The sequence below is a fragment of the Rhinoraja longicauda genome, chromosome 8 (assembly GCF_053455715.1).
Source record: "Rhinoraja longicauda isolate Sanriku21f chromosome 8, sRhiLon1.1, whole genome shotgun sequence".
Classification (NCBI taxonomy): domain Eukaryota; kingdom Metazoa; phylum Chordata; class Chondrichthyes; order Rajiformes; family Arhynchobatidae; genus Rhinoraja; species Rhinoraja longicauda.
In genome coordinates this window covers 68,800,234-68,922,278 of record NC_135960.1, presented here as the reverse complement: position 1 = coordinate 68,922,278, position 122,045 = coordinate 68,800,234, and the positions used below count along the sequence as shown (strand labels likewise).

General features: G+C 48.2%; 1 long non-coding RNA gene across 1 annotated transcript; it reads right to left on the bottom strand.

Annotated features, from left to right (window-relative positions):
• Positions 1-7,471: 7,471 nt before the first annotated feature.
• On the bottom strand, positions 7,472-82,430 carry LOC144596339 (uncharacterized). Its single transcript, XR_013547590.1, has 4 exons — positions 82,233-82,430; positions 8,907-9,018; positions 7,838-8,003; positions 7,472-7,616 (listed from the first exon to the last, which is right to left on the bottom strand). It is a non-coding gene; the product is annotated as an uncharacterized LOC144596339 (long non-coding RNA).
• Positions 82,431-122,045: the final 39,615 nt, after the last annotated feature.

Genomic DNA, 122,045 nt, shown 5'->3' with positions numbered 1-122,045 from the left:
TCAGGCAGCATCTCAGGAGAGAAGGAATGGGTGACGTTTCGGGTCGAGACCCTTCTTCAGACTCATCACAGAGGGGGAGCAGCGAGAGAGCATGTTGCTAAACTCTCGTCGAAGAGAGGAGGAGAACTTCTTCAAAGTGGACATACCTTGAGGAGAAATCGCAGTTACAAACTGCCATGATCAGCCCCAAGGCAAATTCCTTGAAAGTATAGGGTAGACACAAAATGCTGGAGTAACTCAGCGGGTCAGGCAGCATCTCAGGAGAGAAGGAATGTACGTATACATACTTGGATAATAACATTTATTCAATCCAATTAAATTCAATTCAACCTGTACTGTATGTCTTTCGGATGTGGGGGGAAATCAGAGCACCCGGAGGAAACCCACGCGGTCACAGCATGGAACATGCAAACTCCACACGGACAGCACCCGTAGTCAGGATCGAACCTGGGACTCCGGCGCTGAGAGGCAGGGGCACTACCAGCTGCGTCTCCATGATCAGACTTCAGACGAGTCCGAACTTTTTGCTCCACCGTTAATAAAATTCGGTGTGGTTTCTTTCTCATTATCTGCATCGAGTCATCCACAAGGAATAATCAGACATCCCGAAAACTGTCTTTGCTGTTCTTAATCATCAGCTATTTTGGATCTGACAGTTTTCAATCCAGAGGTGGGATCTGCTGGTGGGAAGCTCCAGCTTCAGCAAACATTCACACCTCTCCATGTGTGAACTGCGATACTTTTCACAGTGACATTTTAATCTTTTAATAAAATTGTTACCCGGCATCAGTTTGCCACCATTCATCAACTGCATGTTTTGGTTTCCAAATTTGCATCTTCCAATCCCTCCGTTTTGATTAGTACGGGTGCCAGGGGTAATGGGGAGAAGGCAGGATAATGGGGTTAGGAGGGGGAGATAGATCAGCCATGATTGAATGGCAGAGTAGACTTGATGGGCCGAATGGCCTAATTTTACTCCTATTACTTATGACCTTATGATGACTTTACAGTGGAGGAAACATTCTTTCTACCCTTCCTGTGGTTCAGAGATAAGGTTAACATCTTAAGAAGAGTCTCGACCCGAAACGTCACCCATTCCGGAAAGATAGATGCACAGAGTCTCTTGCCCAGAGTAGGGGAATCAAGGACCAGAGGACACATGGGTTCAAGGTGAAGGGGAAAAGATTTAATAGGAATCCGAGGGGTAACTTTTTCACACAGAGGGTGGTGGGTGTATGGAACAAGCTGCCAGAGGAGGTAGTTGAAGCTGGGACTATCCCAACATTTAAGAAACAGGTAGACAGGTACATGGATAGGACGGGTTTGGAGGGATATGGACCAAACGCGGGCAGGTGGGACTGGTGTAGCTGGGACATGTTGGCCGGTGTGAGCAAGTTGGGCCGAAGGGCCTGTTTCCGCACTGTATCACTCCAGGACTCTATGGGATAGATCAGCCATGATTAAATGGCGGAGTTGACTTGATGGGCCAAATGGCCTAATTCTGCTCCTATCACTAATGACCGTGCTCTGACCCCTGTACATCTCCCCTCTCCTACAGTATAGGGGTCTCTGAGATACCTGCGCTCCCACACTTTTGGCCACTTTCCCTCCTCCATCCCAAAACTCCTCCTTCATTGCTGGGTGTTCCGCAGCTCTCAAGACCATGAGCTCGAAAACCTCTCTCCCCCCACCGCCCCCCCCAAAATATCTCGACCCATCTTTCCTTACAGGATTTAGAAACCCGATGCATTAATGCACAAGGCCTATACTTCCTCAGAAGGCTTCGGAAGTTCAGCATGACCACAACACCCCTCACCAACGTCTACAGATGCGCCATAGAAATGCAGCACAGGTGGCGCGGCGGTAGAGTTGCTGCCTTACGGCACCAGAGACCCAGGTTCAATCCCGATTACGGGTGCTGTCTGTAAGGAGTTTGTACATTCTCCCTGTGACCACGTGGGTTTTCCCCGGGATCTCCAGTTCTACTTAGCCCACATTCTAAGTAGGATATTTATAAGATTCTTTAAAAAACATTTTTTAAAAACGAGTTCTTCAGACGAGCTTTTGATTATCTGCCTTCGCATCTACTTACAGTACATGGCTGAATATCTCATTTAATTCTACAACACTCCTGTGAATCAACTGGGGAGGTTTTACCAAGTCATAGACACAAACGTTCGGCCATCAGTTCACCAGAGGTGTTTTGACGGTCTTTGATTACCATTGAATGTAGAGCCTAAAGTCATGGAGGTGTACAGCACCAAGACAGGCCCTTCGGCCCACCTTACCCATGCTGGCACACTGGGCTAGTCCCATTTGCCTGCATTTGCTTCTAAACCCTTCCCATCCATATATCTGTCCAAATGTCTTTTAAAAATTGTAATTGCATCCGGTTCTATAGCTTCCTCTGGCAGCTCGTTCCAGATACAGACTACCTACCCTCTGAGTGAAAAGGTCACATAGAAACATAGAAACATAGAAAATAGGTGCAGGAGGAGGCCATTCGGCCCTTCGAGCCAGCACCGCCATTCATTGTGATCATTGCTGATCGTCCCCAATCAATAACCTGTGCCTGCCTTCTCCCCGTATCCCTTGATTCCACGAGCCCCTAGAGCTCTATCTGACTCAGGTTATCCCTGAGGTCCCTCTTAAATCTCTCCTCTCTCCTTACGCCTCTGCCCTCTCGTTTTAGACTCCTCTACCCTGGGAAAAAGACTGTATCCATGCCCCTCATGATCTTGTACACCTCAATACGGTCACCCCTCAGCCTCCTGCACTCCAAAGAAAAGCATCCCAGCCTCCTCATGCAGCAAGCCCAGGTAACTGCTTCTAGTGACTTCAGGCAATACATTTCACGCAAGAGCACAATGTGCTGATGCAACTAGTTAACAAATTTAGACTGTTCAGTGAGGAGGATAACTTTTTAGTTTAGTTTAGTTCAGAGATACAGCGTGAAAAGAGGTCCTTCGACCCAGACCAGCGATCACTGAACACAAACATCATCCTACACACACTGGGGACAATTTACATTTATACCAATTAACCTGCAAACCTGTATGTCTTCAGAGTGTGGGAGGAAACCGAAGATCTCGGAGAAAACCCACGCAGGTCACGGGGAGAACGTACAAACCCCGTACAGACGGCGCCCGTAGTCAGGATCGAACCAGGCGCTGTAAGGCAGCAACTCTACCACTGTGCCACCGTGCCACCCTTCTCAGTAAACAATTACAATGTTTGACAGAGGGAACCAGGTGTAAACGTGACTGACGGTACAATGACAACATTTAGAAGGCCTTTGGACTTCAGGCAGGTGGGACCATTGTGGATGGGACATCTTAGTTGGTGCAGACTAATTGGGCCACATAACCTGTATCCATGCTGCATAATTCCCTCTCATTAATACACACACGCACGCACACACGGTATTCTTAAAAGCCCAAATTGCAATTGTATCCGCTTCCATACGTTTCTCTGGCAGACACACACACATTATGAATTGTTTACAATTAGAAGAATCACTACCTGCAAAGAAAAAAAATGGCAGCCTTCTTTGAAGTACACTGGAAAAATAGCAGGTTGCTATAGTTACCAGCACTCGGCCTGACCTGTGCAGAGAAGCGCCATTATCGAACAACACACACGCAGGTCCCCATGCCTTTTGGAAGGAGCCACCTGGCTTATTCCACTCTCTCGCAATCTCCCCTACTTCCCTGCAATTTTCAATTCTAAGCCTTTCGTCAATTTATTTTTGTAAATGTTTACACCATCCCCATCCATCACTCTTTTGGACTGGAGACGCCAGGAACTGCAGATGCTGGAATCTGTGTAAAACACAAGGTGCTGAGAATTTGGCAGGTCGGGAATTGTGTGTGTGTGTGTGTATATGCCTGTGTATGTGTGTGTGTGTGTGTATGTGTCTGTGTATGTGTATATGTCTGTGTATGTGTGTGTGTGTGTGTGTGTGTGTATATGTCTGTAAATGTGTGTGGGTGTGTATGTGTGTGTGTATATGTGCGTGTGTGTATGTGTCTGTGTATGTGTTTGTGTGCACATATATGTGTGTGTGTATGTCTGTGGACATATACACACAGGCGACCTTTCAGGTCAGCACCCTTCTTCAGACTGACGGAGTAGGGTGGGAGAAAGCTGGAGTAAAGAGGTGTTATGGCCATAGAGGCAAACATAGAAACATAGAAGGTAGGTGCAGGAGCAGGCCATTCGGCCCTTCAAGCCAGCACCAATCATCATTCAATATGATCACGGTCGATCTTCCAAAATCAGTACCCCGTTCCTGCTTTCTCCCCACATCCCATACATTGTGGAAACAGGCCCAACTTTCCCATGCCGACCAACATGTTGCATCTACACTAGTCACACCTGCCTTCATTTGGCCCATATCTCTCTGAACCAGTCCTATCCAAATACCGGTCCAAATGTCTTTTAAATGTGGTTGTGTTACCTGCCCCAACTATCTCCTCCGGCAGCTCGTTCCATACACCCACACCCGATGTGTGTAAAAGTTGCACCTCAGGTTCCTATTAAATCTTGCCCTTCTCATCGCAGTTGTGGGAAAGACAAATGCTGCCAAGTGATAGATGAATACAGGTGAGGAGGGGGTAGGGGAGGAAGGGGGGGAGGGGTTGATGGCAGATGGATGGACAAAGGTCAGAGATGAAAGGGAGAAAAGAATGTCAGATAAGGGGAGGATATTGGGTGTGCCATTTTGAATCAAGTTCAGGAGGAGTGTCATCAACTGGGAAGGCATGGTGGCGCAGCGGTAGAGTTGCTGCCTTACAGCGAATGCAGCGCCGGAGTCCCGGGTTCGATTCCGACTGCGGGTGCTGTCTGTACAGAGTTTGTACGTTCTCCCCGTGACCTGCGTGGGTTTTCTCCGAGATCTTCAGTTTCCTCCCACACTCCAAAGACGTACAGGTATGTAGGTTAATTGACTTGGTAAATGGACAAATTGTCCTTAGTGGGGTGTAGGATAGTGTTAGTGTGCGGGGACCGCTGGGCGGCGCAGGCCCGGTGGGCCGAAAGGGCCTGTTTCCGCGCTGTATCTCTAAAACTAAAACTAATGGGTAGTGTACCAGTGGGATTCTGTGGAACAGGGAGCAATGGAGGTCACCTCATTTATACATCCCTGTGGCCATAAGGGATTCTTCCCACATCCCAACAGATGTGCTTGTAAGTTAACTGCCCACCCTCTATCAACTCTCTTGGAGGTTAGTGGTTGAGTATAGGAGCAAAGAGGTCCTTCTGCAGTTGGTTGAGTATAGGAGCAAAGAGGTCCTTCTGCAGTTGTACAGGGCCCTAGTGCGACCGCACCTGGAGTACTGTGTGCAGATTTGGTCTCCAAATTTGAGGAAGGATATTCTTGCTATTGAGGGCGTGCAGCATAGGTTTACTAGGTTAATTCCCGGAATGGCGGGACTGTCGTATGTTGAAAGACTGGAGCGACTGGGCTTGTATACACTGGAATTTAGAAGGATGAGAGGAGATCTTATCGAAACGTATAAGATTATTAAGGGGTTGGACACGTTAGAGGCAGGAAACATGTTCCCAATGTTGGTGGAGTCCAGAACAAGGGGCCACAGTTTAAGAATAAGGGGTAGGCCATATAGAACTGAGATGAGGAAAAACTTTTTCAGTCAGAGAGTTGTGAATCTGTGGAATTTTCTGCCTCAGAAGGCAGTGGAGGCCAATGCTCTGAATGCATTCAAGAGAGAGCTAGATAGAGCTCTTAAGGATAGTGGAGTCAGGGTGTGTGGGGAGAAGGCAGGAACGGGATACTGATTGAGAATGATCAGCCATGATCAAATTGAATGGCGGTGCTGGCTCGAAGGGCCGAATGGCCTCCTCCTGCACCTATTGTCTATTGTGGTAGGAGGCTCAGGAGGTAGTTAATGGCCATGTAAGGAAGAAGCGGTTACAGGGAAATAAGTGGACAACATGGGAATGGGAATCCTTCGAGAGAGATGGATGAATAAATATGGCTCTCAGTTATCTTAGCTGTGGGTACCAGAATCTGCAATTAGGTTCATAGAAATCTTTCCCGTCTACAATTCTATATCATGGTCCAACTTGCAAAGAAAACCCTGCCTCTGCCAATGTCAGCATGTGGAAGATGAAGTCATCCTTCCATTGGGATGGTGGGTACTTTGAACGAGCTGCTCGAGGGGGTAGTTGAGGCAGGTACTATCATAACGCTTAAGAAATTTAGACAGGTGCATGGATAGGGTGGGTCTAGAGGGTATGGGCCAAAAGCTGGCAGGTGGTACAAGTGTGGATGGGACATGTTGGGTGGTGTGGGAAAGTTAGGCCGTTTCCACACTGTATGACTCTATGGTTCTATGACTCTAATTGCAAATTCTGGTAGTTACTGTGAATATATTTGAATGCTGTGGGGCGTGGACTTATCATCGGAGCCGATTCCCTGCCTGGGATCGACGCTCCAAACATCTTCCATTAGCACCAAAGGGACGACGGTGAGTAAGGTGGGCCTAAAATTGTTGCGCTGCCGTGTACCGTTTTGGCTGTAGTTCAGGAACAAACAAACAAACAAACTAGAATTTTAGTATATAGATTACACAAAGCATTTGTAATCTATGGACCTGGACTGCGGACTTTAACATCAAGGAGCTCGTAGTCTCGGGTTGAGACTGACGTCGGGAAGCTCCAAAAGCCGCACGAGGTTCGACAAGCCCCGACCTGGGGTAGATCGCCCGGCGTGGGGGAGCTGAGATTCCCCCCCGATGCAGGAGCTTGATCACCCTGACGAGGAAGGCCCGATCGCCGGCTACGGGAATCAAGATCACCCCGTCAACGGAAGGTTAGAGCCCCCGACGGCTGGAGGACAAAGAAGGGGAGAGATTTAACTTTATTTTCACCCTCCATCACAGTGAGGAATGTGGAGGAGTCACTGTGGTGGATGTTCATGTTAAAATGTGTTTTAGATTTTTAGATTTAGAGATACAGCGCGGAAACAGGCCCTTCGGCCCACCGAGTCCGCGCCGCCCAGCGATCCCCGCACATTAATACTATCCTACACACACTAGGGACAATTTTTACATTTTACCCAGTCAATTAACCTACATACCTGCACGTCTTTGGAGTGTGGGAGGAAACCGAAGATCTCGGAGAAAACCCACGCAGGTCACTGGGAGAACGTACAAACTCCGTACAGACGGCGCCCGTAGTCAGGATCGAACCTGAGTCTCCGGCGCTGCATTCGCTGTAAGGCAGCAACTCTACCACTGCGCCACCCTGCCGCCCGTTGTGTGTCCTGTTGCTTTTTATTGGTATGACTGTACGGCAAATGAAGCTCCTCGTATGTTGCAAAACACACTTGGCTAATAAAGTATGTTATGTTTGCGATGATTATGATTACGATGATTAATCCATCGAAAATAGCCATTGAGATGATGGATCAGGGTGTGGATGAGAGTGTAGGTTATTAGCTTACCGTTGTGTTCAGGCATCTGTCCTGGCAGCCGTACTGCCTCCCTTGTTGACGAGAGACATGGAGCGTATCCGTCACCACACGGTCCGCCCAGCTACTGTCCCATCCCTGACAACCACGAGCCATCACCATCCACACCCCCAGTGCTCCTTTGCTGTCCGTTGGAAAATAAAACAATTCTTAAATTAGAAACTAATTTGAAATTCCAGTTTACAGAAAATCTCTCTTCGGACAGATTTTACTTTAGAGATACAGTGCGGAAACAGGCCCTTCGGCCCACCGGGTCCGCGCCGGCCAGCGATCCCCGCACATTAACACCATCCTACACCCACTAGGAACAATTTTTACATTTACCATGCCGATTAACCTACAAACCTGCACGTCTTTGGAGTGTGGGAGGAAACGGAAGATCTCGGAGAAAACCCACGCAGGTCACGTGGAGAACGTACAAACTCCGAACAGACAGCACCCGTAGTCAGGATCAAACCTGAGTCTCCGGCGCTGCATTCACTGTAAGGCAGCAACTCTACCACTGCGCCACCTGATAGAACATAGAAAATCTCTCTTTAAGGCAGTGACAGACAAATTCTTGATTAGAACGGGTGTCAAGGGTTACGGGGGAAGAAGGCAGGAAAATGGGATTAGGAGGTAGAGATCAACCATGATTGAATGGCGGAGTGGACTCGATGGGCCGAATGGCCTAATTCTACTCCTAGAACCTTTGATCTTGAACCACAACACAAAAGAATGAAAGATTCAGAAACCAGTAACATCATGAAATTTTCACATCTATCTCCGGTGTAAGCCAGCACCTGTAGGTCCTGAAGGCTTTGTTTCCAGTGTTTAGTACCGGCACCGATTAAGTTAACGCCTATCCTAGCGATTCCCGATCCCTGCCCTCTGCTGTTAAATCAGTTTTGCCCCCAATATAAACTGCCAATGCTGGTTTATACCAAAGATAGACACAAAGTGCTGGAGTAACTCAGCGGCTCAGGCAGCACCTCTGGAGAAAAAGGATGGGTGTCATTTCGAGTCGGAGCCCTTCTTCAGTCTGAAAGTAGGGGGGTGGGTGGGTGGGTGGTGGGGGGGGGGAGGTGAAGAGCCAGAGGCACTGAAAGTAGGGAGTCACCTTCAGCCCTGCTGCTAGATAGAGCTCTTAAGGATAGCGGAGTCAGGGAGTATGGGGAGAAGGCAGGAACGGGGTACTGATTGAGAATGATCAGCCATGATCACATTGAATGGCGGTGCTGGCTCGAAGGGCCAAATGGCCTCCTCCTGCACCTATTGTCTATTGTCTATTGACCCGCAGAGTTACTCCAACACTTTGTGTCTATCTTTGCCACAAATATAACCATTTCTTGCAAGCCCTCTTATACACTGCAAGCTGTGCGGTGGGTAATCTGCTATCGTTTAAAATGGGGATGTGACGAATTAGATCTCTTACCTGAACTTTAGATTCAGACGTCACCCACCGAGGACTTGTGCTGGCTCTCTCTCACATCCTCACCTCTGGGAAGGAGTTCATCTGAACTTGGAATCCCAATGGAACCTCAGCCCTGTCGTGACAATGGATGGAGGTTCAGTGGCCGACTCTAATCATTGGCCTAGAATGCCGTAACAAGAAAGTGTTTCCCAGCACGGTGGCGCAGCGGTAGAGTTGCTGCCTTACAGCGAATGCAGCGCCGGAGACCCAGGTTCGATCCCGACTACGGGTGCCGTCTGTACGGGGTTTGTACGTTCTCCCCGTGACCCGTGCGGGTTTTCTCCGAGATCTTCCGTTTCCTCCCACACTCCAAAGACGTACAGGTTTGTAGGTTAATTGGCTGGGCAAATGTAAAAATTGTCCCTAGTGTGTGTAGGATAGTGTTAATGTGCGGGGGTCGCTGTGCGGTACGGATCCGGTGGGCCGAAAGGGCCTGTTTCCGCGCTGTATCTCTAAATCTAAAAATTTTAGTGTTAGACTTTCTGAAGCACAGAAACAGGGCCCACTGAGTCCTCACCGACCAGCGATCGCCCGTACACTAGTTACATCTCCACACACTAGGGACAAGTTACAATTTTACAGAAGCCAATTGACCTACAAGCCTGCACTTCTTCGGAGTGTGGGAGGAAACCGGAGCACCCGGAGGAAACCCACGCTATCACAGAGAGAAAGTACAAACTCCGCACAGACAGCAGCCGTAGTCAGGACCGAACCCGGGTCTCCGGCGCTGTTAGGCAGCAACTCGACCGCTGCGCCACTGTACACAGTTGATAGTTTTATATAAAACTAGACCAAGTGGACCCGTTGGGCCCAAACCTCTCCTGCATTGGTGCAGCACCCTCTCCTTCCACCTCCCCTCACCCCCTCTCTCCCCTTTGCTTCCCCCTCCACCCCCTTTCCCTCCCCCTCTCCCTCCCCCTCTCCTCCCTTCCTCTCCCCCCACTTCATCCCCCTCAACCCCCCTTATCCTCCCCTCCCTCCTTCCCTCCCTCCCTCCCTCCCTCCTCGGACATAGATTTAAACTTTAAAATGCGAATAACTTAAAAAATATAACACTGATTTCAATGAAACTTCTTCCATTAGCACCAAAGGGACGACGGTGAGTAAGGTGGGCCTAAAATTGTCGCGCTGTCGTGTACCGTTTTGACTGTAGTTCAGGAACAAACAAACAAACAAACGAGAGTTTTAGTATATAGATTACACAAAGCATTTGTAATGCAAGTCATTTACTGAAACAGCATTTAGCCCTCTCCCATGTTTGACCAAAGATCAGAGAGGCATGAGAAGACAGAGATAGTGAGAAACAACATTCCACGTGAAGTGGCAAATATGTCCAGCGGTTAATGAAGGTAAAGATAAACCAGCCTCCGGTCAAAACAGAGTCCATTCTCACGGAGCTACTCCAGCACTTTATGTCTTAGAACATACAACAAACAGTAAGGCACAGAAAGCTGGAGTAACTCAGCGGGACAGGCAGCATCTCTGGAGAGAAGGAATGGGCCCTGTTTCGGGTCGAGACCCTTCTTCAGTCTGTGTGTGTATATATGTGTGTGTGTATATGTCTGTGTATGTGTGTGTGTGTGTGTGTGTGTGTGTGTGTATATGTGTATATGTCTGTAGATGTGTGTGTGTGTGTGTGTGTGTGTATGTGTGTGTATATGTGTGTGTGTGTGTGTGGATGTGTATGTGTGTGTGTGTGTGTGTGTGTATATGTGTGTATATGTGTGTGTGTGTATGTATATGCGTGTGTGTATATGTTTGTGTGTGTGTGTATATGCCTGTGTGTGTGTGTGTGTGTGTGTGTGTGTGTGTGTGTGTGTGTGTGTGTGTGTGTGTGTGTGTGTATGTGTATATATCAGACCCAAAACATCACCCATTCCTTCTCTCCAGAGATGCTGCCTGTCCTGCTGTTACTCCAGCTTTTTGTGCCTATCTTCAGTTTAAACCAGCATCTGCAGTTCCTTCCTGTACAAGAATAAGGCACAGGAAGGAACCCTGGAACATAAAAGCAGAGATGTAATGCTGCTTTATAAGGCACTGGTCAGACCACGTTTGGAGTATTGTGTGCAGTTTTGAAACTTTACTCTCCACCACCAACCTGCCGATGCAGACAGGGTGGTTGGTGACTGGTTTTCCCATTCTGACGTTTTGGTTGAACAAAATATCCTACATTAACTTTATACATCTCAACAATTGCAAAAGAGCGGCAAGTCTTCTTCTATTACAGTGGAAAAGTGTCTTCGGGAGTTTTATCTTTACAAGTTTTGCTGAAAATGGTCTTGTAATGTGCAGGTCATTTAGCTTAGTTTAGTTTAGAGAATCAGCGTGGAAACAGGCCCTTCGTCCCACAGCTTCCACGCCGCCCAGCGATCCCCGCACACTAACACTATCTTACACACACACCAGGGACAATTTTACATTTGTACCAAACCAATTAACCTGCAAACCTGCACGTCTTTGGGGTGCGGGAGGAAACCGAAGATCTGGGAGAAAACCCACGTAGGTCACGGGGAGAAGGTACAAACTCCGTACAGACGGCGCCCATAGTTGGGTTCGAACCAGGGTCTCCAGCGCTGCATTCGCTGTAAGGCAGCAACTCTACCGCTGCGCCACCGTGCCGCCATGTGAAGCAGTTTTTTCCGGGCGTTTGTTCACGACCTCATCGCTATGCAGAACCACCCAGCGGGAAAAAACATGAAAACATCTCACGCGATTGTGCCTCTGGAAGGGGATGCTGAGAGAGAGAGCACAGCATGAGTTTACGGGTGATTTAGCCGGCAGTCCATCCTGTCACCCACTGGAAATATCTCCGTGCCAGATAACAAGTGGTACATCAGCAGGACATGTCGAGATGCCGGTGGACGATGATCCCTGTTGGAGTTTATGTTCATTGAAACACCATGGAATGATTGTAAACCATGGAAATGTTAAATGCTTATCTAGTTTTTAATTATTTCTTTAAAAAAAAAGAAACACAGAGGGTGGTGAGTACCTGGAACGTGGTCTGCCAGGGGTGGAGCAGGCAGATATGATAAACAGTGGTGTTTAAGAGGCTTTTGGATTTTCTCCCACATGGATATGCAGGGAATGGAGGGGTAAGAATAAGAATAAGAACAGTTTAAGAATAAGGGGTAGGCCATTTAGGACTGAGATGATGAAAAACTTTTTCATCCAGAGAGTTGTGAATCTGAGGAATTCTCTGCCACAGAAGGAAGTGGAGGCCAATTCACTGGATATTTTCAAGAGAGAGTTAGATTTAGCTCTTGCGGGTTACAGAATCAAGGGATATGGGGAAAAAGCAGGAACAGGGTATTGATTTTGGATGGTTAGCTATGATCATATTGAATGGCGGTGCTGGCTCGAAGGGCTGAATGGCCTACTCTTGCACCTATTGTCTATGTTTCTATGTATGGATCACATGCAGGTAGAGGCGATCAGATAAACCTGGCATCATGTTGAGCAAGGACATTGTGGGCTGAAGGACCTGATCCTGTGCTGTACTGGTCCATGTTCCATGTTCTAGAAGACCAATATGTCAATCTCTCCAAATTCATTATTTGACCTGAAGCGTCAAGAGATTTTTATTGTCATAAGTTCCAAAACAGAACAAAAAACACCATAATAAACAACAAAAGTTCAGTATATACAGTATATATATATATATATATATATATATATATACACTTTATATATTTGTTGTTTATTATGGTGTTTCATTGTTCCGTTTTGGGACATATAAATCCAGAACAATGGGCCACAGTTTAAGAATAAGGGGTAGGACATTTAGAACAGAGATGAGGAAAAACTTTTTCAGTCAGAGAGTTGTAAATCTGTGGAATTCACTGCCTCAGAAGGCAGTGGAGGCCAATTCTCTGAATGCATTCAAGAGAGAGCTAGATAGAGCTCTTAAGGATAGGGGAGTCAGGGGGTACGGGGAGAAGGCAGGAACGGGGTACTGATTGAGAATGATCAGCCATGATCACATTGAATGGCGGTGCTGGCTCGAAGGACCGAATGGCCTACTCCTGCACCTATTGTCTATTGTCTATTGTCTATACACACACATATACAAACACACACATATACACACGCAAACACACACGCATATACACAGAGACACACACATATACACAAACATACACATACATATATATACACAAACACACACATATACACACACATATACACAAACACACACATATACACAAACACATGCACATACACACACACACATATCCACAGACATATACACACGCAAACACACACGCATATACACAGAGACACACACATATACACAAACACACACATATACACAAACACATACACATACACACACATATCCACAGACATATACACACGCAAACACACAAGCATTTACACAGAGACACACACATATACACAAACACACACGTACATATATATACACAAACACACACATGTACACACACATATACACAAACACACACATACATATATATACACAAACAAACACACATATACACACAAACACACACATACACACACACATACACACACATACACACACATCTACACAAACACATACACACATACACATATCCACACACAGACATGTACACACACAGTGACATATACAACCTGTGTGTATATATGTGTGTATATGTCTGTGTGTGGGCAGCTGATCGCCGACCAGCGATCACCCTGTACACTAGCACTACGCCACACACAAGGGACAATTTACAAATTTACCGAAGTCAATGAACCCTCAGTCTTGCACGTCTTTGGAGTGTGGAAGGAAACCGGAGCACCCGGAGGAAACCCACGCTATCACAGAGAGAAAGTACAAACTCCGCACAGACAGCAGCCGTAGTCAGGACCGAACCCGGGTCTCCGGCGCTGTTAGGCAGCAACTCGACCGCTGCGCCACTGTACACAGTTGATAGTTTTATATAAAACTAGACCAAGTGGACCCGTTGGGCCCAATCCTCTCCTGCATTGGTGCAGCACCCTCTCCTTCCACCTCCCCTCACCCCCTCCCTCCCCTTTCCTTCCCCCTCCACCCCCTTTCCCTCCCCCTCTCCCTCCCCCTCTCCTCCCTTCCTCTCCCCCCACTTCATCCCCCTCAACCCCCCTTATCCTCCCCTCCCCTTCCCTCCCTCCCTCCCTCCCTCCCTCCTCGGACATAGATTTAAACTTTAAAATGCGAATAACTTAAAAAATATAACACTGATTTCAATGAAACTTCTTCCATTAGCACCAAAGGGACGACGGTGAGTAAGGTGGGCCTAAAATTGTCACGCTATCGTGTACCGTTTTGACTGTAGTTCAGGAACAAACAAACAAACAAACGAGAGTTTTAGTATATAGATTACACAAAGCATTTGTAATGCAAGTCATTTACTGAAACAGCATTTAGCCCTCTCCCATGTTTGACCAAAGATCAGAGAGGCATGAGAAGACAGAGATAGTGAGAAACAACATTCCACGTGAAGTGGCAAATATGTCCAGCGGTTAATGAAGGTAAAGATAAACCAGCCTCCGGTCAAAACAGAGTCCATTCTCACGGAGCTACTCCAGCACTTTATGTCTTAGAACATACAACAAACAGTAAGGCACAGAAAGCTGGAGTAACTCAGCGGGACAGGCAGCATCTCTGGAGAGAAGGAATGGGCCCTGTTTCGGGTCGAGACCCTTCTTCAGTCTGTGTGTGTATATATGTGTGTGTGTATATGTCTGTGTATGTGTGTGTGTGTGTGTGTGTGTGTGTGTGTGTGTGTGTGTGTGTGTGTATATGTGTATATGTCTGTAGATGTGTGTGTGTGTGTGTGTGTGTATGTGTGTGTATATGTGTGTGTGTGTGTGTGTGGATGTGTATGTGTGTGTGTGTATGTGTGTGTGTGTGTATATGTGTGTATATGTGTGTGTGTGTATGTATATGCGTGTGTGTATATGTTTGTGTGTGTGTGTATATGCCTGTGTGTGTGTGTGTGTGTGTGTGTGTGTGTGTGTGTGTGTGTGTGTGTGTGTGTGTGTGTGTATGTGTATATATCAGACCCAAAACATCACCCATTCCTTCTCTCCAGAGATGCTGCCTGTCCTGCTGTCACTCCAGCTGTTTGTGCCTATCTTCAGTTTAAACCAGCATCTGCAGTTCCTTCCTGTACAAGAGTAAGGCACAGGAAGGAACCCTGGAACATAAAAGCAGAGATGTAATGCTGCTTTATAAGGCACTGGTCACACCACATTTACTCTCCATCACCAACCTGCCGATGCAGACAGGGTGGTTGGTGACTGGTTTTCCAATTCTGACTTTTTGGTTGAACAAAATATCTTACATTAACTTTATACATCTCAACAATTGCACTGCATTACAAAAGAGCGGCAAGTCTTCTTCTATTACAGTGGAAAAGTGTCTTCGGGAGTTTTATCTTTACAAGTTTTGCTGAAAATGGTCTTGTAATGTGCAGGTCATTTAGCTTAGTTTAGTTTAGAGAATCAGCGTGGAAACAGGCCCTTCGTCCCACAGCTTCCACGCCGCCCAGCGATCCCCGCACACTAACACTATCCTACACACACACACATCAGGGACAATTTTACATTTGTATCAAACCAATTAACCTGCAAACCTGCACGTCTTTGGAGTGCGGGAGGAAACCGAAGATCTCGGAGAAAATCCACGCAGGTCACGGGGAGAACGTACAAACTCCGTATAGACAAGCGCCCGGGTTGGAACCAAGGTCTCCAGCGCTGCATTCGCTGTAAGGCAGCAACTCTACCGCTGCACCACCATGCCGCCATGTGAAGCAGTTTTTTCCGGGCGTTTATTCACTACCTCATCGCTATGCAGAACCACCCAGCGGAAGAAAACATGAAGACATCTCACGCGATTGTGCCTCTGGAAGGGGATGCTGAGAGAGAGAGCACAGCATGAGTTTACGGGTGATTTAGCCGGCAGTCCATCCTGTCACCCACTGGAAATATCTCCGTGCCAGATAACAAGTGGTTCATCAGCAGGACATGTCGAGATGCCGGTGGACGATGATCCCTGTTGGAGTTTATGTTCATTGAAACAGCATGGAATGATTGTAAACCATGGAAATGTTAAATGTTTATCTAGTTTTTAATTATTTCTTTAAAAAAAAAGAAACACAGAGGGTGGTGAGTACCTGGAACGTGGTCTGCCAGGGGTGGAGCAGGCAGATATGATAAACAGTGGTGTTTAAGAGGCTTTTGGATTTTCTCCCACATGGATATGCAGGGAATGGAGGGGTAAGAATAAGAATAAGAACAGTTTAAGAATAAGGGGTAGGCCATTTAGGACTGAGATGATGAAAAACTTTTTCATCGAGAGAGTTGTGAATCTGAGGAATTCTCTGCCACAGAAGGAAGTGGAGGCCAATTCACTGGATATTTTCAAGAGAGAGTTAGATTTAGCTCTTGGGGGGTTACAGAATCAAGGGATATGGGGAAAAAGCAGGAACAGGGTATTGATTTTAGATGGTCAGCTATGATCATATTGAATGGCGGTGCTGGCTCGAAGGGCTGAATGGCCTACTCTTGCACCTATTGTCTATGTTTCTATGTATGGATCACATGCAGGTAGAGGCGATCAGATAAACCTGGCATCATGTTGATCAAGGACATTGTGGGCTGAAGGACCTGATCCTGTGCTGTACTGGTCCATGTTCCATGTTCTAGAAGACCAATATGTCAATCTCTCCAAATTCATTATTTGACCTGAAGCGTCAAGAGATTTTTATTGTCATAAGTTCCAAAACAGAACAAAAAACACCATAATAAACAACAAAAGTTCAGTATATACAGTATATATATATATATACACTTTATATATTTGTTGTTTATTATGGTGTTTCATTGTTCCGTTTTGGGACATATAAATCCAGAACAATGGGCCACAGTTTAAGAATAAGGGGTAGGACATTTAGAACAGAGATGAGGAAAAACTTTTTCAGTCAGAGAGTTGTAAATCTGTGGAATTCACAGCCTCAGAAAGCAGTGGAGGCCAATTCTCTGAATGCATTCAAGAGAGAGCTAGATAGAGCTCTTAAGGATAGGGGAGTCAGGGGGTATGGGGAGAAGGCAGGAACGGGGTACTGATTGAGAATGATCAGCCATGATCACATTGAATGGCGGTGCTGGCTCGAAGGACCGAATGGCCTACTCCTGCACCTATTGTCTATTGTCTATTGTCTATACACACACATATACAAACACACACATATACACACGCAAACACACACGCATATACACAGAGACACACACATATACACAAACACACACATACATATATATACACAAACACACACATATACACACACATATACACAAACACATGCACATATACACAAACACATACACACACACACATATCCACAGACATATACACACGCAAACACACACGCATATACACAGAGACACACACATATACACAAACACACACATACATATATATACACAAACAAACACACATATACACACATACACACACACATACACACACATATACACAAATACACACACATATACACAAACACATACACACATACACATATCCACACACAGACATGTACACACACAGTGACATATACAACCTGTGTGTATATATGTGTGTATATGTCTGTGTGTGGGCAGCTGATCGCCGACCAGCGATCACCCTGTACACTAGCACTATGCCACACACAAGGGACAATTTACAAATTTACCGAAGTCAATGAACCCTCAGTCTTGCACGTCTTTGGAGTGTGGAAGGAAACCGGAGCACCCGGAGAAAACATAACGTGAACACGGGGAGAGCAATCGAACTCCGTACAGACATCACCCGTAGTCAGGATGGAACCCGGGTCTCTGGCGCTGTGAGGCAGCAACTCTACCACTGCGCCACCGTGCCGGACAAATTAGCTTCTGTGCCATACAGCTCAGTAATACCCCGGAGGCTGAGGACACCCCAATAATCCACAGCGATGCAGTTCCAACCTGGAATGGCAGCACCCAGAATTGGAAGGTTCCACTCGGTGAATACTATTCCTCCTTAATTATTAATGGGAAATATATTGGCGTTCGGCAGAAAACAAATGCTGTTCATTTTCACAACTACGTATCCTCCCGCAGAAACAGGTGGTTGCTATTTTTCTTCTATCTTCACACTCTCGTACTGAGGATGGAAGTGAGAAGTTGTGGATCGCGTTGCAAGCTGATTAACCGTCTAACAGATGCACATACATAATCGCTGTTTTACCGGATGAATTAAGTCGGGGTTCCTACAGTAAAACGTTAACAGTTCCTATAATGTGGATAATGAGTCACGGGACACCCAATGTCAAAAATACATCAACCATCTGTGAAGATGTCACAATAAAATTCTGAATGTATCGCAAAAAGCTGGAGTAACTCAGCGGGTCCGGCATCATCTCAGGAGAGAAGGAATGGGTGACGTTTCGGGTCGAGACCCTTCTTCAGTCTGAAGAAAGGTCTCGACCCGAAACGTCACCCATGCCTTCTCTCCTGAGATGCTGCCTGACCCGCTGAGTTAGTCCAGCTTTTTTTGATACCTTCAATTTGTACCAGCACCTGCAGTTAATTTCCCACATAAAATAATCAGTATCATAGCTCCAATCAGTCTGAAGTAGGGTCTTGAATGTGGATGGCTTGACTGTAACCATATATGGTCTTTCCACTGACTGGATAGCACGCAACAAAAAAGCTTTTCACTGTACCTCGGTACATGTGACAATAAAAACTCAACTAAAACGTTGGAGTAACTCAGCGGGGCAGGCAGCATCTCTGGAGAGAAGGTGTGGGTGATGTTTCGGGTCAAGACCCGTTCCTTCTCTCCAGAGATGCCGCCTGTCCCGCTGAGTTACTCGGGCTTTTTGTGTCTATCTTCGGTGTAAACCAACATGGGCAGTTCCTCCCTAAACTAAAACGGTGTCCATTCCCTTCACTGATGCTGCCTGACCCGCTGAGTTCCTCCGACACTTTGTGTTTTGCTCAAGGCTGAAGTGAACTGAGTCCAGCGTCTGCAGTTAAATTGTGTCTGCATCGTTCACATCTCAGGTCTATCAGAAGTTGGGTTGACTTCTGAGTCCCTGTCATCCCAAAAGTATTTTTGACCATTCTATACTATCTGTGAGTTATTGCCTCGTTCCACTCTTGGTACACATAGAAACATAGAAAATAGGTGCAGGAGTAGGCCATTCGGCCCTTCAGCCCTTCGATCATTCAATATGATCATGGCTGATCATCCAGCTCAGTAACCTGTACCTGCCTTCTCTTCATACCCCGGATCCCTTTAGCCACAAGGGCCACATCTAACTCCCTCTTAAATATAGCCAATGAACTGGCCTCAACTACCTTCTGTGGCAGAGAATTCCACAGACTGACCACTCTCTGTGTGAAGAAATGTTTTCTCATCTCGGTCCTAAAAGACTTCCCCCTTATCCTTAAGCTGTGACCCCTGGTTCTGGACTTCCCCAACATTGGGAACAATCTTCCCGCATCTAGCCTCTCCAACACCTTAAGAATTTTATATGTTTCTATAAGATCCCCCCTCAGTCTTCTAAATTCCAGCGAGTATAAGCCTAGTTTATCCAGTCTTTCTTCATATGAAAGTCCTGCCATCCCAGGGATCAATCTGGTGAACCTTCTCTGTACTCCCTCTAAGGCTAGAATGTCTTTCCTCAGATTAAGAGACCAAAACTGTACGCAATACTCCAGGTGCGGTCTCACCAAAGCCCAGTACAACTGCAGCAGAACCTCCCTGCTCCGATACTCAAAATATGACAATCAAACAGTCTTGGCTCTCTAACCTCTGCCCCAAAGCACCAGGCAATGATGGGTTCACCTTGGAGACACAAGAAACCGCAGATGCTGGTTTACAATTAAAAAAAGACATAAAGCGCTGGAGTAACTCAGCGGGTCAGGCAGCATCTCTGGGGAACAAGTGACGTTTTGGGTTGGGACCATCCTTCAAAGGTTCATTTAATCTGTTGCAAATACAGTGTAAAAGTGCCTGCAACACATTCATTCAAAAAAAAGGAAACAAACATGCAAAAGCTACACAAACCTCTGGTTACAAATGCAGCAGGAAGAAAATAACAGCAGAGTCAGACCAAGCTTTTACTCAAAGTTCATTGTCAGGTCACAGCTAAGATTCATGCAAAATGATTCTGCAGATATAAAGCAAATAAGTTGTGAATTTGTGGAATTCTCTGCCACAGAAGGCAGTAGAGACTTGATTCACTGGATGAATTCACTGGATGAATTTAAAAGAGAGTTAGATAGAGCTCCAGGGGCTAGCGGAATCAAGGGACATGGGGAGAAGGCAGGCAAGGGTTACTGATTGTGGATGATCAGCCATGATCACAATGAATAGCGGTGAGGGCTCGAAGGGCCAAATGGCCTCCTCCTGCACCTATTTTCTATGTTTCTAAGTGATAGGAGCAGAATTAGGCCATTCAGCCCATCGAGTCTACTCTGCCATTCAATCATGGTTGATCTACTTCTCCCTCCAAACCCCATTCTCCTGCCTTCTCCCCATAACCTTTGCCACCTTCACTAATCAATAACCTGCCAATCTCTGCTTTAAAAATATCCATTGACTTGCCCACCACAGCCAACGGTGGCAATGAATTCCGCAGATTCACTGCACCATGACGAAAGACATTCCTCCTCATCTAAAGGTACGTCCTTTAATTCTGAGGCTGTGCCCTCTGGTCTTAGACTCTCCCGCTCCTGGAAACAGCCTCTCCACATCCACTCTATCCGGTCCTTTCACCATTCGGTAATGGTGGCGGTGTTCCCTCCACCGGTGCCGAGAACATGATTGATGCGTGGAGGCAAGATGGGGGATACATTCTCACATTTTCAGCCAAAGGAGTTTGCGTCAATGGTCGTTTAATTTATGGGGGTGGTGGAAGCGAGACAAAGGCGTGGAGCTGGATCCTGTTGGCACCGCTACTGCAAGCAGTGTGAACCCTGCAGATTGCAGATGCACTGCTAAAGCAGTTTTGGCTTCGTAAAGTTGGTTGTGCTGGAAACCTGGAGTGCCTTGCTCTGATCTCCATGTGTAATAGGGGGCAGCACGGTGGCGCAGCGATAGTGTTACTGCCTTACAGCGTCAGAGACCCGGGTTCGATTCTGTACTGAACTTGTACGTTCTCCTTGTGACCTTGTGGGTTTTCTCCAGGTGCTCCGGTTTCCTCGCACACTCCAACGACGTACAGGTTTGTAGGTCAATTGGCTTCGGTAAAATTGTAAATTGTCCCTAGTGGGTGTAGGATGGTGTTAGTGTACAGGGATCGCTGGATAGCATGGACTCGGTGGGCCAAAGGGCCTGTATCGCTAAACAAAATTAAACTAAGGATATTGTAAAATATCTTGCATTTCTTAAAAGACTGAAAAAGTAGATATTACACTCGAAAATTCCCGGTTTCCTTGTGGACTTATAAGCAACAACCCTTTTCCATGGGCAACCTGTCAATAGTTGATAGTGCTGGCAGCGTTAATCACAATAACGAGGTCAGTTTCCAGTTTCATTAAAGATGTTGTACAATGTTGCCTCTGTTTAAAAAGTCTTCAAACAGAAGCAGCAAATAACACTGCTATAGACTGGAATTTCTTGCCTGTTTGAGCATTTCGGGGGAGTGTAATTTATTTGACAACAAGAAGCAAAATGTCTCGAGGTCAGATCAGTGGGTCGTGGACTGAATAAATAAGATGCACCTCTGGTGTAGTGAAAGTCACTCAGGGAAATGGGCAGAACTGCACTAAACGTTATTCCCTTCATCCTGCATCTGTAAACTGTGGACGGCTTTATTGTAATCACATGCAGTCTTTCCACTGACTGGATAGCACGCAACAAAAACCTTTCCCCTGTCCATCGGTACACGTGACACTAATAAACTAAACTGAACTAAGATCTATTGCTATCATTGCAAGCTCTGCAGTGAAGCAGCTGACAACCTAGAAGAGTGCAGCACAGACACAGGCCCTTCAGCCCACAATGTCTGTGCCAAACATACCTGTGAGTGTGTAGGAAGGAACTGCAGATGCTGCTTCAAACCCAACACCTCTCACCAAATTCTACCAATGAGCCAAAGAAAGCATTTTATCCGAATGCATCACAGCTTGGTTTGGGAAGAGCTCCAGCCCAGACCATCACACAAACCAACCTCCCTTCCATTGACTCCATTTGTACGTCATGCTGCCTCGGCAAGGCCAGCAGCATCATCAAGGACCAGTCTCACCCTGGCCACTCCCTCTTCTCCCCTCTCCCATCGGGCAAGAGGTACAGAAGTGTGAAAACGCACACCTCCAGATTCAGGGACAGTTTCTTCCCAGCTGTTATCGGGCAACTGAACCATCCTACCACAACCAGAGAGCAGTGCTGAACTACTATCTACCTCATTGGTGACCCTCGGATTTTTGATTGGATATCTTTTGATTGGATTATCCAATTTTGATTGGATTTTCGATTGATATCTTTGATTGGACTTTACTGGCTTTACCTTGCACTAAAACATATTCCCTTATCATGTATCTGTACACTGTAAATAGCTCGGCCGTAATCATGTATTGTCTTTCCGCTGTGTAGGAAGGAACGGCAGGTGCAGGTTTAATCTGCAGATAGGCACAAAACGCTGGAGTAACTCAGCGGGACAGGCAGCATCTCTGGGGAAAAGGAATAGGTGACATTTTGGGACGAGACCCTTCTTCAGACTGAGAGTCAGGGGAAATGTTACCCTGTTAGTGGCCCTGGAAATTGAGGGTGTTGTGGTTTGATATCAATGTACATCCTAAATTTCCAAGCATTCCTTTCAAGTCAGAATCTCCATCAGATCATCAGACATAGGAACAGAATTAGGCCATTCAGCCCATCGAGTCTAATCCCCCATTCAATCATACCTGATCTATCCTTACCTCTCAACTTCATTCCCTTTCCTTCTCCCCATAACCTTTGACACCCTTACTAATTACAGGTAAGAACCTATCAATCTCCACTTTAAAAATCCCCAATGACCAAATTCAAAAGGTTTGTCCTTTTATTCTGAGGCTGTGCCCTCTGGTCCTAGACTCTCCCACTAGTGGAAACATCCTCTCTCCACATCCACTCTATCTAGGCCTTTCATTATTCATTTGAAATCCCAAATGATTTCATCACCAAATTTAGCCGAAACAAAACAGATGGCCAAAGTGTGAATCCAGAGTGAACATCAAAACTATGCACCTACCAGCATCAAGGAAAAATGGACCAAACTGTATTTCTCTCTGTGAGTTCTTAAATTCTCCTGGAGTTTATTGCAGCATAGAGGTTTTTTTTGCTTTAGAGATACAGCATGGAAATAGGCCCATCTGCCCATCGAGTCCACGCTGACCAACATTCACCCGTTCACACAAGCTTAATTGACCTACAAACCCACACGTCTTTGGGATGTGGGAGGAAACCAGAACACCCGGAGGAAACCCACGCGGGAGAACGTGCAAACACCATGCAGACAACACCAGAGGGTTCAGTTTCAGATCAGTTTCAGTTTAGTTTATTGTCACGTGTGGGGTGCCAGGTAAGGGGTGCCAACTTCCTCACTCCCAAATACGGGACAAGGTGACGTCACCGCCCCGCGCCCCGCGTGACCTCACCCAGCCAGCGGCCACATGCTCCCGCTCCACCAATGGCGGCCGCCAGGGCCGGGAGGCGGGTTGCTACGCAACCTGCGTTAGGCGGCGCCCAGGCCTCTGGGCCTACACTGTCCGGTCCTACACTGTCCGGTCCTACAGCGTCCGGGCCTACAGCGTCCGGGCCTACAGCATCCCCCGGGCCTGATACGGGACAAGGGCGATCCCGTATGGGACAAACTAATTTAGTCCAAAATACGGGGTGTCCCGGCTAATACGGAACGGTTGGCAACCTTAACCGAGGTACAATGAAAAGTTTTTGTTGTGGGCTATCCAGACAGCAGAAAGACAATACACGATTACAATCGAGCCATTTGTCAGGATCGAATCGGGGTCTCTGGCACCGTGAGGCAGCAGCTCTACCCGCTGCGCCACTGTGCCGTCTTTGTTAGAAAGTAGACCCGAGGAGTTCAGATGAGAGGCGTGTAGTTTACTCAAACGTCCTTGCTGGGACTGGGTACTTGTGCCCAAGATATGTGATGGAACAGATCATGAATCAGGTTACACATATGTCCATACATCACTATGACATGGAACCAAGCTGCCTCAATGGCAGGCAGTGACTAGTGGGGTACCGCAAGGCTCGGTGCTGGGACTGCAGCTATTTACAATATACATTAATGACTTGGATGAAGGGATTAAAAGTAACATTAGCAAATTTGCAGATGACACAAAGCTGGGTGGCAGTGTGAACTGAGGAAGATGCTATGAGGTTGCAGGGTGACTTGGACAGGTTGTGTGAGTGGGCGGATGCATGGCAGATGCAGTTTAATGTGGATAAGTGCGAGGTTATCCACTTTGGTGGTAAGAATAGGAAGGCAGAGTATTATCTGAATGGTGTCAAGTTAGGAACAGGGGACGTACAACGAGATCTGGGTGTCCTAGTGCATCAATCACAGAAAGGAAGCATGCAGGTACAGCAGGCAGTGAAGAAAGCCAATGGAATGTTGGCCTTCATAACATGAGGAGTTGAGTATAGGAGCAAAGAGGTCCTTCTGCAGTTGTGCAGGGCCCTAGTGAGACCGCACCTGGAGTATTGTATGCAGTTTTGGTCTCCAAATTTGAGGAAGGATATTTTTGCTATTGAGGGCGTGCAGCGTAGGTTTACTAGGTTAATTCCCGGAATGGCGGGACTGTCATATGTTGAAAGACTGGAATGACTAGGCTTGTATACACTGGAATTTAGAAGGATGAGAGGGGATCTTATCGAAATGTATAAGATTATTAAGGAGTTGGACACGTTAGAGGCAGGAAATATGTTCCCAATGTTGGGGGAGTCCAGAACAAGGGGCCACAGTTTAAGAATAATGGGGTAGGCCATTTAGAACAGAGATGAGGAAAAACTTTTTCAGTCAGAGAGTTGTGAATCTGTGAAATTTACTGCCTCAGAAGGTAGTGGAGGCCAATTCACTGAATGCATTCAAGAGAGAGCAAGATAGAGCTCTTAAGGATAGTGGAGTCAGGGGGTATGGGGAGAAGGCAGGAACGGGGTACTGATTGAGAATGATCAGCCATGATCACATTGAATGGTGGTGCTGGCTCGAAGGTCCGAATGGCCTCCTCCTGCACCTATTGTCTATTGTCTATAATACCTTTACAGTGTGTATTGTGCAACAACAGATACATGTTGACATGCTGCCTGCCCCAAGTTACTCCAGCACTTTGTGTCTATATTCGGTATGCACCAGCACCTGCAGTTTAGTTTGGTTTAGAGATACAGTGCACAACCAGGCCTTCGGCCCACCAACCTCACCGGCCATCAATCCCCGTGCACCAACGCTATCCTAGGGATAATTTACACTTACACCAAGCCAATTAACCTACGTCTTTGGAGTGTGGGAGGAAACTGAATATCTCGGAGAAAACCCACGCAGGTCACGGGGAGAACGTACAAACTCCGTACAGACAGCACCCGTAGTCGGGATCGAACCTGGGTCTCGGGCCCTGTAAACGTTGTCAGGTAGCAACTCTACCGCTGCGCCACCGTGTCACCCTTAAAAATGACCCTGGATCTATACCTGTTAAGTGGCCCTGGCAATTGAATTGGATCAAATGTCCATCCTCTGCTACCAACCATTTCTTTCAAAACCCACCTGCACATCATTAACTGCAAGCTCCTGCAATGCTTCCCCTGCCTCTTCTTCCAGCTTGCACACATCCTCCTACACATCTTTGCACAGAGAAGCAGAACTTGTTTACTCTTGACTGCATTGAGAAGGTTGTGTTTGATTTCCTCTTTGCATTGCGCTCACCAAAACGAGCAGTGCAATTGCTCATAGCCACAGCAGAACAGGAAGATATAAATGGCATTACATTTTACTGTGAAAAGTACATCAAACCACTTGTCATCTCCACAAAAAGCGCTCTGAGACAAGGGACTGCTGCACATCAAATATTCATGTGTAGGAAGAAACTGCAGATGCTGGTCTAAACCGAAGATAGACACAAAATGCTGGAGTAACTCAGCAGTCAGGCAGCATCTCTGGAGAGAAGGAATGGGTGACGTTTCGGGTCGAGACCCTTCTTCAGACTGGTTAGGGATAAGGTAAACGAGAGATATATACGGTGATGTGGAGAGATAAAGAACAATGAATGAAAGATATGCAAAAAGTAATGATGATAAAGGGAACAGGCATGCGTTCCTGCATTCGACACCACCACCATTGTCAAGTTTGCAGACGACACAACGGTGATCGGGCTGATCACCAATGGTGATGAAACAAAATACAGAGCGGAGGTGCAGAACCTGGCGGACTGGTGCTCTGATAACAACCTGTCCCTAAATACCACCAAGACCAAGGAGCTGATCATCAACTTCCGTAGGTCACACAACGGGGAATACACCCCGATCTTTATCAACGGGGACAGTGTGGAGAGAGTGTCCAGCTTGAGGTTTTTGGGCACTCACATTTCGGAGGACTTAACATGGTCCAATAACACTGCTGCGCTGGTCAAGAAGGCACAGCAACGACTGTTCTACCTAAGAACACTGAAGAAGTCTGGTCTACCCCAACAGCTGCTGACGACCTTCTACCGCTGCACCATAGAGAGCATCCTAACGCATGGCATCCCTGTGTGGTACCTCAGCTGCACGGAGGCAGAAAGGAAAGCTCTTCAGCGGGTAGTCCATAGAGCTCAGAGGACCATCGGAACACAGCTACCAGCCTTGGAGGGCATCTACAACACACGATGCCTCAGAAAAGCCACCAGCATCCACAAAGACTCTTCACACCCTTGCAACAGTCTGTTCGAACTCCTTCCATCGGGTAGACGATACAAGGCCTTTTACGCCCGCACCTCCAGACAGGAACAGCTTCATCCCCAGGGCCATAGCTGCTATGAACCGGTCCTGCTGAGCCGGATGGTCACATCGCACAGTGAACCGGCACAGATCTACTTGCACTTTATTCTGTCTTAAAACTGTTACAATTTGTTTTGTTGGGTTGTTGTTGTTTAAATTAATTAAATTATTGCATCGTATGGGAGGCGCATTCCCAATCTCGTTGTACCCCTGAACAATGACAATAAAGATATATTGTATTGTATTGAATTGTATTGTTTGTGGGGTGAAAATGAGAAGCTGGTGCGACTTGGGTGGGGGAGGGATAGAGAGAGAGGGAATGTCGGGGCTACCTGAAGTGAGAGAAATCAATGTTCACACCACTGGGCTGTAAGCTGCCCAAGCGAAATATGAGATGCTGTTCCTCCAATTTGCGTTTAGCCTCACTCTGACAATGGAGGAGACCGAGGACAGAAAGGTCAGTGTGGGAATGGGAAGGAGAATTAAAGTGTCCAGCAACCGGGAGATCAGGTAGGTCCAGGCGGGCTGAGCGAAGGTGTTCATCGAAACAATCTGCGATCATATATCAAATATTCATAGTGACTGGAATGGCAAGTGGGATGAGTTGTTTCTCAAGGTGCCGGGATTCATTCCGGCCCCTCATTAACCCCGATGATGGATGGGAGAGTGTGGATTGGTACTCTTCTTCAATGGGATAACAAATCAATGTTTGATTTCTACTCCTCCTGCAGGCAGTGCTACTGGAAATTAAGTTCTATACAAACCCTCGTCGCTGTCAACTTCGCACGTAAGTGGCATTTAAGAGACACTCGGATACGCGGGGAATGGAGGGATATGGATCACGTGCAGGCAGAGGAGATTAGTTTATCTTGGCATCGTGTTTAGCATGGACATTGTGGGCTGAAGGGCCTGTTCCAATGCTCAGAGTCACACTGAAAGGAAACAGGCCCTTCAGCTCAACTTGCCCACGCCGACTAACATGTCCCATCAACGCTAGTCCCACCTGCCTGCTTTAGGCCCATATTCCTCTAAACCTGTCCTGTCCATGTACCTGTCTCAATGTTTCTTAAACGTTGCAATTGTAACTGCTCAACAACCTCTTCGTGCTGCCCGTTCCATACACCCACCACCCTTTGTGTAAAAAAGTTACCCCTCAGGTTCCTATTAAATTATCCCCCCTCACCTTAAACCTATGTTCTCTGGTTCTCGATTCCTCTACGCTGGGTAAAAGACTCTGTGCGTCTACCCGATCTATTCCCCTCATGATTTTATATATCTCTATAAGATCACCCCTCATCCCCCTGCGCTCCAGGGAATAGAGTCCTAGCCTGCTCAACCTCTCTCTCCCTGTAGCTCAGGCCCTTCGAGTCCTGGCAACATCCTCGTAATCAGTTTTCAGTTTCAGTTATGTGGTGTTTAGATTAAGGTTTTCTGTAGGGGTAATCTATTTAAAAGAAAAAAAAACACAAAGCGCCGGAGGAACTCAGCAGGTCAGGCAGCATCTTGGAGGGGATGGACAGGTGATGTTTCGGGTCCAGACTCTTCTCCAAACTTCCACCCATTGTGTTCCTCCAGCACTTTTTTAAACCGCTCAAGATTCCCGCACTTGCAGTTCCTTGTGCCTCTATTTAAAAGAATGACGTATCACTATTGATTTTTTTTTTTGTTTGCAAAAAAAATTAGCGTATAAACGGTATATTACTATGCATTATTAACCGGCCTTCATGTGCTTCAGTAATACATTATACAACAGCAATCAATAGTCCGCTCATGTTTAATGCTGCATGATCTACACGTTAATGCGAGAGGCATGTAGACAGATCAACATTCACTCTTCAGAGTTTAAACAATCCTCAGACCCACACTCAAAGGGATGAACTCTCACTTGCCAACATGGAAGGCATCTAAACTGGGAAGACCCGCAGCTGGAGTACTGTGTGCAGTTTTGGTCTCCAAATTTGAGGAAGGATATTCTTGCTATTGAGGGCATGCAGCGTAGGTTTACTAGGTTAATTCCCGGAATGGCGGGACTGTCATATGTTGAAAGACTGGAGCGACTAGGCTTGTATACACTGGAATTTAGAAGGATGAGAGGGGACCTTATCGTTAGAGGCAGGAAACATGTTCCCAATGTTGGGGGAGTCCAGAACAAGGGGCCACAGTTTAAGAATAAGGGGTAGGCCATTTAGAACTGAGATGAGGAAAACCTTTTTCAGTCAGAGAGTTGTGAATATGTGGAATTCTCTGCCTCGGCAGAGGAGGCCAATTCTCTGAATGCATTCAAGAGAGAGCTAGATAGAGCTCTTAAGGATAGCGGAGTCAGGGGGTATGGGGAGAAGGCAGGAAAGGGGGTACTGATTGAGATTGAGAACGTGCAAACTCCGTACAGACAGCACCCATAGTCAGGATCGAACCCGGGTTTCTGGCGCTGTGAGGCAGCAACTCTACCGCTGCGCCACCGTGCTGGAATAAAATGCGGAAACCTTGAGCAAAACACAAAGGGCTGGAGTAACTCAGCGGGTCAGGCAGCATCTCTGGAGAACATGGATAGGTGACGTTTCACAGAGTGCTGGAGTAACTCAGCGGGTCAGGCAGCATCTCTGGAGAACATGGATAGGTGACGTTTCACAGAGTGCTGGAGTAACTCAGTCTGAAGAAAGATCCCGACCCGAAACGTCACCTATCCATGTTCTCCCGAGCTGCTGCCTGACCCGCTGAGTTACTCCAGCAATCTGTGTCTATCTTTGGTATAAACCAGCAACAACAGTTTTTATTTCCACAAGTTGCTTTCTTTGAATGGGGATCACCATCCCAGAGCTTTACACCTTCTACAAAACACTACCATGATTTAATCACCATCCAGTTGTTTTATTTCACAGGCAACCAAGGGTCTGGGGGGGGGGAGTCATCGAGTCATGAACTAAACCAAAAATGAGACAATTACTGAAAAGGTGTCTCGAACTGAAACGTCACCCATTCCTTCTCTCCAGAGATGCTGCCTGTCCTGCTGAGTTACTCCAGCATTTTGTATTTATCTTCGATTTAAAGCAGCATCTGCAGTTCCTTCCTACACATGCTGCCTGTCCTGCTGAGTTACTCCAACATTTTGTGTCTATCATGTGAAAATTACTGTGGAAATGGTCGATAACACTTAATTTCATTTGGTTTAGAGATACAGCCTGGAAACAGGCCCTTCACCCCAATTTACCCGTGCCGACCAACATGCCCCATCTGCACCACTCCTCTCTGACCACACATGGCCCTCATCCCTCTGAATCATTCCGGTCCATGGACCTGTCCGAGTGTCTTTTAAATGCCGTTTTATTACTCGCCTGATCGACCTCCTCTGGCAGCTCATTCCATACACCCACCACCGTCTGTGTGATCAAGAGTTAAGAGTCAAGTCAAGGGTGTTTAACTATCATCTTGTGCCAAAAACGGAACAGAATGGGTTCTCCAGAGGTGCTGGCTGAGCCGCTGAGTTACTCCAGCACTTTGTCAACTGGATCAGACGACAGAGAGAAGGCAAAGAATCCTCTCCCCCGCCCCATGTCTTGATCTGCAAATCCCTGGCATGTTGGCCTAGTGTTGCTATTGCTGCACTTGTGCTTTGGAAATCCATTGTAAGTTGCGACTGCTGCAGAAATTACTCCTCAGAACTAAACAGGCTTCATTTAAAATATATAACCGAGCTTTATCTGCTTTATTGGAGTCGTGCAGCGTGGAAACAGGCCCTTTGGCCCAACTTGTCGACGCCACCCAACATGTCCCATCTACTCTAGTTCCACCTTCCTGCATTTGACCCATATCCCTCTAAACCTCGAGGAAAAAAAACTGCAGATGCTGGTATATATCAAAGGTAGACACAAAATGCTGGAGTAACTCAGCGGGTCAGGCAGCATCTCTGGAGAGAAGGAATGGATGACGTTTCGGGTCGAGACCCTTCGGTCATCCATTCCTTCTCTCCAGAGATGCTGCCTGACCCGCTGAGTAACTCCAGCATTTTGTGTCCTCCTCTAAACCTATCCTATCCATGTATCTGTCTAAATGTTTCTTAAATGTTGTGGTGGTACATGCCTCAACTACCTCTGCTGACAGCTTGTTCCATACACTCACCACCCTCTGTGTAAAAAAGTCACCCTCAGGTTCCGATTGCATCTTCCCCTCCCAACCTTAAACCTATGTTCCCTTGTCCTCGATTCCGCTACTCTGGGCAGGAGACTCTGTGTCAACATGGACCCATTGCAGTTCGCATACCGTCCGAACAGGTCCACGGATGATGCGGTCTCCCAGGTTCTACACACCGCTCTCTCTCATCTGGACAGCCAGGGGGGCTATGTGAGGATGCTGTTCATTGACTTTAGTTCAGTTTTAAATACCATAGTCCCCACCAGACTGGTTGAGAAGCTGCTGGAACTGGGGCTTAGCACTCCTCTGTGTGCCTGGGTCCTGAACTTTCTCACCGCCAGGCCCCAAGTGGTCAGGATGGGGGAACACACATCTAGCCCCCTCACCCTGAACATAGGATCCCCCCAGGGCTGCGTCCTTAGCCCCCTACTGTACTGCCTGTACACACATGACTGTGTAGCCAGGTTCAGCTCAAACTCCATCATCAAGTTTGCTGATGACACTGTGGTGGTGGGCCGGATCTCCAACAACGATGAGAAGGCCTAACGGGAGGAGGTGGCTGATCTGGCACTCTGGTGTCAGGACAATAGCCTCCTCTTGAATGTCACTAAAACTAAGGAGCTGATTGTGGACTTTAGAAGGGCTAAACATCCAAGGACGTACACGCCACTGGAGATAAATGGGTCTACTGTGGATAGGGTGAGCAGCTTTAAATACTTGGGAGTCCACATCACGGAGGATCTGACATGGACAACACACATTGCCGCACTGGTGGGTAAGGCAAAGCAGCGCCTTTACCACCTTAGACAGCTGAGGAAATTCAGAGTCTCTCTGAGGATCCTTCAGTGCTTCTACTCTGGGGCTGTAGAGAGCATCCTGTCCGGCAACATCACAGTCTGGTTTGGGAACAGCTCTGCCCAGGACAGGAAGGCCCTGCGGAGAGTAGTGCGTTCGGCTGAACGCACCATGGGAACTACACTCGCCCTCCTGCAGGACCTATACATCAGGTGTAGATCGAGAGCAAGCAAGATTATGAGGGACCCCTGCCACCCCAGTAACAGACTCTTCCAGCTGCTACGGTCAGGCAAACGCCTCCGCTGTCACGCTGTGAAAACGGAGAGGATGAGACGGAGTTTCTTCCCACAGGCCATCAGGACTGTTAACTCTCATATCACCAGGGACTAAATTTTGTCTTCTCTGTATTAACTTTAATTTATATGCTGTAACTGTAATTCTTTTTTTGCACAATCCGCAGGCATTGCCACTTTCATTTCACTGCACATCGTGTATGTGTACGTGACAAATAAACTTGACTTGACTTGACTTGTGTTCACCCTGTCCATTAACTCGTAGTATCTCCTTCTTGGTCAGGAGATGGACTTGCCACTCAAAATAGTCATTATTGACAACTAAACCAATGTGAAAAGAGGCATTGGCAGCAAAGTAAATTGATCTTTCAAATGTAGAAATATATGATACAGCTTAAGATAGAAACAGATAGCAGATGCTAGTTAATACACAAAAGAACACCAAGTGCTTGCCTTGCATGTTCTCCAGGGATGCTGCCTGAGTTATTCCAGCACTTTGTGTCCCTATGATGCAATATAATCTCCGTAAAGTGAGGGTACTTGGAAATATGGAAGCATAGAAAATAGGTGCGGGAGTAGGCTATTCGGCTCGTCGAGCCAGCACCGCCATTCAATATATGATCATAGAAACATGGAAAATAAGTACAGGAGGAGGCCATTTGGCCCTTCGAGCCAGCACTGCCATTCATTGTGATCATGGTTGATCACCCACAATCAGTAACCTGTGCCTGCCTTCTCCCCATATCCCTTGATTCCACTATCTAACTCTCTTTTAAATTCATTCAGTAAATTGGCCTCCACTGCCTTCTGTGGCAGAGAATTCCACAAATTCACAAGTCTCTGGGTGAAAAAGTTTCTCCTCACCTCAGTTTTAAATGGCCTCCCCTTTATTCTTAGACTCTGCCCCCTGGTTCTGGACTCCCCCAACATTGGGAACATTCTTCCTGCATCTAGCTTGACTAGTCCTTTTATAATTTTATATGTCTCTATAAGATCCCCTCTCATCCTTCTAAACTCCAGTGAATACAAGCCTAGTCTTTCCAATCTTTTCTCATATGACAGTCCCTCCATCCCAGGGATTAACCTCATGAACCTACGCTGCACTGCCTTAATAGCAAGGACATTCTTCCTCAAATTAGGAGATCCAAACTGCACACAATACTCCAGATGTGGTCTCACCAGGGCCCTATACAACTGCAGAAGGACTTCTTTGCTCCTGTACTCAAATCCTCTCGTTATGAAGCCCATGGCTGATCATCCAGAATCAGTACCCCGTTCCTGCTTTCTCCCCATATCCCTTGATTCCGTTAGCCCAAAGAGCTGAATCTAACTCTCTCTTGAATACATCAATAGATAAGGCTTATGTATAACAGATAAGGCTTAATATCCTGATTTACGTTTAGGACTCTAAATAGGAACCCTCAACATCATCACAAACTTAGTTTGTGGCTAAAACTGCACAGTGGGAGACAAGAATATTTTTGATCTGTCTGAGAATATAGGAAAATTAACCAGAGTTTGGCCGAATGACACGTCTTTGTATTCCACCACTTGGCTGAACTTGCCCACATGCCCCAACCTGCCCACACCGACCAACATGTCCCATCCACACTAGTCCCACTTGCTTGCATTTGGCCCACAACCCTCTAAACCTGTCCTATCCCTGTACCTGTCTAATTGCTTCTCAAACGTCGCAATGGTCCCTGCCTCAACTACCTCTTCCAGCAGCTCGTTCACCACCCATTGTGTGAAAAATTTACCCCCCAGATTCCTATAAAACCTTTCGCCCTTCACCTTAAACCAATGCCCCCTGGGCAAGAGACACTGTGCGCCCACCCGATCTATTCTTCTCATGATTTTATACACCTCTTTAAAATCACCCCTTATCTTCCTACACTCCACACAATAGAGTCCCAGCCTGCTCAACCCCTCTCTGTAGCTCAGAGCCTCGAGTCCTGGCAACATCCTTGTCAATCTTCTCTGCACGCTTTCCAACTTATCAACATCCTTCCTATAAAATGGCGCCGAGAACTGAACACAAGAGGATATTACTTCCTGTCACCTGTTCGATTCCACTTAAACAACATAGCCAACATCGTTCACATCGCCAACATAATCAAGGGCCACTTATACCTGGTCATCCCCTCTTCTCCCCTCTCCCATCGGGCAGGAGATACAGAAGCTTGAAAGCACATACCACTAGACTCGGGATCGGCTTCTTCCCTGTGATTATCACACTAACCAACCCATAAGCTAGGGGTATAGTCCCAATCTTCCTACCTCACCGTGGACATTCTACTTTTTCTGCATAACTGTAATACTAGAGGGCCACTCTTTGGAAAGTTAACCAAAATGTCAGGGAGGCCATTTAAATCTGAGGTGAGAAGCAACTTTCTCACCCAGAGAGTTGTGAATTTGTGGAATTCTCTGCCACAGAGGGCAGTGGAGGCCAATTCACTGAATGGATTTAAGAGAGAGTTAGGTAGAGCTCTAGGGGCTAGTGAAATCAAGGGATATGGGGAGAAGCCAGGCACAGGTTACTGATTGTGGATGATCAGCCATGATCACAATGAATGGCGGTGCTGGCTCGAAGGGCCGAATGGCCTCCTCCTGCACCTATTTTCTATGTTGCTGTTTCACACACGTGACCAGGCGTCATCACATAAAGTAATCCATTAAAAAATTCTTGTAAGAGATTAATCTTATTCATTGCTATTTCCCTACCTACAGAACTATAATGCATGACCTTTTTTTAAATTCAGAGTTTGTAAGATAAAACTGAGTTATGAAAAAGATGCTTCCGTGTGAGGTCACACACGTGACCAGTCATATTTGACCTCTGACCCTAAACAAACATTGTCAGCTTAACATATAAAAAATTCACTCGATATACTTTGACATATATATGGTACAAAACAATATACCTGTTATGCTTTCAGAATTAGAAGAGATGTATTCCACAATTTTTCATATTTCTGGTCACACACGTGACTGAGAATGGCCCTATAACTCAGTCACACGATATTCTGCACTCTCGTATTTTGGCTCTTTGTGCGACCTGTAGTACTTGTGTGTGGCTCGATTGTACTCGTGAATGTTTGATTTGACTGGATAGCATGGAACCAAAAAAACATCTCACTGTATCTCAGTACACGTCACTATAATAAATCCAGAACCAGGGGTCACAGCTTAAGGATAAGGGGGAAGTCTTTTAGGACCGAGATGAGAAAACATTTCTTCACACAGAGAGTGGTGAGTCTGTGGAATTCTCTGCCACAGAAGGTAGTTGAGGCCAGTTCATTGGCTATATTTAAGAGGGAGTTAGATGTGTCCCTTTTTGCGAAAGGGATCAGGGGGTATGGAGAGAAGGCAGGTACAGGCTACTGAGCTGGATGATCAGCCATGATCATATTGAATGGCGGTGCAGGCTTGAAGGGCCGAATGGCCTACTCCTGCACCTATTTTCTATGTTTCTATGTTTCTATGTTTCTACTGAGAAGAAGGGTCCTGACCTGGAACGTCAATAGACAATAGATGCAGGAGGAGGCCATTCGGCCCTTCGAGCCAGCACCGCCATTCACCGTGATCATGGCTGATCATGCACAATCAGTACCCCGCTCCTGCCTTCTCCCCATACCCCCTGACTCCGCTATCATTAAGAGCTCTGTCTAACTCTCTCTTGAAAACATCCAGAGAATTGGCCTCCACTGCCTTCTGAGACAGAGAATTCTACAGCTTCACAACTCTCTGAGAGAAAAAGTTCTTCCTCATCTCCGTTCTAAATGGCCTTCCCCTTATTCTTAAACTGTGGCCCCTGGTTCTGGACTCCCCCAACATCGGGAAAATGTTTCCTGCCTTTAGCGTGTCCAATCCTGTTCTTACCATCAAAGTGGATAACCTCACATTTATCCACATTAAACTGCATTTGCCGTGCATCTGCCAACTCACACAATCTGTCGAAGTCACCCTGCAACCTCATAGCATCTTCCTCACAGTTCACACTGCCATCCAGCTTTGTGTCATCTGCAAATCTGCTAATGTTACTTTTAATCCCTTCATCCAAGTCATTAATGTATATTGTAAATAGCAGCGGTCCCAGCATCGAGCCTTGCGGTACCCCACTAGTCACTGCCTGCCATTCTGAAAGGGACCCATTTATCCCCACTCTTTGCTTTCTGTCTGCCAACCAATTTTCTATCCATGTCAGTACCCTACCCCCAGTACCATGTGCTCTAATTTTGCCCACTAATCTCCTATGTGGGACCTTGTCGAAGGCTTTCTGAAAATCGAGGTACACCACATCCACCGGCTCTCCCCTGTCCATTTTCCTAGTTACATCCTCAAAAAAGTCCCGAAGATTAGTCAAGCACAATTTCCCCTTCGTAAATCCATGCTGACTCGGAACGATCAGAGTCACCCACCCTTTTTCTCCAGAGATGCTGTCTGACCCACTGATTTACTCCAGCACTTTGTGTCGATCTTTGGCATAAACCAGCATCTGCCGTTCTTTGTTTTTCTGTCTGTCCTAATCAAATCAGCGCTATTTATTTGTCGTTTTGATCGTTCCCACATTGTCTCTGCAATTGAAACTAACTTGGTTTCTCTTTTTTTGAGGAAGATTCCTCAACCTCAATATCAACCACTTCTTTCCGATGTGACCCAACCTTCTGTTTGCAGTGCGCTCAGGTTTTATTTCAGAATTTCCTGCGTCTGGAGGTTTTATTGTACATTTTAACAACGTTTTGACATAGTAAATATAGAAAGCAGGTGCAGGAGTAGGTCATTCGGCCCTTCGAGCCAGCACCGCCATTCAATACGATCATGGCTGATCATCCAGAATCAGTAGCACCATTCCTGCTTTCTCCCCATATCCCTTGATTCCGTTAGCCCTCAGAGCTAAATCTAACTCTCTCTTGAAAACGTTTTATGATTTGCCAGTGTTATATACTGCTGCGTCATATTTGTGCGTCTAAACACATGATCTACAAGTCAAGTCAAGTTTATTTGTCACATGCACATACACGATGTGCAGTGAAATGAAAGTGGCAATGCCTGCGGATTGTGCACAAAAAAGAATTACAGTTACAGCATATAATTAAAGTTAATAAAGTTACTATAGTGTAGACAAAAATTTAGTCCCTGGAGTTATAAAAGTTAACAGTCCTGATGGCCTGTGGGAAGAAACTCCGTCTCATCCTCTCCGTTTTCACAGCGTGACAGCGGAGGCGTTTGCCTGACCGTAGCATCTGGAACAGTCCGTTACTGGGGTGGCAGGGGTCCCTCATAATCTAACTTGCTCTGGATCTGCACCTCCTGATGTATAGGTCCTGCAGGGGGGGAGTGTAGTTCCCATAGTGCGTTCTGCCGAACGCACTACTCTCTGCAGGGCCATCCTGTCCTGGGCAGAGCTGTTCCCAAACTAGGGTCAGTGAAGCCTAATCTGCCAACGTCAGGCTTCGCAAGGCAAAGCCAAAACACTGACACGGACTCTGCAAAATGCCCCAGATTCACTTTAATGGCATGTGAACCAGTGTTAGTTTAGTTTAGTTCACAGACACAGCATGGAAACAGACCCTTCAGCCCACCGAGCCCGCACCGGCCAACGATCACGTTACACTAGTTACATCCTACACACTCGGGGCAACTTAGGAACCTACACGTTTTTGGGATGTGGGAGCACCGGGAGAAAACCCACGCAGTCACAGGGAGAGCGTGCAAACTTCACACAGACGGCACCCGTGGTCAGGATCGAACCCGGGTCTCTGCTGCTATGAGGCAACAACTCTACCGCTGGGCCACCGTGCCGCACAGTGTCATGTGGGGAGAGACTTAAGAGGAACCTCAGGGGCAACCTTCCACTCAGAGAGTAGTCCGTATTTGGAACGAGCTGCCAGCGGAAGCTATAGAAGCGGATACAATTATGACCTTTCAAAGACATTTGGACAGATATTGGGATAGGTTTGGTTTAGTGGGATATGGGCCAAATGGGACAAGCCTAGTATGCCAACTTGCTCGGCTCGGACAAGATGGGCTGAATAGCCTGTTAGCGTGCTGTGATAGCTCTAGGATCGGATACAGTTATGACCTTTAAAAGACATTTGGACAGATATAGGGATAGGATTGGTTTAGAGGGATATGGGCCAAATGGGACAAGCCTAGTATGCCAACTTGGTCAGCGTGGACATGATGGGCCGAATAACCTGTTTGCATGCTGTGATAGCTCTCTGATCGGATACAGTTATGACTTTTAAAAGGCATTTGGACAGATATAGGGATAGGATTGGTTTAGAGGGATATGGGCCAAATGGGACGAGCCCAGTATGCCAAATTGGTCGGCATAAACAGAATGGGCCGAAGGGTTCTTGGACTCTAAACTAACATCAGTAGTGGTAGCCTGACGTCAGTAGTGGGGAAGATGCTTGAGTCGATTATTAAAGATGTTACAGTAGTGCATTTGGAAAGCAGTGATAGGATCAGTCAACGTCAGCATGGATTTATGAATGGGAAATCATGCTTGACTAATCTTCTGAAATTTTTAAGAGGATGTAACAAGTAGAATGGATAAGGGGAGCCAGTGGATGTGGTGTATCTGGACTTTCAAAAAGCCTTTGACAAGGTCCCACACAAGAGATTAGTGTGCAACATTAGAGCACATGGTATTGGGGGTTGGGTATTGACATGGATAGAGAACTGGTTGGCAGACAGGAAGCAAAGAGTAGGAATTAAAGTGTCCTTTTCAGAATGGGTGCCACAAGGCTCAGAGCTGGGACCGCAGGTATTTACAATATATATTAACGATTTAGACGAAGGAATTAAATGTAACATCTCCAAGTTTGCAGATGACATAAAGCTGGGTGGCAGTGTGAGCTGTGAGGAGGATGCTACGAGGTTGCAGGATGACTTGGACAGGTTGGGTGAGTGGGCAGATGCGTGGGAAATACAGTACAATGTGGATAAGTGTGAGGTTATCCACTTTGGTGGCAAGAACAAGAAGGCAGATTATTATCTGAATGGTGTCAGATTAGGAGAAGGGGAGGTGCAATGAGAATTGGGTGTCCTTGTGCATCAGTCACTGAAAGTAAGCATGCAGGTATGGCAGGCAGTGAAGAAAGCAAATGGCATGCTGGCCTTCATAGTGAGAGGATTTGAGTATAGGAGCAAGGAGGTCCTACTGCAGTTGTACAGAGCCCTGGTGAGACCACACCTGGAGTATTGTGTGCAGTTTTGGTCTCCTAGTTTGAGGAAGGACATTATTGCTATTGAGGGTGTGCAGCGTAGGTTCACCAGGTTAATTCCCGGGAAGGCGAGACTGACAAATGATGAAAGAATGGCTCGACTGGAATTTAGAAGGATGAGAGGGGATCTTATAGAAACATATACAATTCTTAAGGGATTGGACTGGCTAGATGCAGGAAATTTTTCCTGATGTTGGGGCAGTCCAAAACCAAGGGTCATAGTGGAATAAGGGGCAGGCCATTTAGGACTGAGATGAGGATAAACTTTATCACCCAGAGAGTTGTAAATCTGTGGAATTCTCTGCCGCAGAAGGCAGTGGAGGCCAATTCACTGGATGTTTTTAAGAGAGCGTTAAATATAGCTCTTCGGGCTAACGGAATCAAGGGATATGGGGAGAAAGCAGGAACGGGGTACTGATTTTGGATGATCAGCCATGATCATATTGAATGGCTGTGCTGGCTCGAAGGGCCGAATGGCCTACACCTGCACGTATTTTCTATGTTTCTAAACGGGAGTAAATGTTCTTTTGTCATTTACTGCCACATGATCGCAAACTGACTTTGACAACTTATGCAAAATAAAAAGAAACATGAAAGAAACATGCAAAATGTGCAGCTTAATGAGCTAATTAACTTCCCCGACCCCTGGCAGTAAATGGCTGGTTGTGAACACAGGCAGTGGGAGATAGAAGCTCACGGAGGACCAGGCCCTGAGCAAATGCAGCAACACACCAAGCTGGAAAGCTACTCATGCAAAGTTACATTGGGCAGCCATCTTGTTCTTCACATCCAGGGATTGCGTTTGAATTAGAGAGGAATGTAGAATTTGCTGGTTGTATGTCCAGAGTCAAAGTGTTTTATTGTCATATGTCCCAAAACAGAACAATGGACTTCATACTTGCAGCAGCACAACAGAATATGTCAACATTGTGTGACATAAAACCCATAAAAATGTAAATATAATATTTATTCTCATGCTGTCCAAGTTTATATGTGTGTATATATATATATATATATATATATATATATATATATAAAATCTATCTATCTAATGTTGTATTCTTAATGTTTTATGGTTTATTCTTAATTGTTTACTGTATGTTTGTGTTGTTACTTGCGAGCGGAGCATCAAGGCACATTCCTTGTATGTGTACATACTTGATCTATCTATCTATCTATCTATCTATCTATCTATCTATCTATCTATCTATCTATCTATCTATCTATCTATCTATCTATCTATCTATCTATCTATCTATCTATCTATCTATCTATCTATCTATCTATCTATCTAATCTATCTATCTATCTATCTATTAAAATAAAACCAAACACTCATAATGCAAAGACAAAAACAATGCACCCAAGTTAATGTTATTCCGAGCTTATTTGGAGGTTGTAGTGTCTGATAGCCTGATGGTTGTTGGCAAGAAGCTCATCCTGAACCTGGCAATTAGACAGGTAAATGGATTCTTGAGTAGTACGGGTGTCAGGGGTTCTGGGGAGAAGGCAGGAGAATGGGGTTAGGAGGGAGAGATAGATCAGCCCTGGTGATCAAAATGGCGGCACTGCCCTAGCAGCTGCCGCTCACCTGCGGTCCATTTGTCTTTGTGTTTTTGTTGTTTTTTTATTGTCTTAATTGTAGTTGTGATGTGGTGTTTTTGTGTTTGTGTACTATGTGTGTATGTGGGGGGGAGGGGGAAACTAACACTGTAAATATGTGTCCCTTCAGAACGGAGACCCGACCTTTGTTTTCTGGGCCGTGTCTCCGTTCCTGCTGCGGCCTACCATCGGCCCAACTCCTGGAGCTGTCGGCCTCCAGGGCTCTGGTTCGCAGAGCCCGCGGATCGGACTTACCACCACCGGAGCCGGCCGTCTTCGGAGGCTGCGGGAGCAGCTGCGACTCGCCTTAGGCTCGGGCCGCGTGGATGCCGACATCGGGAGCTCCGGCAGCGGCAGCGTGTTCGCCCGCCCCGGATCGCGGGGCATGGGGCGCGGACATTTCACCGTCCGGCGCGGCCTAGGATGGCCGCGGGATATTTCTCTGCTGGGCGGGGGTTTCAATGTCGGGAGCCACGACCGCCCCGACGTGCAACAACAGTGGCAGCAGCATGTTCGCCCGCCCCGGATCGGACTTATCATCGGCGGAGCCGGCCGTCTTCGGAGGCTGCGGGAGCGGCTGCGACGCGACGCGCCTTGGGCTTGGCCCGCTGTGGACCGTCCGGTGCGGCCTGCAACCACAACAACCTGGCTGCGGGCGAGGCACAGCGGGAGAAGGGAAAGACATTGTGGCCTTCCATCACAGTGAGGAGAGAGAGGACTGGAGGAGACTCACTGTGATGGATGTTTCTTTGATGGATGTTTCTTTTTTTGTGTGTTTTTGGGGTTGGGTGGTTTGAGTGCCTGTTTGATGCTTTTATTGTTGGACTGTGTTTTTGGGGGTTTTGGGGTGTGTGATTTGAATGCCTATTTAATGCTTTTATTGTTGGACTGTGTTTTGGGGGGTTTTTGGGGTTGGGTAATTTTGGGTGCCTGTTTAATGCTTTTATTGTTGGACTGTGGGTGATTGAATTAACATTTTGTTCAAGATGGCCGCGCCGTTGTGTTTGGCTGCCTGCCACTGTATGTTTCTTTTTTTTTCCTGGTCAGATGTGCAGCACTTTGGTCAACGTGGGTTGTTTTTAAATGTGCTATACAAATAAATTGACTTGACTTGGTAGACCTGGTGGGCCAAATGATCTAATTCTGCTCCTGGAACTTATGAACTTAGGTTTTCAGGCTCGGGTACCATCTTCCCGATGGCAGGTGTGGAATGAGAGTGTGGCCAGAGTGGTGTGGCTGATGACGCTGGCTGTGTTTCCCCAAGTGAAAGAATTTGTGGCAATCTGAAGCCTTTTCATGTAGGTTCGCTGAAAGAGTCACAAAGTCATAGAGCTGTGCAACACTGAAACATGGATAGGTGATGGTTTGGGTTGGTGTCTTACTCAGACTAATCGTAGGGGGAGAAAAGGAAAATTGGAAGAGAGGAGTGGGCAGGACAAAGCTTGCCAAGTAATTGTTTTTATACCGATGAGGGAAGGCCCCACCCTTTCTATCGTTTTCCATCATTGTGCCGCCTGGGACTGGATGTCAAGTATCCCAGCAGGCTTTGGGTGGATGCTACTAGCTGGAGACTGACAGGGCGAAATGCTGGAGCCAGGAGAATAAACGAGTGCAGTGAAAACGGTCACGTCATTGACATCCGGAGTGGGAGCGGAGCTGGAGGTAACCTCACGGCTAGGCAGCACGGCCTTGAGAAGATAAGGTGCCTGGAACGGGACACATTGCCAAATAACTCTATAATGAGGAGGAGGTATGGACAAGCAAGATAAATATGAACTCCCTAGCCTGATAAGGCATGAAGATGTGTTATGTTTATTCAGCCGTTGGGGGAGTGACAGCTTGAAATGATTGACCGCAAAGCCATGAGAGCCTTGGGTTAGAACAAAGGCTTCCTGATGACACTGTGGTGGTGGGCCGGATCTCCAACAACGATGAGAAGGCCTACCGGGAGGAGGTGGCTGATCTGGACAATAGCCTCCTCTTGAATGTCACTAAAACAAAGGAGCTGATTGTGGACTTCAGAAGGGCTAAACATCCAAGGACGTACACGCCACTGGAGATAAATGGGTCTACTGTGGATAGGGTGAGCAGTTTTAAATACTTGGGAGTCCACATCACAGAGGATCTGACATGGACAACACACATTGCCGCACTGGTGGGTAAGGCTAAGCAGCGCCTTTACCACCTTAGACAACTGAGGAAATTCAGAGTGTCTCTGAGGATCCTTCATTGCTTCTACTCTGGGGCTGTAGAGAGCATCCTGTCCGGCAACATTACAGTCTGGTTTGGGAACAGCTCTGCCCAGGACAGGATGGCCCTGCAGAGAGTAGTGCGTTCGGCAGAACGCACCATGGGAACTACACTCGTCCCCCTGCAGGACCTATACATCAGGAGGTGTAGATCCAGAGCAAGCAAGATCATGAGGGACCCCTGCCACCCCAGTAACGGACTGTTCCAGATGCTACGATCAGGCAAATGCCTCCGCTGTCACGCTGTGAAAACGGAGAGGATGAGACGGAGCTTCTTCCCACAGGCCATCAGGACTGTCAACTTTGATAACCCCAGAGACTAAATTTTTGTCGACACTAATAGTAACTTATTAACTTTATTATATGCTGTAACTGTAATTCTTTTTGTGCACAACCCGCAGGCATTGCCACTTTCATTTCACTGCACATCGTGTATGTGTATGTGACAAATAAATTTGACTTGACTTGACTTCCTTTCGAAGATGGAAGGAAAGTTAGTCTAAAAGAAGGGCGGTCCGAGACATCGGCAACGACAACCTGGGAACAACCATCGCAAGAAGGAGGGATCTGAGCTCGAAGCTCAGAGAAGACGACACCCTACCAACAGTCTGGCCAATTCATTCATACGGGTAATATCTGACTCCAAGCCATGAGTTTTGTGATTTAGTTTAAGAAGTGATGTTGGAATAGTGAAGTAAATGAGAAGTTATGAGAAGTCAATTGTTTGTACTCGTGTTTAAAGTTACTCGAGTGTTAATAAAGATGAAGTCGTACTGAACTAAACCTCGGTTTAGAGTCTTTTGTTCGACACATCAGTTGATACCCTATAGAGGTAATAGGGTCAACAATTGGCCTTTATTACTTGAGATTAGTTTAGAGATACAGCGCAGACCAGCGAGTCGGCACCGACCAGCGATCTCCGTACACTAGCTCGATCCTACACACTAAGGACAATTTACAGAAGCCAATCAACCTACAAACCTGCTCGCCTTTGGAGTGTGGGAGGAAATGGGAGATCCTGGAGGAAACCCACACAGGTCAAGGGGAGAACGTGCAAACTCCGCACAGACAGCACCCGTAGTCAGGATCAAACCTGGGTCTCTGGCTCTGTGAGGCAGCAACTCTGCCGCTGCGCCACCCAATGCCGCCCAATCCTCTGTGCTCCTTGTATCTACAACTAAGGCCATTTTGCCCGGGCAAGAGTCACAATTCTGAGCAATGATTTTCTCAAGGGTACCTGAGACGGCTCTTTTCCTGCCGTCTTCAGTAAAACATTTCCCGCCTTCTTCACTGCTTTCCTCTTAAACACAGGCAGCCAGTTTCCCAAAATCGACAAGAAGTTCCCAAGGTTGGAACCGTTCACTCCATCATCACCATCATCTGTCCAACTGGTCAAACCCACGGCAATTTGGAATTCAGACACTGGATCTTTTATCCTATATTACAGGTGACTACAGTCTTGGAGGGAGGGAGGGAGGGAGGGAGGGGAGGGAGGGGAGGGAGGGAGGGGAGGGAGGGGAGGGAGGGAGGGAGGGAGGGAGAGGGTGCTGCACCAATGCAGGAGAGGTTTGGGCCCAACGGGTCCACTTGTTCTAGTCTTCACTAATCCCACGCCTGCATTTGGTCCATATCCCTCTAAACCTGTCCTATTCCTGTACCTGTCTAATTGCTTCTTAAACATTGCGATATTCCCTGCTTCAACAACCTCCTCCGGCAGCTCGTTCCGCACACCCACCACACTTTGTGTGAAAAAGCCACCTCTCATGTCCCCATTAAATCCTCCCTCCCTCCCCCCCCCCCCTCACCTGAAACCCATGTCCTCTGGTTCTCGAATTCTATTTATAGTTGTCGGCAGAGAAAGAAATATCAGGGATGAGATGCGGAGAAAGTGTGGGAGGTGGAAATGATGGAGAAGGAACAGCAAACAGTATCGTGCTGACTGCTACAGGGTGAGTGTGAAAGGAAGTAAAGAAAGCAGCAGCTTTGATAAATCCCCTGAATCATCTGGTAGCTTTTTAGACAGAATAAATTACCTTCTGCAGTTACTTTGCATACAGCACATCCCCAGTTGAAAAGCAATAAATGACCACGAATCTGTGGTGTAAATGAAGGGAGGAATATTCGTCCCTTTCCCTTTCAAGCAACGCTATTTTTAAACCCGTCTCCAAGCTGCACAAGGAGCTTTGTCTCTGACACAATCAGCGGAATAATGGCCCTGATAACATAACTCTCTGATAATGCTGGTCTCAAATATCAGTCTGAATTACATAGCTGAGCCCCAGAGACCAGCACGAGGTGGGACTAATGCAGATGGGTCATGTTGATCGGCATGGGCATGTTGGGGCCGAAGGGTCACCATCCATGCTGTGTGACTCAATGACCTTATTAAACTGTCAGCAAATGCTGGAGTAAAGGGGTGGCACAATGGCGCAACGGTAGAGTTGCTGCCTCACGGTGCCAGAGACCCGGGTTAGATCCCGACTACGGGGCGCTGTCTGTGTGGAGTTTGTACCTTCTCCCTGTGACCGCGTGGGTTTCCCCTGGGTGATCCGGTTTCCTCCCACACTCCGAAGACGTACAGGTTTGTAGGTAAATTGGCTTCTGTAAATTGCGAATTGTCCCTAGTGTGTGTAGGATAGTGCTGGTGTAAAGAGATCGCTGATCGGTGTGCCGAAGGGCCTGTTTCAGCGCTGTATCTTTAAACGACACCCCAGTGCAGATCAACTCTTCCACAGCTAGTCAGAAAAAAATCCATTCAACACGATAACGTTGTTTAAAATGCTCGCTGTTTGGTTTTCTGGAGACTGCAGTACAGAATATGCTCAATAGATTTCACATAATTATAACCTTCCACAGAAAGACAACATTTATGTGTCTATTCATAAAATGCTGGAGTAACTCAGCAGGTCAGGCAGCATCTTGGGAGAGAAGGAATGGGTGACGTTTCGGGTCGAGACCCTTCTTCAGAAGAAGGGTCTGAAGAAGGGTCTCGTCCCGAAACGTCACCCATTCCTTCTCTCCCGAGATGCTGCCTGACCTGCTGAGTTACTCCAGCATTTTATGAATAAATACCTTCGATTTGTACCAGCATCTGCAGTTATTTTCTTATATTTATGTGTCTGTTACTTTGCAAAAACAATTATTCGCAACGCATCTGATTTCACAACTCCCACATTTCATCAAGTTCTTCTCCCACGGTGGCTGGCTGATTCTGGGGACACAACAAAACTGCTTTTTGAAAATCATCCCCTTATTCGGAGAGAGAGAGAGAGCGAGAGAGAAGTGACCTTAGACTCACTCCCCAGTGCAGATCAACTCTTCCACAGCTAGTCAGAAAAAAATTGAAATAATGCTCAGCCAACACGATGAATATGTAATGCGTAGTTTGGCAGCCGGTGGTAAAGGTTTTAGGTAACAGCTATATAAATGAAACAAGGCCAAGACTGCATTAATCACAATCCAGCATTCCAAATTTCTCTGCATGGGACACTTATAACGCATCGTTGAAATCTCTAATTTCAAGTAACATATCCCCAACCCGCTCTTTCCCCTTCCCCCTCCCTCAACCCCAATGCGCACATCTCCCCGCACCCCAGTCACCCTATTCCTTTCCCCTCCTCCGTAAGCTCATATCCCATCCCGCAGTCCCACATTTCCCCTTTATCCCCCCCTTTTTCCATCCCCTTCCACCCATATCCCTCCCTCCGACTTCACATTTCACTCCTCCTTACTTGACACCCTTTCATCTCGTTTTAACCTCCAGTCTTTGTCATTTACTCCACCCATCTGCCAATCCCTCCCCCCCCCCTTTCACCTGTATCCACCTATCACTTAGGTAGACACAAAATGCTGGAGTAACTCAACGAGTTGGGAATGGACAAGTTGGGCTGAAGGGCCTGTTTCCATGGTGCAAGCCTCTTGAACGCAGACTTTCAAAGAATGTAAAGGGAAACATTCTTAAAGAAACCCTCTGGACTGGAAGTATTTAATAATGTTACTACTGTTCATTATTAGTTCTGTGGTACGGGAGTTCACTCACAATGGATCTTCACGTACTTAGTCATTAAGTATACAGGGCAAAGCAGATGTACTAGTTAAGCTAATTACATTTGTGAGACTGCTGTGGGTTTCAGCGAATGCACAGGATCTGCAGAGAGGTACTGAAGAAGGGTCTCGAGCCTTATAACTTCACCCTATCTATTATACCTCTCGTGATCTTCTACACCTCTATAAGATCACCCCTCAGCCTCCTGAGCTCCAGGGAATAAAACTCAAATTATTTTTCCAAGGAATAATACTCAAATGCATTTCGATTCTTTTAACGTTATGATCAATATCACCATTTGACCTTTTGGGCGTTCCTTTACGAAAAGGCAGTGGAGTGCTCCGAAGATTTATCATACAACTGTTCTGCAGAATTTATTGATTTGTTACAAAAATTTGAACTTGCATACCCAGAATGGGTCCCAAAGAGGTTGGTATAATTTGATTTACTTTATATCCTTGGTAACAATCTTGGCTATTCGTCCCATTCCATCGTGGCCTATCTATCTTTCCCTCTCAACCCCATTCTCCTGCCTCCACCCCATAACCCCTGACACCCATATCAATCTAAACATTTCCTAACCATACATCGATCCAAATGTCTTTTTAAAGTCTTAATTCCCTGCCGTAAAAATATCCATTGACTTGGCCTCCATCGCTGTGAATTCCACAGATTCACCACCCTCTGACTGAAGAAATTCCTCCTCATCTCCTTTCTAAATGAACGTCCTCTTATTCTGAGGCTGTGCCCTCTGGTCCTAGACTCTCCCACGAATGGAAACATCCTCTCTCCACATCCGCTCTATGGTAGAACATTTAATTACACATTGCTAGACATATGTCAGAAACTGACTCACAATAATTCCAGAATTTCTTGCACAGGAATATGAATTATAATTAATAAACTTGGTTGAGGTTGTACTTTGACTTCCGGACATGTTTGTCGAGGAGGGGCTGCAGGGAGTAGGAGGAAGCTAATCCTGTGGCCTAAAGACCCAGAACATTCAGAGGGACAGAAAATTTCCTCTGGAACACCAGAGGGTGCGGGGAAAACTAATAGAAGTGGGCGGCAGATTCGCTGCCTCACAGCGCCAGAGACACGGGTTCGATCCTGACTACGGGTGCTGTCAGTACGGAGTTTGTGCGTTCTCCCCATTTTCTCCGATATCTTCGGTTTCAATAGACAATAGGTGCAGGAGTAGGCCATTCGGCCCTTTGAGCCAGCACCGCCATTCACTGTGATCATAGCTGATCACACACAATCAGCTGCCTTCTCCCCATACCCCCTGACTCCGCTATCCTTACGAGCTCTATCTAGCTCTCTCTTGAATGCATGCAGAGAATTGGCCTCCACTGCCTTCTGAGGCAGAGAATTCCGCAGCTTCACAACTCTCTGAGTGAAAATGTTTTTCCTCATCTCCGTTCTAAATAGCCTACCCCTTATTCTTCCCACACCCCAAAGACGTACAGATTTGTAGATCAATTGGCCTGGTTATAAAAGTAAAAAAATTGTCCCCAGTGTGTATAGGATAGTGTTAATGTGCGGGGATCGCTGGTCGGTGTGGACTCGGTGTTCCGAAGGGCTTGTTTCCGCACTGTATCTCTAAACTAAACTAAAGAAATCCGTTCAACAAGACGGTGTTTAAAATGCTCACTGTTTGTTTACTGGAGGTTGCAGGTTAAAATATGCTCAATAGATTTTACATAATTATATAAATAATTCAATAGACCAAAGGGGTGTTTCCACGCTGTATCTCTAAGTCAGCTGGAGTAACTCAGTGGGACAGGCAGCATCTCTGGAGAGAAGAAATGGGCGATGTTTCGGGTCGAGACCCTTCTTCAGACTGATCCTAGGTTCATTGTTTACTGTTCCCAGGTTCATTGGTGGCTCAGTATCAGAGTCCATGCAGCCCATTTTCTTCCCTTCTTGATGTTAAGGCAGCTTAATATCGATTCATAGAGCTGTACAGCACAGAAACAGGCCCTTCGGACCACCTTGTCATTGCCAAACAAGTTGACATACTGGGCTAGTTCCATTTGCCTGCATTTGGCCCATAAATGCCTCTAAACATTTCCTATCCATACATCTATCCAAATGCCTTTTTAAAGTCTTAATTGTATCTGCTTCTATAGCTTCCACTGGCAGCTCGTTCCAGATACAGACTACCCTCTGAGTGAAAAAATTGCTCCGAGTACCTCCCTCTTAAATCTCTCCCCTCTCACCTTAAGCCTGTGCCCTCTAATTTTAGATTCCTCTACCCTGAGGAAAAAGAAATGCCCCTCATGGTCTTGTGCGCCTCAATAAGGTCACCCCTCAGCCTCCTGCGCTCCAAAGGACAAAGTCCCAGCCTGTCCAACCTCTGCCTGCAACTCAGGCCCACCTCCATCACAACCACCTCCATCACCTGGCCTTGCAGACCCCTGCAACTCCGACCCAGGCCCCGTCGCCAGGGCAACTCAGGCCCACAACTACCAACATCACCTGGCCATGCAGACCCCTGCAATCGACCCAGGCCGTCGCCAGGGCAACTCAGGCCCACAACCACCACCTGGCCATGCAGACCCCTGCAACTCCGACCCAGGCCCTGTCGCCAGGGCAACTCAGGCCCACAACCACCAACATCACCTGGCCATGCAGACCCCTGCAACTCCGACCCAGGCCCCGTCGCCAGGGCAACTCAGGCCCACAACCACCATCACCACCTGGCCATGCAGACCTCTGCAACTCCGACCCAGGGCCCGTCACCAGGGCAACGGGCCTTTACGTCCAAGTTGGGACTCCATGTTTTTAACAACTTTGGACTTGAATCATACAAAATGGTGTTGGAAATATGGTGACTCTCGTGTACAGTCTCAGCGTAACCTGCAATTCCTACACTCTTGTAGTTAAGTATGATTGTGCCCATGTATAGTAAGTTTTTTACTGAACTACAGGTCCACCGCCGACGTTCCGGCAACTGGTGGTCCGGCACCTCCTTTAATCGGGGCAAGCGCACTTGAAATCCCCCCCCCTCCCCCCCCAGCCGGAAGTCCCCCTGAAAATGTGGCGCCTATTCTTGGTGAGGCAGGCCATCTCAACCTCATCGGGACTTCCACGGTTGAAGTTGGCCCCTGCAGTTCCCTGCTGGAACACCGGCCCAGCCAGAGCCGGCAGATCCTTTCCCATAGCCGGCTTCCGCAGTGGACTTTACCGGGCGGTATCTCAGCCCCTCCCCGCAGCCTAAGCAAACCGTTCTGGTACCGTTAGACTCTCCGAAGCCGTGACCTCTGTTGGTCCAGAAAGGCTTTGGTGACAAGGGTGCCGGAACATAGAAACATAGAAAATAGGTGCAGGAGTAGGCCATTCGGCCCTTCGAGCCTGCACCGCCATTAAATATGATCATTCAACTCAGTATTCCGTACCTGCCATCTCTCCATACCCCCTGATCCCTTTAGCCACAAGGGCCACATCTAACTCCCTCTTAAATATAGCCAATGGACTGGCCTCAACTACCTTCTGTGGCAGAGAATTCCACAGAATCACCACTCTGTGTGAAAAAAAACTTTCTCATCTCGGTCCTAAAAGACTTCCCCCTTATCATTAAACTGTGACCCCTTGTTCTGGACTTCCCCAACATCGGGAACAATCTTCCTGCATCTAACCTGTCCAACCCCTCAAGAATTTTGTACGTTTCTATAAGATCCCCCCTCAATCTTCTAAATTCCAGCGAGTACAAGCCGAGTCTATCCAGTCTTTCTTCATATGAAAGTCCTGCCATCCCAGGAATTAATCTGGTGAACCTTTTCTGTACTCCCTCTATGGCAAGAATGTCTTTCCTCAGATTAGGAGACCAAAACTGTACGCAATACTCCAGGTGTGGTCTCACCAATGCCCTGTACAACTGCAGCAGAACCTCCCTGCTCCGATACTCAAATCCCCTCGCTATGAATGCCAACATACCATTCGCTTTCTTCACTGCCTGCTGCACCTGCATGCCTACTTTCAATGACTGGTGTACCACAACACCCAGGTCTCGTTGCATCTCCCCTTCTCCTAATCGGCCACCATTCAGATAATAGTCTGCTTTCCTGTTCTTGCCACCAAAGTGGATAACCTCACATTTACAAAGCTTTGAGGCTTGTTTTGCATGGCATTTCCTGGCTTCTTCCCAATGCTTCTGTCCCACAGGTCCCGGACCCTCTAGTATCTTATCTGCAAACCCGACCAACAGGGGCCATTTATGATCTAGGTACTCCCAGAGCACTTGTTCTCAATCTGGGCACTCGCCCATTCTTGTAATGTTCCTGGACCCCCATCCAAGAGCTAGGGAGGTGACCGGGGTAAGGGTCTGGCGAGCGGGGTAAGGGTCGGGCAGTTCTGATGTGCAGTCAGGAGGGCGTATGGACGACCTTTGAATCCTCAGTGACCGTCTTCCCCGCTAAATTCCCGCCCAGTCCCTCTACGACCACCGTTGTGTTCGGCACGTCTGTGATTTGGGCACGGTGGGACCACATAAATTGACCACTCACCCAGGGACGCCAAAACATTGACTCTATCAAAATATTACTATAACTCTCATCTTGTATGTATGTTCCCGAAATACAGCCAGTCTCACAAATCCTCACAGCCCTCTCCTTTCCCTGACAAGCCTGTTCAGACTGTGTTTGAAATTGATTCAGGTGCATCAGATGCTGCTGATTCTTCTGTTCCTCCTCTGCCACCTTCTCACTTAACTTAACTTCTTGTTTTATGGTTTCTAATCTTATTTTGAGCTCCTTCCAATTCCTGCTTGAACTGCAGCTGGTTCTCTTGCGGTTCATGTTTTACAATTTCTAATTCCTTCCTCAACTTTGAATTCTCGATTTATTTCTCCTGTACCTCACTCACACCAGCCTTGGGGTCTGCATGGCCAGGTGATGGAGGTGGTTGTGGGCCTGAGTTGCCCTGGCGACGGGGCCTGGGTCGGAGTTGCAGGGGTCTGCAAGGTCAGGTGATGGTGGTGGTTGTGGGCCTGAGTTGCCCTGGCGACGGGGCCTGGGTCGGAGTTGCAGGGGTCTGCATGGCCAGGTGATGGAGGTGGTTGTGGGCCTGAGTTGCCCTGGCGACGGGGCCTGGGTCGGAGTTGCAGGGGTCTGCATGGCCAGGTGATGGTGGTGGTTGTGGGCCTGAGTTGCCCTGGCGACGGGGCCTGGGTCGGAGTTGCAGACCCCTGCGGCCTAAGCAAACCGTTCTGGTACCGTTAGACTCTCCGAAGCCGTGACCTCTGTTGGTCTGGCAAAACGGATCATCCAGAAAGGCTTTGGTGACAAGGGTGCCGGAACATAGAAACATAGAAAATAAGTGCAGGAGTAGGCCATTCGGCCCTTCGAGCCTGCACCGCAATTCAATATGATCATGGCTGATGATCCAACTCAGAATCCCGTACCTGCCTTCTCTCCATACCCCCTGATCCCTTTAGCCACAAGAGCCACATCTAACTCCCTCTTAAATATAGCCAATGAACTGGCCTCAACTACCTTCTGTGGCAGAGAATTCCACAGAATCACCAGTCTCTGTGTGAAAAAAAACTTTCTCATCTCGGTCCTAAAAGACTTCCCCCTTATCATTAAACTGTGACCCCTTGTTCTGGACTTCCCCAACATCGGGAACAATCTTCCTGCATCTAGCCTGTCCAACCCCTTAAGAAATTTGTAAGTTTCTATAAGATCCCCCCCTCAATCTTCTAAATTCCAGCGAGTACAAGCCGAGTCTATCCAGTCTTTCTTCATATGAAAGTCCTGCCATCCCAGGAATCAATCTGGTGAACCTTCTCTGTACTCCCTCTATGGCAAGAATGTCTTTCCTCAGATTAGGAGACCAAAACTGTACGCAATACTCCAGGTGTGATCTCACCAATGCCCTGTACAACTGCAGCAGAACCTCCCTGCTCCTATACTCAAATCCCCTCGCTATGAATGCCAACATACCATTCGCTTTCTTCACTGCCTGCTGCACCTGCATGCCTACTTTCAATGACTGGTGTACCACAACACCCAGGTCTCGTTGCATCTCCCCTTCTCCTAATCGGCCACCATTCAGATAATAGTCTGCTTTCCTGTTCTTGCCACCAAAGTGGATAACCTCACATTTACAAAGCTTTGAGGCTTGTTTTGCATGGCATTTCCTGGCTTCTTCCCAATGCTTCTGTCCCACAGGTCCCGGACCCTCTAGTATCTTATCTGCAAACCCAACCAACAGGGGCCATTTATGATCTAGGTACTCCCAGAGCACTTGTTCTCAATCTGGGCACTCGCCCATTCTTGTAATGTTTCTGGACCCCCATCCAAGAGCTAGGGAGGTGACCGGGGTAAGGGTCTGGCGAGCGGGGTAAGGGTCGGGCAGTTCTGATGTGCAGTCAGGAGGGCGTATGGACGACCTTTGAATCCTCAGTGACCGTCTTCCCCGCTAAATTCCCGCCCAGTCCCTCTACGACCACCGTTGTGTTCGGCACGTCTGTGATTTGGGCACGGTGGGACCACATAAATTGACCATTCACCCAGGGACGCCAAAACATTGACCCTATCAAAATATTACTAAAACTCTCATCTTGTATGTATGTTCCCGAAATACAGCCAGTCTCACAAATCCTCACAGCCCTCTCCTTTCCCTGACAAGCCTGTTCAGACTGTGTTTGAAATTGATTCAAGTGCATCAGATGCTGCTGATTCTTCTGTTCCTCCTCTGCCACCTTCTCACTTAACTTAACTTCTTGTTTTACAGTTTCTAATCCCTTTTCTAAATGGAGCTGATTATTTTGAGCTCCTTCCAGTTCCTGCTTGAACTGCAGCTGGTTCTCTTGCGGTTCATGTTTTACAATTTCTAATTCCTTCCTCAACTTTGAATTCTCAATTTCTTTCTCCCATAACTCACTCATACCAGCCTTACATGGGTGCAGGAGTAGGCCATTCGGCCCTTCGAGCCTGCACCGCCATTCAATATGATCATGGCTGATCATCCAACTCAGTATCCTGTACCTGCCTTCTCTCCATACCCTGATCCCTTTAGCCACAAGGGCCACATCTAACTCCCTCTTAAATATAGCCAATGAACTGGCCTCAACTACTTTCTGTGGCAGAGAATTCCACAGATTCACCACTCTCTGTGAAAAAAAACTTTCTCATCTCGGTCCTAAAAGACTTCCCCCTTATCCTTAAACTGTGACCCCTTGTTCTGGACTTCCCCAACATCGGGAGCAATCTTCCTGCATCTAGCCTGTCCAACCCCTTAAGAATTTTGTACGTTTCTATAAGATCCTATAGACCCTACATCGGTGGTGGACGTGTATATGCACAAAAAGGAATTTCACTGTGCCTAGGTACACGTGTGAATAAAGTCTGAAGAAGGGTCTCGACTCGAAACGTCACCCATTCCTTCTCTCCAGAGATGCTGCCTGTCCCGCTGAGTTACTCCAGCATTATAGTGTCGTCCTTTGAGAATAAAGGACCACTGACATCCTTAGAGGAGGAGCTACAGCCATTATAGACACGTTTCATTGTCCACTTGTCAGCATGTCAGAGAGGTCATGTCAGGTCTTCCTTCGTTGGCATGAAGCTCATAAACTACATGCGAGGATAATTGACTCGCAAAAATAAAATGAAACTAGCCGATCAGCCCTGCGAGCTATTTCCCTGTGGCAACCCGAAACACTTTGCTAAAGTTTAGAGTTTGGAATTGAGAGATGCAGCGTGGAAGCAGGCCCTTCAGCCCACCGAGTCCATGCCGGCCAGCAATCACCCCGTACACCAGCACTATCCTGCACAACAGGGAACAGTTTACAGAAGCCAATTGACCCAAGCCCTAAAGCACCAGGCTTTGTGACCGCGTGGGTTTTCTCCGGGTAATCTGGTTTCCTCCCACACTCCAAAGATGTACAGGTTTGTAGGCTTCGGTAAAATTGTAAATTGTCCTTAGTCAAGTCAAGTCAAGTCAAGTCAATTTATTTGTATAGCACATTTAAAAACAACCCACGTTGACCAAAGTGCTGCACATCTGACTAGGAAAAAAAGAAACATACAGTGGCAGGCAGCCAAACCACTTAGTGTGTGTAGGATAGTGCTAGTGTACAGAGATCAATAGACAATAGACAATAGACAATAGGTGCAGGAGTAGGCCATTCAGCCCTTTGAGCCAGCACCGCCATTCAATGTGATCATGGCTGATGATTCTCAATCAGTACCCCGTTCCTGCCTTCTCCCCATACCCCCTGACTCCGCTATCCTTAAGATCGCTGGTCGGCGCAGACTCGGTGGGCCGAAGGGCCTGTTGCTGTGCTGTATCGCTAAACTAAACTAAGGGTACTGTAAAATATCTTGCATTTCTTAAAAGACTGAAAAAGTAGATATTACACTCTACAATTCCCGGTTTCCTTGCGGACTTGTAAGCAACAACCCTTTTCCATGGGCAACCTGTCAATAGTTGATAGTGCTGGCAACGTTAATCACAATAACGCGGTCAGTTTCCAGTTTCATTAAAGATGTTATACAATGTTGCCTCTGTTTAAAAAGTCTTCAAACAGAAGCAGCAAATAACACTGCTATAGACTGGAATTTCTTGCCTGTTTGAGCATTTCGGGGGAGTGTAATTTATTTGACAACAAGAAGCAAAATGTCTCGAGGTCAGATCAGTGGGTCGTGGACTGAATAAATAAGATGCACCTCTGGTGTAGTGAAAGTCACTCAGGGAAATGGGCAGAACTGCACTAAACGTTATTCCCTTCATCCTGCATCTGTAAACTGTGGACGGCTTTATTGTAATCACGTGCGGTCTTTCCACTGACTGGATAGCACGCAACAAAAACCTTTCCCCTGTCCATCGGTACACGTGACACTAATAAACTAAACTGAACTAAGATCTATTGCTATCATTGCAAGCTCTGCAGTGAAGCAGCTGACAACCTAGAAGAGTGCAGCACAGACACAGGCCCTTCGGCCCACAATGTCTGTGCCAAACATACCTGTGAGTGTGTAGGAAGGAACTGCAGATGCTGCTTCAGACCAAACAGCTCTCACCAAATTCTACCAATGAGCCAAAGAAAGCATTTTATCAGGATGCATCACAGCTTGGTTTGGGAGCAGCTCCAGCACAGACCATCACACAAACCAACCTCCCTTCCGTTGACTCCATTTATACCTCACGCTGCCTCGGCAAGGCCAGCAGCATCATCAAGGACGAGTCGCACCCTGGCCACTCCCTCTTCTCCCCTCTCCCATCAGGCAAGAGGTACAGAAGTGTGAAAACGCACACCTCCAGATTCAGGGACAGTTTCTTCCCAGCTGTTATCGGGCAACTGAATCATCCTACCACAACCAGAGAGCAGTGCTGAACTACTATCTGTCTCATTGGTGACCCTCGGACTATCCTTGATTGGACTTTACTGGCTTTACCTTGACTAAACATATTCCCTTATCATGTATCTGTACACTGTAAAGAGCTCGTCTGTAATCATGTATTGTCTCATGGAGGACACCCTTCTCTCACTCCCTTCTCCTAGATGTCCCACAGTGTCTACAAACCAGAGTCAGGCATAGAGCTGATGCTTAGAGTTTAGTTTAGCGATACAGCATGGGAACAAGCCCTTTGGCCCACCGAGTCCACGCTGACCATCGATCACCCAACCACACTAGTCATGGTTATCCCACCTTCTCATCCACTCCCTACACACTAGGGGCAATTTACAGAGGGTCAATTAACCTACAAACCCACAAGTCTTTGGGATGTCGGAGGAATGGATAGAGGCTTGGACTTGGGGGGTGGGGGAGGGGGAAACTTTTTTCAATCTCTTCCCTTGCCGGAGATGCGATTGTTTTCCAGATCATATCTCCGGTCGCTCTGCGGCCTAACATCGCGGAGTTGGCGGCCTTGCTCGGGACTGACTTTGAGCCCCAACGCGGGGCGTGGACTTACCATCGGAGCCTGTGATCCCTTGCCTGGGATCGACGCTCCAACCGCGGCCTGTTGACTTAACATCAGGGAGCTCACAGTCTCGGGTTGAGACCGGTCAGGAGCTCCAAGCCGCACGATGTTCGACTAACCCCGACCTGGGGTAGATCGCCCGGCGTGGGGGAGCTGAGATCCCCCCCGATGCAGGAGCTTGATCGCCCCGAAAAGGAAGGGTCGCCGCCGGCTACGGGAGTCAAGATCGTCCCGTCAACGGAAGGTTAGAGGCCCCCGACCGCTGGAGGACAAAGAAGGGAGAGATTGAACTTTTTTTTACCTTCCATCACAGTGAGGAATGTGGAGGAGTCACTGTGGGGGATGTTCATGTAAAAATGTATTTTGTGTGTCCTGTTGCTTTTTATTGTTATGACTGTACGGCAAATGAAATTCCTCGTATGTTGCAAAACATACTTGGCTAATAAAGTATGATTATGATGCTGGAGCATTGCAAACCAATTCCCAGGCCCCAGATGAGGGTCGCCCATCATCCACAACAATCATTCAACACTAACGAAGCTGCCTTGGGAAAGCAGCCACCATAATCCATGACCACTCACACCCCAGTCATCCCCTCCTCTCCCCTGGAATTTAAAAAGCACCTACCCCCAGAATCAGGAACAGCTTCTCCCCCTCTGTTATCAGACTACTTAACAGTCTAGTTTGGTTTAGTTCATAAGTCATTTGAGCAGAAGTTCAGCCATCGAGTTTAGTTTATTGTCACATGTACCGAGCGAGGTACAGTGAAAAGCTTTTTTGGTACATGCTAACTAGTCAGCGGAAAGAATATACATGATTACAATCTAAGCGTCCACAGTGTACAGATACAGGATAAAGTCTCCCATAAGCTAGGTTGTGGTCCCGATCTTCCAACACACCTCACTGCCACCTTTGCACTTTTCCTCTGCAACTCTCATGCTACAACACTGTAACACAATATTCTGCTCTCTGGGATGTTTCTCTTTGCACTAACTGGTGTATGTGTGTCCTGTTTGATTGCACTCCGGCATAAGATGATTTGACTTGATTGCACGCAAAGTTTTCCATTGTATCTCGGCACAAATGACAATAATAAATCCATTCCAATAGCATTTCACCTCATTATCAACTCTCATCTGTGCCCATAGAGTCAGAATGATACAGCATGGAAACAGGCCCTTCAGCCCAACTTGCCCACACCGACCAACATGTCCCATCTACACCAGTCTCACCTGCCTGTGTTTTGTCCATATCCCTCCAAACCTGTCCTATCCATGTACCTGTCCAGCTGTTTCTTAAACGTTGGGATAGTCCCAGTCTCAACTACCTCCTCTGGCAGCTCTTCCCATACCCTCACCACCCTTTGTGTGAATGAGTTACCCCTCAGATACCTATTAAATCTTTTCCCCTTCACTTTGAAACTATGTCCTCTGGTCCTCGATTCACCTACTCTGGGCAAGAGACTCTGTGCATCTACTCGATCTATTCCTCTCGTGATTTTGTTCACAAGAGCCATTCATAAAAACCAGGATGGTAAGTACGACAGTTTAGCACATTGAGCTTATAATTCAGGACCTTGTGAAGAAAGCCCAAACTGAATTAATTATCTGAAACAGCAGGCATTAAATCTATTACATATTTACACCCTTGACACCATTAACCACAGGAAGATCTCACCGCCACAGCAAAATACATAAAGCAAAAAGTAAAAAGCATAAAAATAATTTCAAACTGTCATTGTCAAAAGATAAAATCCATTGAAACAATAATCCTTACACAGATCTCCCATTTCCTACAGACGCAAAGCATGCTTAAAATTATTTTCCATATAGCGGCAAAGTTCTCCACATGTGGCTTGTTTTGATCGTGAAGGCGTGGATACAAGGAGCTGCTGATACTGGCTTACAAAACAAGACGGAAAGGGCGGGATTAACTCAGCGGGTCAGGCAGCATCTCTGGGGAACAGGGATAGGTGACGTTTCACAGAGTGCTGGATTAACTCAGTGGGTCAGGCAGCATCTCTGGAGAACATGGATAGGTGACGTTTCACAGAGTGCTGGAGTAACTCAGTGGGTCAGGCAGCATCTCTGGAGAACATGGATAGGTGACGTTTCACAGAGTGCTGGATTAACTCAGTGGGTCAGGCAGCATCTCTGGAGAACATGGATAGGTGACGTTTCACAGAGTGTTGGAGTAACTCAGCGGGTCAGGCAGCATCTCTGGAGAACATGGATAGGTGACGTATCAGGTCGGGACCCTTCAGGAAGAGTCCTGACCTTTAGATTTGAGAGATGCAGCATAGAAACAGCCCCTTCGGCCTACCGAATCCACGCTGACCAGCAATCACCCCTTCATTAGTTCAATCCTACATGCTAGGGATAATTTACAGAAACCAATTAACCTTCTTTGGGATGTATGCGGAGACCGGAGCACCCGGAGAAAACCCACGTGGTCACAGGGAGAACATACAAACTCTGTACAGACTGCACCCGAGGTCAGTATCGAACTGGGGTCTCTGGCGTTGTCAGGTAGCAACTCTACCGCTGTGAGGCAGCAACTCTACCGCTGCGCCACTGTGCCAACTGGAAATGTTGCCTACCCATGTTCTCCAGAGATACTGCCTGACCAGCTGAGTTATTCCAGCACTTTGTGAAACGTCACCTATCCATGTTCTCCAGAGATGCTGCCTGACCCACTGAGTTACTCCAGCATTCTGTGAAACGTCACCTATCCATGTTCTCCAGAGATGCTGCCTGACCCGTTGAGTTACTCCAGCACTTTGGCTCTTCATTAAATAAAAGCTGATTTATAAATCAATGTTATGCTGTGGGTCTCACCTGAAAGCTAAATGGTTTTATCTACGAATGTACCATTCACATTATAAATATAAGCCCAAGACCTACAGTTGATCGGTTAATGCTCGAGATCGAAGTGCAATGCATCCAAAAATCAATTGAACCTGGAACTCTGCATTATCGTAAACACCGTAATGTGCCTGTTGGGAAATTGGACGGGCATTTCAGTTCGCTATGCCCATTAGCAGCATTAGTGTTCCCTTGCTATTGGAGACATGCTGAATCACAGGTCTGTTCAAGGCTGAGGGTGCACTCTACAACAGTCCTTGAACTGTTAACGTAGATGGACTAAGCTGGGCAGGTAATATGTACAGAGAAGGGAAAAAGAGTCAGGTGGCATGGTGACACAGGGGTGGCACAGTGGCGCAGTAGATTTACTGCCTTACAGCACCAGAGACCAGGGTTCGATCCTGACTACAGGTTCAGTCTGAAGAAGGGTCTGTCTGCATGGAGTTTGTACGTTCTCCCCGTGACCGCGTGGGTTTTCCCTGCGTGCCCTGGTTTGTAGGTTAATTGCCTTTGGTAAATATTGTAAATAGTTCCCAGTGTGTAGGACAGTGTGGGGCCGCTGGTCGGCAAGGACTCAGTGGGCCGAAGGGCCTGTTTCCACACTGCGTCTCTCAACTAAACTAAACTAAACAAGGAACTGCAGATGCTGGAAAATTGAGTAAAGCACAAAGTGCTGGAGGAACTCTGAGTCAGGCAGCCTCTAACGTGTCCAACCCCTTAATAATCTTATACGTTTCGATAAGATCCCCTCTCATCCTTCTAAATTCCAGTGTATACAAACATAGTCGCTCCAGTCTTTCAAGATAGGACAGTCCCGCCATTCCGGGAATTAACCTAGTAAACCTACGCTGCACGCCTTCAATAGCAAGAATATCCTTCCTCAAATTTGGAGACCAAAACTGCACACAGTACTCCAGGTGCGGTCTCACTAGGGCCCTGTACAACTGCAGAAGGACCTCTTTGCTCCTATACTCAACTCCTCTTGTTATGAAGGCCAACATTCCATTATGAACTTCAATTATGAACTTCAACAAGAACCGCTTCAGGTCAAGATTCAGTGACTCCCACCTGCATGATATTTTACGCATCTCAACCACTGCTTTCAAACCAGACCTGGCCTACATACTGAAGTCAACATCTCAGTATCACCCTTCTCATTAATGTCAGTACCTGTTTCTTGGCCATCTGAAATGAATACATTCTAGTTTCTGAGTATTTTGAATTTGCGTTAGATCTGATATGTCAGCTTTTTCAAATGGTAATAGCTGTCACTATGAAAAGCAAAAAAAATATTTATAAATACAGTACTGCACATAGACTTATGGCATTTATTGTATTTATCTTTTGATAAGATTAAGATTTATCTGCAACTTAAATGTTAACAGACAACATCTAATTTCCCCTGATAAGTTACATAATGCATTTCCATTGGCCCTTGGGTATTTTCACATTATCAAATCTGGCCCTCTTTGAAAAAAGTTTGGACACCACTGCCTTAAAGGGTCAAAGTCATACTGCCCTTTGCCCCAAATTGCCCATGCTGACCAAGATGCCTCATCTACACTTGTCCCACCTGCCGGCGTTTGTCCCATATCCTTCTAAATCTATCCTATCTATCTAACCGCTTGAATGTCTTTTAAATGTGTGATCGTACCTCCATGTTCTCCAGAGATGCTGCCTGACCCGCTGAGTTACTCCAGCACTCTGTGAAACGTCACCTATCCATGTTCTCCAGAGATGCTGCCTGACCCGCTGAGTTACTCCAGCACTCTGTGAAACGTCACCTATCCATGTTCTCCAGAGATGCTGCCTGGCCCGCTGAGTTACTCCTGCACTCTGTGAAACGTCACCTATCCATGTTCTCCAGAGATGCTGCCTGACCCGCTGAGTTACTCCAGCACTCTGTGAAACGTCACCTATCCATGTTCTCCAGAGATGCTGCCTGACCCGCTGAGTTACTCCAGCACTGCGTCCTTTTGCTCTTCTAGTTAGCTGATTGTTGACTTCAGGAGGGGGGAGCCCAGGATCCGCAAACCTGTCTTCATCGAAGAGATGAAGAAGGAGACAGTCAACGGCCTCAGGTCCATGGGTGTACGCATCTCCGATCTGTCCTGGGACAAGACCTTGATGCAATCACAGAGGAAACTCACCAACGCCTCGACTTCCTCAGACATTTGAAGAGATCCAGCACGTTGCCGAATATCTATCAAACCTCTACAGGTGTCCTGTACAAAGCTGACTATTTGCATCACGGCCTGGTTCAGGAATTCGAACGCACAGGAATGAAGGACACTGCAGAGAGTGGTGGACACTGCCCGGTCCATCACGGGTACTGACCTCCCCACCATCGAAAGGATCTACAGGAGGCGCTGCCTCAAATAGGCAGCCAGTATCATCAGTGACCCTCACCACCCTGGCCACTCTCTCATCTCGCTGCTACCATCAGGAAGAAGGTCCAGGAGCCTGAAAACTGTAACATCCAGGTTCAGGAACAGCTTCTTCCCTACAACCATCAGGCTTTTAAACACTACAACCTCCAAGTAAGCCCCGAACTACATAGACTTGGGAGCGTCATTTTTGCCATTGCACTAATATTGCCTATTTATTTGTCTTCGTTTTTTAATATATGTTGAACTTTGTATAATTGTTTATTATGGGTTCTGGAACAGTATCTCTGGGGAACATGGATAGGTGACGTTTCACAGAGTGCTGGAGTAACTCAGCAGGTCAGGCAGCGTCGCTGGAGAACATGGATAGGTGACGTTTCGGGTTGGGACCTTTCTTCCCAATGACCATCAGGCTCTTGAACTTCCCCGCTCAATGCAAACCACAACTCCACCTCAGCACAGATCGACTATGTGCCTTGCACTGGGGTTGCACGACGTAGTTTGGCTTGAACCATCCTGGTCTGGTTTTTCTAGAATAACTAATTTATTGTACATTTATTTGTTGTGTTTAATGGGCCAGTAAAACTGCAGCAAGTAAGAATTTTATTGTTCCAGCCAGCAGCACATGGGAATTAAACACTTGGCATGCATGACTCCAACCCGAGTAAGGCTTTGGTCATAGTTAGGAAATATGTTTATTTAATTATAGTAAATCAGGATGTATGAGAAAATGCATGGGTGAATATCCTTCAAGGTTAGAAACAGTCACACAATGAAGAGAGAGTTTACTTTAGATCGAGACACAAAGTGCTGGAGTCCAGCGGGTCAGGCAGCATCTCTGGAGAACATGCACGCTCACACACGCACGTACTCTCACGCACGCACTCTCTCACGCACGCACTCTCACGCACGCACTCTCACGCACGCACTCTCACGCACGCACTCTCACTCACGCACGCACTCACGCACGCACTCTCAGGCACGCACTCTCTCGCACGCACTCACGTACGCACTCACGCACGCACTCATGCACACTCACGGACGCACGCACTCACGCACGCACTCACGCACTCACGCACGCACTCACGCACGCACTCTCACGCACGCATTGTCACGCACGCACTCTCACGCACGCACTCACGCACGCACTCACGCACGATCTCACGCACTCACGCACGCACTCACGCACGCACTCACGCACGCACTCACGCACGCACTCACGCACGCACTCTCACGCACGCACTCACGCACGCACTCTCACGCACGCACTCTCACGCACGCACTCACGCACGCACTCTCACGCACGCACTCTCACGCACGCACTCTCACGCACGCACTCACGCACGCACTCACGCACGCACTCACGCACTCACGCACGCACTCTCACGCACGCACTCTCACGCACGCACTCTCACTCACGCACTCTCACTCACGCACTCTCACGCACGCACTCTCTCACGCACGCACTCTCACGCACGCACTCTCACGCACGCACTCTCACGCACGCACTCTCACTCACGCACTCTCACGCACGCACTCTCACTCACGCACTCTCACGCACGCACTCACACTCTGACACTCGCGCACGCACTCTCGCGCACCCACTCTCACGCACGCGCTCTCTCACGCGCGCACTCTCACGCGCGCACTCTCACGCGCGCACTCTCACGCGCGCACTCTCACGCGCGCACTCTCACGCGCGCACTCTCACACGCGCACTCTCACGCGCAATCTCACGCGCAATCTCACGCGCAATCTCACGCGCACTCTCACGCGCGCACTCTCTCTCGCGCACTCTCTCGCACTCGCACGCACTCGCTCGCGCGCACTCGCTCGCGCGCACTCGCGCGCGCACACTCGCGCGCGCACACTCGCGCGCGCACACTCGCGCGCACACTCACGCGCACACTCACGCGCACACTCACGCGCACACTCACGCGCACACTCACGCGCACACTCACGCGCACACACTCACGCGCACACACTCACGCGCACACACTCACGCACACACACTCACGCGCACACACTCACGCACACACTCTGAGGCACACACTCTCACGCACTCACTCACGCACGCGCACTCACGCACGCGCACTCACGCTCGCGCACTCACGCACGCGCACTCACGCACGCGCACTCACGCGCACGCGCACTCTCACGCGCGCGCACTCTCGCGCACTCTCGCGCACTCTCGCACACTCTCGCACACTCTCGCACTCTCACGCACTCTCACGCACGCTCACGCACTCTATCACGCACGCACTCTCTCACGCACGCGCTCACGCACTCACGCACTCACGCACTCGCTCACGGACGCGCTCACGCACGCACTCTCACTCACGCACTCTCACGCACGCACTCTCACGCACGCACTCTCACGCACGCACTCTAACGCGCGCACTCTCAGACACTCACGCGCGCACTCTCACGCGTACTCACACTCTCAGACACTCGCACACACACACGCCCGCGCGCTCGCGCACTCACTCGCGGACTCACTCGCGCGCACGCACGCACTCGCGCACTCACGCGCACACTCTCGCGCGCACACTCTCGCGCGCACACTCTCGCGCGCACACTCTCGCGCAAGCACACTCTCGCGCAAGCACACTCTCGCGCAAGCACACTCTCACGCGCGCACTCTGAGACACACTCTCACACACTCTCACGCACTCTCACGCGCTCTCACGCGCACTCACGCGCGCTCACGCACGCGCGCTCTCGCACGCGCGCTCTCGCACGCGCGCTCTCGCACGCGCGCTCTCGCACGCGCGCTCTCGCACGCACTCACGCACGCACTCACTCACGCACGCACTCACGCACGCACTCACTCTAATGCGCGCGCGCGCACTCTCACACGCACTCTGACTCACGCGCGCACTCTCACGCGCACTCTCACTCTCAGACACTCACGCGCACACACGCACCCGCGCCCTCGCGCACTCACTCGCGCGCACTTACTCGCGCGCACTCACTCGCGCGCACTCACTCGCGCGCACGCGCTCGCGCGCACGCACTCACGCACGCACTCACGCACGCACTCACGCACGCACTCACGCACGCACTCACGCAAGGCAGTGGAGGCCAATTCTCTGAATGCATTCAAGAGAGAGCTAGATAGAGCTCTTAAGGATAGCGGAGTCAGGGGGTATGGGGAGAAGGCAGGAACGGGGTACTGATTGAGAATGATCAGCTATGATCACATTGAATGGCGGTGCTGGCTCGAAGGGCCGAATGGCCTCCTCCTGCACCTATTGTCTAAGTCTAGAAAAGGTACCATTCGGAATGGCACGGTGGCTCAGCGGTAGAGTTGCTGCCTCACAGCGCCAGAGACCCGGGTTCGATCCTGACCACGGGTGCTGTCTGTGCGGAGTTTGTATGTTCTCCCTGTGACTGCGTGGGTTTCCTCCCACACTCCAAAGACATAGAGGTTTCTAGGTTAATTGCCTGCAGTAAGTTGTAAAACTGCCCCTAGTGTGTAGGACAGTGCTAGTACACGGGGTGATCGCTGGTCAGCACGGACTCTGTGGGCCGAAGGGCCTGTTTCCGCACTCTATCTCTAAAGTCTAAAAGGTACTACTATTGAGGTTGTTAAGAAAGTGATTTTTTTCTCAATAAAGAGAGCCTTAATGCGTCCTATTGTTTTACATTTTAGAAACATAGAAACATAGAAGATAGGTACGGGAGTAGGCCATTCAGCCCTTCGAGCCAGCACCGCCACTCAACATGATCATGGCTGATCATCCACAATCAGTACCCTGTTCTGGCTTTCTCCCCCATATCCCTTGATTCCCGTGGCTAAATCTCGCTCTCTCTTGTCCACTTGCTGGGAACGGAGGTGAAATAAAAGTTTAATTTCATCTTCCAGTGTTACCCAGATTCAGAAGATAGACACAAAAAAACCTGGAGTATCTCAGGTCAGACAGCATCTCCGCAGAAAAGGGAATAAGTCATGTTCTCGGGTCGAGACCCTTCTTCAGACTGGTGGACGGTAGTGTTCGCCTGGGAGAAATGCTTTACTTTTAAAGTCCAAATCGCCCCCGTCTATCAACCATCTTTTCATATCTGTACCTTTAATGATAATCAATGTCTCGTAAATCTCTGCTTTTGAGATCTATTGCCTTTCTGTCCTTTCTGTCATTACAGTTTACACCACCAGATTACTTGTGCAAAATCATTTAATTTTGCATGCGTTAACTGTTTGCAAGACTTTGCACATTCAATCAAAATCTTGACTGTGATAATTGGACAAGGTTGCAGGTTGATAGCACCTTGGGCTGAAGTCACAAATACCTACCTGGAAAAAGAATGTGTTAAGGTAATACATGGAGAAACTTATAGTTAAGAGTCAGGCCATTCATTTGTAGGCCAAGATGTACTTTCACCACATACAGGTTATGGAGTCATACAGCACAGAAACAGGCCCTTCGGCCCAACCAGTCCATGCTGCCCAAAAAGATCCACCTCCTACACTAGCCCCATTTGCCCATCTTTGGCCCATATCCCACTGCAACTTTCCTATCCATGCACCGGTCCCATGACTTGTATGTTGTCTTTGTACCTGACTTGACTACCTCCTCTGGCAGCTCGTTCTATTCACCCACCACCCTCTGTGTGGAAAAAGTAGCCGCTCAAAGATGCTTCATTTGTTGCTTAGTTCAGTTTAGTTTAGAGATACAGCGGGGAAACAGGCCCTTCGGCCCTCCAAGTCCGTGCCGACCAGCGATCCCCGCACACGTATGCTACCCTACACACTAGGGACAATTTACAATTTTACTGAAGCCAATTAGCCTACTAACCTTTACATCTTTGGAGTGTGGGAGGAAACCGGAGCACCCGGAGAATACCCACGCGGTCACAGGGGTAATGTACAGACTCTGTACAAACAGCACCCGTAGTCAGGATCGAACCCGGGTCTCTGGCGCTGTAAGGCAACAACTCCATCAATGCTCTACTGTAACTATAACACCATTCTCCTGCCTTCAACCCGTAACCTTTAATTCACTTACTGATCAAGAACCCACCAAACAATAGACAATAGATGCAGGAGGAGGCCATTCTTCCCTTCGAGCCAGCACCGCCATTCAATGTGATCATGGCTGATCATTCTCAATCAGTACCCCGTTCCTGCCTTCTCCCCATACCCCCTGACTCCGCTATCCTTAAGAGCTCTATCTAGCTCTCTCTTGAATGCATTCAGAGAATTGGCCTCCACTGCCTTCTGAGACAGAGAATTCCACAGATTCACAACTCTCTGACTGAAAAACCCTGCTTTAAAAATACCCAATGACTTGGCTTCCACAGCTGCCTGTGGCAATGAATTCCACAGATTCACGAACCTCTGGCGAAAGAAATTCCTCCTCATCTCCATTCTAAAGGTACGTCCTTTTATTCTGAGGCTGTGCCCTCTGGTCCTAGACTCTCCCACTAGTGGAAACATCCTCTCCACATCCACCCTATCCAAGCAATTCACTGATCGGTAAGTTTCAATGAGATTCCGGCCTCATTCTTCTAAACTCCAGCGAGAGCAGGCCCAGTGCTGTCAAACGTTCATCATGTTTTAACCTAATCATCCCCAGGTTCATTCCCGTAAACCTCCTCTGAACCTTCTCCAATGCCAGCACATCCCTTCTCAGGATACAAATAACTGCAAAGAGATCTAGCCTTTACAGTTATAGAGTCAAAGAGTGATACAATGTGGAAACAGACCCTTCAGCCCCATTTGCCTACACTGGCCAATATGTCCCAGCTCCACTCGTCCCACCTGCCTGTGCTTGGTCCATATCCCTCCAAACCTGTCCTGTCCATGTACCTGTCTCACTGTTTCTTAAATGATGGGATAGTCCCAGCCTCAACTACCTCCTCCGACAGCTCGTTTCACACAACCACCACCTTTTACTCTGGTGTCAGGACAATAGCCTCCTCTTGAATGTCAAAAAAACTAAGGAGCTGATTGTGGACTTTAGAAGGGCTCAACATCCAAGGACGTACACGCCACTGGAGATAAATGGGTCTACTGTGGATAGGGTGAGCAGTTTTAAATACCTGGGAGTCCACATCACAGAGGATCTGACATGGACAATGCACATTGCCACACTGGTGGGTAAGGCAAAACAGTGCCTTTACCACCTTAGACAGCTGAGGAAATTCAGAGCGTCTCTGAGGATCCTTCATTGCTTCTACTCTGGGGCTGTAGAGAGCATCCTGTCCGGCAACATTACAGTCTGGTTTGGGAACAGCTCTGTCCAGGACAGGAAGGCCCTGTAGAGAGTAGTGCGTTCGGCAGAACGCACCATGGGAACTACACTCCCCCCCTGCAGGACCTATACATCAGGAGGTGCAGACCCCTACCACCCCAGTAATGGACTGTTCCAGCTGCTAAGGTCAGGCAAACGCCTCCGCTGTCACGCTGTGAAAACAGAGAGGATGAGACGGAGTTTCTTCCCACAGGCCATCAGGACTGTTAACTATTATAACTCCAGGGACTAAATTTTGTCTTCTCTGTATTAACTTTAATTTATATGCTGTTGTAGCGACCATAGAGAATGGTCCAGGTCGTCGAACCCTCGGATTGGCCAGCGAGGTCACGTGGGAACGCGACCATGGGGATTGGTCCAGGGAACGACATCGCTGATTGGCCAGCGATGTCATGTGCGCGTTTGGCGCCCGTTTTAGTCAGTTCGGCGAAGTCTTCAAGGAAGACAGTAAGTTTGTATTGGTTGTCCTGTACCTTGTTGTTTAACTCTGTATTCGTGTATTGCGGCTGCAATAAACTTCGTCTACAACCAACAAGTTTCGGACTCGCCATATTGGTGACCCCGACGTGATCTGGACGATCACCGACTGAGCAGGAACCCGACGCCTCGTTGACGATGACCGAGCAGGGCACACCGGAGTCAAGCGCGGCGGGCGTCCATCTTCCTTTATTTTGGACGTACGCACCGCAAGCTTGGTTCATCCACGCCGAGGCCCAATTCCATATAAAGAAGGTGTCGGACGAATCCACAAAGTACTTCTACCTCGTCAGCGCTCTATCGCCGGACACAACCAAGCGCGTGATGCGGTTCATCGTAAATTCACCTGCGGAAGACAAGTACGAGGCCATGAAGAAGTTATTACTGCGAACCTTCGGGTTGAATAAGCATGGTGGTGCGGCAAAACTTCTGCACCTACCAGATCTTGGAGACCAACTGCCTTCCGTCCTCATGGCCGAAATGATGATGCTAGCCGGTGAGCATACGGATTGCCCGATGTTTGAACAGGCGTTCCGCGAGAAACTTCCCGAGGATGTCCGACTGCTGCTTACGGATTGTTCTTTTAAGGACCCCGAAGCATATGCAGCGAAAGCGGACGCGCTCATAGCGGCAAAAAACAAGGCAAGTGGTTCAATCAACAAAGTCTCGACATCGGTGACCACGCCACAGCGACGGCAAGATGGCGCCACGTCTCCCGCCAATTCTCCGAAAGCCCGCCAAAAAGATCCGCACAAGCGCGGCTGGTGCTATTATCACCTACGATGGGGTAACGAATCCCGCAACTGTCGTTTGCCTTGTACCTTCGCGGGAAATGCCTCGGCCGATCGTACATAGGGGCAGTTACGATTGGCCAGAACCGGCGCCTCTATGTCCATGATCGATTCACGGACACAGAATTTTTGGTAGACACGGGAGCCATCGTCAGCATAGTGCCGCCGACCGACCTCGAAACCAGATCGGGTAAGACAGGTCCCACCCTCATCGCGGTTAATGGCAGCCCAATTCGCACTTTCGGTACACGGAAGATGTCCCTTGTGTTAGGCCTCCGCACGTACGAATGGCCATTCATCATAGCCGACGTCAAACAAGCGATCCTGGGCGCAGATTTTCTCTGGGCTTTTTCACTGGTTCCTGATGTCCGCGGTAACGACCTCCGACCCTCCGCCGAAGATGAGCACGTCGCTCCGACAATCGCCTCCTCGCCCAGCCCTACTGTCCAGGCCGTCGTCACGGCCCCCGACTCGTATGCTGCGATTCTGGCAGAGTTCCCAGAGCTGCTCGTCCAACGTTTTGACGCACCTTCGGCTAAGCACGGTGTGGTCCATCACATCCGCACCGAAGGCCCTCCCGTTTTCGCTCGGGCCAGGAGACTACCGCCAGACAAACTGGTGGTGGCAAGGGCGGAGTTCAGGAAGATGGAGGAAATGGGAATTGTCCGTCAGTCTGACAGCCCGTGGGCCTCGCCGTTACACATGGTCTCCAAGGCATCTGGGGGGTGGAGGCCATGTGGCGATTATCGGCGTCTCAATGCTGTCACCACGGCTGATCGCTACCCCATACCGCACCTACAGGACTTTTCATCTGGGCTGGAAGGAGCGGTGGTGTTTTCCAAAATCGATTTGGTGCGAGGATACCATCAGATTCCGGTGCGACCGGAGGACATACAAAAAACTGCAACTATTACTCCGTTCGGGTTGTTTGAATGGTTGCGTATGCCTTTCGGTTTAAAGAACGCGGCACAGGCTTTCCAGCGACTGATGTACCGCGTGGGCCGGGGTTTACCCTTTTTGTTTATTTATTTAGACGACATCCTGGTAGCCAGCCCCTCAGTGCAGGAACACCAGGCCCATTTGCGGACCGTGTTCCAGCGGCTCCAAGACCACGGGCTCATTATCCAACCCTCCAAATGTCAATTCGGCCTGCCTGCCCTCGATTTTCTAGGGCACAGAATTACTCCTGCCGGCGCCGCCCCTTTGCCCGAGAAGGTGGAAGCTATTCGGGCTTTTCCCAGGCCCACCACAGTAAAAGGGCTGCAGGAGTTCGTAGGCATGGTTAATTTCTACCATAGGTTCGTCCCGGCAGCGGCGCGAGTCCTGCGCCCGCTTTTCCAATGCCTTGCAGGGAATCCGGTAGAGTTGTTGTGGTCCCCGACCGCAGAGTCGGCTTTTACGGCAGCTAAGGCAGCCTTGGCAGACGCCACCATGTTGGTCCATCCGAGCCCCTCCACCCCCACGGCCCTGACGGTTGACGCCTCTGACGTGGCGGTGGGTGGGGTTCTGGAACAGCAGGTCGGTGGCCGTTGGCAGCCTTTAGCGTTTTTCAGCCGGCAACTAAATTCGGCCGAGCTGAAATATAGCGCATTTGACCGAGAGCTTCTAGCTCTCTATTTAGCTGTCCGTCATTTCAGGTATTTCCTCGAGGGCCGCCCATTCGTGGCATTTACGGACCACAAGCCATTAACATTTGCTTTTTTGAAATTGTCTGACCCATGGTCGGCCCGCCAGCAGCGGCACCTGACTGCTATCTCCGAATTTACCACAGATGTCCGTCATATCGCGGGTAAGCTTAATGCCATTGCTGACGCCCTGTCTAGACCTGCTTTTCCCCCTATTTCGGCGGTGGACTGCGAAGTGGATCCCCAGGAGCTCGCGGAGGCACAGCTCCTAGCGGATACCGTTTCGGCTTACCAGTCCACCACTTCGGGATTGAAGTTGGCCCAGGTAGCTTGTGGTTCGGAGGGCACGAAAGTCTGGTGCGATGTTTCTCTTCCTCGTCCCAGGCCGGTAGTACCGCCCTCCCTTCAGCGCCGGCTTTTCGATGCCATTCATGGGTTGGCGCACCCGTCCATCCGCTCCACCTCTGCCTTGGTAGCAGCGAGGTTTGTCTGGCATGGCCTGCGGAAACAGGTAGCGGGGTGGGCACGTTCCTGCGTGCCCTGTCAGACCGCTAAAGTCCAGCGCCACGTCCAGCCCCCCGTACAGGATTTCGAGGTCCCGGCTTTTCGTTTTTTCCACATCCACGTGGATTTGGTCGGGCCTTTGCCTTCCTCCCGGGGCTACACCCACCTCCTCACGGTGGTGGATCGGTTCACCCGGTGGCCAGAGGCTTTCCCATTGTTTGATATCTCGTCAGCGTCTTGTGCTAGGACTTTGGCCCTTCATTGGGTAGCTCGTTTCGGGGTCCCGGCAGTTATTACAACTGACAGAGGGCCACAGTTCACTTCGTCCCTCTGAGCCGCGCTGGCGGAACTGTACGGGTCCAAGTTACAACCCACAACTGCATATCACCCCCAGGCAAATGGACTCGTAGAAAGGTTCCACCGCCAACTTAAGGCGTCCCTCAGTGCAAGGCTTGAAGGCCCGGACTGGGTAGACCAACTCCCTTGGGTTCTTTTGGGCATCCGGACTGCTCCTAAGCCAGATCTCGGTGCGTCGTCCGCCGAGCTAGTATATGGCTCGACACTTCGAGTACCCGGAGATCTGTTTCCGGACCCTTCAGCCCTGCTCCCTACAGTCCCATCAGCGTTAGCATCTCTCCGGGAACGGGTGGGCTCCCTGGCTCCAGTGCCGACTTCACGTCATGGGTGTCCCATGGTACATGAACCGTCTTCCCTGAAGGACTGTGAGTTTGTTTTTCTGCGTAAAGATGCCCATCGCGCCCCGTTGCAGAGGGTCTATCAAGGGCCGTTCCGGGTTTTACGTAAGGGAACGGCTACTTTCACCTTAGACATGGGCGGCAAGAGTGAACTCGTCTCGGTGTCCCGGCTCAAACCTGCCCATTTGGACCCGGATCAACCAGTCCTGGTCGGTCAAACCCCTAGGAGAGGCCGACCTCCGTTAGTTCCGCCCAGTCCAGAAACCCCCGTTCCGACAGTTCCTCCAGGACCCCCCGTTTCGGCAGTTCCTCCAGGACCCCCCGTGCCGGTAGTTCCTCCAGAACCTCTCGTTCCGGCTGTTCCACCAAGTCCGGAACCTCCGGCTCCTGTGGTTCAGGCTGTCCCTCTCCGTACTCGTTATGGTCGCGAAATCCGGCTCCCAGCTAGGTTCCGCACCTCGGGTTCTGGGGGGGGTCATGTAGCGACCATAGAGAATGGTCCAGGTCGTCGAACCCTCGGATTGGCCAGCGAGGTCACGTGGGAACGCGACCATGGGGATTGGTCCAGGGAACGACATCGCTGATTGGCCAGCGATGTCATGTGCGCGTTTGGCGCCCGTTTTAGTCAGTTCGGCGAAGTCTTCAAGGAAGACAGTAAGTTTGTATTGGTTGTCCTGTAACTTGTTGTTTAACTCTGTATTCGTGTATTGCGGCTGCAATAAACTTCGTCTACAACCAACAAGTTTCGGACTCGCCATACTGTAACTGTAATTCTTTTTTTGCACAATCCGCAGGCATTGCCACTTTCATTTCACTGCACATCGTGTATGTGTATGTGACAAATAAACTTGACTTGACTCAGGTTCCTATTTAATCTTTTCCCCTTCACCTTAAACCTATGTCGTCTGGTCCTCGATTCCCCTACTCTGGGCCTACTCTAACCATGAAACATTCTGTTGTTTTGTATTTTGCAGACGTGATGGGAACAGAGATGAAATAAAGTTCCACTAGACACATGCAATGGTCCCAGATTGAGAATGGTAGACTGTGGTGTAGCCCAGGGGTCCTCACCGGAACAGCTGCTTTACCTTTCAGTGTACACCCAGATCAAATCAGATTTGTGCGGCACGGTGGCGCAGCGGTAAAGTTGCTTCCTTACAGCGAATGCAGCGCCGGAGACCCGGGTTCGATCCCGACTACGGGTGCTGTCTGTACGGAGTTTGTACGTTCTCCCCGTGACCTGCGTGGGTTTTCTCCGAGATCTTCAGTTTCCTCCCACACTCCAGAGACGTGCAGGTTTGTAGGTTAATTGGCTGGGCAAATGTAAAAATTGTCTCTAGTGTGTGTAGGATAGTGTTAATGTGCGGGGATCGCTAGGTGGCGCGGACTCGGTGGGCCGAAAGGGCCTCTTTCCGCGATGTATCCCTAAACTAAACTAAACAAAACAAAAAAGAAATTTAGGTTATTTTGATATAGCTATGGAAATCAAGAACCTGTTCTGAACATAGTCTTTTATTGTGTGTTTAAAAACCACAAAATCAGTGATTACAATCTCTAAACTAAACTAATGCAGAGTACAAAATCATCATCTTCAAATGACCCAAACCTGTGTTGGACAGTGAGGCCGATTATAGGAGACTGCAAAGACGACTTCATCTGATAGATTGGGACAGGCAGCTAGCTGACTGGTGACATTTTACAAGGGGCTGCAATGTTGTGCCGGTTAAAATAGTGACAATCAAGACAATCTGGGCTTTCAAATATGGCCACATAGACACGAGGAAGTGCAGATGCTGAAATCTGGAGCAGAACACAAAGCGCTGGAGGTACTCAGCGGGTCAGGCAGCATCTGTGGAGGGAATGGATGGGGGCATTTTGGGTTGGGATCCTCCTTCAGATTTATACGGTTCCCGACACGAAACGACATCAATCAATAGATTTTCTCCGGGTTCACCTCTCCCACTAGTGTCGGTGTTGCCGTTGACTAGTAACTCAACTGGACCAGTGACACCAATATTTCCCGTCAACCTGCGGATTGCACGAATTTCCATTGATCTGTTGCCAGTACAAATGACCATTAAACATTCTTGACTCTCGGAACATCAGCCAAAACATTATGACCGCTGACAGGCGAAGTGAATAACATTGATTATCTTGTTACAATGGCACATGTCAAGGGGTGGGATATATTAGGCAGCAAGTGAACAGTCAGTTCTTGAGGTTGATGTGTTGGATGCAGGAGAAATGGGCAGGAGTAAAGACCTGAGCGACTTTGACAAGGGCCAAATTGTTATGGCCAGACGACTGGGTCAGAGCATCTCTGAAACGGCAAGGCTTGTGGGGTGCTCCCGGTCAGCAGTGATGAGTAACTACCGACAGTGGTCCGAGGAGGGACAAACCACAAACCGGAAACAGACAGGGTGTTGGGCGCCCAAGGCTCGTCATGCGCGAGGGCAACGAAGGCTATCCCGTCTGGTCCGAACCGACAGAAGGTCGATGTGTATGTGACAAATAAATGACTACGACTACGACGACTGTGGCACAAGTCACAGAAAATGTTAATGGTGGTCACGGGAGGAATGTGTCACAATACACAGTGCATCGCACCCTGCTGCATATGGGGCTGCACACGGAGGACCAACAGCATATTAGGCAGGTTTTGGCTCATCAGGTCAATGTTTTGCCTGAGAACAGTACTGCAGAGAAACAGGCCTTTCGGCCCACAATGTCTGTGCTGAACATGATAAACCAATCTTATCTGCCTGAACGTGATCTATATCCCTCCATTTTCTGCATATCCATGTACCCATCTACAAGCCTCTGAAACACACACTATCACATCTGCCTCTAGCACCACCCCTGGCAGCACGTTCCAGGCACCCTCTACGTAAAATAGGTACCCCGCTCATCTCCTTTAAGCTTTGCCCCAAACTATCTGTGGTGTGTGGCTCATGCCTGACACCCCAAACATTTTCACCATCTACATGGCACGTCAGGAATTTTTAAAACTTTAGTCTAGTTTAGAGATACAGCGCGGAAAAAGGCCCACGGAGTCCACGCCGACCAGCGATCCCCGCACACTAACACTATCCTACACACACAAGGGATGATTTACACTTACACCAAGCCAATTAACCTACAAACCAGCACGTCTTTGGAGTGTGGGAGGAAACCGAAGATCCCGGAGAAAACCCACGCGGTCACGGGGAGAACGTACAAACGCCGTACAGACGGCACCCGTAGTCAGGATCGAACCCGGGTCTCCGGCGCTGCATTCGCAGTAAGGCAGCAACTCTACCGCTGCACCACCGTGAAGCCCACAATGTTATGGAATACTCTCCGTTTGTCTGGATGGGTGAAGTTCCAACAACATGCAATAAGCCCGAGACCATCGCAGACACATTGGCCCATTCATCTCAGCCCTGTCCATCTTCTTACATGTTCCATTCCTTCATGATCAGTGACCACTGGGGCGTTGCTGTAGAGTTGCTGCCTCACAGCGCCAGAGACCCGGGTTCGATCCTGACTGTGGGTGCTGTCTGTGCGGAGTTTGCACGTTCTACCCGTGACCGCGAGGGTTTCCTCCGGGTGATCCGGTTTCCGTTAACATCCCAAAGACATGCGGGTTCGTAGTTTAACTGCCCTCTGCAAATTCCCCCTGGTGTGTTGGGAGTGGATGAGAAAGTGGGATCACAGAAGCAGTGTGAACAGGTGATCGATGGTCGACGTGGACTCGGTGGGCCGAAGGGCTCGTTTCCACGCTGCATCTCCAAAACTAAGCTAGACCTAGTGACTAAGGTGAAGCAGGGAGTGAGGAGGATAGAAAAAGCCTGCAAAAGGATATAGATAAGCTAGGAGAGTGGGCAGCGACTTGGCAGATGAAATTTAATACTGATAAATGTGAAGTTATGCATTTTGGAGAAAAAAAAATCGTAAAGAAAGTTATTTTCTAAATGGGGAGGAGCTGCGTGGTAATACAACGCAAAGGGACCTGGGGGTACTAGTACAGGAATCACAAAAAGTTAGTATGCAGGTGCAACAAGTGATTAGGAAGGCCAATGGAGTCTTAGCCTTTATTGCCAGGGGGATAGAGTATAAAAGTAGGGAGGTTTTGCTGCAGCTGTATACAGTATTGGTAAGACCGCATTTGGAATACTGTGTGACGTTTTGGTGTCCATATTTAAGAAAGGATGTACTTGCTCTGGAGGCAGTGCAGAGAAGGTTTACACGGTTAATTCCAGGGATGAGGGGGTTGACATATGAGGAAAGGTTAAGTAGGTTGGGACTTTTCTCATTGGAGTTCAGAAGAATGAGAGGCGATCTTATTGAAACGTATAAGATCGTGAGGGGCCTTGATCGGGTGGATGTGCTAAAGATGTTTCCGATGATCGGGGAGACCAGAACTAGGGGGCATAGTCTTAGAATGAGAGGGGGCTCTTTTAAAACTGAGATGAGGAGAAATTTCTTCACTCAGAGGGTGGTTAGTCTGTGGAATTCACTGCCTCAGGGAGCTGTGGAAGCAGGAACGTTAAATAAATTTAAAACAGTAATAGATTGCTTTTTAATAGACAAGGGAATTAGGGGTTACGGGGAGCGGGCAGGGAAGTGGACATGAGCTATGGTTAGTATAGTAAGACCTGAGTAATCTCCTGGACAAGTTTCGATCGCCTAGATTGGGGTCGGAGAGGAATTTCCCGGATTTTTTTCCCAAATTGGCCTGGGTTTTTATCCTGTTTTTCGCCTCTCCCAGGGGATCACACGGTTCTTTTGGGTGGGAAGAAGGGCGATAGTGGGAAGGGGGTTGGGGTAGGATCAGCCATGATCGTATTGAATGGCGGAGCGGGCTCGAGGGGCCGGTTGGCCTACTCCTGCTCCTATTTTCTTGTGTTCTTGTCTTGTGTTCTTGTGTATGCAACACCGACAAACTGTGCTGCTGTTGCCAGTCAACTCTTTTCTGAGAGAGAAGGGCGAAATGCTGGAGGTGCTCGGAAAATCGGGCAGCGTCCGTGAAGGCAAAGGGAGGCCTAGGAGACTCTCGATGGCTTTTGGTCCAAGTTACAGCGTCCGCAATTCTTGGTCTTTCTCCTCCCAAACCACCAGTGGGAAGGTCGAGGGTAGTGGGCAAACGAGTACACCTCCGCCTACAGGTTCCATTTGGATGCACACCGCCGAGACTTTGACTATTCACCATTCCTGTACTATAACCGAGCCCTGGTGAGACCACACCTGGAGTACTGTGTGCAGTTTTGGACTCCTAATTTGAGGAAGGACATTCTTGCTATTGAGGGAGTGCAGCCTAGGTTCACCAGGTTAATTCCCGGGATGGCGGGACTGCAATATGATGAAAGAATGGGTCAACAGGGCTTATATTCACTGGAATATAGAAGCATGAGAGGGGATCTTATAGAAACATGTAAAATTCTTAAGGGATTGGACAGGCTAGATGCAGGAAAAATGTTCCCGATGTTGGGGGAGTCCAGAACCAGGGGCCACAGTTTATGAATAAGGGGTAGGCCATTTAGGACTGAGATGAGGAAAAACGTTTTCACCCAGAGAGTTGTGAATCTGTGGAATTCTCTGCCACAGAAGGCAGTGGAGGCCAATTCACTGGATGTTTTCAAGAGAGTTAGATAGAGCTCTTAGGGTTAGTGGAATCAAGGGATATGGGGAGAAAGCAGGAACGGGTTACTGATTGTGGATGATCAGCCATGATCATATTGAATGGCGGTGCTGGCTCGAAGGGCTGAATGGCCTACTCCTGCACCAATTTTCCATGTTTCTCTGTCTAACCGAATTAGAATTGTTTTCTCCGAAATATCAGAAGCTGTAGAGACCTGACAGAAGTATATAAAATATGTCAAAGTCTAGACTTTAGAGATACAGCACGGAAACAGGCCCTTCTGCCTACCAAGTACGCAGTGACCAATGACCACCATGTACACTCGCACCATCTTACACACTCGGGACAATTTACAATTTTTAACCCGGCCAACTAAACTACAAACCTGTACGTCTTTGGAGTGTGGGAGGAAACCGGAGCAATCGGGGAAAACCCACGCAGGTCACGGGGAGAACGTACAAACTCCATGCAGACAAGCACAGTAGTAATGATCAAACCTGGGACCCTGTCCCTCAAAACCATCTGTGGTGTGTGGCTCACTCCAGACACCCCAAACATTTTCACCATCTACATGGCACGTTTATTAGTTTAGTTTAGTGATACAGCGCAGAAACAGGCCCTTCGGCCCATAGACCAGCGATTCCCGCACACTAACACTATCCTACGCATACTAGGGACAATTTACATTGAAACCAAGCCAATTAACATGCAAACCTGTACGTCTTTGGAGTGTGGGAGGAAACCGGAGCGCCCGGGGAAAACCCACGCAGGACACGGGGAGAACGTACAAACTCCCTACAGACAGCACCCCTTAGTAAAGATCGTACCCGGGTCTCTGGCGCTGCAAGGCAGCAACTCTACCGCTGCACCGCCCTGGAGGGCAGAGCCTTGAGATGAGAAGGGCAAAGTTTAAAGCAGATGTGTGGATTTGGCTGTTGGTTCACACGGAGGATAGTTAGGCCTGGAATGTGCTGCTGTGCAGGGAGTGGTGGAAGCAGATATGATAGTGGTGTTTAAGATACTTTTAGATAAGCACATGGATATGCAGGGGATGGAGAGATAAGGATTACTTGTAGGCAGTGGAGATTAGTCTAACTTGGCAGGGACACTATGGGCCGAGGGGCCTGTGTCTGTGCTATACAGCTCTGGGTCCCATGTTTGAATCACCCCACCAGTTCAAGGTGGCTCCTCACCAGAAGCCCTTCTCGTTAGCAGTCAGGACTGGGGCAATAACTTCCAATCATACCCAAAACTGAATAAATAAAAAAAGCATCTCAGGAGGGAAGGAAACCCAAAATGTCACCCTTTCACAATAGACAATAGACAATAGGTGCAGGAGGAGACCATTCGAGCCAGCACCGCCATTCAATGTGATCATGGCTGATCATTCTCAATCAGTACCCCGTTCCTGCCTTCTCCCCATACCCCCTGACTCCGCTATCCTTAAGAGCTCTATCTAGCTCTCTCTTGAATGCATTCAGAGAATTGGCCTTCACTGCCTTCTGAGGCAGAGAATTCCACAGATTCACAACTCTCTGACTGAAAAAGTTTTTCCTCATCTCAGTTCTAAATGGCCTACCCCGTATTCTTAAAATCGTGGCCCAATGTTGGGGAAGTCCAGAACAAGGGGTCACAGTTTAAGGATAAGGGGGAAGTCTTTTAAGACCGAGATGAGAACGTTTTTTTTCCACAGAGAGTGGTGAATCTGTAGAATTCTCTGCCACAGAAGGTAGTTGAGGCCAGTTCATTGGCTATATTTAAGAGGGAGTTAGATGTGGCCCTTGTGGCTAAAGGGGTCAGGGGGTATGGAGAGAAGGCAGGTACAGGATACCGAGTTGGATGATCAGCCATGATCATATTGAATGGCGGTGCAGGCTCGAAGGGCCGAATGGCCCACTCCTGCACCTATTTTCTATGTTTCTATGTTTCGATGATCGTGTCTATGTGTGGTATTATCTGATCTGTTTGGAAACAGCATGCAAAACAAACCATTTTTTGGTTTGGTTTATTATTGTCACGTGCGCTGAGGTACAGTGAACAGCCTTTTTTTTGTTGCATGCTATCCAGTCAAAGAAAATACCACACATGGTTACAACCGAGCCATCCACAGAGCACAGCTACAGGATAGAGGCTGGAACATTCGTTGCAAGATACAGCCTTCCACTCTGCCTGGGTACTGTTGTGATATTGCTGGGACTACTTTGTGTATCCAAGAACTACTTTGTATGGCTGTGTATATAAGTGATGGGTGTGATTAGGCAGTCACTCTGGATCCAGGTGGCCTTGGAATAAACAGCCTGGAGTTAAGCTCCACCATGATAACATCTTAAACATGTGTACTCGTGGTCCTTCCAGAGTCACAACAAAGGTACAACAAGTACCGGACCACAAAGTACAACAGGTACACAGGACAACAGTAAACCTAAACCTTAAACTCGGGGAAGGTGTCCAAATATCCAAAGCATAATCTCTCACAGTAACTAACACGGGACAGCTCCCCAACCTCCTCCTCCCCCCCCCCCCCCCAAAAGAGATGTGGTGGTGAATCTCTCTGTTAGATGTTTGTCAAATCCACTTTTTTTTTTAGCTGACAATTCACAGATTATATTTACATGTCCATAAATTCATAAGTTGTAGCAGCAGAATTAGGCCATTCGGCCCATCAAGTCTACTCCACCATTCAATCATGGCTGATTTATCTCCCCCTCCTAACCCCATTCTCCTGCCTTCTCCCCACAAAACCCCCTGTAGTACTAATCAGGTGGTCCTAGCTCCCTCATCCATCTCTTCTTGAACCTTGGCCTGCAGATTAATCATGGACTGTGTGAAGAAGGGTCTCGACCCGAAGCATGGCCCATCCTTTTTCTCCAGAGATGTGGCCTGACTCACTCCGGCACTTTGTGTCCATCTTTCATGAAATTAATACACCACTTAGTGAGAGTCTGGCCCGAGTCTCGACCCCAAACGTCACCCATTCCTTCCCTCCAAGAGATGCCGCCTGTCCCGCTGAGTTACCCCAGCATTTTGTGCCCATCTTCACCACTCATCCCCATCCACACGATGTGAAGTTCTGCAGACAGGATCATTTTTGGTTTTTGCATGTCAGTGTTATCTTTGCAACAAGGGGCAAATTCTGGCAAGGCACCATAGGCAGCTGGGAGCGTGGGGGGCGACTGGTGAAGTGGGCAACACTGCGCCCTGGGGGGGGGGGGGGTTGGGGGGCAAGGGGAGGTCTATCCCCCAATCACCCACCCACCCATCCATCCACAGTATGGTTCATATCTACATGGTGGCTGGCACCAGTGTTGGCGGAGACAGAGAACGGGGGCGATTAGTGGGATGCAAGACAAGGAGATTCATGCCCTCAACCCCCACACTGCAGAAACCCCCTGAATCCCCCACCCCCCCCCCCCCAACACTCGTCACACTCAGATAACGACAGCATTGCCCTGAAGACCACTTCACAACCAGCATTCAAATCTGAACACCCAACAGTGCAATGTCTGCATTAAAGACAATCTGAAGCAAGAAGGACCTTGATGTGGATTCACCAACATTAAACATCACACAATTTCAAACGCTGGGGCGGATTGGGTCAGTACTACTAGCAATGTCTACACTGAAGATTTACTCCAGTTTAAATAGAGGCTGACACATGAAAGGCTTTTCCAAGACCATCAATAAGGGGGAAGGAGGCATCCTTGCCGCCGGTGCAAGAGGAGCAGAGGGATTACACAATGTCACACTGGCTTTGCACATCACACACCACAAACAAAATGTCTCCAAGTGGAAAAAATGCAGCTCAAATGACTGGCATTACCTGCCGTCTGCCTTGTCGCAGCGTTGCACAGCTAGCTAGCTAGCTAGCTCGCTCTCCTTTGCTTGCTTCCCCCAGTGACAGTGCTGGCCGGGCTTGGAGCCCGACGCCAGCCAGCGCTCAGCTAGAGAGGGGAGGGGATGGGAGGGGATGGGAGGCGACAGGCGGCTCAGGGGCAGGGCTAGCTAGGGCTAGTCCTAGTCCACATGCATCTTCCTCACCCCCCCCCCCCCCCCCGGCCCCCAACAAAAGAGCATGCCCCCCTTCTCCTCCCCTTCTCCAGCCCCATGCTTGTGGCACATCCAGCAACCAGCCCCACAAACACTGCAACAAAGGCCAGGCTAAACATGCACTAGGGGAGATGCGGGTCAGATGCACAAAGCGAATATTCTGCGCCTCCTGCAAATGTCATTAGAGGTTATTCCTCAGTCTGAAGAAGGGTCTCGACCCGAAACGTCACCCATTCCTTCCCTCCTGAGATGCTGCCTGACCTGCTGAGTTACTCCAGCATTTTGTGAATAAATACCAGCATCTGCAGTTATTTTCTTATATTATTAGAGGTTATACTAGATAGAGGAGAGGCTGACACAACACAACCAACTAAAACCTAATCCCTCCTCCCTGTACGTTATCCGTGTCCCCCCCATTCCCTGCATATCCATGTGCCCATCTAAAAGCCTCTTAAACACAACTATTATATCTGCAGGGGGGGAACAAAAAAAAAAACTGCAGGTGCTGGTTTAAATCGAAGGTGGACACAAAATGCTGGAGTAACTCAGCGGGTCAGGCAGCATCTCAGGAGAGAAGGAATGGGTGACGTTTCGGGTCAAGATCCTTGCTGGAGTAACTCAGCGGGTCAGGCAACATCTCAGGAGAGAAGGAATGGGTGACGTTTCGGGTCGAACGACCCGAAACGTCACCCATTCCTTCTCTCCAGAGATGCTGCCTGACCTGCTGAGTTACTCCAGCATTTTGTGTCTACTATTATATCTGCCTCCACCATCACCCATGGCTCAATCAACCAACCTGCCCTGCAAAGCTCCTTTAAACATTGTCCCTCTCACATTAAAGCGATGGGCGGCACAGTGGCGCAGCTGGTAGAGACCCTGGTTCGATCCTGCCCATGGGTGCTGTCCGTGTGTGTGGAGTTTGCACGTTCTCCCATGTGAAGACCGCGTGAGTTTTCTCCGGGTGCTCTGGATTCCTCCCACATCCCTGGAGTCGTGCAGTTTTGCAGGTTAATTGACTTCTATAAATTGTAAATTGTCCCTGGTGTGCAGGGAGTGGGTGAGAAAGTGGGATAACATAGAACTTGTGGGAACGGGTGATCGATGGCTGGCGTGGGCTCGGTGGGCCGAAGGGCCTGTTTCCACGCTGCATTTCCAAATTAAGTGAAAATTGGGGGATTTAAACTAAACTAAAGTAAACATGTCTTTGGCATTTCCACCTTGTCCTTGGAGATTCTCTTTGTTGATCTTAATCCATTACAAGGATGTTGCCAGGACTTGAGTGCCTGAAGGGAACAGAGGACCAGAAGAACTAGGTTTATGGTGAGGGAGGAAAGATTTAATAGGGACCTGAGGGACGACTTTTTTTACACAAAGGGAGGTGGGATAACGGAATGAGCTGCCAGGTGAGGTAGTTGAGGCAGGTATTTTCGCAACGTTTAAGAAACATTTAGACAGGTGCATGGGTAGTATAGGGTTTAGAGAGATACTAGACCAAGTGGACCTGTTGGGCCCAAACCTCTCCTGCATTGGTGCAGCACCCTCCCCTCCTCTCCCTCCCCTTCCCCCCCCCCTCTCCCTCCCCTTCCCCCCCCCCCCTCCCCTTCCCCCCCCCCCTCTCCCTCCCCTTCCCTCCCCTTCCCCCCCCCCCCCCACTCCACCCCCCTCAACCCCCCTTATCCTCCTCCCTCCTTTCCTGGGAGATAGATTTAAACTTTAAAATGTGAATAACTTTAAAAATATTACATATTTTCAATGAAACTTCTCCCATTAGCACCAAAGGGACGACGGTGAGTAAGGTGGGCCTAACATTGTCGTGCTATCGTGTACCGTTTTGGCTGTAGTCCAGGAACAAACAAACAAACAAACGTTTTAGTATATAGATCGGCCAAAGACAAGCAGGTGGGACAAATGTAGATGGGCATATTGATCGGCATGGGCAAATTTGGCTGAAGAGCCTGTTTCCATGTTGTATGACTCTTTAATGGTAAATTGTTACAAAATTTGCACCATCTCCATCACAGGAGAAAAACTAGTGACGGACATTTATTACAAGCCCACCGACTCGCACAGCTATCTGGACTACACTTCTTCCCACCCGGTCCCCTGCAAAAAGTCTATCCCCTACTCCCAATTCCTCCGTCTACGCCGCATCTGCGCCCGGGATGAGGTGTTTCACACTAGGGCTTCCGAGATGTCCTCGTTTTTCAGAAAACGGGGCTTCCCCTCCTCCATTATAGATGAGGCTCTCACTAGGGTCTCTTCTACATCCCGCAGCTCCGCTCTTGCTCCCCATCCTCGCAACAAGGACAGGATCCCCCTCGTTCTCACCTTCCACCCCACCAGCCAGCGGATCCAACATATTATCCACCAACATTTCCGTCACCTACAACAGGACCCCACCACTGGCCATATCTTCCCATCCCCTCCCCTCTCTGCGTTCCGCAGAGACCGTTCCCTCCGCAACTCCCTGGTCCACTCGTCCCTTCCTACCCAAACCACCCTAACCCCGGGCACTTCCCCTTGCAACCGCACGAGATGCAACACCTGTCCCTTTACCTCCCCCCTCAACTCCATCAAAGGACCCAAACATTCTTTCCAGGTGAGACAGAGGTTCACCTGCACCTCCTCCAACCTCATCTATTGCATCCGCTGCTCTAGATGTCAACTTATCTATATCGGCGAAACCAAGCGCAGGCTCGGCGATCGCTTCGCTGAACACCTGCGCTCGGTCCGCATTAACGCAACTGATCTCCCGGTGGCCCAGCACTTTAACTCCCCCTCCCATTCCCAGTCTGACCTCTCTGTCATGGGCCTCCTCCAGTGCCATAGTGAGGCCCGCCGGAAATTGGAGGAACAGCACCTCATATTTCGCCTGGGCAGTTTGCGGCCCGGTGGTATGAACGTCGACTTCTCCAACTTCAGATAGCTCCTCTGTCCCTCCCTTCCCCTCCTCCTTCCCAGATCTCCCTCTATCTTCCTGTCTCCACCTATATCCTTCCTTTGTCCCACCCCCGACATCAGTCTGAAGAAGGGTCTCGACCCGAAACGTCACCCATTCCTTCTCTCCCGAGATGCTGCCTGACCTGCTGAGTTACTCCAGCATTTTGTGAATAAATCGATTTGTACCAACATCTGCAGTTATTTTCTTATACTACTACAAACATCGTTTGGTTTGTACACCACTGATGTAGTTCAAGTTCTAGTTTATGTCATAGGCATCAATAAGATGATTTACAGGGACAATGGGAATCTTACTTGCAGCAGCATTACACACACATAGAAACGGACAGCACACAACTAACAAATTATACATAAATTATACATTAATTACACATGAAGACCTGAAAGGAAGTAAACAAAACAAGACAACACATTAGTGCAAAAATATATAATTAAAGTCATAGGGTCATACAAAGTGGAAACAGGCCCTTCGGCCCAACTTGCCCACACTGATCAACATGCCCAACTATCTCCTCCAGCAGCTCATTCTATATCTCCATCTCGGTTTGCGTGGAAAAAGTTGCCCCTCGGGTGCCTATTAAATCTTTCCTCCTCACAAACCTATGTCCTCTGGTTGTAACGGACCGCAGGTAGACCCAAATGCAGCACATGGAACCAAGGAAGTAGTTTTAGAATGAGCTTTATTTCTACCTGCTCGTGGTCGGGGACAGAAGACTGAGGCGTTCACCAGGGCCACGACGAGGCATGAAGGTCGGGAGCAGGCAGGGTCGGCAATGGGAAATCAGTCCAAGAGACAATGCTGGAGAGTCTTGCATGAGGGCTAAGAACAATCTGGCAAAGAGTGTGTGTGCAGGAAGGGTTTATATTGCTGGTTTGATTGGTGATCTGGAGCAGGTGAGTGAACAGGTGAGGGGAGTTGGCTTAACGTGGTGGGCGTGGCTGGCAGGTGAGTGAACAGGACAAACTGGGACACTGGTTCTCGATTCCCCTACTCTGGTGAAAGACTGTGCATTTACCCAATATATTCCTCTCAAGATCTCCTCCAACCTCGTCTATTGTATCCGCTGTTTCAGATGTCAACTTCTCTACATCGGCGAGACCAAGCACAGGCTCGGCGATTGTTTCGCTCAACACCTTCGCTCAGTCCGCCTTAACCAACCTGATCTCCTGGTGGCTCAGCATTTCAACTCCCCCTCCCACTCCCAGTCTGACCTTTCTGTCATGGGCCTCCTCCATTGTCATAGTGAGGCCCAGCGCAAATTCGAGGAACAGCACCTCATATTTCGCTTGGGCAGCTTACACCCCAGCGGTATGAACATTGTCTTCTCTAACTTCAGATAGTTCCTCTGTCTCTCTCTTTCCCCTCCCTTTCCCAGTTCTCCCACTGTCTTCCTGTCTCCTACTACATCCTATCTATGTCCCGCCCCCTCCCCTGACATCAGTCTGAAGAAGGGTCTCAACCTGAAACGTCACCCATTCGTTCTCTACTGAGATGCTGCCTGACCCTCTGAGTTACTCCAGCATTTTGTGTCTACCCTCTCATGATCTTGTACACCTCCATAAGATTACCCCTCATTCTCTCGCGCTCCAAGGAGTAAGGCCTTAAGCTGCTCAACCTCTCCCTTTAGCCCAGGCCTTCGAGTCATGGCAGCATCCTTGTAAATCTTTTCTGCACTCTTTCCAGCTTAACAGTATCCTTTCCAATTTAATCCTTCCATGGTAGTGCAAAGGTGATCCTTAGAGTACATTTGCTGAGGTAGGATTAAGTTGTGCAATAAAATGTGGACACAATGAATTGCTGATGTTGGAATCTTGAACAAAACACAAAGTGCTGGAAGAACTCAGCGGGTCAGGCAGCATCTGCGGAGGAAATGGACAGATGACATTTTGAGACCCCCTTATCGTGACTGGGTGGTAGTTGGAAATGGAAAGGTCCAGAGAGGCTAGAATGCTGACAGGGATAGTCAGGAGAAGGAGGCGGTCTGAAAGTTCGATCTGAAATGGTGTCTGTCCACTCCCTCCACAGAGACTGCCTGACCCATTGCGTTCCTCCAGCACTTTGGGCTTTGTTTGAAAGTTGCGTATGTCAATTCAAGAATGGCACGGTGGCGCAGCGGTAGAGTTGCTGCCTCACAGCGCCAGAGACCCGGGTTCGATCCTGACTACGGGCACTGTCTGTAGGGCAGGGCCGTCTTTACAGCATTATGGGCCCCGGGCAAAGCAGTGTACTGGGGCCCCTCCTCCTCCCACCCTCCCCGTCGCCCCCACCGTTACTCTCCCCCACCCCCCTTTCCCTACCAGCCCCCCCCCCCTGTCGTGCCGGCGAAAAGCACTTACCGAAAAGCACTTAGCGATGGACTTAGGGTGCTACATTGTTGCGAAAAGCACTTACAGATCGCTGTGAGAAGCACTTAGGGATGGAAAAGCAAAGCACTTAGGGAGCTAATTGTTGCGAAACAGATCGCTGTGAGAAGCACTTAGGGATGGAAAATGTTGTGAAAAAAACACTTAGGGACCAAAAATGTTGCGAAAAAAGCACTTATTGAACCTACATTTTTAAAGTAGTATTTATTTATTGCAAGTCACTTAACATACACAGATCAGCATGGGGCCCCTATGCTCGTGGGGCCCCGGGCAAGTGCCCATCAGGCCCATGCGTTAAGACGGCCCTGCTGTAGGGAGCTTGTACGTTCTCCCCAGACCTGCTTGGGTATTCTCCAGGATCTCTGGTTCCCTCCCACACAACAATCTATCATCAGTGATCTTCACCATCCGGCCCATACCCTCATCTCACTGCTACAGCCAGGCAGGAGGTGCAGAAGCTCGAAATCCCACGCCACCAGGTTCAGGAACAGCTCCCACGCTCCAAAGACGGGCAGGTCTGTAAGTTAATAGGCTTGGTTACGATTGTAAATTGTTCCCAGTGTGTAGGATAGTGCAAGTTTGCGGGGATCGCTGGTCGGCGTGAACTCAGTGGGCCGAAATGCCTGTTACTATGTTGCATCTTTAAACTAAACTAAGCTAAACTAAACTAAACTAAACTAAATTAAATGTGGATTTAGGAAAGTAACTGTTCCTGAAGCTGGTGGTGTGGGACTTTCATCTTCTCTACCTCCTGCCCGATGGCATCAGTGTGATGAGGGTATGGGCCAGATGATGACGATCCTTGATGATAGATGCTGCCTTCTTAAAGCAGCATCTTATGGGGGATTTATTATAGATTTGGGTTTCGGTTTATTATTGTCACGTGTACCGAGGTACAGCGAAAAACTTTGTTTTGCATGCTATCCAAACCGATCAGATAATACTATATATACAATTAAGTCTAGCTAAAGTGCAATAGGTAGAGCAATGGGGAATATACACCGATCAGCCAAAACATTATGACCACTGACAGGCAAAGTGACTATCTTGTTACAATGGCACCTGTCAAGGGGTGGGATATATTAGGCAGCAAGTGAACAGTCAGTTCTTATAGACGATAGACGATAGACAACAGACAATAGACAATAGGTGCAGGCGTAGGCCATTCGGCCCTTTGAGCCAGCACCGCCATTCAATGTGATCATGGCAGATCATTCACAATCAGTACCCCATTCCTGCCTTCTCCCCATACCCCCCTGACTCTGCTATCGTTAAGATATTTATTCACAAAATGCTGGAGTAACTCAGCAGGTCAGGCAGCATCTCAGAAGAGAAGGAATGGGTGACGTTCAGACTGAAGAAGGGGTTGAGATGGCGATGCTATCACATGGAAAAAGGGTCTAGACCGAAACGTCACCCATTCCTTCTCTCCTGAGATGCTGCCTGACCTGCTGAGTTACTCCAGCATTTTGTGAATAAATACATTCGATTTGTACCAGCATCTGCAGTTATTTTCCTGCTATCTTTAAGAACTTTATCGAGCTCTCTCTTGAAAGCATCCAGAGAATTGATCTCCACGGCCTTCTGAGGCAGAGAATTCCGCAGATTTACAATTCTCTTGAAGTTGATTTGTTGGATGCAGGAGAAATGGGCAGGAGTAAAGACCTGAGCGACTTTGACAAGGGCCAAATTGTTATGGCCAGACGACTGGGTCAGAGCATCTCTGAAACGGCAAGGCTTGTGGGGTGCTCCCGGTCAGCAGTGGTGAGTACCTACTGACAGTGGTCCGAGGAGGGACAAACCACAAACCGGCAACAGACAGGGTGTTGGGCGCCCAAGGCTCATCGATGTGCCAGGGTAACGAAGGCTATCCCGTCTGGTCCGAACCGACAGAAGGTCGACTGTGGCACAAGTCACAGAAAATGTTAATGGTGGTCACGGGAGGAATGTGTCACAATACACAGTGCATCGCACCCTGCTGCGTAAGGGGCTGCACACGGAGAACCAACAGCATATTGGGCAGGTGGTCATAATGTTTTGGCTCATCAGGTCATAATGTTTTGGCTGATCGGTGTATAGCAGAATATATAATTGACAGCATTGTAGTGCATCAGTTCCAGAGACAAAGCCCAATGTCTACAATGGGGTAGATAGAGGTGAATCGGACAGTACTCCAGCTTATGGAAGGACCATTCACAAGCCTGATTACAGAAGGGAAAAAGCTGTTCCTGAGTCTGGTGGTGGGCACTTTCAAGCCTCTGTATCTTTTGCCTGAAGGAAGAGGGGAGAAGAGAGAATGACCCGAGTGTGATTGGACCTTGATTATGTTGGCTGCTTTACCTGAGTCAACGTGGAGTGTCGATGGTGGCGAGTCTGCTCTGTGTGATGGACTGGGCTACATCCACAACTCAGGTTTGATTGCCTCGACTGCAGACGGTTCAACGGCCCCGACCGCGGGTGAACAAAGAGGAAGCTGATTGAATTTTATTACCTTCCATCACAGTGAGGAATGTGGACTATGCTGTGGTGGATGTTTATGTTAAATTTTTACTTTATATGCCTGTGTGTCTTGTTGCTTTTCACTTAGTATGGCTGTATGGTAACTCAAATTTCACTGTACCTTAATTGGTACACGTGACAATAAATTGATCTTGACATCTTGAAATCTCTGCGATTTCCCGCTGACTAGGGCCGAGCTGTTCCCAACGATTTAATGTTATTAACCTTGTTGTACAATTTACCTTCCTTCACTTTTTGTACTGAAACAACTCCTTCTCACCATTTCATTTGGTTTCATGGCCAAAACTCAGGAAATATATTGCTCCATTTTTTACGTGTAAAAGAAAACCTGAGAGGAAAGGTTGGCAATATTTCATACCATGTTTCCAGTTCATTTGTGTATCGTATGCATTCGCACAAACATTTCAGACAGCATACACTCATCATAAGCACTCTAAATTATTAAAATGACAGAGGGATGACTTCATCTTGTCCTGCATCATTCTTGTTGCCATTAGCAAAGGCAGGGTTTCCTGTACAAGTTGTACATGATGTAGAGTCGTAGATAGAAAAGCTTTAGATTGATACTAGACCAAGTGGACCCGTTGGGCCAAAACCTCTCCTGCATTGGTGCAGCACCCTCTCCTCCCCCTCCCCTCCATACCCCCCCTCCCCTCCTCCTACCCCCTCCCTCCACCCCTCCCTCCAGCCCCTCCCACCCTTCCCTCCCCCTAACCTCCCCCCAACCCTCCTCCCTCCAGCCCCTCCCCTTCCCCCCTTCTCCTCCCTCCACTCCATCCCCATTAACCACCCTTATCCTCCCTCCTTCCCCCTCCCTCCCTCCCCCTCCCCTCTTCCCCTCCCCCCATTCCATCCCCATCAACCCCCCTTATGCCTCTTTCCCCCCTCCCTCCCTCCACCTCCCTCCCTCCAGCCCCACCTCTCCCCTTCTCCTCCCCCCACTCCATCCCCATTAACCACCCTTATCCTCCCTCCTTCCCCCTTCCTCCCTCCCCCCTCCATCCACCCCCTGCCCTTCCCTCCCCTCCCCTCTTCCCTTCCCCCCAATCCATCCCCATTAACCACCCTTATCCTCCCTCCTTCCCCCTCCCTCCCTCCCCCTCCCTCCCCTCCTCCCCTCCCCCCCACTCCATCCCCATCAACCTCCTTATCTCTCCTTCCCCCACCCCCCCCCCTCCTTCCCCCCCTCCCCCCCCTCCCTACCTAGGAGATAGATTTAAACTTTAAAATGTGAATAACTTTAAAAATATAACACCGATTTCAATGAAACTTCTTCCATTAGCACCAAAGGGACGACGGTGAGTAAGGTGGGCCAAAATTGTCACGCTATCGTGTACCGTTTTGGCTGTAGTTCGGAACAAACAAACAAATAAACGAGAGTTTTAGTATATAGATGGGCCAAACGGGGGCAGGTAGGACTAGTTTAGATGGGGCACTGTGGTTGGCATGGGCAAGTTGGGCCGAATGGTCTGTTTATCTGCTGAATGACTCTATATCAGTCCCTTTGGCCCAACTCATCCATGCTAACCCATCAAAGCAGGTCCAATTTGCTTGGCTTTGGTTCATATCTCGCTGAAACTTTCTTCTCCATTTACCTGTCCTGGCATCCTTCATCAGACTGATTGTGGTCTGATAGTAAGTTTCAATCAGGATCTCAGTTCTGAAGAAGGATCCCAACCCAAAATGTCCCCTATCCATGCTCTCCAGAGAGGCTGCCTGACACACTGAGTTTCTCCGGCACTTTGTGTCTTTCTTTGTAAACCAGCATTTGCTGTTCTTTATGCAGGTGTGGGTGAAGGTAGAGTCCAGGTAAGTGAGAAAGCGTAGGTGGAGTCCAGGTCTGAAGAAGGGTCTCGACCCGAAACGTCACCCATTCTTTCTCTCCAGAGTTACTGCCTGTCCCGCTGAATTGCTCCAGCTACTCTATCTTCTATTTGCTGTTCCTTAGTTCTCCGCATGTCTTTTAAACAGTGTCATAGTATCTGCCTGAACTGCCTCCCTGCCAGCTCATTCCATACACCCACACCTTCTGTATGGGCCATATCCCACTGTTCTACGACATTACCTGTGTAATGACCCTGCCCTGCAGAGATGTGTGCGCGTTAGTTACTGAAGGGAGTATTTCACCAGGACGGTACGGCTTAAGTTAACAGGGAGAGGGCGGATGGGCTGGGATCTTTTCCTTTGGGAGCAGAGGAGGCTGAGGGGTGACCTTTTTGAAGCATACAAGAGATGCTGCCTGACCCGCTGAGTCCCTCCAGCAGTTTGTATTTTGCTCATGATTTCAGCATCTGCAGTTCCTTAGAACTGAGATGAGGAAAAACTTCTTCAGTCAGATTAGAACTGAGATGAGGAAAAACGTTTTCAGTCAGAGAGTTGTGAATCTGTGGAATTCTCTGCCTCAAAAGGCAGTGGAGGCCAATTCTCTGAATGCATTCAAGAGAGAGCTAGATAGAGCTCTTAAGGATAACGGAGTCAGGGGGTATAGGGAGAAGGCAGGAACGGGGTACTGATTGAGAATGATCAGCCATGATCACATTGAATGGCGGTGCTGGCTCGAAGGGCTGAATGGCCTCCTCCTGCACCTATTGTCTATTGTCTTGCATTTGACTGCTCCACTGTGAAGAGGTTCTCCACGGACCGCAGTTCTGTGACACCCTCTCCCGCGGCTCCCACTCTGTGATCCCTGCCGCTCCGCTCTTTCATCTGACCCAGACTCCCCGGTGTGTTGAGAAGGGTCCCGGCACAAAACATCGTCTGCCCATTCCCTCCCTCCTCCCACGGTGGCGCAGCGCTAGAGTTGCTCCCTCACGGCGCCAGAGACCCAGGTTGGTTCCTGACTACCTGGTGCTATCTGTATGGAGTTTGCACGTTCTCCCTGCAACCGTCTGGGTTTTTCCCATTTCCTCCCACACTCCAAAGACGTACAGTTTTCGGTGAACATTTGTAAATTGTCCCAGGATAGCGCTGGTGTACGGGGTGAGCGCTGGTTGGCGCGGACTCGGGGGGCTGAAGTGCCCGCCACCATGCCATACCTCTGAAGTCTAGTCTAAAGCCTAAAGACCACGGATGCTGCCTGACCCACTGAGTTCCTCCAGCACTTTGTGTCTTGTTCAAACTTCCAACATCTATAGTTCTACGATCAGCCATGATCACAATGAATGGCGGTGCTAGCTCAAAGGGCCGAATGGCCTCCTCCTGCACCTAGTATCTATCTATGTGTGAATGTTCACATTTTGTACATAACATCTCTCCTCTTCCAACACCGAACTATATGGGACTCTTATTTTTTTAAAATATATTGCACTTCTGATGAAAGGGAGAGGTTGGGTAGGCCAGGACTTTAGAAGGACAAGGGGGGAATCTCATTGAAACCTAGCAGATAATGAAAGGCTTGGATAGAGTGGATGTGGAGAGGATGTTTCCAATAGTGGGAGAGTCTAGAACCAGAGGGCACAGCCTCAGAATAAAAAGGCTTACATGTAGAATGGAGATGAGGAGGAATTTCTTTAGCCCAAGGGTGGTGAATCTGTGGGATTCATTGCCACAGACGGCCGTGGAAGCCAAGTCAATGGGTAATTTTAAAGTGGAGGTTGACAGATTCTTGATTAGTACGGGGTTGGCAGGGGTTATGGGGAGAAACACTTTTTCAGTCAGAGAGTTGTGAATCTGTGGAATTCTCTGCCTCAGAAGGCAGTGGAGGCCAATTCTCTGAATGCATTCAAGAGAAAGCTGGATAGAGCTCTTAAGGATAGCGGAGTCAGGGGTTATGGGGAGAAGGCAGGAACGGGGTACTGATTGAGAATGATCAGCCATGATCACGGTGAATGGCGGTGCTGGCTCGAAGGGCCGAATGGCCTCCTCCTGCACCTATTGTCTATTGTCTAAGGCAAAAGGATGGGGTTGAGCGGGAAAGGTAGATCAGCCATGATTGAATGGCGGGGTAGACTTGATGGGCCGAATGGCCTCATTCTGCTCCTATCAGCGATGGTCATAAAGTCTCCATTCCTTTGAATGTAGGAGGCTGAGAGTGATCTTGTAGACGCGGATGAAATTCTGAGGGGAATTGATAGGGTGAATGGACAGAATCTTTTCTTTCCCCCCCCAGGATTGGAAAAAATGAAGAACAAAAAGGACTAGGTTTACGGTGCGAGGAGAAAGATTTAACAGGAAACCAAGAGGCAACTTTTCTCACACAGAGGGTGGTGGGCATATGGAATGAGCTGCGAGAGGAGGTAGTTGAGGCAGGTGCTATAACAACGTTGAAAAGACACCTGCACCGGTAGATGGATAGGGAAGGTTTTGTGGGAAATGGGCCAAACGTGGGCAGGTGTGACTGGTGTAGATGGGACATGGATGAGTTGGGCTTATTTCCAAGTTCTATGACTCATTATTTCCCTCCAATTGCTTTCATCCTATAAATTTATTTAGCACACAATGTTACATTCTTAGTAGGTGTTTATTGTGCTGTGAATAAAAATGACACGGTTTAAATCATGAAAAATCCATTGCTATTAACACGTTGTAATTCTAGTGCGATGACACGGTTATCATCCCTTTATAACAGGGCTGCACCAGTGCACTAAACATTGAGCCATTCAGACTTAATAATGGCATAATTTTGTTTTATTTCAGTTCTTGATCTCATAGTCATAGAGTGATACAGTGCGGAAACAGGCCCTTCGGCTCAACTCGCCCACACCGGCCAACAATGTCCCAGCTACCCTAGTCCCACTTGCCTGCGCTTGGTCCATATCCCTCCAAACCTGTCCTATCCATGTACCTGTCTAACTGTTTCTTAAGCGATGGGATAGTCCCAGCCTCAACTACCTCCTCTGGCTGCTTGTTCCATACACCCACCACCCTTTGTGTGAAAAAGACACCCCTCAGATTCCTACTAAATCGTTTCTCCTTCACCTTGAACCGATGTCCTCTGGTCCTTGATTCACCTACTCTGGGCAAGAGACTCTGTGCATCTACCCGATCAATTGTAGCATCTTGTGTAACATTCCTAGAGAACATTTTTTTCCAGTGCTGAATTATTTGGACGATTTGGTGAATATGGTTTAGATTTGAGTGTGGAGAGACCCAAATATCAATCACTGCTTCATTTTTATGAAGTCACGAACCCTGATATTTCTTACATTAGACTTGCCTACTAAATTACCATTAGTTTAGTTTGGCTTGGAGATGCATCGCGGAAATAGGCCTTTTGGCCCATCGAATCCACGCCAACCAGCGATTCCCGTACACAAACACTATCCTGCACACTAGGGATCATTAACAATTTTACCAAAGTCTATTGACCTGCAAGCGTGTATGTCTTTGGAATGTGGGAGGAAACCGGAGCACCCGGAGAAAACCCACCTGGACACGGGGAGAACGTGCAAACTCCCTACAGACAGCACCCGTGTACAGGATCGAACCCGGGTATCTGGCGCTGTAAGGCAGCAACTCTACCGCTGCGCCACCGTGCCACCAGGGTTCAGGAGACTTGGGACTCAATAGTTAAATTTAAACTCAGTTTCAGATTCTTAATCAGATAACAACTAGAATTATAATAACGCTCTTTGGGAAGTCTAAACATTCATCTAATGGAGTAATTATTGTTACAATACCAAGGACATTAGCCCTGATGCAGACAATTAGTGTTACAAATTACGAGGAGATCACTAGTAGCTTGGTGCAAATTAATTTTTACTCTTGATGGGAAGCAAGCACTGGTCTTATAAAATCAGACAAGGGTGATGTTTATTTATATCTCAATTTTAGAATGGGGCCAAGGTTTCTCGACAACTCCTCGATGAACAATAACTTAATAAACTTTCCAACTATGGAAACTATGGTGCAGCGGGTAGAACTGCTGCCTCACAGCGCCAGAGGCCCGGGTTCGATCCTGACTGCGGGTGCTGACTGCTGTGCAGTTTATACGTTCTCCCCGTGACCGCGTGGGTTTTCTCCGGGTGCCCCCGTTTCCTCCCACACTCCAAAGACGTGCAGGATTGTAGGTTAATTGGCTTCTGTAAATTGTTCCTGATGTGTAAGATAGAACTAGTGTACGGGTAGGAAAATAACTGCAGATGCTGGTTCAGATCGAAGGTAGACACACAATGCTGGAGTAACTCAGCGGGTCAGGCAGCAATCTCGGGAGAGAAGGAATGGGTGACGTTTCGGGTCGAGACCCTTCTTCAGACTGATGTCATGGGAGGGGGCGGGACAAAGATAGGATGTAGTTGGAGACAGGAGGACTAGTGGGAGAACTGGGAAGGGGAGGGGAAAGAGAGGGACAGAGGAACTATCAGAGGTTAGAGAAGTCAATGTTCATACCGCTGGGGTAAATTGCCCAAGCAAAATATGAGATGCTGTTCCTCCAACTACGGAGGATCGCTGTGCGGCACAGACTCGGTGGGCTGAAGGGCCTGTTTCCTCGCTGTATCTCTACATTAAAGTAAATTAAAATAAGTGCCTGCCGTGCACGTTGTTGGAGGGATCAATGAATAAGGGTAGATAAAAAATACTGGAGTAACTCATCGGGACTGGAGAAAAGGAATGTGTGATGTGATGGGTGGAAACCCTGATTCAGATTGAGAGTCAGGGAAGAGGGAAACGAGAGAGTAATTGATGATGTGCGTCTCAGATGTTTGGAACCTGGTCACCTGTTTAAGAGTTGATCGACCTGCACTCCTCCCGATGAATGGAGAGTGCAGCTTCTCTCTCCAGACACGTCTTGTAGATGTAGGGAAACCCAATGGACAATTAGAAAATAGGTGCAGGGGGAGGCCATTCAGACCTTCGAGCCAGCACCGCCATTCATTGAGGCAGTGCAACGTAGGTTCACGAGATTGATCCCTGGGATGGTGGGACTGACATACGAGGAAAGATTGAAAAGACTGGGCTTGTGTTCACTGGAGTTTAGAAGGATGAGAGGGGATCTTATAGAAACATATAAAGTTATAAAAGGACTGGACAAGCTAGATGCAGGAAAAAATGTTCCCAATGTTGGGGGAGTCCAGAACCAGGGGCCACAGTCTTAGAATAAAGGGGAGGCCATTTAAAACTGAGGTGAGAAGGAACTTTTTCACCCAGAGAGTTGTGAATTTGTGAAATTCTCTGCCACAGAGGGCAGTGGAAGCCAAATCACTGTATGGATTTAAGAGAGAGTTAGATAGAGCTCTAGGGGCTAGTGGAATCAAGGGATATGGGGAGAAGGCAGGCACGGGGTACTGATTGAGAATGATCAGCCATGATCACAATGAATGGCGGTGCTAGCTCGAAGGGCCGAATGGCCTCCTCCTGCACCAATTTTCTATGTTTCTAAGATCATGGCTGATCATCCACAATCAGTAACCCGTGCCCAACTACTCCCCATATCCCTTGATTCCACTAGCCCCCAACAATTGCTAGGTGTTCCATTTGATATGTCAAACCATGGTGAGACCTGCACTGTAAATGATAGGGGGCTGGAGAGTGTTGTAGAACAGAGACCTGGGGTATATAATATTGATTTCTCTAACTTCAAGTAACCCTTGCTTTCCCTCTCTCTCCGTCCCTCCCCCACCCTGGTGCTCTGACTAGTTCTACTGTCCTCAGCTAACAATGAACCATTCTACATTTCCTTAGCAGCATCTGCTTTGATCTGTCATTTTCACACTTTACCCTTCAGTATCTCTAGACTCTCTCTCCCCTGACTCTCAGTCTGAAAAATGGTCTCATCCTGAAACGTCACCCATTCCTTCTCCCCAGAGATGCTGCCCGTCCCGCTGAGTTACTCCAGCATTTTGTGTCCACCTTCTGTACAGGTACATAGGTCCATGAAAGTGGCAACATAGGTAGATAGGATGGTGAAGGTGTTTGGCAAGTTTGCCTTCATTGGCCAGGTCAATGAGTATTTTGAGGTGGGCCGTTACATTGCAATTGTACAAGTCGTTCATAGAAACATAGAAACATAGAAAATAGGTGCAGGAAGAGGCCATTCGGCCCTTCGAGTCAGCACCGCCATTCATTGTGATCATGGCTGATCGTCCCCAATCAATACCCCGCGCCTGCCTTCTCCCCATATCCCTTGATTCCACTAGCCCCTAAAGCTCTATCTAACTCTCTCTTAAATCCATCCAATGATTTGGCTTCCACTGTCCTCTGTGGCAGAGAATTCCACAAATTCACAACTCTCTGGGTGAAAAAGTTTTTTCTCACCTGTTTTAAATGGCCTCCCCTTTATTCTAAGACTGTGGCCCCTGGTTCTGGACTCGCCCAACATTGGGAACATTTTTCCTGCATCTAGCTTGTCCAGTGCTTTTATAATTTTATATCTTTCTATCAGATCCCCTCTCATCCTTCTAAACTCCAGTGAATACAAGCCTAGTCTTTTCAATCTTTCCTCATATGACAGTCCCGCCATCCCAGGGATCAATCTCGTGAACCTACGCTGCACTGCCTCAATTACAAGGATATCCTTCCTCAAATTAGGAGACCAAAACTGTACACAATACTCCAGATGTGGTCTCATCAGGACCCTACACAACTGCAGAAGAACCTCTTTACTCCGATACTGAAATCCTCTTGTTATGAAGGCCAACGTGACATTAGCTTTCTTCACTGCCTGCTGTACCTGCACGCCAACTATTTGGTGTTGATGAGACCACACTTGGAATATTGTGTGCTGTTCTGGTTGCCCAGCTGTAGAAAGGATGTCATTAAGCTGGAAAGGGTGTAGAAGAGATTCATGAGTAAGTTACCAGTACAGTGGCACAGCAGTACAGTTGCTGCCTTATAACACCAGGGACCTGGGTTTGTTCCTGACTGTGGGCGCTGTCTGTATGGTGCCTTCACGTTGTCCCTGTAACCCCGTGGGTTTCCGACAGGTGCGTCAGTTTCTTCCCACATCACAAAGACGTACAGGTTTGTAGGTTAACTGGCTTCTGTACATTGTAAATTGTCCCTAGTGTGCAGGATGGTGTTAGTGTACGGGGTGATCGCTGGTCGGCACGGACTCGGTGGGCCAAAGAGCCCGTTTCTGTGGTGTATCTCTAAAGTCTAAAAAGTCTGGAGGGGTCGATTTATAAGGGGAGGCTGTGTAGGCTGGGAGTTTTATTGGAGCGTTGGAGGTTTGTGGGGTGACCTCAGAGAGGGATGTAAACTCATGAGGGGCAAGGATAAGGATGGATGGCCTCTGTCTTTCTCTCAGGGTGGGAAGTCTAACACTAGAGGGTCTCAAACATCTTGCGAAGTTTGGAACTTTGACTCGCCTCCAGAATGCTGATCTTCGCTCCGTGTTTGGATCATGGCCAATCATGGTGATTGAGGCAGTGCAGCGTAGGTTCACGAGATTGATACCTGGGATGGCAGGACTGTCATATGAGGAAAGATTGGAAAGACTGGGCTTGTATTCACTGGAGTTTAGAAGGATGAGAGGGAATCTTATAGAAACATATAAAAGGACTGGACAAGCTAGATGCAGGAAAAATGTTCCCAATGTTGGGCGAGTCCAGAACCAGGGGCCACAGTCAAAGAATAAAGGGGAGGCCATTTAAAACTGAGGTGAGAAGGAACTTTTTCACCCAGAGAGTTGTGAATTTGTGGAATTCTCTGCCACAGAGGGCAGTGGAGGCCAATTCACTGGATGGATATAAGAGAGAGTTAGATAGAGCTCTAGGGGCTAGCGGAATCAAGGGATATGGGGAGAAGGCAGGCACAGGTTACTGATTGTGGATGGTCAGCCTTGATCACAATGAATGATGGTGCTGGCTCGAAGGGCCGAATGGCCTCCTCCTGCACCTATTTTCTATGTTTCAATGTTTCTATGGCCGTGATGATGTGTGGAACTGGCATGTGCCAGTGAAACTCGAACGAGTGAGTTGGTTACAGGTGGACAGTGCTGTTTGAAGCCACCGGCAGCAGCAGCTAAGATCACCCGGCTGATCGAGTGGTAATTTTATGAGTTGAATCCAATCTGCGTTTTGTTAATGGGACACACTTGGGCAATTTTCCACATTATCTGAGTGATGCCAGTGCTTTAAGTTGGCGAACGCGATTACCATTCACAGCCTGCTGGCTTTTATGATCACACAACTCCCACCCAAGTTTGTCTTTTTAAATGGCGCATGTCCAGGATGCTCATTTTGAAAAGTGGATGGGCAGGGCTGGTGAAGGGAAACAGGTTGTTGGTCTTGCAATGATCCGGAGACAGCCAGCTGATACAGCCAATAGATACAGCCAGCAGATACACTCAGCACATACAGCCAGCAGATACACTCAGTAGATACAGCCAGCAAATACGGCCAGCAGATACGGCCAGCAGATACGGCCAGCAGATACGGCCAGCAGATACAGCCAGCAGATACAACCAGCAGATACAACCAGCAGACACGGCCAGCAGACACGGCCAGCAGATACAGCCAGCAGATACACTCAGCAGATACACCCAGCAGATACAGCCAGCAGATACAGCCAACAGATACAGCCATCAGATACAGCCGCCAGATACAGCCAGTAGATACAGCCAGTAGATACACTCAGCAGATACAGCCAGCAGATACAGCCAGTAGATACAGCCAGCAGATAAACTCAGCAGATACACTCAGCAGGTACAGCCAGCAGATACAGCCAGCAGATACACTCAGCAGATACAGCCAGCAGAGACAGCCAGCAGATATAACCAAACAGATACAGCCAGCAGATACAACCAAACAGATACAGCCAGCAGATACAGCCGGCAGATACAACCAAACAGATACAGCCAGCAGATACAGCAACCCATCCTTCACAAGTGAAATATTTGGGATGAATGCAGAGTCTTTTACCAAGAGTAGGAGAATCAAGAACCAGAGGACATAGGTTTATGGTGAGAGAAGGAAGATTTAATGGGAACCTGAGGGTCCATTTTTTCACTCAAGAGGGTAGTGGGTATATGGAACGAGCTCCCAGAGGAAGTATTTGAGACAGGTACTATAACAATATTTAAAAGACATTTGGACAGGTACATGGACAGGAAAGGTTTACAGTGGTATGGGATAACTGCGGGCAGGTGGGACTAATATAGATGGGGGGTCTTGGTTGACATCAAAGATAGATATAAAATACTGGAGTATGTCACATCTGCGGATAGAAGGTGACATTTCGGGTCAAGACCCTTCTTCAAACTGAGAGTCAGGAGAGAGGAAAACATCCAGCTCTGGAAGGATAAGGTGTGAAAATAAGAGATCAAAGAGGACAAAGTTCAAGGAAAATGTAGAATGGTTCATTGTTAGCTGAGGGGAAGATGACAACGAGGCATACAGTAAAATGTAATCAGGAGTACAGTGAAACTAGTCAGAGAACTAGGATGTGGGAGGGATGGAGAGAGAGGGAAAGCTAGGGTTGCTTGAAGTTAGAGGTAAATATTCATACTGCCGGGGTGGAAGCTGCCCAAGCGAAATATGAGGTGCTGTTCCTCCAATTTGCGCTGGGCCTCACTATGACAATGGAGGAGGCCCAGGACAGAAAGGTCAGTGTGGGAATGGGAGGGGGAGTTAAAGAGTTTGGCAAGTGGGAGATCAGTTAGTTTTAGGTGGACTGAGCGGAGGTGTTCAGCGAAACGGTTTCCGAGCCTGCACTTGGTCTCGCCGATGTATGGGAGTCCACACCTGGAACAGCGGATACAGGAGATGAGGTTGGAGGAGGTGCAAGTGAACCTCTGCCTCGCCGAAAGGATTGTTGGAGTCCCTGGACCGAATCAAGGGGGGAGGTAAAGGGACAGGTATGGTTGCAGGGATAAGTACCTGGGGAGGGGGTGGTTTGGGTGGGAAGGGATGAGTTAGCCCAGGAGTTGCGGAGGGAACGGTTTCTGCGGAAGGCGGAAAGGGGTGGAGATGGGAAGATGTGGCCAGTGGTGGGATTCCGTTTGAGGTGGCGAAAGTGTTGGAGGATTATGTGCTGTATGCGACGGCTGATGGGGTGGAAGGTGAGAACAAGGGGGACTCTGTCCCTGTTGCGACTAGGGGGAGGGGGAGCAAGGCGGAGCTGCGGGGTACTGACGAGACCCATGTGACAGCCTCATCTATGATGAAAGAGGGGAAGCCCTGTTCCCTAAAGAATGAGGACATCTCAGATGTCCTGGTGTGGAACACCTCATCCTGGGCGCATTGCATTCCTTGCATTTTCTCACTCTCCACCCCTCCCCCATCCTAGTCCTCTTGCTCATTTCACTGTTCATATCCCTTCATTATCACCTCGTCTCCAGCCAACAATGGACCATTGTGGGCTCCAGCTTTCCTGAGTCGTCGAAGCATTGCTCTGTACCTTATCATACCTTTAGTTTCCCTCTCCCCGACTCTCAGCCTGATGAAGAGTCTCGACCCGAAACGTCACCTATTCCTTTTCTCAAGGGATGCCTGACCCACTGAGTTACTCCAGCACTTTGTGTCTATCTTTGGGGTAAACCAGCATCTGCAGTTCCTTCCTGCACAACATTCAGCTGTTCACTGCTGTCAATTGGCTAACATGGAAGTTGCCAACATGTTGGTAGGCACAAGAAACTGCAGAGGCTGGCTTACAAGAAAAGACGAAGCGTGCTGGAGTAACTCAGCAGGTCAGGCAGCATCTCTGGAGAACATGGATGGGTAATGTTTTGGTCGGGACCCTTCTTCAAACTTATGTGTGCTTCACTGTCCATGTTCTGACACCAAGTTTGGTTATTTGCCCAGTACATCTTACCTGAACATATTGCGTTCGTTAAAGTAACGTTACAGTAAAGTAACGTAGGGCGGTCACGGTGGCGCAGCGGCAGAGTTGCTGCCTTACAACGAATGCAGCGCCGGAGACCCGGGTTCCATCCCGACTACGGGTGCTGTCTGTACGGAGTTTGTACGTTCTCCCCGTGACCTGTGTGGGTTTTCTCCGAGATCTTCGGTTCCCTCCCACACTCCAAAGACATACAGGTTTGAAGGTTAATTGGCTTGGTAAATGTGAAAATTGTCCCTAGTGTGTGTGGGATAGTGTTAATGTGCGGGGATTGCTGGTTGGTGCGGATTCGGTGGGCCGAAGGGCCTGTTTCCACACTGTACCTCTAAACTAAACTAAACTAAACTAAACTAAAAAAAATGTAGGTTATTATCAAATAGCTATGGAAATCAAAAACGTGTTATGAACATAGCCTTTTATTTTGTGTTTAAAAATCCACAAAAGCAGTGATTGCAATTTACCACAGAACTAAAAGAATGATATAAGAGAAACAAACAACGAAGAAACTTGAGATTATAATTTTATAATCCAGAAACCGATAGATTATTTGTGGGTTCATTGCATTGAACATTGCAGATGTATCTGGAGGTATTAAAAAGGAAGTTCAAAGAAATGAACAAAACTGTGGTAACTGTGATTCTTGATTAGTACGGGTGTGAGAGGTTACTGGTAGAAGGCAGGAGAATGGGGTTAGGAAGGAGAGATAGATCAGCCATTGATCAGATAATTGTGGTGTAGACAATGGACTGCATGGCTTATTTCTACTCCTATCACGTATGACCTTATAACTTTATGTAATTATGAGCAATGGCTCTAACAAGAAAGTTATCATAAAAGTTGTAAAGGTATTGTTATTCAGCACTTCAGGTGCTTTAGGAACATTTGAAGTGTTTTTTTGTACAGCAGAAGAGATAACTCATCAGCAAATCTTAAAAACAACAGCATAGACTCATATAAAACTTAGCATTATCCTGTGGCTATACGGACAATGTAAGAATATTTGCCTCTCCATGAAACTGTACACTGAAAACTCTGACAAAGCATCTTACCATGAAGGATTTTAGTTTAGTTTGGAGATAAAGCGCGGAAACAGGCCCTTCGACTCACCAGGTCCGTGCCGACCAACGATCCCCGAACATTAACACAATCCCACACACACCAAGGATAACTTACACATGCGCCAAGCCAATTAACCTACAAACCTGTAGGTCTTTGGAGTGTGGGTGGACCCATGCAGGTCACAGGGAGAACGTACAAACTCCGTACAGACAAGCACCCATAGTCAGGATGGAACCCGGGTCTCCAACTCTACCGCTGCGCCACCGTGCCGCACAATTTGAGTACATTTGAAATTGTTATAAGAAAAACAAGCAAGATCTAAGTCGGTGTCTCGATTAAAAATATATCAAAATTCATCCTTTGTGTTATTCAAAGGCTTCATAATTTTTCATTCATCCTCTTCATTGTTGCATCTGTTTCTCTTAAATTGTTCTTACACCGTTAGAGGCAGCGACTGTTTGTAAGAAATGCTGGTATCGGAGAGATGATCCGTCTTGTGCTCGGAATGCAGAATATCGTGAGTTGGTACATCACCCTCTGATATATCCCGTTTAATTTCAGTATCTCGAGGTCAGGTGAAAAATATTCACTTGTGCAGCCAACACAACCCATGGCTGCAGATACTCAGGGACTGGAATCTGGTAAATTGGCTTCTCCTGAATTTTGATGAGTGGATGAGAAATGAAATTCAGCATCTTTTGGCTTATTGGGTATTCAAGAGTCAAGAGTCAAGAGCGTTTTATTGTCATATGCGCCAGATAGAGAATTGAAATTCTTACTTGCAGAAGCACAACAGAATATATAAACATAGTGCACCGTAAACAATATAATAAACGAGAAAAAAAGTTCAGTGTGTGCATAAATGCACACATACTCACATTTTCATACATAGATATATATACACACACATATACACACACACACACACACACACACATATATCATAATCATAATTATAACCATAATCATACTTTATTAGCCAAGCATGTTTTACAACATATGAGGAATTTCATTTGCCATACAGTCATCTATATACTAAAACTCTCGTTTGTTTGTTTGTTTGTTTGTTCCGGAACTACAGCCAAAACGGTACACGATAGCACGACAATTTTAGGCCCACCTCACTCATGGAAGAAGTTTCATTGACATCGGTGTTATATTTTTAAAGTCATTCACATTTTAAAGTTTAAATCTATCTCCTAGGGAGGGAGGGAGTGAGGTTGAGGGAGTGGGGGGAGAGGGGAGGAGGGAGGATAAGGGGGGTTGAGGAAGATGGAGTAGGGGGGAGGGGGAGGGGTGGAGGGGGAGGAGAGGGTGCTGCACCAATGCAGGAGAGGTTTGGGCCCAACAGGTCCGCTTGGTCTAGTACCAATTAAAAGCAACAGAACATACAAATACATTTTAACATGAACATCCACCACAGTGACTCCCCCACATTCCTCACTGTGATAGAAGGCGAGAAAAAGTTCAATCTCTCCCTTCTTTGTTCTCCCGCGGTCGGGGGCCTCGAGCCTTCCGGTGATGGGACGATCTTGACTCCCGTAGCCACATCGGGGCGATCAAGCTCCTGCATCAGGGGGGAATCTTGGCTCCCCCGCACCGGCCGATCTGACCCGTGTCGGTGCTTGTCAAACCTGCGACTTTGGAGCTTCCCGACATCGGTCTCTACCCGAGACTGCAAGCTCCTCGATGGTGAAGTCCGCAGGCCACGGTTGGAGCGTCGATCCCAGGCAAGGGATCGTACTCTCTGATGGTAAGCCTATGGCCCCGCGGTGGGGCTCAAAGTCAGTCTCGAGCAAGGCCGCCAGCTCCATGATGTTAGGCCTCAGAGCGACCGGAGATACACCTACAAAACTAGCACTAATTCAATCCTTATATTGCAAAAAAGAGCTGTAAGAATTGCCAATAAGGCTGGTTATAATGACCCAACCAACCCATTATTTATGAAATGATATGCCCTAAAATCTATGGACCTAGAAGACTTTAATACTCTACAAATAATGTTCAGAGCAAAAGATAGAACACTTCCTGACTGTATCCAAGGTTTGTTTTCAGTGAGGGAGAGCAGGAATCCACTCAGGGGAAATTATATGTTTGAAAAAAAGAGGGTAAGAACAAATGTGAAAAATAGATGTGTGACTGTTAGAGGGGTAAATTTATGGAATAGTTGCAACAATGAATTAAAAGAGTGTAGTAATATGTGTAAATTCAAGAAAATGTTCAAAAATATTATATTTGAAAGATACAAAATATGTGATCAGCACTGAGAAATGATTGACATGACAGAAATGATGGTTCTTGACTATATTTGTGTTTCTTTCTATGTTTTGTTTATCTGCTATGATGTTGTGTTGTTTTAAAATCATATTTTGTTAAGTATTAAGGGTAGGCACAATAAGCTTCGGCTTCTGCCTACACCTTTTTTTTTGGTCAGAAAATATCATGCGTGATTATATAAGAAAATAACTGCAGATGCTGGTACAAATCGAAGGTATTTATTCACAAAATGCTGGAGTAACTCAGCAGGTCAGGCAGCCTCTCAGGAGAGAAGGAACGGGTGACGTTTCGGGTCGAGACCCTTCTTCAGACTGAAGAAGGGTCTCGATCCGAAACGTCGCCCATTCCTTCTCTCCTGAGATGCTGCCTGACCAGCTGTGTTACTCCAGCATTTTGTGAATAAATACCTTCAATGTGTGATTATATTGTTTTATTTTTGATACAATGATTTCGCACCATTTAACTTCACAACTGTAAGGTCAATCTGTTGTATTGTATTGACCGGAAATAAGGAAATAAATAAATAAATACATACATATTTAAAAAAATGTTTTAAAGAAATACGTTTCGGAAAACAATCGTATCTCCAGCAAGGTAAGAGATTGAAAAAAATATATATACAGTATAAACACACACACGCAGACATATGTACGAATAAAATAACAAACAATAATAGTGTAAAATGCAAAACCAATGCCCCCAAGTCTATAGAGTTCAGAGCTTATTTTTTAGATTTAGATTTAGATTTAGAGATACAGCGTGGAAACAGGCCCTTCGGCCCACCGGGTCCGCGCCGACCAGCGATCCCCGCACATTAACACTATCCTACACACACTAGGGACAATATTTTTACATCTAACCTAGTCAATTAACCTACATACCTGTACGCCTTTGGAGTGTGGGAGGAAACCAAAGATCTCGGAGGAAACCCACGCAGGTCAAGGGGAGAACGTACAAACTCCGTACAGACGGAGCCCGTAGTCAGGATTGAACCTGAGTCTCCGGCGCTGCATTTGCTGTAAGGCAGCAACTCTACCGCTGCGCCACCGTGCCGTGCATTTGAGGTTGTGGTGTTTAATTGCTTGATGGCTGTAGGGAAGAAGCTGTTCCTGAACCTGGACGTTACAGTTTTCAGGCTCCTGTACCTTCTTCCTGATGGCAGGGGTGAGATGAGTGAGTGGCCAGGGTGGTGTGGGTCTCTGATGATGCTGGCTGCCATTTTGAGGCAGCGACTCCGGTAAATCCCTTCGATGGTGGGGAGGTCAGAGTCGGTGATGGACTGGGCAGTCTTGACCACTTTTTGCAGTCTTCTTTGCTCCTGGGGGTTCAAGTTGCCGAACCAGGCCGTGATGCCATCTGGGACATCTGTGCTTTCCTCTTTCACTGGAGCTAAAAAGCTCTCGCCAAGTGAATCACTGGATAAATGGGCAACTTCTTCTGAACCACTAGCCAACTGTTTCACATCAAAGTCTGAAAACGAAATGCCCAACTGCGTGAGCGGATCTGTTGAAACATTCCCATCTAATTCCCCAGGGAAGAGTGTATTCTGTAGTAGCGTTGGGTCTTGTCCCAGGTCCTGTTGAAGGGTTTTCAATTGCGTGGTCAAATTGCAATAAATCAACCTATTGCAAACCCCCATTATCATTATTATTATTGGAATAAAAACCTTCAAGATCATTTTCATTTTCCTTCACACTGACAGCCATTGGTTCTTCAGCTGTGACCAATTTCCCTTCATGTCCTTTCAGATCCTCAGCTCCAACTCCATCACGCACATGATGATACTTTGTTGAGCATCCTGTCCGGCAATATCACAGTCTGGTTTGGGAACAGCTCTGCCCAGGACAGGAAGGCCCTGCAGAGAGTAGTGCGTTCGGCAGAACGCACCATGGGAACTACACTCGCCCCCCTGCAGGACCTATACATCAGGAAGTGCAGATCGAGAGCAAGCAAGATTATGAGGGACCCCTACCACCCCAGTAACGGACTGTTCCAGCTGCTACGGTCAGGCAAACGCCTCCGCTGTCACGCTGTGAAAACAGAGGATGAAACGGAGTTTCTTCCCACAGGCCATCAGGACTGTTAACTATTATAACTCCAGGGACTAAATTTTGTCTTCTCTGTATTAACTTTAATTTATATGCTGTAACTGTAATTCTTTTTGTGCACAATCCGCAGGCATTGCCACTTTCATTTCACTGCACATCGTGTATGTGTACGTGACAAATAAACTTGACTTGACTTGACTTGTACATGTTGGCCAGTATGGGCAAGTTGGGTCAAAGGGCCTGTTTCCACACTGTGTGACTCTATAATATGAATGTGTTTGTAGAGCAATCCCCTAGATTTCTCCCAGTGATCACTGAATTGGACGCTCTTAAATAAAGTGTACACAAAAAAGTCACCACAAAGATGCCGCCAAGTCTACAAAAAGTACTCATCCCTTTTCCATTCCCCCCCGTGCTGGGTCCCCTTTAATTATCGGCGGCCCCCCCATGCTGGGCCCCCTTTAGTTCTCCACAGCCCCCCATGCTGGGCCCCGCTTAGTTCTCGGTGGCCCCCCCATGCTGGGTCCACTTTAGTTCTCAGCGGCCCCCCATGCCGGTCCCCCTTAGTTCTCGGCAGCCCCTCCCCCCCCACGCTGGGTCCCCCTCAGCTGAGTGAGAAGGAATGGGTTCCTTCTCTCCTTCTCTCCAGAGATGCTGCACTTCCCCTGCTACGTTTGCGCATGCCTCCCCTTTCCCCTCACCGTGTGGTTCCACCTCCACATTCTCCTCAGCGATCACCTCAATCTGCGCCCCATTATTTTCCTTCTCCGTTTCTGCAGAGCGATTGTCGTGCGAGGCATCGGGGGTTTCGGGTCCTGGTTTGTTAAAGAAAACTTTAAATGCACGACATCGGACAAGGCAATCAAGACTTTATTTAAGAGCGTCCAATTCAGTGATCACTGGGAGAAATCTAGGGGATTGCTCTACAAACACATTCATATTATAGAGTCACACAGTGTGGAAACAGGCCCTTTGACCCAACTTGCCCATACTGGCCAACATGTCCCATCTACACGAGTCCCACCTGCTTTCGTTTAGTTTAGTTTAGTTTAGAGACACAGCGTGGTAACGGGCCCTTCGGCCCATCGAGTCAGCACCGCCCAGCACATTAACACTACCCCACACACACCAGGGACAATTTACACTTATGTTGTAGGGACATAGGGATTGGCTGAGAGTTCGAACCCTCGGATTGGCTAACGATGTCACGAGGTGGGCCAGCGCGGGAGAGACGAGTTAGTCTAGTGTTGAACTCCGTCCGGTAAGGACGTATTCGTTGGTTGTCTATAGTTGTGAGTATTGCGTTTGTTACGGGTTTTTGCCCATGCAAATAAACTCCGTCTTCAACACTCACCCGCTTCTGGACTCGCCACATTGGTGACCCCGACGTGATCGACGATCACAAGAAGATGTCTCAGGGAGGAACGAACAGTGGGCAGCCCAACGCGAGCGGCGTTCACCTGCCCCCGTTCTGGACCCATCAACCGCACCTGTGGTTCGTACAGGTAGAGTCCCAGCTCCACTTCAAGAAAGTCGTGGAGGACCAGGAGAAGTTCCACCATCTGGTAAGCTGCCTACAGCCCGAGGTGGCCGCGCGGGTGGGACGGTACCTGACCAACCCCCCCCCAAACCGAGAAGTACGAGGGGCTCAAGAGGCTCCTCCTGAGGGTTTGTGGCTTTAGCCAGAACCTGCGGGCTCTGAAGCTCCTACATCTACCGGAGCTGGGGGATCGACTACCGTCCGCCCTAATGACCGAGATGCTGACCTTGATCGGCGACCACCAGCCGTGCATCATGTTTGAAGCGGCATTCCGGGAGAAATTGCCCCGGGACATCAGGTTAGTCTTGGCGGACGTCTCCTTCGAAGACCCGGTGGCGTTCGCGGAGAAGGCGGACACCCTCGTGACGGAGGCCCCGACGGGAGACGAGTCGATAAACAGGGTTTCCAGGCCTAGGAGCGACCGGCCGCGCGGCCAAGATGGCGGCACATCAGCCGCCATTTTACAGAAAGCCCGCCAAGACGGAGCTGCAGCGCCCACCATTTCGCAGCGGGCCCACGCAACAGAGCCGCACAGGCGCGGCTACTGTTTCTTCCACCAGCGGTGGGGCGGGGAAGCCCGAAATTGCAGGGCCCCTTGTACCTTTTCGGGAAATGCCTCGGCCGATCGAACATAGAGGCAGTCTCGATCGGCCGCAATCGCCGCCTCTACATCAAGGATCAAAGTACCGGCACCGTGTTCCTGGTCGATACGGGAACGGTCGTTAGCATCGTGCCTCCCTACGGCTGCGAAGTTCGAGCAGGTAGGAAGGGTCCGCCCCTCATCGCGGTCAACGGCAGTCCCATCCGCACCTGCGGTAAGAGGGCCATGTCCCTGTCCTTCGGGCCCGCGACCTACCATTGGGAGTTCATCGTTGCCGACGTGGGCCAGGCCATCCTGGGCGCGGATTTCCTCTGGGCTTTTTCATTGGTCGCAGACGTCCGCGGGAAGGGCCTGCAACCCTCGGCTGACAGCACGGAGCCTGCTACTCCTCCACCTGCCACCCCACCCTGCCCGTCGATCCGGGCCGTCAACGCGGCCCCCGATCAGTTCGCTGCGGTCCTCGCCGATTTCCCGGACCTCCTTGTACAGCGGTTCGATGCCCCTTCCGCCAAGCACGGTGTCGTCCACTTCATCCCTATCGAGGGGCCGCCTGTATTCGCCCGGGCTCGGCGTCTGCCCCCCGACAAGCTGGCCATGGCTCGGGAAGAGTTCCTGAATTTGGAACGGCTGGGGATTGTTCGTCCTTCAGACAGCCCGTGGGCCTCCCCCTTGCATATGGTCTCCAAAGCATCTGGGGGGTGGAGACCATGTGGGGATTACCGGCGTCTTAACGCTGCCACCCGGCCTGACCGCTATCCGATCCCTCACATACAGGACTTCTCAGCCAGCCTCGAGGGCGCCACGGTGTTTTCGAAGATCGATTTGGTGCGGGGTTATCATCAGATCCCCGTCCACCCGCCGGACATTCCCAAGACGGCTACCATTACTCCGTTCGGGTTATTTGAGTGGTTACGCATGCCGTTCGGTCTCAAAAACACGGCTCAGGCATTCCAACGTCTCATGGATCATGTGGGTTGTGGGTTGTGTTTTGTGTTTATTTATCTCGATGACATCCTGGTCGCTAGTTGTTCGGTCCCAGAGCACCTGGTCCACCTTCGCACTGTGTTCCAAAGGCTGCAGGTCCACGGCCTGATCCTCCACCCGTCCAAATGCCAGTTCGGCCTGTCCTCGGTGGATTTCCTGAGCCACCGGGTCACACCGGCCGGTGCCACTCCATTGCCCGCCAAGGTGGACGCCGTCCGCGCCTTTCCCCGCCCTACCACCATCAAGGGCTTGCAGGAATTCGTGGGAATGGTGAATTTTTACCTCCGGTTCGTGCCTGCGGCAGCTCGGATCATGCGCCCCCTTTTTCAATGCCTCGCGGGTAACCCCGCTGAGTTGGTCTGGACCACAGCTGCCGAGGAGGCCTTTGATGCGGTCAAGCAGGCCCTCGCCAACGCCACCATGCTCGTGCACCCCCGCTCCTCGGCCCCCACGGCCCTGACGGTGGACGCCTCAGCCGTGGCGGTGGGTGGGGTCTTAGAGCAGCAGGTCGATGGTCACTGGCAGCCTCTGGCATTCTTCAGCTGGCAGCTTACTCTGCCTGAGCTGAACTACAGTGCCTTCGACAGGGAGCTCCTGGCCCTCTATTTAGCTGTCCGTCATTTTCGCTATTTTTTGGTGGGCCGAGTTTTTGTTGCCTATACGGATCACAAGCCCCTCACGTTTGGTTTTTCTAAGGTCTCGGATCCGTGGTCGGCCCGCCAGCAACGGCACCTCACCCTCATTTCTGAGTTCACCACGGATGTTCGCCACATCGCGGGTAGGCTTAACGCTGTTGCTGACGCCCTGTCCCGGCCGGCCATTTCCTCTGTTGCGGCGGTGGGGGCTGAGGTGGATTTTCGGGAGCTAGCGGAGGCTCAGCGCCTGGAAGACGTTGCCTCAGCGTATGCCTCCACCGCCTCAGGGTTGCGGTTGACCCAGGTGGCAAGAGGCCCCACAGGTACCACACTTTGGTGTGACGTTTCCCTTCGTCGCCCCCGCCCGGTTGTGCCGACCGCCCTGCGGCGTAAGGTTTTTGAGGCCATTCACGACCTGGCACACCCGTCCATTCGGGCGACCTCGGCTATGGTGGCCGCCTGATTTGTCTGGCACGGCCTGCGCAAGCAGGTGGCCGCCTGGGCCCGCGCCTGTGTCCCGTGCCAGACCACCAAGGTCCACCGCCACGTCCAGCCTCCGTGCCAGAGTTTCGTGATTCCGCTCGTCCGTTTTTTCCACATCCATGTAGATTTGTTTGGTCCATTGCCTTGCTCTAGGCGCTACACTCATCTCCTGACTGCGGTCGACCGTTTTACACATTGGCCGGAGGCTCTTCTGTTGTCGGACACCTCGGCGGTCTCCTGTGCACGGGCCGTGGCGTTACATTGGGTTGCCCATTTCGGCGTCCCGGCCATCATCACTACCGACCGGGGCGCCCAGTTCACCTCGTCCCTGTGGGTCGCGCTTGCGCAGCTGTATGGGTCTCGCTTGCAGCAGACTACCGCCTATCATCCCCAGGCTAACGGGATGGTAGAGCGCTTCCACCGACAGCTGAAGGCGTCCACCTGACTGGCCCTGACTGGGCTGACCAGCTGCCTTGGGTCCTCCTCGGTATTCGCACGGCCCCTAAGTCTGATCTGGGTACTTCCTCGGCGGAACTCGTCTATGGCTCGCCCCTGCGGGTGCCGGGTGACCTTTTTTCTCCATCCTCCGACCTGCCGTCTTCCGTCCCGTCGGTTTTGGCTTCTCTCCGGGCTCGGGTAGGTTACCTGGCCCCGGTCCCGGCCTCCCGTCACGGGAGTACCGCAGCGCACGTACCTGCGGACTTGCATGACTGCGAGTTTGTTTTCCTCCGGCGGGATTCCCTCTGCAGCCGGACAATAGACAATAGGAGGCCCCCTCTGCAGCCGGTCTACCAAGGCCCGTTCCAGGTGCTCAAAAGAGGGGCGGTCACCTTCACTCTGCAAGTGGGCACCCGACAGGAGCTGGCAGGGCCGTTTTTACAGCATTATGGGCCCCCGGGCAAAGCAGTGTACTGGGGCCCCTACCGTTACTCTCCCCCACCCCCCTTTCCCTACCAGCCCCCCCCTGTCGTGCCGGCGAAAAGCACTTACCGAAAAGCACTTACCGAAAAGCACTTAGCGATGGACTTAGGGTGCTCCATTGTTTGCGTTCACAAAAACTCTCATCTCTGCAGTGGAGGCCAATTCCCTGGATGCTTTGAAGAGAGAGTTAGATTCAGAGAGTTAGAGAGTTAGATTCAGCTCTCAAAGATAGCAGAGTCAGGGGGTATGGGGAGAGGGCAGGAACGGGGTACTGAGTGTGGATGATCAGCCGTGATCACGGTGAATGGCGATGCTGGCTCGAAGGGCCAAATGGCCTCCTCCTGCACCTATTGTCTATTGTCTATGGAACTATGCAGCTTACAACCCAGTGGTATGAATATTGATTTCTCTAACATCAAGTAACCCTTGCCAACCCTCCTGAAAGGGATCCAGTGAAAAGGTTGGATAGAGTGGATGTGGAGAGGATGTTTCCACTAGTGGGAGAGTCTAGGACCAGAGGTCATAGCCTCAGAATAAAGGATGTGCCTTTGGGAAGGAGATGAGGAGGAATTTCTTTAGTCAGAGGGTAGTGAATCTGTGGAACTCTTTGCCACAGAAGGCTGTGGAGGCCAAGTCAATGGATATTTTTAGGGCAGAGAAAGATTGATTCTTTATTAGTACAGGTGTCAGGGGTGATGGGGAGAAGGCAGGAGAATGGGGTTAGGAGGGAGAGATAGATCAGCCATGATTGAATGGCGGAGTAGACTCGATGGGCCGAATGGCCTAATTCTACTCCCATCACTCATGAACTTATGAATTTACGAACTCCCCTACCCTAGTTCTCTGATTATTTTCATGGTCCTGCTGATTAATTTTACTGTTCGTAAGCCTCCTTGTCACCTTCCCCTCAGCCAACAATGAACTCTCAGTCTGAAGAAGGCTCTCGACCCGAAACGTCGCGTAGTCCTTCTCTCCAGAGATGCTGCCTGACCCACTGAGTTACTCCAGCATTTTGTGTCCTTCTTCTGTTCCTTTTGAAAGTTGTTAGTTTGATCTGGACTATCAAACTTATGAAAAAGTTGAGGAATGTCGACTAGTTGTATCTGAACTTGCTGTCTACAGGCTGTAGAATCATCCGCTGTGTCTGAGCCAAGGCATTCTCAGTTTAGTTAATTGCCATAGGTACTGAGGTACAGTGTTTGTTGCGTGCTAACCAGTCAGCAGAAAGACAATACATGATTCCAATCGAGCCATTTACAGTGTACAGATACATGATAAGGGAATAACGTTTAGTGCAAGGTAAAGCCAGCAAAGTTTGATCAAGGATAGTCCGAGGGTCACCAATGAGGTAGACAGTAGTTCAGCACTGCTCTCTGGTTGTGGTAGGATGATTCAGGTGCCTGATAACAGCTGTGAAGAAACTGTCCCTGAATCTGGAGGTGTGCGTTTTCCCACTTCTGTGTGTGTTCCCACTACCGGCGGTGCCTGCGGAAGGCACGCAGCATCATCAAGGACCACAGCCACCCAGCACGCAGGCTGTTCTCCTTGTTATCGTCAGGCAGACGATACAGGAGTATGGCTGCGCGTACCACCAGACTTAAGAACAGTTTCTACCATCAGGCCATCAGGCTTCTCAACTCATAAACACATTTCACATCATATATGTTGATTATTTTTTAATATTGTTTTTTTAACTATTTTTAATATTGTCTTTTTACCTTACTAATGTCATTTTTAATCTTATTTATCCTTGGAATATTACTGCTGAGGTGACGCCATTTCATTGTTCCTTTGACCCTGTGCCAACCGACATACGACAAATAAAATGTATTATTATTATTATTTTTGCCTGATGGGAGAGGGGAGAAAAGGGAGTGGCCAGGGTGGGACTGGTCCTTGATTGTGCTGCTGGCCTTGCCGAGGCAGCGTGAGGTATAAATGGAGTCAATGGAAGGGAGGTTGGTTTGTGCGATGGTCTGGGCTGCGTCCACAATTCGCTGCAATTTCTTGTGGGTCTCGGGTGGAGCTGTTCCCAAACCAGGCTGTGATGCATCCTGATCAGATGCTCTCTATGGTCGACACGTTGGGTCAGAGTTGTTGGGGAACATGCCGATCTTCCTAAGCCTTCTAAGGAAGTATTGTGTATTGTGGAGTGTCGATGGGTTCCTTGGCCTGATACACTTTCTTCTCTTCTGATCTCCGAGCTTCCTCAAACACCTCTGTTATGTCCTTAACTGTCTATCCAGTCTTTCTTCATATGAAAGTCCTGCCATCCCAGGGATCAATCTGGTGAACCTTCTCTGTACTCCCTCTAAGGCTAGAATGTCTTTCCTCAGATTAGGAGACCAAAACTGTACACAATACTCCAGGTGCGGTCTCACCAAGGCCCTGTACAACTGCAGCAGAACCTCCCTGCTCCTATACTCAAATCCTCTTGCTATGAATGCTAACATACCATTCGCTTTCTTCACTGCCTGCTGCACCTGCACGCTTGCTTTCAATGACTGGTGCACCATGACACCCAGGTCACGTTGCATCTCCCCTTTTCCTAATTGGCCACCATTCAGGTAATACTCTGCTTTCCTGTTCTTGCCGCCAACGTGGATAACCTCACATTTATCCACATTATATTGCATCTGCCATGCATTTGCCCACTCTTCTAATCTATCCAAGTCACTCTGCAGCCTCCTAGCATCCTCCTCGCAGCTAACACTGCCACCCAGCTTCGTGTCATCCGCAAACTTAAAGATATTGCATTCAATTCCCTCGTCCAAATCATTAATATATATTGTAAATAACTGGGGTCCAAGCACTGAGCCTTGTGGTACCCCACTAGTCACTGCCTGCCATTCCGAAAAGGACCCGTTTATTCCTACTCTTTGCTTCCTGTCCGCCAACCAATTCTCTATCCACCTCAACACTGAACCCCCAATACCGTGTGCTTTAAGTTTGTACCCCAATCTCCTATGTGGGACCTTGTCGAAGGCCTTCTGAAAGTCCAGATATAACACATCGACTGGTTCTCCCTTATCCACTCTACTAGTTACATCCTCGAAAAATTCTATAAGATTCGTCAGGCATGATTTGCCTTTCATAAATCCATGCTGACTTTGTCCGATGATTTCACCACTTTCCAAATGTGATGCTATCACATCTTTAATAACTGACTCTAGCATTTTCCCCACCACCGATGTTAGGCTAACTGGTCTATAATTCCCCGTTTTCTCTCTCCCTCCCTTTTTAAAAAGTGGGGTTACATTAGCTACACTCCAATCCTTAGGAACTACTCCAGAATCTAAAGAATTTTGAAAAATGATCACTAATGCATCCACTATTTCTGAGGCTACTTCCTTAAGCACTCTGGGATGCAGCCTATCTGGCCCTGGGGATTTATCGGCCTTTAATCCATTTAATTTACCTAACCCCACTTCCCGACTAACCTGGATTACCCTCAGTTCCTCCATCTCGTTAGACCCCCGGTCCCCTGCTATTTCCGGCAGATTGTTTATGTCTTCCCTAGTGAAGACAGCACCAAAGTAGTTGTTCAATTGGTCTGCCATCTCCTTGTTCCCTATGATCAATTCACCTGTTTCCGACTGCAAGGGGCCTACATTTGTCTTAACTAGTCTTTTTCTCTTCACATATCTATAAAAGCTTTTGCAGTCAGTTTTTATGTTCCCTGCCAGTTTTCTCTCATAATCTATTTTCCCTTTCCTAATTAAGCCCTTTGTCCTCCTCTGCTGGACTCTGAATTTCTCCCAGTCCTCTGGTATGATACTTTTTCTGGCTAATTTATATGCTTCCTCTTTTGTTTTAATACTATCCTTGATTTCCCTTGTTAGCCACGGATGCACTACCTTTCCTGGTTTGTTCTTTTGCCAAACTGTGATGAACAATCGTTGTAGTTCATCCATGCGACCTTTAAACGCCTTCCATTGCATGTGCACCGTCAACCCTTTAAGTATAAATTGCCAGTCTATCTTGGACAATTCACGCCTCATACCCCCAAAGTTACCTTTCTTTAAGTTCAGAACACTTGTTTCTGAATTGACTTTGTCACTCTCCATCCTAATGAAGAACTCCACCATATTATGGTCACTTTTGCCTAAGGGGCCTCGCACAACAAGACTGCTAACTAACCCTTCCTCATTACTCAATACCCAGTCTAGAATGGCCTGTTCTCTCGTTGGTTCCTCGACATGATGGTTTAGAAAACCATCTCGCAAACATTCCAAGAAATCCTCTTCCTCAGCACCCCTGCCAATTTGGTTCACCCAATCTATATGTAGATTGAAGTCACCCATTATAACTGCTGCACCTTTAGTGCACGCATTTCTAAGAAGGGTCTCGACCCGAAACGGAAACGTCACCTATTCCTTCTCTCCAGAGATGCTGCCTGGCCCGCTGAGTTACTCCAGCATTTTGTGTCTATCTGCCGGGTTAGGGCCACCTTACTGTTGGCCTGGCTCTCCATGGACCTTTGCAGTTGCCCCTTCCCAAGTCCTCTCACGATGCCTCTGCATCTTTTCACACTCCACCTCTTCATACATGGCCTCCTCCACTTCCTTTGGTTGCACCTTCTGGGTTTCAGTTGAGTGACTGTTGTTTCAGATGGTCTTGCTTGTTTGCTGGAAATGCTTGGGAACACCCCGCCCTCCCGATGTTCTCATCTATGTCCTCTCTTATCCTCATCCTCCACGGTCAAGTTTACCCACCAATTCATTCGGTGTCGGTCGAAGCTGTTGTTCAATTGTGTCTTTCTCTTGACTCTTAGTTTCTTCTGCTCTGGAAAGGTGTTTCTTCTCTGTACACTCTCTTTTCCCATCAGTCTGAAGAAGGGTCTCGACCCGAAACGTCACCCATTCCTTCTCCCCTCGATGCTGCCCGACCTGCTGAGTTACTCCAGCATTTTGTGATACCTTTCTTTTCCCACATCGTTTCAACACCCTTTAGAAACTCAACAGTTTGAACCTTAAATTTTGGCGGTGGAAATCGACTGCGATTCTAGATTGCCAGATTGTGCTTGCGTCTTTTCGTGCATCTCCTTGTGTTTAATATATTCCAAGCCAATATATTTCACTGAACCTTAAAAAGAGCATTAAAACGTTGCTTCCTTATCAATCCTTACATCTGCAGAATTGTATAGAATACGATGCAACTGTTCTGAAGCAGATAACAATGCAGGCGGGGAGGAGGAGGTCAAAAGGTCATAAGGGATAGGAGTAGAATTAGGCCATTCGGCCCATCAACTCTACTCCGCCATTCAATCACGGCTGATCCATCTCTCCCCTAACCCCATTCTCCTGCCTTCTCTGACTCCTAGTGTTAATATGCATGTATCACAAAATGCTGGAGTAACTCAGCAGGTCAGGCAGCATCTCTGGAGAGGATATTAACTCTGGAGAGTTAATATGCCGAGGGTCGCTGGTCGGTATGGACTCAGTGAGCCGAAGGGCCTGTTTCCGCGCTGTATCTCTAAACTAAACTAAACTAATCCAAAATAGCCTGGCACTTTCTTAACAGCTTTTGTACATGACATTATTCCACTCGTGGGAGAGTCTCGGACCAGAGGGAACAGCCTCAGAATAAAAGGATGTACCTTTAGAAAGTACCTTCATCTGAAGATAAAACTGTTAGACTTTTTGAAATTTTGTTGGTGCCAGAGTCTTGTACACTGAAGGCAGGCACACAATGCTGGAGTAACTCAGCGGGGACAGGCAGTGTCTCTGGAGAGAAGGAATGGGTGACGTTTCAGATCGAGACCTTTCTTCAGACTCTTGTGTACTGCTAATGTGAGGCTTGCTGTATGATTTTACCGGGTTGTATGCAAAACATAACATTTCACTGTACATGTAACAATAAACTACCATTGAATCATTCAATTGAAAGGAGACGAGGAGGAATTTCTTTAGTCAGATGGTGGTGAATCTGTGGAATTCTTTGCCTCAGATGGCTGTGGAGGCCAAGTCAATGGATATTTCTAAAGCGGAGATTCTTGATTAGTACGGGTGTCAGGAGTTATGGGGAGAAGGCAGGAGAATGGGGTTAGGAGGGAGAGATAGATCAGCCATGATTGAATGGCAGAGTAGACTTGATGGGCCGAACGGCCTAATTCTGCTCCTAGAACTTATGAACTTATTCCAAAAAGAGTCACACAGCACTGCAATCGGCAATAATAGGGCAACCAAAGCAACAGACAAGGAAACAAGAACAGAAACAAGGAATGCTACAGACTGCCGATGGGCCGAATGGCCTAATTCTACTCCTATGACCTTACAATATGAAAATTTGGCGGCACGGTGGAGCAACTGGTAGAGCTGCTGCCTCACAGTGCCAGAGACACGCGTTCGATCCTCACCTTGACCTTGGTTGTGCCTGTGAGGAGCTTTCTCGTTTCTCCCTGTGACTGTGTGTACTGTATATGCTGCCAATGTATAGCTATCATTTATGTATCACTGTCTCAAGTCAAGTCAAGTTTATTTGTCACGTACACATACACGATGTGCAGTGAAATGAAAGTGGCAATGGCTGCGGATTGTGCAAAGAAAAGAATTACAGTTACAGCATATAAATTAAAGTTAATACAGAGAAGACAAAATTTAGTCCCTGGAGTTATAAAAGTTGACAGTCCTGATGGCCTGTGGGAAGAAGATCCGTCTCATCCTCTCCGTTTTCACAGCGTGACAGCGGAGGCGCTTGCCTGACCGTAGCAGCTGGAACAGTCCGCAGCTGGAGTGGTAGGGGTCCCTCATAATCTTGCTTGCTCTCGATCTACACCTCCTGATGTATAGGTCCTGTAGGGGGGCGAGTGTAGTTCCCATGGTGCGTTCTGCCGAACGCACTACTCTCTGCAGGGCCTTCCTGTCCTGGGTAGAACTGTTCCCAAACCAGATTGTGATGTTTCCGGACAGGATGCTCTCGACAGCCCCAGAGTAGAAGCAATGAAGGATCCTCAGAGACACTCTGAATTTCCTCAGCTGTCTGAGGTGGTAAAGGCGCTGCTTTGCCTTACCCACCAGTGCGGCAATGTGCGTTGCCCATGTCAGATCCTCTGTGATGTGGACTCCCAAGTATTTAAAACTGCTCACCCTATCCACAGTAGACCCATTTATCTCCAGTGGCGTGTACATCCTTGGATGTTGAGCCATTCTAAAGTCCACAATCAGCTCCTTAGTTTTAGTGACATTCAAGAGGAGGCTATTGTCCTGACACCAGAGTGCCAGATCAGCCACCTCCTCCCGGTAGGCCTTCTCATCGTTGTCGGAGATCCGGCCCACCACCACAGTGTCATCAGCAAACTTGATGATGGAGTTTGAGCTGAACCTGGCCACAGTCATGTGTGTACAGGGAGTGCAGTAGGGGGCTAAGGACGCAACCCTGGGGGGATCCTATGTTCAGGGTGAGGGAGCTAGATGTGTGTTCCCCCATCCTGACCACTTGGGGCCTGGCCGTGAGAAAGTCCAGGACCCAGGCACACAGAGGGGTGCTAAGCCCCAGTTCCAGCAGCTTCTCAACCAGTCTGCTGGGGTCTATTGTATTGAAAGCTGAACTAAAGTCAATGAACAGCATCCTCACATAGCCAATACTCAATGTATTGTCTTGCCGACATTGAAAGTTTGTTCTTCCTTCTTGTTATCTGGATAAATCAACATGTTGAGCGGGGACAACAACCCGCATTATCATTATTATTATCATTATTATTATTATTATTATTATTATTATTATTATTATTATTATTATTATTATTATTATTATTATTATTATTATTATTATTATTATTATTATTATTATTATTATTATTATTATTATTATTAATATTATTATTATTATTATTATTATTATTATTATTATTACTATTACTATTATTATTATTATTATAATTATTGTTACTATTATTATTATTACTATTATTATTATTATTATTATTATGACTACTATTATTATTATTACTTCTATTATTATTACTATTATTATTAATATTATTATTATTACTATTATTATTATTATTATTATTATTATTATTATTATTATTATTATTACTACTACTATTATTATTACGATTATTATTAATACTATTATTATTACTACTATTATAATTATTACTATTATTATTATTATTATTATTACTATTATTATTATTATTACTACTATTATTATTATTACTATTATTATAATTATTATTATTATTACTATTATTATTACTATTATTACTGCCACTATTATTATTATTATTATTACTATTATTATGTCGAGGAACCAATGAGAGAACAGGCCATTCTAGACTGGGTATTGAGTAATGAGGAAGGGTTAGTTAGCAGTCTTGTTGTGCGAGGCCCCTTGGGCAAGAGTGATCATAATATGGTAGAGTTCTTCATTAGGATGGAGAGTGACAAAGTCGATACAGAAACAAGTGTTCTGAACTTAAAGAAAGGTAACTTTGAGGGTATGAGGCGTGAATTGTCCAAGATAGACTGGC